This window comes from Gallinula chloropus, assembly GCF_964237585.1.
Source record: "Gallinula chloropus genome assembly, chromosome: 2".
NCBI classification, from domain to species: domain Eukaryota; kingdom Metazoa; phylum Chordata; class Aves; order Gruiformes; family Rallidae; genus Gallinula; species Gallinula chloropus.
Window position 1 is genome coordinate 109,225,614 of NC_140086.1, and position 134,645 is coordinate 109,360,258.

Here is a 134,645-nt window from a genome sequence, read left to right on the forward strand (position 1 = left end):
CTTTGGGTCCTGGCTCCTTCGTTTTGGGAGCAGTCGCTGGATGTTGGGCATGTTTGCCGGAGAGTGCTTCTCCGGCCGCGAACTGCAACCTGGCAGGTACCTCCCAGGTTCCCGGCCCAACGAAAGCCCCCAGACCCAAATGGAGAGGGGCTGCTTGGGGGCCCCCTGGGGCCCCTTCAGGCCAGCTAGGTCTTTGGGTCCTGGCTCCTTCGCTTTGGGAGCAGTCGCTGGATGTTGGGCATTTTGGCCAGAGAGTGCTTCTCCGGCCGCGAACTGCAACCTGGCAGGTACCTCCCAGGTTCCCGGCCAACGAAAGCCCCCAGGCCCAAATGGAGAGGGGCTGCTTGGGGGCCCCCTGGGGCCCCTTCAGGCCAGCTAGGTCTTTGGGTCCTGGCTCCTTCGCTTTGGGAGTAGTCTCTCCACGTTTGGCATGTTGGCCGGAGAGTGCTTCTCGGGCCGCGAACTGCAACCTGTCAGGTACCTCCCAGGTTCCCGGCCCAACGAAAGCCCCCAGACCCAAATGGAGAGGGGCTGCTTGGGGGCCCCCTGGGGCCCCTTCAGGCCAGCTAGGTCTTTGGGTCCTGGCTCCTTCGCTTTGGGAGCAGTCGCTCCACGTTTGGCATGTTGGCCGGAGAGTGCTTCTCGGGCCGCGAACTGCAACCTGGCAGGTACCTCCCAGGTTCCCGGCCCAACGAAAGCCCCCAGACCCAAATGGAGAGGGGCTGCTTGGGGGCCCCCTGGGGCCCCTTCAGGCCAGCTAGGTCTTTGGGTCCTGGCTCCATCGTTTTGGGAGCAGTCGCTGGATGTTGGGCATGTTGGCCGGAGAGTGCTTCTCGGGCCGCGAACTGCAACCTGGCAGGTACCTCCCAGGTTCCCGGCCCAACGAAAGCCCCCAGACCCAAATGGAGAGGGGCTGCTTGGGGGCCCCCTGGGGCCCCTTCAGGCCAGCTAGGTCTTTGGGTCCTGGCTCCTTCGTTTTGGGAGCAGTCGCTGGATGTTGGGAATTTTGGCCGGAGAGTGCTTCTCCGGCCGCGAACTGCAACCTGGCAGGTTCCTCCCAGGTTCCCGGCCAACGAAAGCCCCCAGGCCCAAATGGAGAGGGGCTGCTTGGGGGCCCCCTGGGGCCCCTTCAGGCCAGCTAGGTCTTTGGGTCCTGGCTCCTTCGCTTTGGGAGTAGTCGCGCCACGTTTGGCATGTTGGCCGGAGAGTGCTTCTCGGGCCGCGAACTGCAACCTGTCAGGTACCTCCCAGGTTCCCGGCCCAACGAAAGCCCCCAGACCCAAATGGAGAGGGGCTGCTTGGGGGCCCCCTGGGGCCCCTTCAGGCCAGCTAGGTCTTTGGGTCCTGGCTCCTTCGCTTTGGGAGCAGTCGCTCCACGTTTGGCATGTTGGCCGGAGAGTGCTTCTCCAGCCGCGAACTGCAACCTGGCAGGTACCTCCCAGGTTCCCGGCCCAACGAAAGCCCCCAGACCCAAATGGAGAGGGGCTGCTTGGGGGCCCCCTGGGGCCCCTTCAGGCCAGCTAGGTCTTTGGGTCCTGGCTCCTTCGCTTTGGGAGCCGTCGCTGGACGTTGGGCATGTTGGCCGGAGAGTGCTTCTCGGGCCGCGAACTGCAACCTGTCAGGTACCTGCCAGGTTCCCGGCCCAACGAAAGCCCCCAGACCCAAATGGAGAGGGGCTGCTTGGGGGCCCCCTGGGGCCCCTTCAGGCCAGCTAGGTCTTTGGGTCCTGGCTCCTTCGCTTTGGGAGCAGTCGTTGGACGTTGGGCATGTTGGCCGGAGAGTGCTTCTCGGGCCGCGAACTGCAACCTGTCAGGTACCTCCCAAGTTCCCGACCCAACGAAAGCCCCCAGGCCCAAATGGAGAGGGGCTGCTTGGGGGCCCCCTGGGGCCCCTTCAGGCCAGCTAGGTCTTTGGGTCCTGGCTCCTTCGTTTTGGGAGCAGTCGCTGGATGTTGGGCATTTTGGCCGGAGAGTGCTTCTCCGGCCGCGAACTGCAACCTGGCAGGTACCTCCCAGGTTCCCGGCCAACGAAAGCCCCCAGGCCCAAATGGAGAGGGGCTGCTTGGGGGCCCCCTGGGGCCCCTTCAGGCCAGCTAGGTCTTTGGGTCCTGGCTCCTTCGCTTTGGGAGCAGTCGCTCCACGTTTGGCATGTTGGCCGGAGAGTGCTTCTCGGGCCGCGAACTGCAACCTGGCAGGTACCTGCCAGGTTCCCGGCACAACGAAAGCCCCCAGACCCAAATGGAGAGGGGCTGCTTGGGGGCCCCCTGGGGCCCCTTCAGGCCAGCTAGGTCTTTGGGTCCTGGCTCCTTCGCTTTGGGAACAGTCGCTGGACGTTTGGCATGTTGTCCGGAGAGTGCTTCTCCGGCCGCGAACTGCAACCTGTCAGGTACCTGCCAGGTTCCCGGCCCAACGAAAGCCCCCAGGCCCAAATGGAGAGGGGCTGCTTGGGGGCCCCCTGGGGCCCCTTCAGGCCAGCTAGGTCTTTGGGTCCTGGCTCCTTCGCTTTGGGAGCAGTCGCTGGACGTTGGGCATGTTTGCCGGAGAGTGCTTCTCGAGCCGCGGACTGCAACCTGGCAGGTACCACCCAAGTTCCCGGCCCAACGAAAGCCCCCAGACCCAAATGGAGAGGGGCTGCTTGGGGGCCCCCTGGGGCCCCTTCAAGCCAGCTAGGTCTTTGGATCCTGGCTCCTTCGCTTTGGGAGCAGTTGCTCCACGTTTGGCATGTTGGCCGGAGAGTGCTTCTCCGGCCGCGAACTGCAACCTGGCAGGTACCTCCCAGGTTCCCGGCCCAACGAAAGCCCCCAGACCCAAATGGAGAGGGGCTGCTTGGGGGCCCCCTGGGGCCCCTTCAGGCCAGCTAGGTCTTTGGGTCCTGGCTCCTTCGTTTTGGGAGCAGTCGCTGAACGTTTAGCATGTTGGCCGGAGAGTGATTCTCGGGCCGCGAACTGCAACCTGGCAGGTACCTGCCAGGTTCCCGGCCCAACGAAAGCCCCCAGACCCAAATGGAGAGGGGCTGCTTGGGGGCCCCCTGGGGCCCCTTCAGGCCAGCTAGGTCTTTGGGTCCTGGCTCCTTCGCTTTGGGAGCCGTCGCTGGACGTTTGGCATGTTGGCCGGAGAGTGCTTCTCGGGCCGCGAACTGCAACCTGTCAGGTACCTCCCAGGTTCCCGGCCCAACGAAAGCCCCCAGACCCAAATGGAGAGGGGCTGCTTGGGGGCCCCCTGGGGCCCCTTCAGGCCAGCTAGGTCTTTGGGTCCTGGCTCCTTCGCTTTGGGAGCCGTCGCTGGACGTTTGGCATGTTGGCCGGAGAGTGCTGCTCGGGCCGCGAACTGCAACCTGGCATGTACCTGCCAGGTTCCCGGCCTAACGAAAGCCCCCAGGCCCAAATGGAGAGGGGCTGCTTGGGGGCCCCCTGGGGCCCCTTCAGGCCAGCTAGGTCTTTGGGTCCTGGCTCCTTCGCTTTCGGAGCAGTCGCTCCACGTTTGGCATGTTGGCCGGAGAGTGCTTCTCGGGCCGCGAACTGCAACCTGGCAGGTACCTGCCAGGTTCCCGGCACAACGAAAGCCCCCAGACCCAAATGGAGAGGGGCTGCTTGGGGGCCCCCTGGGGCCCCTTCAGGCCAGCTAGGTCTTTGGGTCCTGGCTCCTTCGCTTTGGGAGCAGTCGCTAGACGTGTGGCATGTTGTCCGGAGAGTGCTTCTCCAGCCGCGAACTGCAACCTGTCAGGTACCTGCCAGGTTCCCGGCCCAACGAAAGCCCCCAGACCCAAATGGAGAGGGGCTGCTTGGGGGCCCCCTGGGGCCCCTTCAGGCCAGCTAGGTCTTTGGGTCCTGGCTCCTTCGCTTTGGGAGCAGTCGCTGGACGTTGGGCATGTTTGCCGGAGAGTGCTTCTCGAGCCGCGGACTGCAACCTGGCAGGTACCACCCAAGTTCCCGGCCCAATGAAAGCCCCCAGACCCAAATGGAGAGGGGCTGCTTGGGGGCCCCCTGGGGCCCCTTCAAGCCAGCTAGGTCTTTGGATCCTGGCTCCTTCGCTTTGGGAGCAGTTGCTCCACGTTTCGCATGTTGGCCGGAGAGTGCTTCTCCGGCCGCGAACTGCAAGCCGACAGGTACCTCCCAGGTTCCCGGCCCAACGAAAGCCCCCAGACCTAAATGGAGAGGGGCTGCTTGGGGGCCCCCTGGGGCCCCTTCAGGCCAGCTAGGTCTTTGGGTCCTGGCTCCTTCGTTTTGGGAGCAGTCGCTGGATGTTGGGCATGTTGGCCGGAGAGTGCTTCTCGGGCCGCGAACTGCAACCTGGCAGGTACCTCCCAGGTTCCCGGCCCAACGAAAGCCCCCAGACCCAAATGGAGAGGGGCTGCTTGGGGGCCCCCTGGGGCCCCTTCAGGCCAGCTAGGTCTTTGGGTCCTGGCTCCTTCGTTTTGGGAGCAGTCGCTGGATGTTGGGAATTTTGGCCGGAGAGTGCTTCTCCGGCCGCGAACTGCAACCTGGCAGGTTCCTCCCAGGTTCCCGGCCAACGAAAGCCCCCAGGCCCAAATGGAGAGGGGCTGCTTGGGGGCCCCCTGGGGCCCCTTCAGGCCAGCTAGGTCTTTGGGTCCTGGCTCCTTCGCTTTGGGAGTAGTCGCGCCACGTTTGGCATGTTGGCCGGAGAGTGCTTCTCGGGCCGCGAACTGCAACCTGGCAGGTACCTGCCAGGTTCCCGGCCCAACGAAAGCCCCCAGACCCAAATGGAGAGGGGCTGCTTGGGGGCCCCCTGGGGCCCCTTCAGGCCAGCTAGGTCTTTGGGTCCTGGCTCCTTCGCTTTGGGAGCAGTCGCTCCACGTTTGGCATGTTGGCCGGAGAGTGCTTCTCCGGCCGCGAACTGCAACCTGGCAGGTACCTCCCAGGTTCCCGGCCCAACGAAAGCCCCCAGACCCAAATGGAGAGGGGCTGCTTGGGGGCCCCCTGGGGCCCCTTCAGGCCAGCTAGGTCTTTGGGTCCTGGCTCCTTCGCTTTGGGAGCCGTCGCTGGACGTTGGGCATGTTGGCCGGAGAGTGCTTCTCGGGCCGCGAACTGCAACCTGTCAGGTACCTCCCAGGTTCCCGGCCCAACGAAAGCCCCCAGACCCAAATGGAGAGGGGCTGCTTGGGGGCCCCCTGGGGCCCCTTCAGGCCAGCTAGGTCTTTGGGTCCTGGCTCCTTCGCTTTGGGAGCAGTCTCTCCACGTTTGGCATGTAGGCCGGAGAGTGCTTCTCCGGCCGCGAAATGCAACCTGGCAGGTACCTGCCAGGTTCCCGGCCCAATGAAAGCCCCCAGACCCAAATGGAGAGGGGCTGCTTGGGGGCCCCCTGGGGCCCCTTCAGGCCAGCTTGGTCTTTGGGTCCTGGCTCCTTCTCTTTGGGAGCAGTCGCTCCACGTTTGGCATGTTGGCCGGAGAGTGATTCTCCGGCCGCGAACTGCAACCTGGCAGGTACCTCCCAGGTTCCCGGCCCAACGAAAGCCCCCAGACCTAAATGGAGAGGGGCTGCTTGGGGGCCCCCTGGGGCCCCTTCAGGCCAGCTAGGTCTTTGGGTCCTGGCTCCTTCGTTTTGGGAGCAGTCGCTGGATGTTGGGCATGTTGGCCGGAGAGTGCTTCTCCGGCCGCGAACTGCAACCTGGCAGGTACCTCCCAGGTTCCCGGCCCAACGAAAGCCCCCAGACCCAAATGGAGAGGGGCTGCTTGGGGGCCCCCTGGGGGCCCTTCAGGCCAGCTAGGTCTTTGGGTCCTGGCTCCTTCGTTTTGGGAGCAGTCGCTGGATGTTGGGCATTTTGGCCGGAGAGTGCTTCTCCGGCCGCGAACTGCAACCTGGCAGGTACCTCCCAGGTTCCCGGCCAACGAAAGCCCCCAGGCCCAAATGGAGAGGGGCTGCTTGGGGGCCCCCTGGGGCCCCTTCAGGCCAGCTAGGTCTTTGGGTCCTGGCTCCTTCGCTTTGGGAGTAGTCTCTCCACGTTTGGCATGTTGGCCGGAGAGTGCTTCTCGGGCCGCGAACTGCAACCTGTCAGGTTCCTCCCAGGTTCCCGGCACAACGAAAGCCCCCAGACCCAAATGGAGAGGGGCTGCTTGGGGGCCCCCTGGGGCCCCTTCAGGCCAGCTAGGTCTTTGGGTCCTGGCTCCTTCGCTTTGGGAGCAGTCGCTCCACGTTTGGCATGTTGGCCGGAGAGTGCTTCTCCGGCCGTGAACTGCAACCTGGCAGGTACCTGCCAGGTTCCCGGCCCAACGAAAGCCCCCAGGCCCAAATGGAGAGGGGCTGCTTGGGGGCCCCCTGGGGCCCCTTCAGGCCAGCTAGGTCTTTGGGTCCTGGCTCCTTCGCTTTGGGAGTAGTCGCTCCACGTTTGGCAAGTTGGCCGGAGAGTGATTCTCAGGCCGCGAACTGCAACCTGTCAGGTACCTCCCAGGTTCCCGTCCCAACGAAAGCCCCCAGACCCAAATGGAGAGGGGCTGCTTGGGGGCCCCCTGGGGCCCCTTCAGGCCAGCTAGGTCTTTGGGTCCTGGCTCCTTCGCTTTGGGAGCAGTCTCTCCACGTTTTGCATGTTGGCCGGAGAGTGCTTCTCGGGCCGCGAAGTGCAACCTGGCAGGTACCTGCCAGGTTCCCGGCACAACGAAAGCCCCCAGACCCAAATGGAGAGGGGCTGCTTGGGGGCCCCCTGGGGCCCCTTCAGGCCAGCTAGGTCTTTGGGTCCTGGCTCCTTCGCTTTGGGAGCAGTCGCTGGACGTTGGGCATGTTGGCCGGAGAGTGCTTCTCGGGCCGCGAACTGCAACCTGTCAGGTACCTGCCAGGTTCCCGGCCCAACGAAAGCCCCCAGACCCAAATGGAGAGGGGCTGCTTGGGGGCCCCCTGGGGCCCCTTCAGGCCAGCTAGGTCTCTGGGTCCTGGCTCCTTCGCTTTGGGAGCAGTCGCTCCACGTTTGGCATGTTGGCCGGAGAGTGCTTCTCCGGCCGCGAACTGCAACCTGGCAGGTACCTGCCAGGTTCCCGGCCCAACGAAAGCCCCCAGACCCAAATGGAGAGGGGCTGCTTGGGGGCCCCCTGGGGCCCCTTCAGGCCAGCTAGGTCTTTGGGTCCTGGCTCCTTCGCTTTGGGAGCCGTCGCTGGACGTTTGGCATGTTGGCCGGAGAGTGCTTCTCGGGCCGCGAACTGCAACCTGTCAGGTACCTCCCAGGTTCCCGGCCCAACGAAAGCCGCCAGACCCAAATGGAGAGGGGCTGCTTGGGGGCCCCCTGGGGCCCCTTCAGGCCAGCTAGGTCTTTGGGTCCTGGCTCCTTCGCTTTGGGAGCAGTCGCTGGACGTTTGGCATGTTGGCCGGAGAGTGCTGCTCGGGCCGCGAACTGCAACCTGGAAGGTACCTGCCAGGTTCCCGGCCCAACGAAAGCCCCCAGGCCCAAATGGAGAGGGGCTGCTTGGGGGCCCCCTGGGGCCCCTTCAGGCCAGCTAGGTCTTTGGGTCCTGGCTCCTTCGCTTTGGGAGCAGTCGCTCCACGTTTGGCATGTTGGCCGGAGAGTGCTTCTCGGGCCGCGAACTGCAACCTGGCAGGTACCTGCCAGGTTCCCGACCCAACGAAAGCCCCCAGGCCCAAATGGAGAGGGGCTGCTTGGGGGCCCCCTGGGGCCCCTTCAGGCCAGCTAGGTCTTTGGGTCCTGGCTCCTTCGTTTTGGGAGCAGTCGCTGGATGTTGGGCATTTTGGCCGGAGAGTGCTTCTCCGGCCGCGAACTGCAACCTGGCAGGTACCTCCCAGGTTCCCGGCCAACGAAAGCCCCCAGGCCCAAATGGAGAGGGGCTGCTTGGGGGCCCCCTGGGGCCCCTTCAGGCCAGCTAGGTCTTTGGGTCCTGGCTCCTTCGCTTTGGGAGTAGTCTCTCCACGTTTGGCATGTTGGCCGGAGAGTGCTTCTCGGGCCGCGAACTGCAACCTGTCAGGTTCCTCCCAGGTTCCCGGCCCAACGAAAGCCCCCAGACCCAAATGGAGAGGGGCTGCTTGGGGGCCCCCTGGGGCCCCTTCAGGCCAGCTAGGTCTTTGGGTCCTGGCTCCTTCGCTTTGGGAGCAGTCGCTCCACGTTTGGCATGTTGGCCGGAGAGTGCTTCTCCGGCCGTGAACTGCAACCTGGCAGGTACCTGCCAGGTTCCCGGCCCAACGAAAGCCCCCAGGCCCAAATGGAGAGGGGCTGCTTGGGGGCCCCCTGGGGCCCCTTCAGGCCAGCTAGGTCTTTGGGTCCTGGCTCCTTCGCTTTGGGAGTAGTCGCTCCACGTTTGGCAAGTTGGCCGGAGAGTGATTCTCAGGCCGCGAACTGCAACCTGTCAGGTACCTCCCAGGTTCCCGTCCCAACGAAAGCCCCCAGGCCCAAATGGAGAGGGGCTGCTTGGGGGCCCCCTGGGGCCCCTTCAGGCCAGCTAGGTCTTTGGGTCCTGGCTCCTTCGCTTTGGGAGTAGTCTCTCCACGTTTGGCATGTTGGCCGGAGAGTGCTTCTCGGGCCGCGAACTGCAACCTGTCAGGTTCCTCCCAGGTTCCCGGCCCAACGAAAGCCCCCAGACCCAAATGGAGAGGGGCTGCTTGGGGGCCCCCTGGGGCCCCTTCAGGCCAGCTAGGTCTTTGGGTCCTGGCTCCTTCGCTTTGGGAGCAGTCGCTCCACGTTTGGCATGTTGGCCGGAGAGTGCTTCTCCGGCCGTGAACTGCAACCTGGCAGGTACCTGCCAGGTTCCCGGCCCAACGAAAGCCCCCAGGCCCAAATGGAGAGGGGCTGCTTGGGGGCCCCCTGGGGCCCCTTCAGGCCAGCTAGGTCTTTGGGTCCTGGCTCCTTCGCTTTGGGAGTAGTCGCTCCACGTTTGGCAAGTTGGCCGGAGAGTGATTCTCAGGCCGCGAACTGCAACCTGTCAGGTACCTCCCAGGTTCCCGTCCCAACGAAAGCCCCCAGACCCAAATGGAGAGGGGCTGCTTGGGGGCCCCCTGGGGCCCCTTCAGGCCAGCTAGGTCTTTGGGTCCTGGCTCCTTCGCTTTGGGAGCAGTCTCTCCACGTTTTGCATGTTGGCCGGAGAGTGCTTCTCGGGCCGCGAAGTGCAACCTGGCAGGTACCTGCCAGGTTCCCGGCACAACGAAAGCCCCCAGACCCAAATGGAGAGGGGCTGCTTGGGGGCCCCCTGGGGCCCCTTCAGGCCAGCTAGGTCTTTGGGTCCTGGCTCCTTCGCTTTGGGAGCAGTCGCTGGACGTTGGGCATGTTGGCCGGAGAGTGCTTCTCGGGCCGCGAACTGCAACCTGTCAGGTACCTGCCAGGTTCCCGGCCCAACGAAAGCCCCCAGACCCAAATGGAGAGGGGCTGCTTGGGGGCCCCCTGGGGCCCCTTCAGGCCAGCTAGGTCTCTGGGTCCTGGCTCCTTCGCTTTGGGAGCAGTCGCTCCACGTTTGGCATGTTGGCCGGAGAGTGCTTCTCCGGCCGCGAACTGCAACCTGGCAGGTACCTGCCAGGTTCCCGGCCCAACGAAAGCCCCCAGACCCAAATGGAGAGGGGCTGCTTGGGGGCCCCCTGGGGCCCCTTCAGGCCAGCTAGGTCTTTGGGTCCTGGCTCCTTCGCTTTGGGAGCCGTCGCTGGACGTTTGGCATGTTGGCCGGAGAGTGCTTCTCGGGCCGCGAACTGCAACCTGTCAGGTACCTCCCAGGTTCCCGGCCCAACGAAAGCCGCCAGACCCAAATGGAGAGGGGCTGCTTGGGGGCCCCCTGGGGCCCCTTCAGGCCAGCTAGGTCTTTGGGTCCTGGCTCCTTCGCTTTGGGAGCAGTCGCTGGACGTTTGGCATGTTGTCCGGAGAGTGCTGCTCGGGCCGCGAACTGCAACCTGGAAGGTACCTGCCAGGTTCCCGGCCCAACGAAAGCCCCCAGGCCCAAATGGAGAGGGGCTGCTTGGGGGCCCCCTGGGGCCCCTTCAGGCCAGCTAGGTCTTTGGGTCCTGGCTCCTTCGCTTTGGGAGCAGTCGCTCCACGTTTGGCATGTTGGCCGGAGAGTGCTTCTCGGGCCGCGAACTGCAACCTGGCAGGTACCTGCCAGGTTCCCGACCCAACGAAAGCCCCCAGGCCCAAATGGAGAGGGGCTGCTTGGGGGCCCCCTGGGGCCCCTTCAGGCCAGCTAGGTCTTTGGGTCCTGGCTCCTTCGTTTTGGGAGCAGTCGCTGGATGTTGGGCATTTTGGCCGGAGAGTGCTTCTCCGGCCGCGAACTGCAACCTGGCAGGTACCTCCCAGGTTCCCGGCCAACGAAAGCCCCCAGGCCCAAATGGAGAGGGGCTGCTTGGGGGCCCCCTGGGGCCCCTTCAGGCCAGCTAGGTCTTTGGGTCCTGGCTCCTTCGCTTTGGGAGTAGTCTCTCCACGTTTGGCATGTTGGCCGGAGAGTGCTTCTCGGGCCGCGAACTGCAACCTGTCAGGTTCCTCCCAGGTTCCCGGCCCAACGAAAGCCCCCAGACCCAAATGGAGAGGGGCTGCTTGGGGGCCCCCTGGGGCCCCTTCAGGCCAGCTAGGTCTTTGGGTCCTGGCTCCTTCGCTTTGGGAGCAGTCGCTCCACGTTTGGCATGTTGGCCGGAGAGTGCTTCTCCGGCCGTGAACTGCAACCTGGCAGGTACCTGCCAGGTTCCCGGCCCAACGAAAGCCCCCAGGCCCAAATGGAGAGGGGCTGCTTGGGGGCCCCCTGGGGCCCCTTCAGGCCAGCTAGGTCTTTGGGTCCTGGCTCCTTCGCTTTGGGAGTAGTCGCTCCACGTTTGGCAAGTTGGCCGGAGAGTGATTCTCCGGCCGCGAACTGCAACCTGTCAGGTACCTCCCAGGTTCCCGTCCCAACGAAAGCCCCCAGACCCAAATGGAGAGGGGCTGCTTGGGGGCCCCCTGGGGCCCCTTCAGGCCAGCTAGGTCTTTGGGTCCTGGCTCCTTCGCTTTGGGAGCCGTCGCTGGACGTTTGGCATGTTGGCCGGAGAGTGCTTCTCCGGCCGCGAACTGCAACCTGTCAGGTACCTCCCAGGTTCCCGGCCAACGAAAGCCCCCAGGCCCAAATGGAGAGGGGCTGCTTGGGGGCCCCCTGGGGCCCCTTCAGGCCAGCTAGGTCTTTGGGTCCTGGCTCCTTCGCTTTGGGAGCAGTCTCTCCACGTTTGGCATGTTGGGCGGAGAGTGCTTCTCGGGCCGCGAACTGCAACCTGGCAGGTACCTGCCAGGTTCCCGGCCCAACGAAAGCCCCCAGACCCAAATGGAGAGGGGCTGCTTGGGGGCCCCCTGGGGCCCCTTCAGGCCAGCTAGGTCTTTGGGTCCTGGCTCCTTCGCTTTGGGAGCAGTCGCTCCACGTTTGGCATGTTGGCCGGAGAGTGCTTCTCCGGCCGCGAACTGCAAGCCGGCAGGTACCTCCCAGGTTCCCGGCCCAACGAAAGCCCCCAGACCTAAATGGAGAGGGGCTGCTTGGGGGCCCCCTGGGGCCCCTTCAGGCCAGCTAGGTCTTTGGGTCCTGGCTCCTTCGTTTTGGGAGCAGTCGCTGGATGTTGGGCATGTTGGCCGGAGAGTGCTTCTCCGGCCACGAACTGCAACCTGGCAGGTACCTGCCAGGTTCCCGGCCCAACGAAAGCCCCCAGGCCCAAATGGAGAGGGGCTGCTTGGGGGCCCCCTGGGGCCCCTTCAGGCCAGCTAGGTCTTTGGGTCCTGGCTCCTTCGCTTTGGGAGTAGTCGCTCCACGTTTGGCAAGTTGGCCGGAGAGTGATTCTCAGGCCGCGAACTGCAACCTGTCAGGTACCTCCCAGGTTCCCGGCCCAACGAAAGCCCCCAGACCCAAATGGAGAGGGTCTGCTTGGGGGCCCCCTGGGGCCCCTTCAGGCCAGCTAGGTCTTTGGGTCCTGGCTCCTTCGCTTTGGGAGCAGTCGCTGGACGTTTGGCATGTTGGCCGGAGAGTGCTTCTCGGGCCGCGAACTGCAACCTGTCAGGTTCCTCCCAGGTTCCCGGCCAACGAAAGCCCCCAGGCCCAAATGGAGAGGGGCTGCTTGGGGGCCCCCTGGGGCCCCTTCAGGCCAGCTAGGTCTTTGGGTCCTGGCTCCTTCGCTTTGGGAGCAGTCTCTCCACGTTTGGCATGTTGGGAGGAGAGTGCTTCTCGGGCCGCGAACTGCAACCTGGCATGTACCTGCCAGGTTCCCGGCCCAACGAAAGCCCCCAGACCCAAATGGAGAGGGGCTGCTTGGGGGCCCCCTGGGGCCCCTTCAGGCCAGCTAGGTCTTTGGGTCCTGGCTCCTTCGCTTTGGGAGCAGTCGCTCCACGTTTGGCATGTTGGCCGGAGAGTGCTTCTCCAGCCGCGAACTGCAACCTGTCAGGTACCTCCCAGGTTCCCGGCCCAACGAAAGCCCCCAGACCCAAATGGAGAGGGGCTGCTTGGGGGCCCCCTGGGGCCCCTTCAGGCCAGCTAGGTCTTTGGGTCCTGGCTCCTTCGCTTTGGGAGCAGTCGTTGGACGTTGGGCATGTTGGCCGGAGAGTGCTTCTCGGGCCGCGAACTGCAACCTGGCAGGTACCACCCAAGTTCCCGACCCAACAAAAGCCCCCAGACCCAAATGGAGAGGGGCTGCTTGGGGGCCCCCTGGGGCCCCTTCAGGCCAGCTAGGTCTTTGGGTCCTGGCTCCTTCGCTTTGGGAGCAGTCGCTCCACGTTTGGCATGTTGGCCGGAGAGTGCTTCTCCGGCCGCGAACTGCAAGCCGGCAGGTACCTCCCAGGTTCCCGGCCCAACGAAAGCCCCCAGACCTAAATGGAGAGGGGCTGCTTGGGGGCCCCCTGGGGCCCCTTCAGGCCAGCTAGGTCTTTGGGTCCTGGCTCCTTCGTTTTGGGAGCAGTCGCTGGATGTTGGGCATGTTGGCCGGAGAGTGCTTCTCCGGCCACGAACTGCAACCTGGCAGGTACCTCCCAGGTTCCCGGCCCAACGAAAGCCCCCAGACCCAAATGGAGAGGGGCTGCTTGGGGGCCCCTTGGGGCCCCTTCAGGCCAGCTAGGTCTTTGGGTCCTGGCTCCTTCGTTTTGGGAGCAGTCGCTGGATGTTGGGCATTTTAGCCGGAGAGTGCTTCTCCGGCCGCGAACTGCAACCTGGCAGGTACCTCCCAGGTTCCCGGCCAACGAAAGCCCCCAGGCCCAAATGGAGAGGGGCTGCTTGGGGGCCCCCTGGGGCCCCTTCAGGCCAGCTAGGTCTTTGGGTCCTGGCTCCTTCGCTTTGGGAGTAGTCTCTCCACGTTTGGCATGTTGGCCGGAGAGTGCTTCTCGGGCCGCGAACTGCAACCTGGCAGGTACCTCCCAGGTTCCCGGCCCAACGAAAGCCCCCAGACCCAAATGGAGAGGGGCTGCTTGGGGGCCCCCTGGGGCCCCTTCAGGCCAGCTAGGTCTTTGGGTCCTGGCTCCTTCGCTTTGGGAGTAGTCGCTCCACGTTTGGCAAGTTGGCCGGAGAGTGATTCTCAGGCCGCGAACTGCAACCTGTCAGGTACCTCCCAGGTTCCCGGCCCAACGAAAGCCCCCAGACCCAAATGGAGAGGGTCTGCTTGGGGGCCCCCTGGGGCCCCTTCAGGCCAGCTAGGTCTTTGGGTCCTGGCTCCTTCGCTTTGGGAGCAGTCGCTGGACGTTTGGCATGTTGGCCGGAGAGTGCTTCTCGGGCCGCGAACTGCAACCTGTCAGGTTCCTCCCAGGTTCCCGGCCAACGAAAGCCCCCAGGCCCAAATGGAGAGGGGCTGCTTGGGGGCCCCCTGGGGCCCCTTCAGGCCAGCTAGGTCTTTGGGTCCTGGCTCCTTCGCTTTGGGAGCAGTCTCTCCACGTTTGGCATGTTGGGAGGAGAGTGCTTCTCGGGCCGCGAACTGCAACCTGGCATGTACCTGCCAGGTTCCCGGCCCAACGAAAGCCCCCAGACCCAAATGGAGAGGGGCTGCTTGGGGGCCCCCTGGGGCCCCTTCAGGCCAGCTAGGTCTTTGGGTCCTGGCTCCTTCGCTTTGGGAGCAGTCGCTCCACGTTTGGCATGTTGGCCGGAGAGTGCTTCTCCAGCCGCGAACTGCAACCTGTCAGGTACCTCCCAGGTTCCCGGCCCAACGAAAGCCCCCAGACCCAAATGGAGAGGGGCTGCTTGGGGGCCCCCTGGGGCCCCTTCAGGCCAGCTAGGTCTTTGGGTCCTGGCTCCTTCGCTTTGGGAGCAGTCGTTGGACGTTGGGCATGTTGGCCGGAGAGTGCTTCTCGGGCCGCGAACTGCAACCTGGCAGGTACCACCCAAGTTCCCGACCCAAAAAAAGCCCCCAGACCCAAATGGAGAGGGGCTGCTTGGGGGCCCCCTGGGGCCCCTTCAGGCCAGCTAGGTCTTTGGGTCCTGGCTCCTTCGCTTTGGGAGCAGTCGCTCCACGTTTGGCATGTTGGCCGGAGAGTGCTTCTCCGGCCGCGAACTGCAAGCCGGCAGGTACCTCCCAGGTTCCCGGCCCAACGAAAGCCCCCAGACCTAAATGGAGAGGGGCTGCTTGGGGGCCCCCTGGGGCCCCTTCAGGCCAGCTAGGTCTTTGGGTCCTGGCTCCTTCGTTTTGGGAGCAGTCGCTGGATGTTGGGCATGTTGGCCGGAGAGTGCTTCTCCGGCCACGAACTGCAACCTGGCAGGTACCTCCCAGGTTCCCGGCCCAACGAAAGCCCCCAGACCCAAATGGAGAGGGGCTGCTTGGGGGCCCCTTGGGGCCCCTTCAGGCCAGCTAGGTCTTTGGGTCCTGGCTCCTTCGTTTTGGGAGCAGTCGCTGGATGTTGGGCATGTTAGCCGGAGAGTGCTTCTCCGGCCGCGAACTGCAACCTGGCAGGTACCTCCCAGGTTCCCGGCCAACGAAAGCCCCCAGGCCCAAATGGAGAGGGGCTGCTTGGGGGCCCCCTGGGGCCCCTTCAGGCCAGCTAGGTCTTTGGGTCCTGGCTCCTTCGCTTTGGGAGTAGTCTCTCCACGTTTGGCATGTTGGCCGGAGAGTGCTTCTCGGGCCGCGAACTGCAACCTGGCAGGTACCTCCCAGGTTCCCGGCCCAACGAAAGCCCCCAGACCCAAATGGAGAGGGGCTGCTTGGGGGCCCCCTGGGGCCCCTTCAGGCCAGCTAGGTCTTTGGGTCCTGGCTCCTTCGCTTTGGGAGCAGTCGCTCCAAGTTTGGCATGTTGGCCGGAGAGTGCTTCTCCGGCCGCGAACTGCAACCTGGCAGGTACCTCCCAGGTTCCCGGCCCAATGAAAGCCCCCAGACCCAAATGGAGAGGGGCTGCTTGGGGGCCCCCTGGGGCCCCTTCAGGCCAGCTAGGTCTTTGGGTCCTGGCTCCTTCGCTTTGGGAGCAGTTGCTCCACGTTTGGCATGTTGGCCGGAGAGTGATTCTCCGGCCGCGAACTGCAAGCCGGCAGGTACCTCCAAGGTTCCCGGCCCAACGAAAGCCCCCAGACCTAAATGGAGAGGGGCTGCTTGGGGGCCCCCTGGGGCTCCTTCAGGCCAGCTAGGTCTTTGGGTCCTGGCTCCTTCGTTTTGGGAGCAGTCGCTGGATGTTGGGCATGTTGGCCGGAGAGTGCTTCTCCGGCCGCGAACTGCAACCTGGCAGGTACCTCCCAGGTTCCCGGCCCAACGAAAGCCCCCAGGCCCAAATGGAGAGGGGCTGCTTGGGGGCCCCCTGGGGCCCCTTCAGGCCAGCTAGGTCTTTGGGTCCTGGCTCCTTCGGTTTGGGAGCAGTCTCTCCACGTTTGGCATGTTGGCCGGAGAGTGCTTCTCGGGCCGCGAACTGCAACCTGGCAGGTACATCCCAGGTTCCCGGCCCAACGAAAGCCCCCAGACCCAAATGGAGAGGGGCTGCTTGGGGGCCCCCTGGGGCCCCTTCAGGCCAGCTAGGTCTTTGGGTCCTGGCTCCTTCGCTTTGGGAGCAGTCGCTCCACGTTTGGCATGTTGGCCGGAGAGTGCTTCTCCGGCCGCGAACTGCAAGCCGGCAGGTACCTGCCAGGTTCCCGGCCCAACGAAAGCCCCCAGGCCCAAATGGAGAGGGGCTGCTTGGGGGCCCCCTGGGGCCCCTTCAGGCCAGCTAGGTCTTTGGGTCCTGGCTCCTTCGCTTTTGGAGCAGTCTCTCCACGTTGGGCATGTTGGCCGGAGAGTGCTTCTCCGGCCGCGACCTGCAACCTGGCAGGTACCTCCCAGGTTCCCGGCCCAACGAAAGTCCCCAGACCCAAATGGAGAGGGGCTGCTTGGGGGCCCCCTGGGGCCCCTTCAGGCCAGCTAGGTCTTTGGGTCCTGGCTCCTTCGCTTTGGGAGCAGTCTCTCCACGTTTGGCATGTTGGCCGGAGAGTGCTTCTCGGGCCGCGAACTGCAACCTGGCAGGTACATCCCAGGTTCCCGGCCCAACGAAAGCCCCCAGACCCAAATGGAGAGGGGCTGCTTGGGGGCCCCCTGGGGCCCCTTCAGGCCAGCTAGGTCTTTGGGTCCTGGCTCCTTCGCTTTGGGAGCAGTCGCTCCACGTTTGGCATGTTGGCCGGAGAGTGCTTCTCCGGCCGCGAACTGCAAGCCGGCAGGTACCTGCCAGGTTCCCGGCCCAACGAAAGCCCCCAGGCCCAAATGGAGAGGGGCTGCTTGGGGGCCCCCTGGGGCCCCTTCAGGCCAGCTAGGTCTTTGGGTCCTGGCTCCTTCGCTTTTGGAGCAGTCTCTCCACGTTGGGCATGTTGGCCGGAGAGTGCTTCTCCGGCCGCGAACTGCAACCTGGCAGGTACCTCCCAGGTTCCCGGCCCAACGAAAGTCCCCAGACCCAAATGGAGAGGGGCTGCTTGGGGGCCCCCTGGGGCCCCTTCAGGCCAGCTAGGTCTTTGGGTCCTGGCTCCTTCGGTTTGGGAGCAGTCTCTCCACGTTTGGCATGTTGGCCGGAGAGTGCTTCTCCGGCCGCGAACTGCAACCTGGCAGGTACCTGCCAGGTTCCCGGCCCAACGAAAGTCCCCAGACCCAAATGGAGAGGGGCTGCTTGGGGGCCCCCTGGGGCCCCTTCAGGCCAGCTAGGTCTTTGGGTCCTGGCTCCTTCGCTTTGGGAGCAGTCTCTCCACGTTTGGCATGTTGGCCGGAGAGTGCTTCTCGGGCCGCGAACTGCAACCTGGCAGGTACCTGCCAGGTTCCCGGCCCAACGAAAGCCCCCAGGCCCAAATGGAGAGGGGCTGCTTGGGGGCCCCCTGGGGCCCCTTCAGGCCAGCTAGGTCTTTGGGTCCTGGCTCCTTCGCTTTGGGAGCAATCTCTCCACGTTTGGCATGTTGGCCGGAGAGTGATTCTCCGGCCGCGAACTGCAACCTGGCAGGTACCTGCCAGGTTCCCGGCCCAACGAAAGCCCCCAGACCCAAATGGAGAGGGGCTGCTTGGGGGCCCCCTGGGGCCCCTTCAGGCCAGCTAGGTCTTTGGGTCCTGGCTCCTTCGCTTTGGGAGCAGTCGCTGGACGTTGTGCATGTTGGCCGGAGAGTGCTTCTCGGGCCGCGAACTGCAACCTGGCATGAATCTCCCAGGTTCCCGGCCCAACGAAAGCCCCCAGACCCAAATGGAGAGGGGCTGCTTGGGGGCCCCCTGGGGCCCCTTCAGGCCAGCTAGGTCTTTGGGTCCTGGCTCCTTCGCTTTGGGAGCAGTCGCTGGACGTTTGGCATGTTGGCCGGAGAGTGCTTCTCCGGCCGCGAACTGCAACCTGGCAGGTACCTGCCAGGTTCCCGGCCCAATGAAAGCCCCCAGACCCAAATGGAGAGGGGCTGCTTGGGGGCCCCCTGGGGCCCCTTCAGGCCAGCTAGGTCTTTGGGTCCTGGCTCCTTCGTTTTGGGAGCAGTCGATGGATGTTGGGCATGTTGGCCGGAGAGTGCTTCTCGGGCCGCGAACTGCAACCTGGCAGGTACCTGCCAGGTTCCCGGCCCAACGAAAGCCCCCAGGCCCAAATGGAGAGGGGCTGCTTGGGGGCCCCCTGGGGCCCCTTCAGGCCAGCTAGGTCTTTGGGTCCTGGCTCCTTCGCTTTGGGAGCAGTCGCTGGACGTTGGGCATGTTGGCCGGAGAGTGCTTCTCGGGCCGCGAACTGCAACCTGGCAGGTACATCCAAGGTTCCCGGCCCAACGAAAGCCCCCAGACCCAAATGGAGAGGGGCTGCTTGGGGGCCCCCTGGGGCCCCTTCAGGCCAGCTAGGTCTTTGGGTCCTGGCTCCTTCGCTTTGGGAGCAGTCGCTCCACGTTTGGCATGTTGGCCGGAGAGTGCTTCTCCGGCCGCGAACTGCAAGCCGGCAGGTACCTGCCAGGTTCCCGGCCCAACGAAAGCCCCCAGGCCCAAATGGAGAGGGGCTGCTTGGGGGCCCCCTGGGGCCCCTTCAGGCCAGCTAGGTCTTTGGGTCCTGGCTCCTTCGCTTTGGGAGCCGTCTCTCCACGTTGGGCATGTTGGCCGGAGAGTGCTTCTCCGGCCGCGAACTGCAACCTGGCAGGTACCTGCCAGGTTCCCGGCCCAACGAAAGTCCCCAGACCCAAATGGAGAGGGGCTGCTTGGGGGCCCCCTGGGGCCCCTTCAGGCCAGCTAGGTCTTTGGGTCCTGGCTCCTTCGCTTTGGGAGCAGTCTCTCCACGTTTGGCATGTTGGCCGGAGAGTGCTTCTCGGGCCGCGAACTGCAACCTGGCAGGTACCTGCCAGGTTCCCGGCACAACGAAAGCCCCCAGACCCAAATGGAGAGGGGCTGCTTGGGGGCCCCCTGGGGCCCCTTCAGGCCAGCTAGGTCTTTGGGTCCTGGCTCCTTCGCTTTGGGAGCAGTCGCTCCAAGTTTGGCATGTTGGCCAGAGAGTGATTCTCCGGCCGCGAACTGCAACCTGGCAGGTATCTGCCAGGTTCCCGGCCCAACGAAAGCCCCCAGACCCAAATGGAGAGGGGCTGCTTGGGGGCCTCCTGGGGCCCCTTCAGGCCAGCTAGGTCTTTGGGTCCTGGCTCCTTCGCTTTGGGAGCCGTCGCTGGACGTTTGGCATGTTGGCCGGAGAGTGCTGCTGGGGCCGCGAACTGCAACCTGGCAGGTACCTCCCAGGTTCCCGGCCCAACGAAAGCCCCCAGACCCAAATGGAGAGGGGCTGCTTGGGGGCCCCCTGGGGCCCCTTCAGGCCAGCTAGGTCTTTGGGTCCTGGCTCCTTCGCTTTGGGAGCAGTCGCTGGACGTTGGGCATGTTGGCCGGAGAGTGCTTCTCGGAACGCAAACTGCAACCTGGCAGGTACCTGCCAGGTTCCCGGCCCAACGAAAGCCCCCAGACCCAAATGGAGAGGGGCTGCTTGGGGGCCCCCTGGGGCCCCTTCAGGCCAGCTAGGTCTTTGGGTCCTGGCTCCTTCGCTTTGGGAGCAGTCTCTCCACGTTTGGCATGTTGGCCGGAGAGTGCTTCTCGGGCCGCGAACTGCAACCTGGCAGGTACCTGCCAGGTTCCCGGCACAACGAAAGCCCCCAGACCCAAATGGAGAGGGGCTGCTTGGGGGCCCCCTGGGGCCCCTTCAGGCCAGCTAGGTCTTTGGGTCCTGGCTCCTTCGCTTTGGGAGCAGTCGCTGGACGTTGGGCATGTTGGCCGGAGAGTGCTTCTCGGGCCGCGAACTGCAACCTGGCAGGTACCTCCCAGGTTCCCGGCCCAACGAAAGCCCCCAGACCCAAATGGAGAGGGGCTGCTTGGGGGCCCCCTGGGGCCCCTTCAGGCCAGCTAGGTCTTTGGGTCCTGGCTCCTTCGCTTTGGGAGCAGTCGCTGGACGTTGGGCATGTTGGCCGGAGAGTGCTTCTCGGGCCGCGAACTGCAACCTGGCAGGTACCTGCCAGGTTCCCGGCACAACGAAAGCCCCCAGACCCAAATGGAGAGGGGCTGCTTGGGGGCCCCCTGGGGCCCCTTCAGGCCAGCTAGGTCTTTGGGTCCTGGCTCCTTCGCTTTGGGAACAGTCGCTGGACGTTTGGCATGTTGTCCGGAGAGTGCTTCTCCGGCCGCGAACTGCAACCTGTCAGGTACCTGCCAGGTTCCCGGCCCAACGAAAGCCCCCAGGCCCAAATGGAGAGGGGCTGCTTGGGGGCCCCCTGGGGCCCCTTCAGGCCAGCTAGGTCTTTGGGTCCTGGCTCCTTCGCTTTGGGAGCAGTCGCTGGACGTTGGGCATGTTTGCCGGAGAGTGCTTCTCGAGCCGCGGACTGCAACCTGGCAGGTACCACCCAAGTTCCCGGCCCAACGAAAGCCCCCAGACCCAAATGGAGAGGGGCTGCTTGGGGGCCCCCTGGGGCCCCTTCAAGCCAGCTAGGTCTTTGGATCCTGGCTCCTTCGCTTTGGGAGCAGTTGCTCCACGTTTGGCATGTTGGCCGGAGAGTGCTTCTCCGGCCGCGAACTGCAACCTGGCAGGTACCTCCCAGGTTCCCGGCCCAACGAAAGCCCCCAGACCCAAATGGAGAGGGGCTGCTTGGGGGCCCCCTGGGGCCCCTTCAGGCCAGCTAGGTCTTTGGATCCTGGCTCCTTCGTTTTGGGAGCAGTCGCTGAACGTTTAGCATGTTGGCCGGAGAGTGATTCTCGGGCCGCGAACTGCAACCTGGCAGGTACCTGCCAGGTTCCCGGCCCAACGAAAGCCCCCAGACCCAAATGGAGAGGGGCTGCTTGGGGGCCCCCTGGGGCCCCTTCAGGCCAGCTAGGTCTTTGGGTCCTGGCTCCTTCGCTTTGGGAGCCGTCGCTGGACGTTTGGCATGTTGGCCGGAGAGTGCTTCTCGGGCCGCGAACTGCAACCTGTCAGGTACCTCCCAGGTTCCCGGCCCAACGAAAGCCCCCAGACCCAAATGGAGAGGGGCTGCTTGGGGGCCCCCTGGGGCCCCTTCAGGCCAGCTAGGTCTTTGGGTCCTGGCTCCTTCGCTTTGGGAGCCGTCGCTGGACGTTTGGCATGTTGGCCGGAGAGTGCTGCTCGGGCCGCGAACTGCAACCTGGCATGTACCTGCCAGGTTCCCGGCCTAACGAAAGCCCCCAGGCCCAAATGGAGAGGGGCTGCTTGGGGGCCCCCTGGGGCCCCTTCAGGCCAGCTAGGTCTTTGGGTCCTGGCTCCTTCGCTTTCGGAGCAGTCGCTCCACGTTTGGCATGTTGGCCGGAGAGTGCTTCTCGGGCCGCGAACTGCAACCTGGCAGGTACCTGCCAGGTTCCCGGCACAACGAAAGCCCCCAGACCCAAATGGAGAGGGGCTGCTTGGGGGCCCCCTGGGGCCCCTTCAGGCCAGCTAGGTCTTTGGGTCCTGGCTCCTTCGCTTTGGGAGCAGTCGCTGGACGTTTGGCATGTTGTCCGGAGAGTGCTTCTCCAGCCGCGAACTGCAACCTGTCAGGTACCTCCCAGGTTCCCGGCCCAACGAAAGCCCCCAGACCCAAATGGAGAGGGGCTGCTTGGGGGCCCCCTGGGGCCCCTTCAGGCCAGCTAGGTCTTTGGGTCCTGGCTCCTTCGCTTTGGGAGCAGTCGCTGGACGTTGGGCATGTTTGCCGGAGAGTGCTTCTCGAGCCGCGGACTGCAACCTGGCAGGTACCACCCAAGTTCCCGGCCCAATGAAAGCCCCCAGACCCAAATGGAGAGGGGCTGCTTGGGGGCCCCCTGGGGCCCCTTCAAGCCAGCTAGGTCTTTGGATCCTGGCTCCTTCGCTTTGGGAGCAGTTGCTCCACGTTTCGCATGTTGGCCGGAGAGTGCTTCTCCGGCCGCGAACTGCAAGCCGACAGGTACCTCCCAGGTTCCCGGCCCAACGAAAGCCCCCAGACCCAAATGGAGAGGGGCTGCTTGGGGGCCCCCTGGGGCCCCTTCAGGCCAGCTAGGTCTTTGGGTCCTGGCTCCTTCGGTTTGGGAGCAGTCGCTGGATGTTGGGCATTTTGGCCGGAGAGTGCTTCTCCGGCCGCGAACTGCAACCTGGCAGGTACCTCCCAGGTTCCCGGCCAACGAAAGCCCCCAGGCCCAAATGGAGAGGGGCTGCTTGGGGGCCCCCTGGGGCCCCTTCAGGCCAGCTAGGTCTTTGGGTCCTGGCTCCTTCGCTTTGGGAGTAGTCTCTCCACGTTTGGCATGTTGGCCGGAGAGTGCTTCTCGGGCCGCGAACTGCAACCTGTCAGGTACCTCCCAGGTTCCCGGCCCAACGAAAGCCCCCAGACCCAAATGGAGAGGGGCTGCTTGGGGGCCCCCTGGGGCCCCTTCAGGCCAGCTAGGTCTTTGGGTCCTGGCTCCTTCGCTTTGGGAGCAGTCGCTCCACGTTTGGCATGTTGGCCGGAGAGTGCTTCTCGGGCCGCGAACTGCAACCTGGCAGGTACCTCCCAGGTTCCCGGCCCAACGAAAGCCCCCAGACCCAAATGGAGAGGGGCTGCTTGGGGGCCCCCTGGGGCCCCTTCAGGCCAGCTAGGTCTTTGGGTCCTGGCTCCTTCGTTTTGGGAGCAGTCGCTGGATGTTGGGCATGTTGGCCGGAGAGTGCTTCTCGGGCCGCGAACTGCAACCTGGCAGGTACCTCCCAGGTTCCCGGCCCAACGAAAGCCCCCAGACCCAAATGGAGAGGGGCTGCTTGGGGGCCCCCTGGGGCCCCTTCAGGCCAGCTAGGTCTTTGGGTCCTGGCTCCTTCGTTTTGGGAGCAGTCGCTGGATGTTGGGAATTTTGGCCGGAGAGTGCTTCTCCGGCCGCGAACTGCAACCTGGCAGGTTCCTCCCAGGTTCCCGGCCAACGAAAGCCCCCAGGCCCAAATGGAGAGGGGCTGCTTGGGGGCCCCCTGGGGCCCCTTCAGGCCAGCTAGGTCTTTGGGTCCTGGCTCCTTCGCTTTGGGAGTAGTCGCGCCACGTTTGGCATGTTGGCCGGAGAGTGCTTCTCGGGCCGCGAACTGCAACCTGGCAGGTACCTGCCAGGTTCCCGGCCCAACGAAAGCCCCCAGACCCAAATGGAGAGGGGCTGCTTGGGGGCCCCCTGGGGCCCCTTCAGGCCAGCTAGGTCTTTGGGTCCTGGCTCCTTCGCTTTGGGAGCAGTCTCTCCACGTTTGGCATGTTGGCCGGAGAGTGCTTCTCCGGCCGCGAACTGCAACCTGGCAGGTACCTCCCAGGTTCCCGGCCCAACGAAAGCCCCCAGACCCAAATGGAGAGGGGCTGCTTGGGGGCCCCCTGGGGCCCCTTCAGGCCAGCTAGGTCTTTGGGTCCTGGCTCCTTCGCTTTGGGAGCCGTCGCTGGACGTTGGGCATGTTGGCCGGAGAGTGCTTCTCGGGCCGCGAACTGCAACCTGTCAGGTACCTCCCAGGTTCCCGGCCCAACGAAAGCCCCCAGACCCAAATGGAGAGGGGCTGCTTGGGGGCCCCCGGGGCCCCTTCAGGCCAGCTAGGTCTTTGGGTCCTGGCTCCTTCGCTTTGGGAGCAGTCTCTCCACGTTTGGCATGTAGGCCGGAGAGTGCTTCTCCGGCCGCGAAATGCAACCTGGCAGGTACCTGCCAGGTTCCCGGCCCAATGAAAGCCCCCAGACCCAAATGGAGAGGGGCTGCTTGGGGGCCCCCTGGGGCCCCTTCAGGCCAGCTTGGTCTTTGGGTCCTGGCTCCTTCTCTTTGGGAGCAGTCGCTCCACGTTTGGCATGTTGGCCGGAGAGTGATTCTCCGGCCGCGAACTGCAACCTGGCAGGTACCTCCCAGGTTCCCGGCCCAACGAAAGCCCCCAGACCTAAATGGAGAGGGGCTGCTTGGGGGCCCCCTGGGGCCCCTTCAGGCCAGCTAGGTCTTTGGGTCCTGGCTCCTTCGTTTTGGGAGCAGTCGCTGGATGTTGGGCATGTTGGCCGGAGAGTGCTTCTCCGGCCGCGAACTGCAACCTGGCAGGTACCTCCCAGGTTCCCGGCCCAACGAAAGCCCCCAGACCCAAATGGAGAGGGGCTGCTTGGGGGCCCCCTGGGGGCCCTTCAGGCCAGCTAGGTCTTTGGGTCCTGGCTCCTTCGTTTTGGGAGCAGTCGCTGGATGTTGGGCATTTTGGCCGGAGAGTGCTTCTCCGGCCGCGAACTGCAACCTGGCAGGTACCTCCCAGGTTCCCGGCCAACGAAAGCCCCCAGGCCCAAATGGAGAGGGGCTGCTTGGGGGCCCCCTGGGGCCCCTTCAGGCCAGCTAGGTCTTTGGGTCCTGGCTCCTTCGCTTTGGGAGTAGTCTCTCCACGTTTGGCATGTTGGCCGGAGAGTGCTTCTCGGGCCGCGAACTGCAACCTGTCAGGTTCCTCCCAGGTTCCCGGCACAACGAAAGCCCCCAGACCCAAATGGAGAGGGGCTGCTTGGGGGCCCCCTGGGGCCCCTTCAGGCCAGCTAGGTCTTTGGGTCCTGGCTCCTTCGCTTTGGGAGCAGTCGCTCCACGTTTGGCATGTTGGCCGGAGAGTGCTTCTCCGGCCGTGAACTGCAACCTGGCAGGTACCTGCCAGGTTCCCGGCCCAACGAAAGCCCCCAGGCCCAAATGGAGAGGGGCTGCTTGGGGGCCCCCTGGGGCCCCTTCAGGCCAGCTAGGTCTTTGGGTCCTGGCTCCTTCGCTTTGGGAGTAGTCGCTCCACGTTTGGCAAGTTGGCCGGAGAGTGATTCTCAGGCCGCGAACTGCAACCTGTCAGGTACCTCCCAGGTTCCCGTCCCAACGAAAGCCCCCAGACCCAAATGGAGAGGGGCTGCTTGGGGGCCCCCTGGGGCCCCTTCAGGCCAGCTAGGTCTTTGGGTCCTGGCTCCTTCGCTTTGGGAGTAGTCTCTCCACGTTTTGCATGTTGGCCGGAGAGTGCTTCTCGGGCCGCGAAGTGCAACCTGGCAGGTACCTGCCAGGTTCCCGGCACAACGAAAGCCCCCAGACCCAAATGGAGAGGGGCTGCTTGGGGGCCCCCTGGGGCCCCTTCAGGCCAGCTAGGTCTTTGGGTCCTGGCTCCTTCGCTTTGGGAGCAGTCGCTGGACGTTGGGCATGTTGGCCGGAGAGTGCTTCTCGGGCCGCGAACTGCAACCTGTCAGGTACCTGCCAGGTTCCCGGCCCAACGAAAGCCCCCAGACCCAAATGGAGAGGGGCTGCTTGGGGGCCCCCTGGGGCCCCTTCAGGCCAGCTAGGTCTCTGGGTCCTGGCTCCTTCGCTTTGGGAGCAGTCGCTCCACGTTTGGCATGTTGGCCGGAGAGTGCTTCTCCGGCCGCGAACTGCAACCTGGCAGGTACCTGCCAGGTTCCCGGCCCAACGAAAGCCCCCAGACCCAAATGGAGAGGGGCTGCTTGGGGGCCCCCTGGGGCCCCTTCAGGCCAGCTAGGTCTTTGGGTCCTGGCTCCTTCGCTTTGGGAGCCGTCGCTGGACGTTTGGCATGTTGGCCGGAGAGTGCTTCTCGGGCCGCGAACTGCAACCTGTCAGGTACCTCCCAGGTTCCCGGCCCAACGAAAGCCGCCAGACCCAAATGGAGAGGGGCTGCTTGGGGGCCCCCTGGGGCCCCTTCAGGCCAGCTAGGTCTTTGGGTCCTGGCTCCTTCGCTTTGGGAGCAGTCGCTGGACGTTTGGCATGTTGGCCGGAGAGTGCTGCTCGGGCCGCGAACTGCAACCTGGAAGGTACCTGCCAGGTTCCCGGCCCAACGAAAGCCCCCAGGCCCAAATGGAGAGGGGCTGCTTGGGGGCCCCCTGGGGCCCCTTCAGGCCAGCTAGGTCTTTGGGTCCTGGCTCCTTCGCTTTGGGAGCAGTCGCTCCACGTTTGGCATGTTGGCCGGAGAGTGCTTCTCGGGCCGCGAACTGCAACCTGGCAGGTACCTGCCAGGTTCCCGACCCAACGAAAGCCCCCAGGCCCAAATGGAGAGGGGCTGCTTGGGGGCCCCCTGGGGCCCCTTCAGGCCAGCTAGGTCTTTGGGTCCTGGCTCCTTCGTTTTGGGAGCAGTCGCTGGATGTTGGGCATTTTGGCCGGAGAGTGCTTCTCCGGCCGCGAACTGCAACCTGGCAGGTACCTCCCAGGTTCCCGGCCAACGAAAGCCCCCAGGCCCAAATGGAGAGGGGCTGCTTGGGGGCCCCCTGGGGCCCCTTCAGGCCAGCTAGGTCTTTGGGTCCTGGCTCCTTCGCTTTGGGAGTAGTCTCTCCACGTTTGGCATGTTGGCCGGAGAGTGCTTCTCGGGCCGCGAACTGCAACCTGTCAGGTTCCTCCCAGGTTCCCGGCCCAACGAAAGCCCCCAGACCCAAATGGAGAGGGGCTGCTTGGGGGCCCCCTGGGGCCCCTTCAGGCCAGCTAGGTCTTTGGGTCCTGGCTCCTTCGCTTTGGGAGCAGTCGCTCCACGTTTGGCATGTTGGCCGGAGAGTGCTTCTCCGGCCGTGAACTGCAACCTGGCAGGTACCTGCCAGGTTCCCGGCCCAACGAAAGCCCCCAGGCCCAAATGGAGAGGGGCTGCTTGGGGGCCCCCTGGGGCCCCTTCAGGCCAGCTAGGTCTTTGGGTCCTGGCTCCTTCGCTTTGGGAGTAGTCGCTCCACGTTTGGCAAGTTGGCCGGAGAGTGATTCTCCGGCCGCGAACTGCAACCTGTCAGGTACCTCCCAGGTTCCCGTCCCAACGAAAGCCCCCAGGCCCAAATGGAGAGGGGCTGCTTGGGGGCCCCCTGGGGCCCCTTCAGGCCAGCTAGGTCTTTGGGTCCTGGCTCCTTCGCTTTGGGAGCAGTCTCTCCACGTTTGGCATGTTGGGCGGAGAGTGCTTCTCGGGCCGCGAACTGCAACCTGGCAGGTACCTGCCAGGTTCCCGGCCCAACGAAAGCCCCCAGACCCAAATGGAGAGGGGCTGCTTGGGGGCCCCCTGGGGCCCCTTCAGGCCAGCTAGGTCTTTGGGTCCTGGCTCCTTCGCTTTGGGAGCAGTCGCTCCACGTTTGGCATGTTGGCCGGAGAGTGCTTCTCCGGCCGCGAACTGCAAGCCGGCAGGTACCTCCCAGGTTCCCGGCCCAACGAAAGCCCCCAGACCTAAATGGAGAGGGGCTGCTTGGGGGCCCCCTGGGGCCCCTTCAGGCCAGCTAGGTCTTTGGGTCCTGGCTCCTTCGTTTTGGGAGCAGTCGCTGGATGTTGGGCATGTTGGCCGGAGAGTGCTTCTCCGGCCACGAACTGCAACCTGGCAGGTACCTGCCAGGTTCCCGGCCCAACGAAAGCCCCCAGGCCCAAATGGAGAGGGGCTGCTTGGGGGCCCCCTGGGGCCCCTTCAGGCCAGCTAGGTCTTTGGGTCCTGGCTCCTTCGCTTTGGGAGTAGTCGCTCCACGTTTGGCAAGTTGGCCGGAGAGTGATTCTCAGGCCGCGAACTGCAACCTGTCAGGTACCTCCCAGGTTCCCGGCCCAACGAAAGCCCCCAGACCCAAATGGAGAGGGTCTGCTTGGGGGCCCCCTGGGGCCCCTTCAGGCCAGCTAGGTCTTTGGGTCCTGGCTCCTTCGCTTTGGGAGCAGTCGCTGGACGTTTGGCATGTTGGCCGGAGAGTGCTTCTCGGGCCGCGAACTGCAACCTGTCAGGTTCCTCCCAGGTTCCCGGCCAACGAAAGCCCCCAGGCCCAAATGGAGAGGGGCTGCTTGGGGGCCCCCTGGGGCCCCTTCAGGCCAGCTAGGTCTTTGGGTCCTGGCTCCTTCGCTTTGGGAGCAGTCTCTCCACGTTTGGCATGTTGGGAGGAGAGTGCTTCTCGGGCCGCGAACTGCAACCTGGCATGTACCTGCCAGGTTCCCGGCCCAACGAAAGCCCCCAGACCCAAATGGAGAGGGGCTGCTTGGGGGCCCCCTGGGGCCCCTTCAGGCCAGCTAGGTCTTTGGGTCCTGGCTCCTTCGCTTTGGGAGCCGTCGCTGAACGTTTGGCATGTTGGCCGGAGAGTGCTTCTCGGGCCGCGAACTGCAACCTTGCAGGTACCTCCCAGGTTCCCGGCCCAACGAAAGCCCCCAGACCCAAATGGAGAGGGGCTGCTTGGGGGCCCCCTGGGGCCCCTTCAGGCCAGCTAGGTCTTTGGGTCCTGGCTCCTTCGCTTTGGGAGCAGTCGTTGGACGTTGGGCATGTTGGCCGGAGAGTGCTTCTCGGGCCGCGAACTGCAACCTGGCAGGTACCACCCAAGTTCCCGACCCAACAAAAGCCCCCAGACCCAAATGGAGAGGGGCTGCTTGGGGGCCCCCTGGGGCCCCTTCAGGCCAGCTAGGTCTTTGGGTCCTGGCTCCTTCGCTTTGGGAGCAGTCGCTCCACGTTTGGCATGTTGGCCGGAGAGTGCTTCTCCGGCCGCGAACTGCAAGCCGGCAGGTACCTCCCAGGTTCCCGGCCCAACGAAAGCCCCCAGACCTAAATGGAGAGGGGCTGCTTGGGGGCCCCCTGGGGCCCCTTCAGGCCAGCTAGGTCTTTGGGTCCTGGCTCCTTCGTTTTGGGAGCAGTCGCTGGATGTTGGGCATGTTGGCCGGAGAGTGCTTCTCCGGCCACGAACTGCAACCTGGCAGGTACCTCCCAGGTTCCCGGCCCAACGAAAGCCCCCAGACCCAAATGGAGAGGGGCTGCTTGGGGGCCCCTTGGGGCCCCTTCAGGCCAGCTAGGTCTTTGGGTCCTGGCTCCTTCGTTTTGGGAGCAGTCGCTGGATGTTGGGCATTTTAGCCGGAGAGTGCTTCTCCGGCCGCGAACTGCAACCTGGCAGGTACCTCCCAGGTTCCCGGCCAACGAAAGCCCCCAGGCCCAAATGGAGAGGGGCTGCTTGGGGGCCCCCTGGGGCCCCTTCAGGCCAGCTAGGTCTTTGGGTCCTGGCTCCTTCGCTTTGGGAGTAGTCTCTCCACGTTTGGCATGTTGGCCGGAGAGTGCTTCTCGGGCCGCGAACTGCAACCTGGCAGGTACCTCCCAGGTTCCCGGCCCAACGAAAGCCCCCAGACCCAAATGGAGAGGGGCTGCTTGGGGGCCCCCTGGGGCCCCTTCAGGCCAGCTAGGTCTTTGGGTCCTGGCTCCTTCGCTTTGGGAGTAGTCGCTCCACGTTTGGCAAGTTGGCCGGAGAGTGATTCTCAGGCCGCGAACTGCAACCTGTCAGGTACCTCCCAGGTTCCCGGCCCAACGAAAGCCCCCAGACCCAAATGGAGAGGGTCTGCTTGGGGGCCCCCTGGGGCCCCTTCAGGCCAGCTAGGTCTTTGGGTCCTGGCTCCTTCGCTTTGGGAGCAGTCGCTGGACGTTTGGCATGTTGGCCGGAGAGTGCTTCTCGGGCCGCGAACTGCAACCTGTCAGGTTCCTCCCAGGTTCCCGGCCAACGAAAGCCCCCAGGCCCAAATGGAGAGGGGCTGCTTGGGGGCCCCCTGGGGCCCCTTCAGGCCAGCTAGGTCTTTGGGTCCTGGCTCCTTCGCTTTGGGAGCAGTCTCTCCACGTTTGGCATGTTGGGAGGAGAGTGCTTCTCGGGCCGCGAACTGCAACCTGGCATGTACCTGCCAGGTTCCCGGCCCAACGAAAGCCCCCAGACCCAAATGGAGAGGGGCTGCTTGGGGGCCCCCTGGGGCCCCTTCAGGCCAGCTAGGTCTTTGGGTCCTGGCTCCTTCGCTTTGGGAGCAGTCGCTCCACGTTTGGCATGTTGGCCGGAGAGTGCTTCTCCAGCCGCGAACTGCAACCTGTCAGGTACCTCCCAGGTTCCCGGCCCAACGAAAGCCCCCAGACCCAAATGGAGAGGGGCTGCTTGGGGGCCCCCTGGGGCCCCTTCAGGCCAGCTAGGTCTTTGGGTCCTGGCTCCTTCGCTTTGGGAGCAGTCGTTGGACGTTGGGCATGTTGGCCGGAGAGTGCTTCTCGGGCCGCGAACTGCAACCTGGCAGGTACCACCCAAGTTCCCGACCCAAAAAAAGCCCCCAGACCCAAATGGAGAGGGGCTGCTTGGGGGCCCCCTGGGGCCCCTTCAGGCCAGCTAGGTCTTTGGGTCCTGGCTCCTTCGCTTTGGGAGCAGTCGCTCCACGTTTGGCATGTTGGCCGGAGAGTGCTTCTCCGGCCGCGAACTGCAAGCCGGCAGGTACCTCCCAGGTTCCCGGCCCAACGAAAGCCCCCAGACCTAAATGGAGAGGGGCTGCTTGGGGGCCCCCTGGGGCCCCTTCAGGCCAGCTAGGTCTTTGGGTCCTGGCTCCTTCGTTTTGGGAGCAGTCGCTGGATGTTGGGCATGTTGGCCGGAGAGTGCTTCTCAGGCCACGAACTGCAACCTGGCAGGTACCTCCCAGGTTCCCGGCCCAACGAAAGCCCCCAGACCCAAATGGAGAGGGGCTGCTTGGGGGCCCCTTGGGGCCCCTTCAGGCCAGCTAGGTCTTTGGGTCCTGGCTCCTTCGTTTTGGGAGCAGTCGCTGGATGTTGGGCATGTTAGCCGGAGAGTGCTTCTCCGGCCGCGAACTGCAACCTGGCAGGTACCTCCCAGGTTCCCGGCCAACGAAAGCCCCCAGGCCCAAATGGAGAGGGGCTGCTTGGGGGCCCCCTGGGGCCCCTTCAGGCCAGCTAGGTCTTTGGGTCCTGGCTCCTTCGCTTTGGGAGTAGTCTCTCCACGTTTGGCATGTTGGCCGGAGAGTGCTTCTCGGGCCGCGAACTGCAACCTGGCAGGTACCTCCCAGGTTCCCGGCCCAACGAAAGCCCCCAGACCCAAATGGAGAGGGGCTGCTTGGGGGCCCCCTGGGGCCCCTTCAGGCCAGCTAGGTCTTTGGGTCCTGGCTCCTTCGCTTTGGGAGCAGTCGCTCCAAGTTTGGCATGTTGGCCGGAGAGTGCTTCTCCGGCCGCGAACTGCAACCTGGCAGGTACCTCCCAGGTTCCCGGCCCAATGAAAGCCCCCAGACCCAAATGGAGAGGGGCTGCTTGGGGGCCCCCTGGGGCCCCTTCAGGCCAGCTAGGTCTTTGGGTCCTGGCTCCTTCGCTTTGGGAGCAGTTGCTCCACGTTTGGCATGTTGGCCGGAGAGTGATTCTCCGGCCGCGAACTGCAAGCCGGCAGGTACCTCCAAGGTTCCCGGCCCAACGAAAGCCCCCAGACCTAAATGGAGAGGGGCTGCTTGGGGGCCCCCTGGGGCTCCTTCAGGCCAGCTAGGTCTTTGGGTCCTGGCTCCTTCGTTTTGGGAGCAGTCGCTGGATGTTGGGCATGTTGGCCGGAGAGTGCTTCTCCGGCCGCGAACTGCAACCTGGCAGGTACCTCCCAGGTTCCCGGCCCAACGAAAGCCCCCAGGCCCAAATGGAGAGGGGCTGCTTGGGGGCCCCCTGGGGCCCCTTCAGGCCAGCTAGGTCTTTGGGTCCTGGCTCCTTCGGTTTGGGAGCAGTCTCTCCACGTTTGGCATGTTGGCCGGAGAGTGCTTCTCGGGCCGCGAACTGCAACCTGGCAGGTACATCCCAGGTTCCCGGCCCAACGAAAGCCCCCAGACCCAAATGGAGAGGGGCTGCTTGGGGGCCCCCTGGGGCCCCTTCAGGCCAGCTAGGTCTTTGGGTCCTGGCTCCTTCGCTTTGGGAGCAGTCGCTCCACGTTTGGCATGTTGGCCGGAGAGTGCTTCTCCGGCCGCGAACTGCAAGCCGGCAGGTACCTGCCAGGTTCCCGGCCCAACGAAAGCCCCCAGGCCCAAATGGAGAGGGGCTGCTTGGGGGCCCCCTGGGGCCCCTTCAGGCCAGCTAGGTCTTTGGGTCCTGGCTCCTTCGCTTTTGGAGCAGTCTCTCCACGTTGGGCATGTTGGCCGGAGAGTGCTTCTCCGGCCGCGAACTGCAACCTGGCAGGTACCTCCCAGGTTCCCGGCCCAACGAAAGTCCCCAGACCCAAATGGAGAGGGGCTGCTTGGGGGCCCCCTGGGGCCCCTTCAGGCCAGCTAGGTCTTTGGGTCCTGGCTCCTTCGGTTTGGGAGCAGTCTCTCCACGTTTGGCATGTTGGCCGGAGAGTGCTTCTCCGGCCGCGAACTGCAACCTGGCAGGTACCTGCCAGGTTCCCGGCCCAACGAAAGTCCCCAGACCCAAATGGAGAGGGGCTGCTTGGGGGCCCCCTGGGGCCCCTTCAGGCCAGCTAGGTCTTTGGGTCCTGGCTCCTTCGCTTTGGGAGCAGTCTCTCCACGTTTGGCATGTTGGCCGGAGAGTGCTTCTCGGGCCGCGAACTGCAACCTGGCAGGTACCTGCCAGGTTCCCGGCCCAACGAAAGCCCCCAGGCCCAAATGGAGAGGGGCTGCTTGGGGGCCCCCTGGGGCCCCTTCAGGCCAGCTAGGTCTTTGGGTCCTGGCTCCTTCGCTTTGGGAGCAGTCTCTCCACGTTTGGCATGTTGGCCGGAGAGTGCTTCTCGGGCCGCGAACTGCAACCTGGCAGGTACATCCCAGGTTCCCGGCCCAACGAAAGCCCCCAGACCCAAATGGAGAGGGGCTGCTTGGGGGCCCCCTGGGGCCCCTTCAGGCCAGCTAGGTCTTTGGGTCCTGGCTCCTTCGCTTTGGGAGCAGTCGCTCCACGTTTGGCATGTTGGCCGGAGAGTGCTTCTCCGGCCGCGAACTGCAAGCCGGCAGGTACCTGCCAGGTTCCCGGCCCAACGAAAGCCCCCAGGCCCAAATGGAGAGGGGCTGCTTGGGGGCCCCCTGGGGCCCCTTCAGGCCAGCTAGGTCTTTGGGTCCTGGCTCCTTCGCTTTTGGAGCAGTCTCTCCACGTTGGGCATGTTGGCCGGAGAGTGCTTCTCCGGCCGCGAACTGCAACCTGGCAGGTACCTCCCAGGTTCCCGGCCCAACGAAAGTCCCCAGACCCAAATGGAGAGGGGCTGCTTGGGGGCCCCCTGGGGCCCCTTCAGGCCAGCTAGGTCTTTGGGTCCTGGCTCCTTCGGTTTGGGAGCAGTCTCTCCACGTTTGGCATGTTGGCCGGAGAGTGCTTCTCCGGCCGCGAACTGCAACCTGGCAGGTACCTGCCAGGTTCCCGGCCCAACGAAAGTCCCCAGACCCAAATGGAGAGGGGCTGCTTGGGGGCCCCCTGGGGCCCCTTCAGGCCAGCTAGGTCTTTGGGTCCTGGCTCCTTCGCTTTGGGAGCAGTCTCTCCACGTTTGGCATGTTGGCCGGAGAGTGCTTCTCGGGCCGCGAACTGCAACCTGGCAGGTACCTGCCAGGTTCCCGGCCCAACGAAAGCCCCCAGGCCCAAATGGAGAGGGGCTGCTTGGGGGCCCCCTGGGGCCCCTTCAGGCCAGCTAGGTCTTTGGGTCCTGGCTCCTTCGCTTTGGGAGCAATCTCTCCACGTTTGGCATGTTGGCCGGAGAGTGATTCTCCGGCCGCGAACTGCAACCTGGCAGGTACCTGCCAGGTTCCCGGCCCAACGAAAGCCCCCAGACCCAAATGGAGAGGGGCTGCTTGGGGGCCCCCTGGGGCCCCTTCAGGCCAGCTAGGTCTTTGGGTCCTGGCTCCTTCGCTTTGGGAGCAGTCGCTGGACGTTGTGCATGTTGGCCGGAGAGTGCTTCTCGGGCCGCGAACTGCAACCTGGCATGAATCTCCCAGGTTCCCGGCCCAACGAAAGCCCCCAGACCCAAATGGAGAGGGGCTGCTTGGGGGCCCCCTGGGGCCCCTTCAGGCCAGCTAGGTCTTTGGGTCCTGGCTCCTTCGCTTTGGGAGCAGTCGCTGGACGTTTGGCATGTTGGCCGGAGAGTGCTTCTCCGGCCGCGAACTGCAACCTGGCAGGTACCTCCCAGGTTCCCGGCCCAATGAAAGCCCCCAGACCCAAATGGAGAGGGGCTGCTTGGGGGCCCCCTGGGGCCCCTTCAGGCCAGCTAGGTCTTTGGGTCCTGGCTCCTTCGTTTTGGGAGCAGTCGATGGATGTTGGGCATGTTGGCCGGAGAGTGCTTCTCGGGCCGCGAACTGCAACCTGGCAGGTACCTGCCAGGTTCCCGGCCCAACGAAAGCCCCCAGGCCCAAATGGAGAGGGGCTGCTTGGGGGCCCCCTGGGGCCCCTTCAGGCCAGCTAGGTCTTTGGGTCCTGGCTCCTTCGCTTTGGGAGCAGTCGCTGGACGTTGGGCATGTTGGCCGGAGAGTGCTTCTCGGGCCGCGAACTGCAACCTGGCAGGTACATCCAAGGTTCCCGGCCCAACGAAAGCCCCCAGACCCAAATGGAGAGGGGCTGCTTGGGGGCCCCCTGGGGCCCCTTCAGGCCAGCTAGGTCTTTGGGTCCTGGCTCCTTCGCTTTGGGAGCAGTCGCTCCACGTTTGGCATGTTGGCCGGAGAGTGCTTCTCCGGCCGCGAACTGCAAGCCGGCAGGTACCTGCCAGGTTCCCGGCCCAACGAAAGCCCCCAGGCCCAAATGGAGAGGGGCTGCTTGGGGGCCCCCTGGGGCCCCTTCAGGCCAGCTAGGTCTTTGGGTCCTGGCTCCTTCGCTTTGGGAGCCGTCTCTCCACGTTGGGCATGTTGGCCGGAGAGTGCTTCTCCGGCCGCGAACTGCAACCTGGCAGGTACCTGCCAGGTTCCCGGCCCAACGAAAGTCCCCAGACCCAAATGGAGAGGGGCTGCTTGGGGGCCCCCTGGGGCCCCTTCAGGCCAGCTAGGTCTTTGGGTCCTGGCTCCTTCGCTTTGGGAGCAGTCTCTCCACGTTTGGCATGTTGGCCGGAGAGTGCTTCTCGGGCCGCGAACTGCAACCTGGCAGGTACCTGCCAGGTTCCCGGCACAACGAAAGCCCCCAGACCCAAATGGAGAGGGGCTGCTTGGGGGCCCCCTGGGGCCCCTTCAGGCCAGCTAGGTCTTTGGGTCCTGGCTCCTTCGCTTTGGGAGCAGTCGCTCCAAGTTTGGCATGTTGGCCGGAGAGTGATTCTCCGGCCGCGAACTGCAACCTGGCAGGTATCTGCCAGGTTCCCGGCCCAACGAAAGCCCCCAGACCCAAATGGAGAGGGGCTGCTTGGGGGCCTCCTGGGGCCCCTTCAGGCCAGCTAGGTCTTTGGGTCCTGGCTCCTTCGCTTTGGGAGCCGTCGCTGGACGTTTGGCATGTTGGCCGGAGAGTGCTGCTGGGGCCGCGAACTGCAACCTGGCAGGTACCTCCCAGGTTCCCGGCCCAACGAAAGCCCCCAGACCCAAATGGAGAGGGGCTGCTTGGGGGCACCCTGGGGCCCCTTCAGGCCAGCTAGGTCTTTGGGTCCTGGCTCCTTCGCTTTGGGAGCAGTCGCTGGACGTTGGGCATGTTGGCCGGAGAGTGCTTCTCGGAACGCAAACTGCAACCTGGCAGGTACCTGCCAGGTTCCCGGCCCAACGAAAGCCCCCAGACCCAAATGGAGAGGGGCTGCTTGGGGGCCCCCTGGGGCCCCTTCAGGCCAGCTAGGTCTTTGGGTCCTGGCTCCTTCGCTTTGGGAGCAGTCTCTCCACGTTTGGCATGTTGGCCGGAGAGTGCTTCTCGGGCCGCGAACTGCAACCTGGCAGGTACCTGCCAGGTTCCCGGCACAACGAAAGCCCCCAGACCCAAATGGAGAGGGGCTGCTTGGGGGCCCCCTGGGGCCCCTTCAGGCCAGCTAGGTCTTTGGGTCCTGGCTCCTTCGCTTTGGGAGCAGTCGCTCCAAGTTTGGCATGTTGGCCGGAGAGTGATTCTCCGGCCGCGAACTGCAACCTGGCAGGTATCTGCCAGGTTCCCGGCCCAACGAAAGCCCCCAGACCCAAATGGAGAGGGGCTGCTTGGGGGCCCCCTGGGGCCCCTTCAGGCCAGCTAGGTCTTTGGGTCCTGGCTCCTTCGCTTTGGGAGCCGTCGCTGGACGTTTGGCATGTTGGCCGGAGAGTGCTGCTGGGGCCGCGAACTGCAACCTGGCAGGTACCTCCCAGGTTCCCGGCCCAACGAAAGCCCCCAGACCCAAATGGAGAGGGGCTGCTTGGGGGCCCCCTGGGGCCCCTTCAGGCCAGCTAGGTCTTTGGGTCCTGGCTCCTTCGCTTTGGGAGCAGTCGCTGGACGTTGGGCATGTTGGCCGGAGAGTGCTTCTCGGGCCGCGAACTGCAACCTGGCAGGTACCTCCCAGGTTCCCGGCCCAACGAAAGCCCCCAGACCCAAATGGAGAGGGGCTGCTTGGGGGCCCCCTGGGGCCCCTTCAGGCCAGCTAGGTCTTTGGGTCCTGGCTCCTTCGCTTTGGGAGCAGTCGCTGGACGTTGGGCATGTTGGCCGGAGAGTGCTTCTCGGAACGCAAACTGCAACCTGGCAGGTACCTGCCAGGTTCCCGGCCCAACGAAAGCCCCCAGACCCAAATGGAGAGGGGCTGCTTGGGGGCCCCCTGGGGCCACTTCTGGCCAGCTAGGTCTTTGGGTCCTGGCTCCTTCGCTTTGGGAGCAGTCTCTCCACGTTTGGCATGTTGGCCGGAGAGTGCTTCTCCGGCCGCGAACTGCAACCTGGCAGGTACCTGCCAGGTTCCCGGCCCAACGAAAGCCCCCAGACCCAAATGGAGAGGGGCTGCTTGGGGGCCCCCTGGGGCCCCTTCAGGCCAGCTAGGTCTTTGTGTCCTGGCTCCTTCGCTTTGGGAGCAGTCGCTCCACGTTTGGCATGTTGGCCAGAGAGTGCTTCTCCGGCCGCGAACTGCAAGCCGGCAGGTACCTGCCAGGTTCCCGGCCCAACGAAAGCCCCCAGGCCCAAATGGAGAGGGGCTGCTTGGGGGCCCCCTGGGGCCCCTTCAGGCCAGCTAGGTCTTTGGGTCCTGGCTCCTTCGCTTTGGGAGCAGTCTCTCCACGTTGGGCATGTTGGCCGGAGAGTGCTTCTCCGGCCGCGAACTGCAACCTGGCAGGTACCTGCCAGGTTCCCGGCCCAACGAAAGTCCCCAGACCCAAATGGAGAGGGGCTGCTTGGGGGCCCCCTGGGGCCCCTTCAGGCCAGCTAGGTCTTTGGGTCCTGGCTCCTTCGCTTTGGGAGCAGTCTCTCCACGTTTGGCATATTGGCCGGAGAGTGCTTCTCGGGCCGCGAACTGCAACCTGGCAGGTACCTGCCAGGTTCCCGGCACAACGAAAGCCCCCAGGCCCAAATGGAGAGGGGCTGCTTGGGGGCCCCCGGGGGCTCCTTCAGGCCAGCTAGGTCTTTGGGTCCTGGCTCCTTCGCTTTGGGAGCCGTCGCTGGACGTTTGGCATGTTGGCCGGAGAGTGCTGCTCGGGCCGCGAACTGCAACCTGGCAGGTACCTGCCAGGTTCCCGGCCCAACGAAAGCCCCCAGACCCAAATGGAGAGGGGCTGCTTGGGGGCCCCTGGGGCCCCTTCAGGCCAGCTAGGTCTTTGGGTCCTGGCTCCTTCGCTTTGGGAGCAGTCGCTGGACGTTGGGCATGTTGGCCGGAGAGTGCTTCTCGGGCCGCGAACTGCAACCTGGCAGGTACCTCCCAGGTTCCCGGCCCAACGAAAGCCCCCAGACCCAAATGGAGAGGGGCTGCTTGGGGGCCCCCTGGGGCCCCTTCAGGCCAGCTAGGTCTTTGGGTCCTGGCTCCTTCGCTTTGGGAGCAGTCGCTCCATGTTTGGCATGTTGGCCGGAGAGTGCTTCTCCGGCCGCGAATTACAACCTGCCAGGTACCACCCAGGTTCCCGGCCCAACGAAAGCCCCCAGACCCAAATGGAGAGGGGCTGCTTGGGGGCCCCCTGGGGCCCCTTCAGGCCAGCTAGGTCTTTGGGTCCTGGCTCCTTCGCTTTGGGAGCAGTCGCTGGACGTTGGGCATGTTGGCCGGAGAGTGCTTCTCCGGCCGCGAACTGCAAGCCGGCAGGTACCTGCCAGGTTCCCGGCCCAACGAAAGCCCCCAGACCTAAATGGAGAGGGGCTGCTTGGGGGCCCCCTGGGGCCCCTTCAGGCCAGCTAGGTCTTTGGGTCCTGGCTCCTTCGTTTTGGGAGCAGTCGCTGGATGTTGGGCATTTTGGCCGGAGAGTGCTTCTCCGGCTGCAAACTGCAACCTGGCAGGTACCTCCCAGGTTCCCGGCCCAACGAAAGTCCCCAGACCCAAATGGAGAGGGGCTGCTTGGGGGCCCCCTGGGGCCCCTTCAGGCCAGCTAGGTCTTTGGGTCCTGGCTCCTTCGCTTTGGGAGCCGTCGCTGGATGTTGGGCATGTTGGCCGGAGAGTGCTGCTCGGGCCGCGAACTGCAACCTGGCAGGTACATCCCAGGTTCCCGGCCCAACGAAAGCCCCCAGACCCAAATGGAGAGGGGCTGCTTGGGGGCCCCCTGGGGCCCCTTCAGGCCAGCTAGGTCTTTGGGTCCTGTCTCCTTCGCTTTGGGAGCAGTCGCTCCACGTTTGGCATGTTGGCCGGAGAGTGCTTCTCGGGCCGCGAACTGCAACCTGGCAGGTACCTGCCAGGTTCCCGGCACAACGAAAGCCCCCAGACCCAAATGGAGAGGGGCTGCTTGGGGGCCCCCTGGGGCCCCTTCAGGCCAGCTAGGTCTTTGGGTCCTGGCTCCTTCGCTTTGGGAGCAGTCTCTCCACGTTTGGCATGTTGGCCGGAGAGTGCTTCTCCGGCCGCGAACTGCAAGCCGGCAGGTACCTGCCAGGTTCCCGGCCCAACGAAAGCCCCCAGACCTAAATGGAGAGGGGCTGCTTGGGGGCCCCCTGGGGCCCCTTCAGGCCAGCTAGGTCTTTGGGTCCTGGCTCCTTCGCTTTGGGAGCAGTCGCTGGACATTGGGCATGTTGGCCGGAGAGTGCTTCTCCGGCCGCGAACTGCAACCTGGCAGGTACCTCCCAGGTTCCCGGCCCAACGAAAGCCCCCAGGCCCAAATGGAGAGGGGCTGCTTGGGGGCCCCCTGGGGCCCCTTCAGGCCAGCTAGGTCCTTGGGTCCTGGCTCCTTCGCTTTGGGAGCAGTCGCTGGACGTTGTGCATGTTGGCCGGAGAGTGCTTCTCGGGCCGCGAACTGCAACCTGGCATGAATCTCCCAGGTTCCCGGCCCAACGAAAGCCCCCAGACCCAAATGGAGAGGGGCTGCTTGGGGGCCCCCTGGGGCCCCTTCAGGCCAGCTAGGTCTTTGGGTCCTGGCTCCTTCGCTTTGGGAGCAGTCGCTCCACGTTTGGCATGTTGGCCGGAGAGTGCTTCTCCGGCCGCGAACTGCAACCTGGCAGGTACCTCCCAGGTTCCCGGCCCAATGAAAGCCCCCAGACCCAAATGGAGAGGGGCTGCTTGGGGGCCCCCTGGGGCCCCTTCAGGCCAGCTAGGTCTTTGGGTCCTGGCTCCTTCGTTTTGGGAGCAGTCGATGGATGTTGGGCATGTTGGCCGGAGAGTGCTTCTCGGGCCGCGAACTGCAACCTGGCAGGTACCTGCCAGGTTCCCGGCCCAACGAAAGCCCCCAGGCCCAAATGGAGAGGGGCTGCTTGGGGGCCCCCTGGGGCCCCTTCAGGCCAGCTAGGTCTTTGGGTCCTGGCTCCTTCGCTTTGGGAGCAGTCGCTGGACGTTGGGCATGTTGGCCGGAGAGTGCTTCTCGGGCCGCGAACTGCAACCTGGCAGGTACATCCCAGGTTCCCGGCCCAACGAAAGCCCCCAGACCCAAATGGAGAGGGGCTGCTTGGGGGCCCCCTGGGGCCCCTTCAGGCCAGCTAGGTCTTTGGGTCCTGGCTCCTTCGCTTTGGGAGCAGTCGCTCCACGTTTGGCATGTTGGCCGGAGAGTGCTTCTCCGGCCGCGAACTGCAAGCCGGCAGGTACCTGCCAGGTTCCCGGCCCAACGAAAGCCCCCAGGCCCAAATGGAGAGGGGCTGCTTGGGGGCCCCCTGGGGCCCCTTCAGGCCAGCTAGGTCTTTGGGTCCTGGCTCCTTCGCTTTGGGAGCAGTCTCTCCACGTTGGGCATGTTGGCCGGAGAGTGCTTCTCCGGCCGCGAACTGCAACCTGGCAGGTACCTGCCAGGTTCCCGGCCCAACGAAAGTCCCCAGACCCAAATGGAGAGGGGCTGCTTGGGGGCCCCCTGGGGCCCCTTCAGGCCAGCTAGGTCTTTGGGTCCTGGCTCCTTCGCTTTGGGAGCAGTCTCTCCACGTTTGGCATGTTGGCCGGAGAGTGCTTCTCGGGCCGCGAACTGCAACCTGGCAGGTACCTGCCAGGTTCCCGGCACAACGAAAGCCCCCAGACCCAAATGGAGAGGGGCTGCTTGGGGGCCCCCTGGGGCCCCTTCAGGCCAGCTAGGTCTTTGGGTCCTGGCTCCTTCGCTTTGGGAGCAGTCGCTCCAAGTTTGGCATGTTGGCCGGAGAGTGATTCTCCGGCCGCGAACTGCAACCTGGCAGGTATCTGCCAAGTTCCCGGCCCAACGAAAGCCCCCAGACCCAAATGGAGAGGGGCTGCTTGGGGGCCCCCTGGGGCCCCTTCAGGCCAGCTAGGTCTTTGGGTCCTGGCTCCTTCGCTTTGGGAGCCGTCGCTGGACGTTTGGCATGTTGGCCGGAGAGTGCTGCTGGGGCCGCGAACTGCAACCTGGCAGGTACCTCCCAGGTTCCCGGCCCAACGAAAGCCCCCAGACCCAAATGGAGAGGGGCTGCTTGGGGGCCCCCTGGGGCCCCTTCAGGCCAGCTAGGTCTTTGGGTCCTGGCTCCTTCGCTTTGGGAGCTGTCGCTGGACGTTGGGCATGTTGGCCGGAGAGTGCTTCTCGGGCCGCGAACTGCAACCTGGCAGGTACCTCCCAGGTTCCCGGCCCAACGAAAGCCCCCAGACCCAAATGGAGAGGGGCTGCTTGGGGGCCCCCTGGGGCCCCTTCAGGCCAGCTAGGTCTTTGGGTCCTGGCTCCTTCGCTTTGGGAGCAGTCGCTGGACGTTGGGCATGTTGGCCGGAGAGTGCTTCTCGGAACGCAAACTGCAACCTGGCAGGTACCTGCCAGGTTCCCGGCACAACGAAAGCCCCCAGACCCAAATGGAGAGGGGCTGCTTGGGGGCCCCCTGGGGCCACTTCTGGCCAGCTAGGTCTTTGGGTCCTGGCTCCTTCGCTTTATGAGCAGTCTCTCCACGTTTGGCATGTTGGCCGGAGAGTGCTTCTCCGGCCGCGAACTGCAACCTGGCAGGTACCTGCCAGGTTCCCGGCCCAACGAAAGCCCCCAGACCCAAATGGAGAGGGGCTGCTTGGGGGCCCCCTGGGGCCCCTTCAGGCCAGCTAGGTCTTTGGGTCCTGGCTCCTTCGCTTTGGGAGCAGTCGCTCCACGTTTGGCATGTTGGCCAGAGAGTGCTTCTCCGGCCGCGAACTGCAAGCCGGCAGGTACCTGCCAGGTTCCCGGCCCAACGAAAGCCCCCAGACCCAAATGGAGAGGGGCTGCTTGGGGGCCCCCTGGGGCCCCTTCAGGCCAGCTAGGTCTTTGGGTCCTGGCTCCTTCGCTTTGGGAGCCGTCGCTGGACGTTTGGCATGTTGGCCGGAGAGTGCTGCTGGGGCCGCGAACTGCAACCTGGCAGGTACCTCCCAGGTTCCCGGCCCAACGAAAGCCCCCAGACCCAAATGGAGAGGGGCTGCTTGGGGGCCCCCTGGGGCCCCTTCAGGCCAGCTAGGTCTTTGGGTCCTGGCTCCTTCGCTTTGGGAGCAGTCTCTCCACGTTTGGCATGTTGGCCGGAGAGTGCTTCTCGGGCCGCGAACTGCAACCTGGCAGGTACCTGCCAGGTTCCCGGCACAACGAAAGCCCCCAGACCCAAATGGAGAGGGGCTGCTTGGGGGCCCCCTGGGGCCCCTTCAGGCCAGCTAGGTCTTTGGGTCCTGGCTCCTTCGCTTTGGGAGCAGTCGCTCCAAGTTTGGCATGTTGGCCGGAGAGTGATTCTCCGGCCGCGAACTGCAACCTGGCAGGTATCTGCCAGGTTCCCGGCCCAACGAAAGCCCCCAGACCCAAATGGAGAGGGGCTGCTTGGGGGCCCCCTGGGGCCCCTTCAGGCCAGCTAGGTCTTTGGGTCCTGGCTCCTTCGCTTTGGGAGCCGTCGCTGGACGTTTGGCATGTTGGCCGGAGAGTGCTGCTGGGGCCGCGAACTGCAACCTGGCAGGTACCTCCCAGGTTCCCGGCCCAACGAAAGCCCCCAGACCCAAATGGAGAGGGGCTGCTTGGGGGCCCCCTGGGGCCCCTTCAGGCCAGCTAGGTCTTTGGGTCCTGGCTCCTTCGCTTTGGGAGCAGTCGCTGGACGTTGGGCATGTTGGCCGGAGAGTGCTTCTCGGGCCGCGAACTGCAACCTGGCAGGTACCTCCCAGGTTCCCGGCCCAACGAAAGCCCCCAGACCCAAATGGAGAGGGGCTGCTTGGGGGCCCCCTGGGGCCCCTTCAGGCCAGCTAGGTCTTTGGGTCCTGGCTCCTTCGCTTTGGGAGCAGTCGCTGGACGTTGGGCATGTTGGCCGGAGAGTGCTTCTCGGAACGCAAACTGCAACCTGGCAGGTACCTGCCAGGTTCCCGGCCCAACGAAAGCCCCCAGACCCAAATGGAGAGGGGCTGCTTGGGGGCCCCCTGGGGCCACTTCTGGCCAGCTAGGTCTTTGGGTCCTGGCTCCTTCGCTTTGGGAGCAGTCTCTCCACGTTTGGCATGTTGGCCGGAGAGTGCTTCTCCGGCCGCGAACTGCAACCTGGCAGGTACCTGCCAGGTTCCCGGCCCAACGAAAGCCCCCAGACCCAAATGGAGAGGGGCTGCTTGGGGGCCCCCTGGGGCCCCTTCAGGCCAGCTAGGTCTTTGTGTCCTGGCTCCTTCGCTTTGGGAGCAGTCGCTCCACGTTTGGCATGTTGGCCAGAGAGTGCTTCTCCGGCCGCGAACTGCAAGCCGGCAGGTACCTGCCAGGTTCCCGGCCCAACGAAAGCCCCCAGGCCCAAATGGAGAGGGGCTGCTTGGGGGCCCCCTGGGGCCCCTTCAGGCCAGCTAGGTCTTTGGGTCCTGGCTCCTTCGCTTTGGGAGCAGTCTCTCCACGTTGGGCATGTTGGCCGGAGAGTGCTTCTCCGGCCGCGAACTGCAACCTGGCAGGTACCTGCCAGGTTCCCGGCCCAACGAAAGTCCCCAGACCCAAATGGAGAGGGGCTGCTTGGGGGCCCCCTGGGGCCCCTTCAGGCCAGCTAGGTCTTTGGGTCCTGGCTCCTTCGCTTTGGGAGCAGTCTCTCCACGTTTGGCATATTGGCCGGAGAGTGCTTCTCGGGCCGCGAACTGCAACCTGGCAGGTACCTGCCAGGTTCCCGGCACAACGAAAGCCCCCAGGCCCAAATGGAGAGGGGCTGCTTGGGGGCCCCCGGGGGCTCCTTCAGGCCAGCTAGGTCTTTGGGTCCTGGCTCCTTCGCTTTGGGAGCCGTCGCTGGACGTTTGGCATGTTGGCCGGAGAGTGCTGCTCGGGCCGCGAACTGCAACCTGGCAGGTACCTGCCAGGTTCCCGGCCCAACGAAAGCCCCCAGACCCAAATGGAGAGGGGCTGCTTGGGGGCCCCTGGGGCCCCTTCAGGCCAGCTAGGTCTTTGGGTCCTGGCTCCTTCGCTTTGGGAGCAGTCGCTGGACGTTGGGCATGTTGGCCGGAGAGTGCTTCTCGGGCCGCGAACTGCAACCTGGCAGGTACCTCCCAGGTTCCCGGCCCAACGAAAGCCCCCAGACCCAAATGGAGAGGGGCTGCTTGGGGGCCCCCTGGGGCCCCTTCAGGCCAGCTAGGTCTTTGGGTCCTGGCTCCTTCGCTTTGGGAGCAGTCGCTCCATGTTTGGCATGTTGGCCGGAGAGTGCTTCTCCGGCCGCGAATTACAACCTGCCAGGTACCACCCAGGTTCCCGGCCCAACGAAAGCCCCCAGACCCAAATGGAGAGGGGCTGCTTGGGGGCCCCCTGGGGCCCCTTCAGGCCAGCTAGGTCTTTGGGTCCTGGCTCCTTCGCTTTGGGAGCAGTCGCTGGACGTTGGGCATGTTGGCCGGAGAGTGCTTCTCCGGCCGCGAACTGCAAGCCGGCAGGTACCTGCCAGGTTCCCGGCCCAACGAAAGCCCCCAGACCTAAATGGAGAGGGGCTGCTTGGGGGCCCCCTGGGGCCCCTTCAGGCCAGCTAGGTCTTTGGGTCCTGGCTCCTTCGTTTTGGGAGCAGTCGCTGGATGTTGGGCATTTTGGCCGGAGAGTGCTTCTCCGGCTGCAAACTGCAACCTGGCAGGTACCTCCCAGGTTCCCGGCCCAACGAAAGTCCCCAGACCCAAATGGAGAGGGGCTGCTTGGGGGCCCCCTGGGGCCCCTTCAGGCCAGCTAGGTCTTTGGGTCCTGGCTCCTTCGCTTTGGGAGCCGTCGCTGGATGTTGGGCATGTTGGCCGGAGAGTGCTGCTCGGGCCGCGAACTGCAACCTGGCAGGTACATCCCAGGTTCCCGGCCCAACGAAAGCCCCCAGACCCAAATGGAGAGGGGCTGCTTGGGGGCCCCCTGGGGCCCCTTCAGGCCAGCTAGGTCTTTGGGTCCTGTCTCCTTCGCTTTGGGAGCAGTCGCTCCACGTTTGGCATGTTGGCCGGAGAGTGCTTCTCGGGCCGCGAACTGCAACCTGGCAGGTACCTGCCAGGTTCCCGGCACAACGAAAGCCCCCAGACCCAAATGGAGAGGGGCTGCTTGGGGGCCCCCTGGGGCCCCTTCAGGCCAGCTAGGTCTTTGGGTCCTGGCTCCTTCGCTTTGGGAGCAGTCTCTCCACGTTTGGCATGTTGGCCGGAGAGTGCTTCTCCGGCCGCGAACTGCAAGCCGGCAGGTACCTGCCAGGTTCCCGGCCCAACGAAAGCCCCCAGACCTAAATGGAGAGGGGCTGCTTGGGGGCCCCCTGGGGCCCCTTCAGGCCAGCTAGGTCTTTGGGTCCTGGCTCCTTCGCTTTGGGAGCAGTCGCTGGACATTGGGCATGTTGGCCGGAGAGTGCTTCTCCGGCCGCGAACTGCAACCTGGCAGGTACCTCCCAGGTTCCCGGCCCAACGAAAGCCCCCAGGCCCAAATGGAGAGGGGCTGCTTGGGGGCCCCCTGGGGCCCCTTCAGGCCAGCTAGGTCCTTGGGTCCTGGCTCCTTCGCTTTGGGAGCAGTCGCTGGACGTTGTGCATGTTGGCCGGAGAGTGCTTCTCGGGCCGCGAACTGCAACCTGGCATGAATCTCCCAGGTTCCCGGCCCAACGAAAGCCCCCAGACCCAAATGGAGAGGGGCTGCTTGGGGGCCCCCTGGGGCCCCTTCAGGCCAGCTAGGTCTTTGGGTCCTGGCTCCTTCGCTTTGGGAGCAGTCGCTCCACGTTTGGCATGTTGGCCGGAGAGTGCTTCTCCGGCCGCGAACTGCAACCTGGCAGGTACCTCCCAGGTTCCCGGCCCAATGAAAGCCCCCAGACCCAAATGGAGAGGGGCTGCTTGGGGGCCCCCTGGGGCCCCTTCAGGCCAGCTAGGTCTTTGGGTCCTGGCTCCTTCGTTTTGGGAGCAGTCGATGGATGTTGGGCATGTTGGCCGGAGAGTGCTTCTCGGGCCGCGAACTGCAACCTGGCAGGTACCTGCCAGGTTCCCGGCCCAACGAAAGCCCCCAGGCCCAAATGGAGAGGGGCTGCTTGGGGGCCCCCTGGGGCCCCTTCAGGCCAGCTAGGTCTTTGGGTCCTGGCTCCTTCGCTTTGGGAGCAGTCGCTGGACGTTGGGCATGTTGGCCGGAGAGTGCTTCTCGGGCCGCGAACTGCAACCTGGCAGGTACATCCCAGGTTCCCGGCCCAACGAAAGCCCCCAGACCCAAATGGAGAGGGGCTGCTTGGGGGCCCCCTGGGGCCCCTTCAGGCCAGCTAGGTCTTTGGGTCCTGGCTCCTTCGCTTTGGGAGCAGTCGCTCCACGTTTGGCATGTTGGCCGGAGAGTGCTTCTCCGGCCGCGAACTGCAAGCCGGCAGGTACCTGCCAGGTTCCCGGCCCAACGAAAGCCCCCAGGCCCAAATGGAGAGGGGCTGCTTGGGGGCCCCCTGGGGCCCCTTCAGGCCAGCTAGGTCTTTGGGTCCTGGCTCCTTCGCTTTGGGAGCAGTCTCTCCACGTTGGGCATGTTGGCCGGAGAGTGCTTCTCCGGCCGCGAACTGCAACCTGGCAGGTACCTGCCAGGTTCCCGGCCCAACGAAAGTCCCCAGACCCAAATGGAGAGGGGCTGCTTGGGGGCCCCCTGGGGCCCCTTCAGGCCAGCTAGGTCTTTGGGTCCTGGCTCCTTCGCTTTGGGAGCAGTCTCTCCACGTTTGGCATGTTGGCCGGAGAGTGCTTCTCGGGCCGCGAACTGCAACCTGGCAGGTACCTGCCAGGTTCCCGGCACAACGAAAGCCCCCAGACCCAAATGGAGAGGGGCTGCTTGGGGGCCCCCTGGGGCCCCTTCAGGCCAGCTAGGTCTTTGGGTCCTGGCTCCTTCGCTTTGGGAGCAGTCGCTCCAAGTTTGGCATGTTGGCCGGAGAGTGATTCTCCGGCCGCGAACTGCAACCTGGCAGGTATCTGCCAAGTTCCCGGCCCAACGAAAGCCCCCAGACCCAAATGGAGAGGGGCTGCTTGGGGGCCCCCTGGGGCCCCTTCAGGCCAGCTAGGTCTTTGGGTCCTGGCTCCTTCGCTTTGGGAGCCGTCGCTGGACGTTTGGCATGTTGGCCGGAGAGTGCTGCTGGGGCCGCGAACTGCAACCTGGCAGGTACCTCCCAGGTTCCCGGCCCAACGAAAGCCCCCAGACCCAAATGGAGAGGGGCTGCTTGGGGGCCCCCTGGGGCCCCTTCAGGCCAGCTAGGTCTTTGGGTCCTGGCTCCTTCGCTTTGGGAGCTGTCGCTGGACGTTGGGCATGTTGGCCGGAGAGTGCTTCTCGGGCCGCGAACTGCAACCTGGCAGGTACCTCCCAGGTTCCCGGCCCAACGAAAGCCCCCAGACCCAAATGGAGAGGGGCTGCTTGGGGGCCCCCTGGGGCCCCTTCAGGCCAGCTAGGTCTTTGGGTCCTGGCTCCTTCGCTTTGGGAGCAGTCGCTGGACGTTGGGCATGTTGGCCGGAGAGTGCTTCTCGGAACGCAAACTGCAACCTGGCAGGTACCTGCCAGGTTCCCGGCACAACGAAAGCCCCCAGACCCAAATGGAGAGGGGCTGCTTGGGGGCCCCCTGGGGCCACTTCTGGCCAGCTAGGTCTTTGGGTCCTGGCTCCTTCGCTTTATGAGCAGTCTCTCCACGTTTGGCATGTTGGCCGGAGAGTGCTTCTCCGGCCGCGAACTGCAACCTGGCAGGTACCTGCCAGGTTCCCGGCCCAACGAAAGCCCCCAGACCCAAATGGAGAGGGGCTGCTTGGGGGCCCCCTGGGGCCCCTTCAGGCCAGCTAGGTCTTTGGGTCCTGGCTCCTTCGCTTTGGGAGCAGTCGCTCCACGTTTGGCATGTTGGCCAGAGAGTGCTTCTCCGGCCGCGAACTGCAAGCCGGCAGGTACCTGCCAGGTTCCCGGCCCAACGAAAGCCCCCAGACCCAAATGGAGAGGGGCTGCTTGGGGGCCCCCTGGGGCCCCTTCAGGCCAGCTAGGTCTTTGGGTCCTGGCTCCTTCGCTTTGGGAGCCGTCGCTGGACGTTTGGCATGTTGGCCGGAGAGTGCTGCTGGGGCCGCGAACTGCAACCTGGCAGGTACCTCCCAGGTTCCCGGCCCAACGAAAGCCCCCAGACCCAAATGGAGAGGGGCTGCTTGGGGGCCCCCTGGGGCCCCTTCAGGCCAGCTAGGTCTTTGGGTCCTGGCTCCTTCGCTTTGGGAGCTGTCGCTGGACGTTGGGCATGTTGGCCGGAGAGTGCTTCTCGGGCCGCGAACTGCAACCTGGCAGGTACCTCCCAGGTTCCCGGCCCAACGAAAGCCCCCAGACCCAAATGGAGAGGGGCTGCTTGGGGGCCCCCTGGGGCCCCTTCAGGCCAGCTAGGTCTTTGGGTCCTGGCTCCTTCGCTTTGGGAGCAGTCGCTGGACGTTGGGCATGTTGGCCGGAGAGTGCTTCTCGGAACGCAAACTGCAACCTGGCAGGTACCTGCCAGGTTCCCGGCACAACGAAAGCCCCCAGACCCAAATGGAGAGGGGCTGCTTGGGGGCCCCCTGGGGCCACTTCTGGCCAGCTAGGTCTTTGGGTCCTGGCTCCTTCGCTTTATGAGCAGTCTCTCCACGTTTGGCATGTTGGCCGGAGAGTGCTTCTCCGGCCGCGAACTGCAACCTGGCAGGTACCTGCCAGGTTCCCGGCACAACGAAAGCCCCCAGGCCCAAATGGAGAGGGGCTGCTTGGGGGCCCCCGGGGGCCCCTTCAGGCCAGCTAGGTCTTTGGGTCCTGGCTCCTTCGCTTTGGGAGCAGTCTCTCCACGTTTGGCATGTTGGCCGGAGAGTGCTTCTCGGGCCGCGAACTGCAACCTGGCAGGTACCTGCCAGGTTCCCGGCACAACGAAAGCCCCCAGGCCCAAATGGAGAGGGGCTGCTTGGGGGCCCCCGGGGGCCCCTTCAGGCCAGCTAGGTCTTTGGGTCCTGGCTCCTTCGCTTTGGGAGCCGTCGCTGGACGTTTGGCCTGTTGGCCGGAGAGTGCTGCTCGGGCCGCGAACTGCAACCTGGCAGGTACCTGCCAGGTTCCCGGCCCAACGAAAGCCCCCAGACCCAAATGGAGAGGGGCTGCTTGGGGGCCCCTGGGGCCCCTTCAGGCCAGCTAGGTCTTTGGGTCCTGGCTCCTTCGCTTTGGGAGCAGTCGCTGGACGTTGGGCATGTTGGCCGGAGAGTGCTTCTCGGGCCGCGAACTGCAACCTGGCAGGTACCTCCCAGGTTCCCGGCCCAACGAAAGCCCCCAGACCCAAATGGAGAGGGGCTGCTTGGGGGCCCCCTGGGGCCCCTTCAGGCCAGCTAGGTCTTTGGGTCCTGGCTCCTTCGCTTTGGGAGCAGTCGCTCCATGTTTGGCATGTTGGCCGGAGAGTGCTTCTCCGGCCGCGAATTACAACCTGCCAGGTACCACCCAGGTTCCCGGCCCAACGAAAGCCCCCAGACCCAAATGGAGAGGGGCTGCTTGGGGGCCCCCTGGGGCCCCTTCAGGCCAGCTAGGTCTTTGGGTCCTGGCTCCTTCGCTTTGGGAGCAGTCGCTGGACGTTGGGCATGTTGGCCGGAGAGTGCTTCTCCGGCCGCGAACTGCAAGCCGGCAGGTACCTGCCAGGTTCCCGGCCCAACGAAAGCCCCCAGACCTAAATGGAGAGGGGCTGCTTGGGGGCCCCCTGGGGCCCCTTCAGGCCAGCTAGGTCTTTGGGTCCTGGCTCCTTCGTTTTGGGAGCAGTCGCTGGATGTTGGGCATTTTGGCCGGAGAGTGCTTCTCCGGCTGCAAACTGCAACCTGGCAGGTACCTCCCAGGTTCCCGGCCCAACGAAAGTCCCCAGACCCAAATGGAGAGGGGTGCTTGGGGGCCCCCTGCGGCCCCTTCAGGCCAGCTAGGTCTTTGGGTCCTGGCTCCTTCGCTTTGGGAGCCGTCGCTGGATGTTGGGCATGTTGGCCGGAGAGTGCTGCTCGGGCCGCGAACTGCAACCTGGCAGGTACATCCCAGGTTCCCGGCCCAACGAAAGCCCCCAGACCCAAATGGAGAGGGGCTGCTTGGGGGCCCCCTGGGGCCCCTTCAGGCCAGCTAGGTCTTTGGGTCCTGGCTCCTTCGCTTTGGGAGCAGTCGCTCCACGTTTGGCATGTTGGCCGGAGAGTGCTTCTCGGGCCGCGAACTGCAACCTGGCAGGTACCTGCCAGGTTCCCGGCACAACGAAAGCCCCCAGACCCAAATGGAGAGGGGCTGCTTGGGGGCCCCCTGGGGCCCCTTCAGGCCAGCTAGGTCTTTGGGTCCTGGCTCCTTCGTTTTGGGAGCAGTCGCTGGATGTTGGGCATTTTGGCCGGAGAGTGCTTCTCCGGCCGCAAAATGCAACCTGGCAGGTACCTCCAAGGTTCCCGGCCCAACGAAAGCCCCCAGACCCAAATGGAGAGGGGCTGCTTGGGGGCCCCCTGGGGCCCCTTCAGGCCAGCTAGGTCTTTGGGTCCTGGCTCCTTCGCTTTGGGAGCAGTCGCTCCACGTTTGGCATGTTGGCCGGAGAGTGCTTCTCGGGCCGCGAACTGCAACCTGGCAGGTACCTGCCAGGTTCCCGGCACAACGAAAGCCCCCAGACCCAAATGGAGAGGGGCTGCTTGGGGGCCCCCTGGGGCCCCTTCAGGCCAGCTAGGTCTTTGGGTCCTGGCTCCTTCGCTTTGGGAGCAGTCTCTCCACGTTTGGCATGTTGGCCGGAGAGTGCTTCTCCGGCCGCGAACTGCAACCTGGAAGGTACCTCCCAGGTTCCCGGCCCAACGAAAGCCCCCAGACCCAAATGGAGAGGGGCTGCTTGGGGGCCCCCTGGGGCCCCTTCAGGCCAGCTAGGTCTTTGGGTCCTGGCTCCTTCGTTTTGGGAGCAGTCGCTGGATGTTGGGCATTTTTGCCGGAGAGTGCTTCTCCGGCCGCCAACTGCAACAAGGCAGGTACCTGCCAGGTTCCCGGCCCAACGAAAGCCCCCAGACCCAAATGGAGAGGGGCTGCTTGGGGGCCCCCTGGGGCCCCTTCAGGCCAGCTAGGTCTTTTGGTCCTGGCTCCTTCGCTTTGGGAGCAGTCGCTCCACGTTTGGCATGTTGGCCGGAGAGTGCTTCTCCGGCCGCGAACTGCAACCTGGCAGGTACCTGCCAGGTTCCCGGCTCAACGAAAGCCCCCAGACCCAAATGGAGAGGGGCTGCTTGGGGGCCCTCTGGGGCCCCTTCAGGCCAGCTAGGTCTTTGGGTCCTGGCTCCTTCGCTTTGGGAGCAGTCGCTGGACGTAGGGCATGTTGGCCGGAAAGTGCTTCTCCGGCCGCGAACTGCAACCTGGCAGGTACCTCCCAGGTTCCCGGCCCAACGAAAGCCCCCAGACCCAAATGGAGAGGGGCTGCTTGGGGGCCCCCTGGGGCCCCTTCAGACAAGCTAAATCTTTGGGTCCTGGCTCCTTCGCTTTGGGAGCCGTCGCCGGACGTTTGGCATGTTGGCCGGAGAGTGCTGCTCGGGCCGCAACCTGCAACCTGGCAGGTACATCCCAGGTTCCCGGCCCAACGAAAGCCCCCAGACCCAAATGGAGAGGGGCTGCTTGGGGGCCCCCTGGGGCCCCTTCAGGCCAGCTAGGTCTTTGGGTCCTGGCTCCTTCGCTTTGGGAGCAGTCCCTCCACGTTTGGCATGTTGGCCGGAGAGTGCTTCTCCGGCCGCGAACTGCAACCTGGCAGGTACCTGCCAGGTTCCCGGCCCAACGAAAGCCCCCAGACCCAAATGGAGAGGGGCTGCTTGGGGGCCCCCTGGGGCCCCTTCAGGCCAGCTAGGTCTTTGGGTCCTGGCTCCTTCGCTTTGGGAGCAGTCGCTCCACGTTTGCATGTTGGCCGGAGAGTGCTGCTCGGGCCGCGACCTGCAACCTGGCAGGTACCTCCCAGGTTCCCGGCCCAACGAAAGCCCCCAGACCCAAATGGAGAGGGGCTGCTTGGGGGCCCCCTGGGGCCCCTTCAGGCCAGCTAGGTCTTTGGGTCCTGGCTCCTTCGCTTTGGGAGCAGTCGCTGGACATTGGGCATGTTGGCCGGAGAGTGCTTCTCCGGCCGCGAACTGCAACCTGGCAGGTACCTCCCAGGTTCCCGGCCCAACGAAAGCCCCCAGGCCCAAATGGAGAGGGGCTGCTTGGGGGCCCCCTGGGGCCCCTTCAGGCCAGCTAGGTCCTTGGGTCCTGGCTCCTTCGCTTTGGGAGCAGTCGCTGGACGTTTGGCATGTTGGCCGGAGAGTGCTTCTCGGGCCGCGAACTGCAACCTGGCAGGTACCTGCCAGGTTCCCGGCCCAACGAAAGCCCCCAGACCCAAATGGAGAGGGGCTGCTTGGGGGCCCCCTGGGGCCCCTTCAGGCCAGCTAGGTCTTTGGGTCCTGGCTCCTTCGCTTTGGGAGCAGTCGCTCCACGTTTGGCATGTTGGCCGGAGAGTGATTCTCCGGCCGTGAATTGCAACCTGGCAGGTACCTGCCAGGTTCCCGGCTCAACGAAAGCCCCCAGACCCAAATGGAGAGGGGCTGCTTGGGGGCCCCCTGGGGCCCCTTCAGGCCAGCTAGGTCTTTGGGTCCTGGCTCCTTCGCTTTGGGAGCAGTCGCTGGACGTTGGGCATGTTGGCCAGAGAGTGCTTCTACAGCCACGAACTGCAAACTGGCAGGTACCTCCCAGGTTCCCGGCCCAACGAAAGCCCCCAGACCCAAATGGAGAGGGGCTGCTTGGGGGCCCCCTGGGGCCCCTTCAGGCCAGCTAGGTCTTTGGATCCTGGCTCCTTCGCTTTTGGAGCAGTCGCTCCACGTTTGGCATGTTGGCCGGAGAGTGCTTCTCCAGCCGCGAACTGCAACCTGTCAGGTACCTCCCAGGTTCCCAGCCCAACGAAAGCCCCCAGACCCAAATGGAGAGGGGCTGCTTGGGGGCCCCCTGGGGCCCCTTCAGGCCAGCTAGGTCTTTGGGTCCTGGCTCCTTCGTTTTGGGAGCAGTCACTGGATGTTGGGCATGTTGGCCGGAGAGTGCTTCTCCGGCCGCGAACTGCAACCTGGCAGGTACCTCCCAGGTTCCCGGCCAACGAAAGTCCCCAGGCCCAAATGGAGAGGGGCTGCTTGGGGGCCCCCTGGGGCCCCTTCAGGCCAGCTAGGTCTTTGGGTCCTGGCTCCTTCGCTTTGGGAGCAGTCGCTGGACGTTGGGCATGTTGGCCGGAGAGTGCTTCTCGGGCCGCGAACTGCAACCTGGCAGGTACCTCCCAGGTTCCCGGCCCAACGAAAGCCCCCAGACCCAAATGGAGAGGGGCTGCTTGGGGGCCCCCTGGGGCCCCTTCAGGCCAGCTAGGTCTTTGGGTCCTGGCTCCTTCGCTTTGGGAGCAGTCGCTGGACGTTGGGCATGTTGGCCGGAGAGTGCTTCTCAGGCCGCGAACTGCAACCTGGCAGGTACCTGCCAGGTTCCCGGCCCAACGAAAGCCCCCAGACCCAAATGGAGAGGGGCTGCTTGGGGGCCCCCTGGGGCCACTTCTGGCCAGCTAGGTCTTTGGGTCCTGGCTCCTTCGCTTTGGGAGCAGTCTCTCCACGTTTGGCATGTTGGCCGGAGAGTGCTTCTCCGGCCGCGAACTGCAACCTGGCAGGTACCTGCCAGGTTCCCGGCCCAACGAAAGCCCCCAGACCCAAATGGAGAGGGGCTGCTTGGGGGCCCCCTGGGGCCCCTTCAGGCCAGCTAGGTCTTTGGGTCCTGGCTCCTTCGCTTTGGGAGCAGTCGCTCCACGTTTGGCATGTTGGCCGGAGAGTGCTTCTCCGGCCGCGAACTGCAAGCCGGCAGGTACCTGCCAGGTTCCCGGCCCAACGAAAGCCCCCAGGCCCAAATGGAGAGGGGCTGCTTGGGGGCCCCCTGGGGCCCCTTCAGGCCAGCTAGGTCTTTGGGTCCTGGCTCCTTCGCTTTGGGAGCAGTCTCTCCACGTTGGGCATGTTGGCCGGAGAGTGCTTCTCCGGCCGCGAACTGCAACCTGGCAGGTACCTGCCAGGTTCCCGGCCCAACGAAAGTCCCCAGACCCAAATGGAGAGGGGCTGCTTGGGGGCCCCCTGGGGCCCCTTCAGGCCAGCTAGGTCTTTGGGTCCTGGCTCCTTCGCTTTGGGAGCAGTCTCTCCACGTTTGGCATGTTGGCCGGAGAGTGCTTCTCGGGCCGCAAACTGCAACCTGGCAGGTACCTGCCAGGTTCCCGGCACAACGAAAGCCCCCAGGCCCAAATGGAGAGGGGCTGCTTGGGGGCCCCCGGGGGCCCCTTCAGGCCAGCTAGGTCTTTGGGTCCTGGCTCCTTCGCTTTGGGAGCAGTCGCTCCAAGTTTGGCATGTTGGCCGGAGAGTGATTCTCCGGCCGCGAACTGCAACCTGGCAGGTATCTGCCAGGTTCCCGGCCCAACGAAAGCCCCCAGACCCAAATGGAGAGGGGCTGCTTGGGGGCCCCCTGGGGCCCCTTCAGGCCAGCTAGGTCTTTGGGTCCTGGCTCCTTCGCTTTGGGAGCAGTCGCTCCACGTTTGGCATGTTGGCCGGAGAGTGCTTCTCCAGCCGCGAACTGCAACCTGGCAGGTACCTGCCAGGTTCCCGGCCCAACGAAAGCCCCCAGACCCAAATGGAGAGGGGCTGCTTGGGGGCCCCCTGGGGCCCCTTCAGGCCAGCTAGGTCTTTGTGTCCTGGCTCCTTCGTTTTGGGAGCAGTCGCTGGACGTTGGGCATGTTGGCCGGAGAGTGCTTCTCGGGCCGCGAACTGCAACCTGGCAGGTACCTCCCAGGTTCCCGGCCCAACGAAAGCCCCCAGACCCAAATGGAGAGGGGCTGCTTGGGGGCCCCCTGGGGCCCCTTCAGGCCAGCTAGGTCTTTGGGTCCTGGCTCCTTCGCTTTGGGAGCAGTCGCTGGACGTTGGGCATGTTGGCCGGAGAGTGCTTCTCGGGCCGCGAACTGCAACCTGGCAGGTACCTGCCAGGTTCCCGGCCCAACGAAAGCCCCCAGACCCAAATGGAGAGGGGCTGCTTGGGGGCCTCCTGGGGCCACTTCTGGCCAGCTAGGTCTTTGGGTCCTGGCTCCTTCGCTTTGGGAGCAGTCTCTCCACGTTTGGCATGTTGGCCGGAGAGTGCTTCTCCGGCCGCGAACTGCAACCTGGCAGGTACCTCCCAGGTTCCCGGCCCAACGAAAGCCCCCAGACCCAAATGGAGAGGGGCTGCTTGGGGGCCCCCTGGGGCCCCTTCAGGCCAGCTAGGTCTTTGGGTCCTGGCTCCTTCGCTTTGGGAGCAGTCGCTCCACGTTTGGCATGTTGGCCGGAGAGTGCTTCTCCGGCCGCGAACTGCAACCTGTCAGGTACCTCCCAGGTTCCCGGCCCAACGAAAGCCCCCAGACCCAAATGGAGAGGGGCTGCTTGGGGGCCCCCTGGGGCCCCTTCAGGCCAGCTAGGTCTTTGGATCCTGGCTCCTTCGCTTTGGGAGCAGTTGCTCCACGTTTGGCATGTTGGCCGGAGAGTGCTTCTCCGGCCGCGAACTGCAAGCCGGCAGGTACCTCCCAGGTTCCCGGCCCAACGAAAGCCCCCAGACCCAAATGGAGAGGGGCTGCTTGGGGGCCCCCTGGGGCCCCTTCAGGCCAGCTAGGTCTTTGGGTCCTGGCTCCTTCGTTTTGGGAGCAGTCACTGGATGTTGGGCATGTTGGCCGGAGAGTGCTTCTCCGGCCGCGAACTGCAACCTGGCAGGTACCTCCCAGGTTCCCGGCCAACGAAAGTCCCCAGGCCCAAATGGAGAGGGGCTGCTTGGGGGCCCCCTGGGGCCCCTTCAGGCCAGCTAGGTCTTTGGGTCCTGGCTCCTTCGCTTTGGGAGCAGTCGCTGGACGTTGGGCATGTTGGCCGGAGAGTGCTTCTCGGGCCGCGAACTGCAACCTGGCAGGTACCTCCCAGGTTCCCGGCCCAACGAAAGCCCCCAGACCCAAATGGAGAGGGGCTGCTTGGGGGCCCCCTGGGGCCCCTTCAGGCCAGCTAGGTCTTTGGGTCCTGGCTCCTTCGCTTTGGGAGCAGTCGCTGGACGTTGGGCATGTTGGCCGGAGAGTGCTTCTCAGGCCGCGAACTGCAACCTGGCAGGTACCTGCCAGGTTCCCGGCCCAACGAAAGCCCCCAGACCCAAATGGAGAGGGGCTGCTTGGGGGCCCCCTGGGGCCACTTCTGGCCAGCTAGGTCTTTGGGACCTGGCTCCTTCGCTTTGGGAGCAGTCTCTCCACGTTTGGCATGTTGGCCGGAGAGTGCTTCTCCGGCCGCGAACTGCAACCTGGCAGGTACCTGCCAGGTTCCCGGCCCAACGAAAGCCCCCAGACCCAAATGGAGAGGGGCTGCTTGGGGGCCCCCTGGGGCCCCTTCAGGCCAGCTAGGTCTTTGGGTCCTGGCTCCTTCGCTTTGGGAGCAGTCGCTCCACGTTTGGCATGTTGGCCGGAGAGTGCTTCTCCGGCCGCGAACTGCAAGCCGGCAGGTACCTGCCAGGTTCCCGGCCCAACGAAAGCCCCCAGGCCCAAATGGAGAGGGGCTGCTTGGGGGCCCCCTGGGGCCCCTTCAGGCCAGCTAGGTCTTTGGGTCCTGGCTCCTTCGCTTTGGGAGCAGTCTCTCCACGTTGGGCATGTTGGCCGGAGAGTGCTTCTCCGGCCGCGAACTGCAACCTGGCAGGTACCTGCCAGGTTCCCGGCCCAACGAAAGTCCCCAGACCCAAATGGAGAGGGGCTGCTTGGGGGCCCCCTGGGGCCCCTTCAGGCCAGCTAGGTCTTTGGGTCCTGGCTCCTTCGCTTTGGGAGCAGTCTCTCCACGTTTGGCATGTTGGCCGGAGAGTGCTTCTCGGGCCGCAAACTGCAACCTGGCAGGTACCTGCCAGGTTCCCGGCACAACGAAAGCCCCCAGGCCCAAATGGAGAGGGGCTGCTTGGGGGCCCCCGGGGGCCCCTTCAGGCCAGCTAGGTCTTTGGGTCCTGGCTCCTTCGCTTTGGGAGCAGTCGCTCCAAGTTTGGCATGTTGGCCGGAGAGTGATTCTCCGGCCGCGAACTGCAACCTGGCAGGTATCTGCCAGGTTCCCGGCCCAACGAAAGCCCCCAGACCCAAATGGAGAGGGGCTGCTTGGGGGCCCCCTGGGGCCCCTTCAGGCCAGCTAGGTCTTTGGGTCCTGGCTCCTTCGCTTTGGGAGCCGTCGCTGGACGTTTGGCATGTTGGCCGGAGAGTGCTGCTCGGGCCGCGAACTGCAACCTGGCAGGTACCTGCCAGGTTCCCGGCCCAACGAAAGCCCCCAGACCCAAATGGAGAGGGGCTGCTTGGGGGCCCCCTGGGGCCCCTTCAGGCCAGCTAGGTCTTTGTGTCCTGGCTCCTTCGTTTTGGGAGCAGTCGCTGGACGTTGGGCATGTTGGCCGGAGAGTGCTTCTCGGGCCGCGAACTGCAACCTGGCAGGTACCTCCCAGGTTCCCGGCCCAACGAAAGCCCCCAGACCCAAATGGAGAGGGGCTGCTTGGGGGCCCCCTGGGGCCCCTTCAGGCCAGCTAGGTCTTTGGGTCCTGGCTCCTTCGCTTTGGGAGCAGTCGCTGGACGTTGGGCATGTTGGCCGGAGAGTGCTTCTCGGGCCGCGAACTGCAACCTGGCAGGTACCTGCCAGGTTCCCGGCCCAACGAAAGCCCCCAGACCCAAATGGAGAGGGGCTGCTTGGGGGCCCCCTGGGGCCACATCTGGCCAGCTAGGTCTTTGGGTCCTGGCTCCTTCGCTTTGGGAGCAGTCTCTCCACGTTTGGCATGTTGGCCGGAGAGTGCTTCTCCGGCCGCGAACTGCAACCTGGCAGGTACCTGCCAGGTTCCCGGCACAACGAAAGCCCCCAGACCCAAATGGAGAGGGGCTGCTTGGGGGCCCCCTGGGGCCCCTTCAGGCCAGCTAGGTCTTTGGGTCCTGGCTCCTTCGCTTTGGGAGCAGTCGCTCCACGTTTGGCATGTTGGCCGGAGAGTGCTTCTCCGGCCGCGAACTGCAACCTGGCAGGTACCTCCCAGGTTCCCGGCCCAACGAAAGCCCCCAGACCCAAATGGAGAGGGGCTGCTTGGGGGCCCCCTGGGGCCCCTTCAGGCCAGCTAGGTCTTTGGGTCCTGGCTCCTTCGTTTTGGGAGCCATCGCTGGATGTTGGGCATTTTTGCCGGAGAGTGCTTCTCCGGCCGCGAACTGCAACCTGGCAGGTACCTCCCAGGTTCCCGGCCCAACGAAAGCCCCCAGACCCAAATGGAGAGGGGCTGCTTGGGGGCCCCCTGGGGCCCCTTCAGGCCAGCTAGGTCTTTGGGTCCTGGCTCCTTCGCTTTGGGAGCAGTCGCTCCACGTTTGGCATGTTGGCCGGAGAGTGCTTCTCCGGCCGCGAACTGCAACCTGGCAGGTACCTGCCAGGTTCCCGGCTCAACGAAAGCCCCCAGACCCAAATGGAGAGGGGCTGCTTGGGGGCCCCCTGGGGCCCCTTCAGGCCAGCTAGGTCTTTGGGTCCTGGCTCCTTCGCTTTGGGAGCAGTCGCTGGACGTAGGGCATGTTGGCCGGAGAGTGCTTCTCCGGCCGCGAACTGCAACCTGGCAGGTACCTGCCAGGTTCCCGGCCCAACGAAAGCCCCCAGACCCAAATGGAGAGGGGCTGCTTGGGGGCCCCCTGGGGCCCCTTCAGGCCAGCTAGGTCTTTGGGTCCTGGCTCCTTCGCTTTGGGAGCAGTCCCTCCACGTTTGGCATGTTGGCCGGAGAGTGCTTCTCCGGCCGCGAACTGCAACCTGGCAGGTACCTCCCAGGTTCCCGGCCCAACGAAAGCCCCCAGACCCAAATGGAGAGGGGCTGCTTGGGGGCCCCCGGGGGCCCCTTCAGGCCAGCTAGGTCTTTGGGTCCTGGCTCCTTCGCTTTGGGAGCAGTCGCTCCACGTTTGCATGTTGGCCGTAGAGTGCTGCTCGGGCCGCGACCTGCAACCTGGCAGGTACCTCCCAGGTTCCCGGCCCATCGAAAGCCCCCAGACCCAAATGGAGAGGGGCTGCTTGGGGGCCCCCTGGGGCCCCTTCAGGCCAGCTAGGTCTTTGGGTCCTGGCTCCTTCGCTTTGGGAGCAGTCGCTGGACATTGGGCATGTTGGCCGGAGAGTGCTTCTCCGGCCGCGAACTGCAACCTGGCAGGTACCTCCCAGGTTCCCGGCACAAAGAAAGCCCCCAGGCCCAAATGGAGAGGGGCTGCTTGGGGGCCCCCTGGGGCCCCTTCAGGCCAGCTAGGTCTTTGGGTCCTGGCTCCTTCGCTTTGGGAGCAGTCGCTGGACGTTGGGCATGTTGGCCGGAGAGTGCTTCTCGGGCCGCGAACTGCAACCTGGCAGGTACCTCCCAGGTTCCCGGCCCAACGAAAGCCCCGAGACCCAAATGGAGAGGGGCTGCTTGGGGGCCCCCTGGGGCCCCTTCAGGCCAGCTAGGTCTTTGGGTCCTGGCTCCTTCGCTTTGGGAGCAGTCGCTCCACGTTTGGCATGTTGGCCGGAGAGTGCTTCTCCGGCCGCGAACTGCAACCTGGCAGGTACCTGCCAGGTTCCCGGCCCAACGAAAGCCCCCAGACCCAAATGGAGAGGGGCTGCTTGGGGGCCCCCTGGGGCCCCTTCAGGCCAGCTAGGTCTTTGGGTCCTGGCTCCTTCGCTTTGGGAGCAGTCGCTGGACGTTGGGCATGTTGGCCAGAGAGTGCTTCTACAGCCACGAACTGCAACCTGGCAGGTACCTGCCAGGTTCCCGGCCCAACGAAAGCCCCCAGACCCAAATGGAGAGGGGCTGCTTGGGGGCCCCCTGGGGCCCCTTCAGGCCAGCTAGGTCTTTGGGTCCTGGCTCCTTCGGTTTGGGAGCAGTCGCTGGATGTTGGGCATTTTGGCCGGAGAGTGCTTCTCGGGCCGCGAACTGCATCCTGGCAGGTACCTGCCAGGTTCCCGGCCCAACGAAAGCCCCCAGGCCCAAATGGAGAAGGGCTGCTTGGGGGCCCCCTGGGGCCCCTTCAGGCCAGCTAGGTCTTTGGGTCCTGGCTCCTTCGTTTTGGGAGTAGTCGCTCCACGTTTGGCATGTTGGCCGGAGAGTGATTCTCGGGCCGCGAACTGCAACCTGGCAGGTACATCCCAGGTTCCCGGCCCAACGAAAGCCCCCAGACCCAAATGGAGAGGGGCTGCTTGGGGGCCCCCTGGGGCCCCTTCAGGCCAGCTAGGTCTTTGGATCCTGGCTCCTTCGCTTTGGGAGCAGTTGCTCCACGTTTGGCATGTTGGCCGGAGAGTGCTTCTCCGGCCGCGAACTGCAAGCTGGCAGGTACCTCCCAGGTTCCCGGCCCAACGAAAGCCCCCAGACCCAAATGGAGAGGGGCTGCTTGGGGGCCCCCTGGGGCCCCTTCAGGCCAGCTAGGTCTTTGGGTCCTGGCTCCTTCGTTTTGGGAGCAGTCACTGGATGTTGGGCATGTTGGCCGGAGAGTGCTTCTCCGGCCGCGAACTGCAACCTGGCAGGTACCTCCCAGGTTCCCGGCCCAACGAAAGCCCCCAGACCCAAATGGAGAGGGGCTGCTTGGGGGCCCCCTGGGGCCCCTTCAGGCCAGCTAGGTCTTTGGGTCCTGGCTCCTTCGCTTTGGGAGCAGTTGCTCCACGTTTGGAATGTTGGCCGGAGAGTGCTTCTCCGGCCGCGAACTGCAAGCCGGCAGGTACCTCCCAGGTTCCCGGCGCAACGAAAGCCCCCAGACCCAAATGGAGAGGGGCTGCTTGGGGGCCCCCTGGGGCCCCTTCAGGCCAGCTAGGTCTTTGGGTCCTGGCTCCTTCGTTTTGGGAGCAGTCACTGGATTTTGGGCATGTTGGCCGGAGAGTGCTTCTCCGGCCGCGAACTGCAACCTGGCAGGTACCTCCCAGGTTCCCGGCCCAACGAAAGCCCCCAGACCCAAATGGAGAGGGGCTGCTTGGGGGCCCCCTGGGGCCCCTTCAGGCCAGCTAGGTCTTTGGGTCCTGGCTCCTTCGCTTTGGGAGCCGTCGCTGGACGTTTGGCATGTTGGCCGGAGAGTGCTGCTCGGGCCGCGACCTGCAACCTGGCAGGTACATCCCAGGTTCCCGGCCCAACGAAAGCCCCCAGACCCAAATGGAGAGGGGCTGCTTGGGGGCCCCCTGGGGCCCCTTCAGGCCAGCTAGGTCTTTGGGTCCTGGCTCCTTCGCTTTGGGAGCAGTCCCTCCACGTTTGGCATGTTGGCCGGAGAGTGCTTCTCTGGCCGCGAACTGCAACCTGGCAGGTACCTCCCAGGTTCCCGGCCCAACGAAAGCCCCCAGACCCAAATGGAGAGGGGCTGCTTGGGGGCCCCCTGGGGCCCCTTCAGGCCAGCTAGGTCTTTGGGTCCTGGCTCCTTCGCTTTGGGAGCAGTCGCTCCACGTTTGCATGTTGGCCGGAGAGTGCTGCTCGGGCCGCGACCTGCAACCTGGCAGGTACCTCCCAGGTTCCCGGCCCAACGAAAGCCCCCAGACCCAAATGGAGAGGGGCTGCTTGGGGGCCCCCTGGGGCCCCTTCAGGCCAGCTAGGTCTTTGGGTCCTGGCTCCTTCGCTTTGGGAGCAGTCGCTGGACATTGGGCATGTTGGCCGGAGAGTGCTTCTCCGGCCGCGAACTGCAACCTGGCAGGTACCTCCCAGTTTCCCGGCCCAACGAAAGCCCCCAGACCCAAATGGAGAGGGGCTGCTTGGGGGCCCCCTGGGGCCCCTTCAGGCCAGCTAGGTCCTTGGGTCCTGGCTCCTTCGCTTTGGGAGCAGTCGCTGGACGTTGGGCATGTTGGCCGGAGAGTGCTTCTCGGGCCGCGAACTGCAACCTGGCAGGTACCTGCCAGGTTCCCGGCCCAACGAAAGCCCCCAGACCCAAATGGAGAGGGGCTGCTTGGGGGCCCCCTGGGGCCCCTTCAGGCCAGCTAGGTCTTTGGGTCCTGGCTCCTTCGCTTTGGGAGCATTCGCTGGATGTTGGGCATGTTGGCCAGAGAGTGCTTCTACAGCCACGAACTGCAACCTGGCAGGTACCTCCCAGGTTCCCGGCCCAACGAAAGCCCCCAGACCCAAATGGAGAGGGGCTGCTTGGGGGCCCCCTGGGGCCCCTTCAGGCCAGCTAGGTCTTTGGGTCCTGGCTCCTTCGTTTTGGGAGCAGTCGCTGGATGTTGGGCATGTTGGCCGGAGAGTGCTTCTCGGGCCGCAAACTGCATCCTGGCAGGTACCTGCCAGGTTCCCGGCCCAACGAAAGCCCCCAGGCCCAAATGGAGAAGGGCTGCTTGGGGGCCCCCTGGGGCCCCTTCAGGCCAGCTAGGTCTTTGGGTCCTGGCTCCTTCGTTTTGGGAGTAGTCGCTCCACGTTTGGCATGTTGGCCGGAGAGTGATTCTCGGGCCGCGAACTGCAACCTGGCAGGTACATCCCAGGTTCCCGGCCCAACGAAAGCCCCCAGACCCAAATGGAGAGGGGCTGCTTGGGGGCCCCCTGGGGCCCCTTCAGGCCAGCTAGGTCTTTGGGTCCTGGCTCCTTCGCTTTGGGAGCCGTCGCTGGACGTTTGGCATGTTGGACGGAGAGTGCTGCTCGGGCCGCGAACTGCAACCTGGCAGGTACATCCCAGGTTCCCGGCCCAACGAAAGCCCCCAGACCCAAATGGAGAGGGGCTGCTTGGGGGCCCCCTGGGGCCCCTTCAGGCCAGCTAGGTCTTTGGGTCCTGGCTCCTTCGCTTTTGGAGCAGTCGCTCCACGTTTGGCATGTTGGCCGGAGAGTGCTTCTCCAGCTGCGAACTGCAAACTTGCAGGTACCTCCCAGGTTCCCGGCCCAACGAAAGCCCCCAGACCCAAATGGAGAGGGGCTGCTTGGGGGCCCCCTGGGGCCCCTTCAGGCCAGCTAGGTCTTTGGATCCTGGCTCCTTCGCTTTGGGAGCAGTTGCTCCACGTTTGGCATGTTGGCCGGAGAGTGCTTCTCCGGCCGCGAACTGCAAGCCGGCAGGTACCTCCCAGGTTCCCGGCCCAACGAAAGCCCCCAGACCCAAATGGAGAGGGGCTGCTTGGGGGCCCCCTGGGGCCCCTTCAGGCCAGCTAGGTCTTTGGGTCCTGGCTCCTTCGTTTTGGGAGCAGTCACTGGATGTTGGGCATGTTGGCCGGAGAGTGCTTCTCCGGCCGCGAACTGCAACCTGGCAGGTACCTCCCAGGTTCCCGGCCAACGAAAGTCCCCAGGCCCAAATGGAGAGGGGCTGCTTGGGGGCCCCCTGGGGCCCCTTCAGGCCAGCTAGGTCTTTGGGTCCTGGCTCCTTCGCTTTGGGAGCAGTCGCTGGACGTTGGGCATGTTGGCCGGAGAGTGCTTCTCGGGCCGCGAACTGCAACCTGGCAGGTACCTCCCAGGTTCCCGGCCCAACGAAAGCCCCCAGACCCAAATGGAGAGGGGCTGCTTGGGGGCCCCCTGGGGCCCCTTCAGGCCAGCTAGGTCTTTGGGTCCTGGCTCCTTCGCTTTGGGAGCAGTCGCTGGACCTTGGGCATGTTGGCCGGAGAGTGCTTCTCAGGCCGCGAACTGCAACCTGGCAGGTACCTGCCAGGTTCCCGGCCCAACGAAAGCCCCCAGACCCAAATGGAGAGGGGCTGCTTGGGGGCCCCCTGGGGCCACTTCTGGCCAGCTAGGTCTTTGGGTCCTGGCTCCTTCGCTTTGGGAGCAGTCTCTCCACGTTTGGCATGTTGGCCGGAGAGTGCTTCTCCGGCCGCGAACTGCAACCTGGCAGGTACCTGCCAGGTTCCCGGCCCAACGAAAGCCCCCAGACCCAAATGGAGAGGGGCTGCTTGGGGGCCCCCTGGGGCCCCTTCAGGCCAGCTAGGTCTTTGGGTCCTGGCTCCTTCGCTTTGGGAGCAGTCGCTCCACGTTTGGCATGTTGGCCGGAGAGTGCTTCTCCGGCCGCGAACTGCAAGCCGGCAGGTACCTGCCAGGTTCCCGGCCCAACGAAAGCCCCCAGGCCCAAATGGAGAGGGGCTGCTTGGGGGCCCCCTGGGGCCCCTTCAGGCCAGCTAGGTCTTTGGGTCCTGGCTCCTTCGCTTTGGGAGCAGTCTCTCCACGTTGGGCATGTTGGCCGGTGAGTGCTTCTCCGGCCGCGAACTGCAACCTGGCAGGTACATCCCAGGTTCCCGGCCCAACGAAAGTCCCCAGACCCAAATGGAGAGGGGCTGCTTGGGGGCCCCCTGGGGCCCCTTCAGGCCAGCTAGGTCTTTGGGTCCTGGCTCCTTCGCTTTGGGAGCAGTCTCTCCACGTTTGGCATGTTGGCCGGAGAGTGCTTCTCGGGCCGCAAACTGCAACCTGGCAGGTACCTGCAAGGTTCCCGGCACAACGAAAGCCCCCAGGCCCAAATGGAGAGGGGCTGCTTGGGGGCCCCCGGGGGCCCCTTCAGGCCAGCTAGGTCTTTGGGTCCTGGCTCCTTCGCTTTGGGAGCAGTCGCTCCAAGTTTGGCATGTTGGCCGGAGAGTGATTCTCCGGCCGCGAACTGCAACCTGGCAGGTATCTGCCAGGTTCCCGGCCCAACGAAAGCCCCCAGACCCAAATGGAGAGGGGCTGCTTGGGGGCCCCCTGGGGCCCCTTCAGGCCAGCTAGGTCTTTGGGTCCTGGCTCCTTCGCTTTGGGAGCAGTCGCTGGACGTTGGGCATGTTGGCCGGAGAGTGCTTCTCGGGCCGCGAACTGCAACCTGGCAGGTACCTGCCAGGTTCCCGGCCCAACGAAAGCCCCCAGACCCAAATGGAGAGGGGCTGCTTGGGGGCCCCCTGGGGCCACTTCTGGCCAGCTAGGTCTTTGGGTCCTGGCTCCTTCGCTTTGGGAGCAGTCTCTCCACGTTTGGCATGTTGGCCGGAGAGTGCTTCTCCGGCCGCGAACTGCAACCTGGCAGGTACATCCCAGGTTCCCGGCCCAACGAAAGCCCCCAGACCCAAATGGAGAGGGGCTGCTTGGGGGCCCCCTGGGGCCCCTTCAGGCCAGCTAGGTCTTTGGGTCCTGGCTCCTTCGCTTTGGGAGCAGTCGCTCCACGTTTGGCATGTTGGCCGGAGAGTGCTTCTCCGGCCGCGAACTTCAACCTGGCAGGTACATCCCAGGTTCCCGGCCCAACGAAAGCCCCCAGACCCAAATGGAGAGGGGCTGCTTGGGGGCCCCTGGGGCCCCTTCAGGCCAGCTAGGTCTTTGGGTCCTGGCTCCTTCGCTTTGGGAGCCGTCGCTGGATGTTGGGCATGTTGGCCGGAGAGTGCTGCTCGGGCCGCGAACTGCAACCTGGCAGGTACATCCCAGGTTCCCGGCCCAACGAAAGCCCCCAGACCCAAATGGAGAGGGGCTGCTTGGGGGCCCCCTGGGGCCCCTTCAGGCCAGCTAGGTCTTTGGGTCCTGGCTCCTTCGCTTTGGGAGCAGTCGCTCCACGTTTGGCATGTTGGCCGGAGAGTGATTCTCGGGCCGCGAACTGCAACCTGGCAGGTACCTGCCAGGTTCCCGGCACAACGAAAGCCCCCAGACCCAAATGGAGAGGGGCTGCTTGGGGGCCCCCTGGGGCCCCTTCAGGCCAGCTAGGTCTTTGGGTCCTGGCTCCTTCGCTTTGGGAGCAGTCTCTCCACGTTTGGCATGTTGGCCGGAGAGTGCTTCTCCGGCCGCGAACTGCAACCTGGCAGGTACCTCCCAGGTTCCCGGCCAAACGAAAGCCCCCAGACCCAAAAGGAGAGGGGCTGCTTGGGGGCCCCCTGGGGCCCCTTCAGGCCAGCTAGGTCTTTGGGTCCTGGCTCCTTCGTTTTGGGAGCAGTCGCTGGATGTTGGGCATTTTTGCCGGAGAGTGCTTCTCCGGCCGCGAACTGCAACCTGGCAGGTACCTGCCAGGTTCCCGGCCCAACGAAAGTCCCCAGACCCAAATGGAGAGGGGTTGCTTGGGGGCCCCCTGGGGCCCCTTCAGGCCAGCTAGGTCTTTGGGTCCTGGCTCCTTCGCTTTGGGAGCAGTCTCTCCACGTTTGGCATGTTGGCCGGAAAGTGCTCCTCGGGCCGCGAACTGCAACCTGGCAGGTACCTGCCAGGTTCCCGGCACAACGAAAGCCCCCAGGCCCAAATGGAGAGGGGCTGCTTGGGGGCCCCCGGGGGCCCCTTCAGGCCAGCTAGGTCTTTGGGTCCTGGCTCCTTCGCTTTGGGAGCAGTCGCTCCAAGTTTGGCATGTTGGCCGGAGAGTGATTCTCCGGCCGCGAACTGCAACCTGGCAGGTATCTGCCAGGTTCCCGGCCCAACGAAAGCCCCCAGACCCAAATGGAGAGGGGCTGCTTGGGGGCCCCCTGGGGCCCCTTCAGGCCAGCTAGGTCTTTGGGTCCTGGCTCCTTCGCTTTGGGAGCCGTCGCTGGACGTTTGGCATGTTGGCCGGAGAGTGCTGCTCGGGCCGCGAACTGCAATCTGGCAGGTACCTGCCAGGTTCCCGGCCCAACGAAAGCCCCCAGACCCAAATGGAGAGGGGCTGCTTGGGGGCCCCCTGGGGCCCCTTCAGGCCAGCTAGGTCTTTGTGTCCTGGCTCCTTCGTTTTGGGAGCAGTCGCTGGACGTTGGGATGTTGGCCGGAGAGTGCTTCTCGGGCCGCGAACTGCAACCTGGCAGGTACCTCCCAGGTTCCCGGCCCAACGAAAGCCCCCAGACCCAAATGGAGAGGGGCTGCTTGGGGGCCCCCTGGGGCCACATCTGGCCAGCTAGGTCTTTGGGTCCTGGCTCCTTCGCTTTGGGAGCAGTCTCTCCACGTTTTGCATGTTGGCCGGAGAGTGCTTCTCCGGCCGCGAACTGCAACCTGGCAGGTACCTCCCAGGTTCCCGGCCCAACGAAAGCCCCCAGACCCAAATGAAGAGGGGCTGCTTGGGGGCCCCCTGGGGCCCCTTCAGGCCAGCTAGGTCTTTGGGTCCTGGCTCCTTCGCTTTGGGAGCAGTCGCTCCACGTTTGGCATGTTGGCCGGAGAGTGATTCTCCGGCCGCGAACTGCAACCTGGCAGGTACCTGCCAGGTTCCCGGCCCAACGAAAGCCCCCAGACCCAAATGGAGAGGGGCTGCTTGGGGGCCCCTGGGGCCCCTTCAGGCCAGCTAGGTCTTTGGGTCCTGGCTCCTTCGCTTTGGGAGCAGTCGCTGGACGTTGGGCATTTTGGCCGGAGAGTGCTTCTCCGGCCGCAAACTGCAACCTGGCAGGTACCTCCCAGGTTCCCGGCCCAACGAAAGTCCCCAGGCCCAAATGGAGAGGGGCTGCTTGGGGGCCCCCTGGGGCCCCTTCAGGCCAGCTAGGTCTTTGGGTCCTGGCTCCTTCGCTTTGGGAGCCGTCGCTGGATGTTGGGCATGTTGGCCGGAGAGTGCTGCTCGGGCCGCGAACTGCAACCTGGCAGGTACATCCCAGGTTCCCGGCCCAACGAAAGCCCCCAGACCCAAATGGAGAGGGGCTGCTTGGGGGCCAGCTGGGGCCCCTTCAGGCCAGCTAGGTCTTTGGGTCCTGGCTCCTTCGCTTTGGGAGCAGTCGCTCCACGTTTGGCATGTTGGCCGGAGAGTGCTTCTCGGGCCGCGAACTGCAACCTGGCAGGTACCTGCCAGGTTCCCGGCCCAACGAAAGCCCCCAGACCCAAATGGAGAGGGGCTGCTTGGGGGCCCCCTGGGGCCCCTTCAGGCCAGCTAGGTCTTTGGGTCCTGGCTCCTTCGCTTTGGGAGCAGTCTCTCCACGTTTGGCATGTTGGCCGGAGAGTGCTTCTCCGGCCGCGAACTGCAACCTGGCAGGTACCTCCCAGGTTCCCGGCCCAACGAAAGCCCCCAGACCCAAATGGAGAGGGGCTGCTTGGGGGCCCCCTGGGGCCCCTTCAGGCCAGCTAGGTCTTTGGGTCCTGGCTCCTTCGTTTTGGGAGCAGTCGCTGGATGTTGGGCATTTTGGCCGGAGAGTGCTTCTCCGGCCGCGAACTGCAACCTGGCAGGTACCTCCCAGGTTCCCGGCCCAACGAAAGCCCCCAGACCCAAATGGAGAGGGGCTGCTTGGGGGCCCCCTGGGGCCCCTTCAGGCCAGCTAGGTCTTTGGGTCCTGGCTCCTTCGCTTTGGGAGCAGTCGCTCCACGTTTGGCATGTTGGCCGGAGAGTGCTTCTCCGGCCGCGAACTGCAACCTGGCAGGTACCTGCCAGGTTCCCGGCCCAACGAAAGCCCCCAGACCCAAATGGAGAGGGGCTGCTTGGGGGCCCCCTGGGGCCCCTTCAGACCAGCTAGGTCTTTGGGTCCTGGCTCCTTCGCTTTGGGAGCCATCGCTGGACGTTTGGCATGTTGGCCGGAGAGTGCTGCTCGGGCCGCGACCTGCAACCTGGCAGGTACATCCCAGGTTCCCGGCCCAACGAAAGCCCCCAGACCCAAATGGAGAGGGGCTGCTTGGGGGCCCCCTGGGGCCCCTTCAGGCCAGCTAGGTCTTTGGGTCCTGGCTCCTTCGCTTTGGGAGCAGTCCCTCCACGTTTGGCATGTTGGCCGGAGAGTGCTTCTCCGGCCGCGAACTGCAACCTGGCAGGTACCTCCCAGGTTCCCGGCCCAACGAAAGCCCCCAGACCCAAATGGAGAGGGGCTGCTTGGGGGCCCCCTGGGGCCCCTTCAGGCCAGCTAGGTCTTTGGGTCCTGGCTCCTTCGCTTTGGGAGCAGTCGCTCCACGTTTGCATGTTGGCCGTAGAGTGCTGCTCGGGCCGCGACCTGCAACCTGGCAGGTACCTCCCAGGTTCCCGGTCCAAAGAAAGCCCCCAGACCCAAATGGAGAGGGGCTGCTTGGGGGCCCCCTGGGGCCCCTTCAGGCCAGCTAGGTCTTTGGGTCCTGGCTCCTTCGCTTTGGGAGCAGTCGCTGGACGTTGGGCATGTTGGCCGGAGAGTGCTTCTCGGGCCGCGAACTGCAACCTGGCAGGTACCTCCCAGGTTCCCGGCCCAACGAAAGCCCCGAGACCCAAATGGAGAGGGGCTGCTTGGGGGCCCCCTGGGGCCCCTTCAGGCCAGCTAGGTCTTTGGGTCCTGGCTCCTTCGCTTTGGGAGCAGTCGCTCCACGTTTGGCATGTTGGCCCGAGAGTGATTCTCCGGCCGTGAACTGCAACCTGGCAGGTACCTGCCAGGTTCCCGGCCCAACGAAAGCCCCCAGACCCAAATGGAGAGGGGCTGCTTGGGGGCCCCCTGGGGCCCCTTCAGGCCAGCTAGGTCTTTGGGTCCTGGCTCCTTCGCTTTGGGAGCAGTCGCTGGACGTTGGGCATGTTGGCCAGAGAGTGCTTCTACAGCCACGAACTGCAACCTGGCAGGTACCTCCCAGGTTCCCGGCCCAACGAAAGCCCCCAGACCCAAATGGAGAGGGGCTGCTTGGGGGCCCCCTGGGGCCCCTTCAGGCCAGCTAGGTCTTTGGGTCCTGGCTCCTTCGGTTTGGGAGCAGTCGCTGGATGTTGGGCATTTTGGCCGGAGAGTGCTTCTCGGGCCGCGAACTGCATCCTGGCAGGTACCTCCCAGGTTCCCGGCCCAACGAAAGCCCCCAGGCCCAAATGGAGAAGGGCTGCTTGGGGGCCCCCTGGGGCCCCTTCAGGCCAGCTAGGTCTTTGGGTCCTGGCTCCTTCGTTTTGGGAGTAGTCGCTCCACGTTTGGCATGTTGGCCGGAGAGTGATTCTCGGGCCGCGAACTGCAACCTGGCAGGTACATCCCAGGTTCCCGGCCCAACGAAAGCCCCCAGACCCAAATGGAGAGGGGCTGCTTGGGGGCCCCCTGGGGCCCCTTCAGGCCAGCTAGGTCTTTGGATCCTGGCTCCTTCGCTTTGGGAGCAGTTGCTCCACGTTTGGCATGTTGGCCGGAGAGTGCTTCTCCGGCCGCGAACTGCAAGCCGGCAGGTACCTCCCAGGTTCCCGGCCCAACGAAAGCCCCCAGACCCAAATGGAGAGGGGCTGCTTGGGGGCCCCCTGGGGCCCCTTCAGGCCAGCTAGGTCTTTGGGTCCTGGCTCCTTCGTTTTGGGAGCAGTCACTGGATGTTGGGCATGTTAGCCGGAGAGTGCTTCTCCGGCCGCGAACTGCAACCTGGCAGGTACCTCCCAGGTTCCCGGCCCAACGAAAGCCCCCAGACCCAAATGGAGAGGGGCTGCTTGGGGGCCCCCTGGGGCCCCTTCAGGCCAGCTAGGTCTTTGGGTCCTGGCTCCTTCGCTTTGGGAGCAGTCGCTGGATGTTGGGCATTTTGGCCGGAGAGTGCTTCTCCGGCCGCGAACTGCAACCTGGCAGGTACCTCCCAGGTTCCCGGCCAACGAAAGTCCCCAGGCCCAAATGGAGAGGGGCTGCTTGGGGGCCCCCTGGGGCCCCTTCAGGCCAGCTAGGTCTTTGGGTCCTGGCTCCTTCGCTTTGGGAGTAGTCTCTCCACGTTTGGCATGTTGGCCGGAGAGTGCTTCTCCGGCCGCGAACTGCAACCTGGCAGGTACCTCCCAGGTTCCCGGCCCAACGAAAGCCCCCAGACCCAAATGGAGAGGGGCTGTTTGGGGGCCCCCTGGGGCCCCTTCAGGCCAGCTAGGTCTTTGTGTCCTGGCTCCTTCGCTTTGAGAGCAGTCGCTCCACGTTTGGCATGTTGGCCGGAGAGTGCTTCTCCGGCCGCGAACTGCAACCTGGCAGGTACCTCCCAGGTTCCCGGCCCAACGAAAGCCCCCAGACCCAAATGGAGAGGGGCTGCTTGGGGGCCCCCTGGGGCCCCTTCAGGCCAGCTAGGTCTTTGGGTCCTGGCTCCTTCGTTTTGGGAGCAGTCGCTGGATGTTGGGCATTTTGGCCGGAGAGTGCTTCTCCGGCCGCGAACTGCAACCTGGCAGGTACCTCCCAGGTTCCCGGCCCAACGAAAGCCCCCAGACCCAAATGGAGAGGGGCTGCTTGGGGGCCCCCTGGGGCCCCTTCAGGCCAGCTAGGTCTTTGGGTCCTGGCTCCTTCGCTTTGGGAGCAGTCTCTCCACGTTTGGCATGTTGGCCGGAGAGTGCTTCTCCGGCCGCGAACTGCAACCTGGCAGGTACCTGCCAGGTTCCCGGCCCAACGAAAGCCCCCAGACCCAAATGGAGAGGGGCTGCTTGGGGGCCCCCTGGGGCCCCTTCAGGCCAGCTAGGTCTTTGGGTCCTGGCTCCTTCGCTTTGGGAGCAGTCGCTCCACGTTTGGCATGTTGGCCGGAGAGTGATTCTCCGGCCGCGAACTGCAAGCCGGCAGGTACCTCCCAGGTTCCCGGCCCAACGAAAGCCCCCAGACCTAAATGGAGAGGGGCTGCTTGGGGGCCCCCTGGGGCCACTTCAGGCCAGCTAGGTCTTTGGGTCCTGGCTCCTTCGCTTTGGGAGCAGTCGCTCCACGTTTGGCATGTTGGCCGGAGAGTGATTCTCCGGCCGCGAACTGCAAGCCGGCAGGTACATCCCAAGTTCCCGGCCCAACGAAAGCCCCCAGACCTAAATGGAGAGGGGCTGCTTGGGGGCCCCCTGGGGCCACTTCAGGCCAGCTAGGTCTTTGGGTCCTGGCTCCTTCGCTTTGGGAGCAGTCGCTGGACGTTGGGCATGTTGGCCGGAGAGTGCTTCTCCGGCCGCGAACTGCAACCTGGCAGGTACCTGCCAGGTTCCCGGCCCAACGAAAGCCCCCAGGCCCAAATGGAGAGGGGCTGCTTGGGGGCCCCCTGGGGCCCCTTCAGGCCAGCTAGGTCTTTGGGTCCTGGCTACTTCGCTTTGGGAGTAGTCGCTCCACGTTTCGCATGTTGGCCGGAGAGTGATTCTCGGGCCGCGAACTGAAACCTGGCAGGTACCTGCCAGGTTCCCGGCCCAACGAAAGCCCCCAGACCCAAATGGAGAGGGGCTGCTTGGGGGCCCCCTGGGGCCCCTTCAGGCCAGCTAGGTCTTTGGGTCCTGGCTCCTTCGCTTTGGGAGCAGTCGCTGGACGTTGGGCATGTTGGCCGGAGAGTGCTTCTCGGGCCGCGAACTGCAACCTGGCAGGTACCTCCCAGGTTCCCGGCCCAACGAAAGCCCCCAGACCCAAATGGAGAGGGGCTGCTTGGGGGCCCCCTGGGGCCCCTTCAGGCCAGCTAGGTCTTTGAGTCCTGGCTCCTTCGCTTTGGGAGCCGTCGCTGGAGGTTTGGCATGTTGGCCGGAGAGTGCTGCTCGGGCCGCGAACTGCAACCTGGCAGGTACATCCCAGGTTCCCGGCCCAACGAAAGCCCCCAGACCCAAATGGAGAAAGGCTGCTTGGGGGCCCCCTGGGGCCCCTTCAGGCCAGCTAGGTCTTTGGGTCCTGGCTCCTTCGCTTTGGGAGCAGTCGCTCCACGTTTGGCATGTTGGCCGGAGAGTGCTTCTCGGGCCGCGAAGTGCAACCTGGCAGGTACCTGCCAGGTTCCCGGCACAACGAAAGCCCCCAGACCCAAATGGAGAGGGGCTGCTTGGGGGCCCCCTGGGGCCGCTTCAGGCCAGCTAGGTCTTTGGGTCCTGGCTCCTTCGCTTTGGGAGCAGTCGCTGGACATTTGGCATGTTGGCCGGAGAGTGCTTCTCCAGTCGCGAACTGCAACCTGGCAGGTACCTGCCAGGTTCCCGCCCCAACGAAAGCCCCCAGACCCAAATGGAGAGGGGCTGCTTGGGGGCCCCCTGGGGCCCCTTCAGGCCAGCTAGGTCTTTGGGTCCTGGCTCCTTCGCTTTGGGAGCAGTCTCTCCACGTTTGGCATGTAGGCCGGAGAGTGCTTCTCCGGCCGCGAACTGCAACCCGGCAGGTACCTCCCAGGTTCCCGGCCCAACGAAAGCCCCCAGACCCAAATGGAGAGGGGCTGCTTGGGGGCCCCCTGGGGCCCCTTCAGGCCAGCTAGGTCTTTGGGTCCTGGCTCCTTCGTTTTGGGAGCAGTCGCTGGATGTTGGGCATTTTGGCCGGAGAGTGCTTCTCGGGCCGCGAACTGCAACCTGGCAGGTACCTGCCAGGTTCCCGGCCCAACGAAAGCCCCCAGGCCCAAATGGAGAGGGGCTACTTGGGGGCCCCCTGGGGCCCCTTCAGGCCAGCTAGGTCTTTGGGTCCTGGCTCCTTCGCTTTGGGAGCAGTCGCTCCACGTTTGGCATGTTGGCCGGAGAGTGCTTCTCGGGCCGCGAACTGCAACCTGGCAGGTACCTGCCAGGTTACCGGCACAACGAAAGCCCCCAGACCCAAATGGAGAGGGGCTGCTTGGGGGCCCCCTGGGGCCCCTTCAGGCCAGCTAGGTCTTTGGGTCCTGGCTCCTTCGCTTTGGGAGCAGTCTCTCCACGTTGGGCATGTTGGCCGGAGAGTGATTCTCCGGCCGCGAAATGCAACCTGGCAGGTACCTCCCAGGTTCCCGGCCCAACGAAAGCCCCCAGACCCAAATGGAGAGGGGCTGCTTGGGGGCCCCCTGGGGCCCCTTCAGGCCAGCTAGGTCTTTGGGTCCTGGCTCCTTCGCTTTGAGAGCAGTCGCTCCACGTTTGGCATGTTGGCCGGAGAGTGCTTCTCCGGCCGCGAACTGCAACCTGGCAGGTACCTCCCAGGTTCCCGGCCCAACGAAAGCCCCCAGACCCAAATGGAGAGGGGCTGCTTGGGGGCCCCCTGGGGCCCCTTCAGGCCAGCTAGGTCTTTGGGTCCTGGCTCCTTCGTTTTGGGAGCAGTCGCTGGATGTTGGGCATTTTGGCCGGAGAGTGCTTCTCCGGCCGCGAACTGCAACCTGGCAGGTACCTCCCAGGTTCCCGGCCCAACGAAAGCCCCCAGACCCAAATGGAGAGGGGCTGCTTGGGGGCCCCCTGGGGCCCCTTCAGGCCAGCTAGGTCTTTGGGTCCTGGCTCCTTCGCTTTGGGAGCAGTCTCTCCACGTTTGGCATGTTGGCCGGAGAGTGCTTCTCCGGCCGCGAACTGCAACCTGGCAGGTACCTGCCAGGTTCCCGGCCCAACGAAAGCCCCCAGACCCAAATGGAGAGGGGCTGCTTGGGGGCCCCCTGGGGCCCCTTCAGGCCAGCTAGGTCTTTGGGTCCTGGCTCCTTCGCTTTGGGAGCAGTCGCTCCACGTTTGGCATGTTGGCCGGAGAGTGCTTCTCCGGCCGCGAACTGCAACCTGGCAGGTACCTCCCAGGTTCCCGGCCCAACGAAAGCCCCCAGACCCAAATGGAGAGGGGCTGCTTGGGGGCCCCCTGGGGCCCCTTCAGGCCAGCTAGGTCTTTGGGTCCTGGCTCCTTCGCTTTGGGAGCAGTCGCTCCACGTTTGGCATGTTGGCCGGAGAGTGCTTCTCGGGCCGCGAACTGCAACCTGGCAGGTACATCCCAGGTTCCCGGCCCAACGAAAGCCCCCAGACCCAAATGGAGAGGGGCTGCTTGGGGGCCCCCTGGGGCCCCTTCAGGCCAGCTAGGTCTTTGGGTCCTGGCTCCTTCGCTTTGGGAGCAGTCGCTCCACGTTTGGCATGTTGGCCGGAGAGTGCTTCTCGGGCCTCGAACTGCAACCTGGCAGGTACCTGCCAGGTTCCCGGCACAACGAAAGCCCCCAGACCCAAATGGAGAGGGGCTGCTTGGGGGCCTCCTGGGGCCCCTTCAGGCCAGCTAGGTCTTTGGGTCCTGGCTCCTTCGCTTTGGGAGCAGTCGCTCCACGTTTGGCATGTTGGCCGGAGAGTGCTTCTCCGGCCGCGAACTGCAAGCCGGCAGGTACCTCCCAGGTTCCCGGCCCAACGAAAGCCCCCAGACCTAAATGGAGAGGGGCTGCTTGGGGGCCCCCTGGGGCCCCTTCAGGCCAGCTAGGTCTTTGGGTCCTGGCTCCTTCGTTTTGGGAGCAGTCGCTGGATGTTGGGCATGTTGGCCGGAGAGTGCTGCTCGGGCCGCGAATTGCAACCTGGCAGGTACATCCCAGGCTCCCGGCCCAACGAAAGCCCCCAGACCCAAATGGAGAGGGGCTGCTTGGGGGCCCCCTGGGGCCCCTTCAGGCCAGCTATGTCTTTGAGTCCTGGCTCCTTCGCTTTGGGAGCCGTCGCTGAACGTTTGGCATGTTGGCCGGAGAGTGCTGCTCAGGCCGCGAACTGCAACCTGGCAGGTACATCCCAGGTTCCCGGCCCAACGAAAGCCCCCAGACCCAAATGGAGAGGGGCTGCTTGGGGGCCCCCTGGGGCCCCTTCAGGCCAGCTAGGTCTTTGGGTCCTGGCTCCTTCGCTTTGGGAGCAGTCGCTCCACGTTGGGCATGTTGGCCGGAGAGTGCTTCTCCGGCCGCGAACTGCAACCTGGCAGGTACCTCCCAGGTTCCCGGCCCAACGAAAGCCCCCAGACCCAAATGGAGAGGGGCTGCTTGGGGGCCCCCTGGGGCCCCTTCAGGCCAGCTAGGTCTTTGGGTCCTGGCTCCTTCGCTTTGGGAGCAGTCGCTCCACGTTTGGCATGTTGGCCGGAGAGTGCTTCTCCGGCCGCGAACTGCAACCTGGCAGGTACCTGCCAGGTTCCCGGCCCAACGAAAGCCCCCAGACCCAAATGGAGAGGGGCTGCTTGGGGGCCCCCTGGGGCCCCTTCAGGCCAGCTAGGTCTTTGGGTCCTGGCTCCTTCGCTTTGGGAGCAGTCGCTCCACGTTTGGCATGTTGGCCGGAGAGTGCTTCTCGGGCCGCGAACTGCAACCTGGCAGGTACCTCCCAGGTTCCCGGCCCAACGAAAGCCCCCAGACCCAAATGGAGAGGGGCTGCTTGGGGGCCCCCTGGGGCCCCTTCAGGCCAGCTAGGTCTTTGGGTCCTGGCTCCTTCGCTTTGGGAGCAGTCGCTCCACGTTTGGCATGTTGGCCGGAGAGTGCTTCTCGGGCCGCGAACTGCAACCTGGCAGGTACATCCCAGGTTCCCGGCCCAACGAAAGCCCCCAGACCCAAATGGAGAGGGGCTGCTTGGGGGCCCCCTGGGGCCCCTTCAGGCCAGCTAGGTCTTTGGGTCCTGGCTCCTTCGCTTTGGGAGCCGTCGCTGGATGTTGGGCATGTTGGCCGGAGAGTGCTGCTCGGGCCGCGAACTGCAACCTGGCAGGTACATCCCAGGCTCCCGGCCCAACGAAAGCCCCCAGACCCAAATGGAGAGGGGCTGCTTGGGGGCCCTCTGGGGCCCCTTCAGGCCAGCTAGGTCTTTGAGTCCTGGCTCCTTCGCTTTGGGAGCCGGCGCTGAACGTTTGGCATGTTGGCCGGAGAGTGCTGCTCAGGCCGCGAACTGCAACCTGGCAGGTACCTCCCAGGTTCCCGGCCCAACGAAAGCCCCCAGACCCAAATGGAGAGGGGCTGCTTGGGGGCCCCCTGGGGCCGCTTCAGGCCAGCTAGGTCTTTGGGTCCTGGCTCCTTCGCTTTGGGAGCAGTCGCTCCACGTTGGGCATGTTGGCCGGAGAGTGCTTCTCGGGCCACGAACTGCAACCTGGCAGGTACCTCCCAGGTTCCCGGCACAAAGAAAGCCCCCAGACCCAAATGGAGAGGGGCTGCTTGGGGGCCCCCTGGGGCCCCTTCAGGCCAGCTAGGTCTTTGGGTCCTGGCTCCTTCGCTTTGGGAGCAGTCGCTGGACGTTGGGCATGTTGGCCGGAGAGTGCTTCTCCGGCCGCGAACTGCAACCTGGCAGGTACCTGCCAGGTTCCCGGCCCAACGAAAGCCCCCAGACCCAAATGGAGAGGGGCTGCTTGGGGGCCCCCTGGGGCCCCTTCAGGCCAGCTAGGTCTTTGGGTCCTGGCTCCTTCGCTTTGGGAGCCGTCGCTGGACGTTTGGCATGTTGGCCGGAGAGTGCTGCTCGGGCCGCGAACTGCAACCTGGCAGGTACCTCCCAGGTTCCCGGCCCAACGAAAGCCCCCAGACCTAAATGGAGAGGGGCTGCTTGGGGGCCCCCTGGGGCCCCTTCAGGCCAGCTAGGTCTTTGGGTCCTGGCTCCTTCGCTTTGGGAGCAGTCTCTCCACGTTTGGCATGTTGGCCGGAGAGTGCTTCTCCGGCCGCGAACTGCAACCTGGCAGGTACCTGCCAGGTTCCCGGCCCAACGAAAGCCCCCAGACCCAAATGGAGAGGGGCTGCTTGGGGGCCCCCTGGGGCCCCTTCAGGCCAGCTAGGTCTTTCGGTCCTGGCTCCTTCGCTTTGGGAGCCGTTGCTCCACGTTTGGCATGTTGGCCGGAGAGTGATTCTCCGGCCGCGAACTGCAAGCCGGCAGGTACCTCCCAGGTTCCCGGCCCAACGAAAGCCCCCAGACCCAAATGGAGAGGGGCTGCTTGGGGGCCCCCTGGGGCCCCTTCAGGCCAGCTAGGTCTTTGGGTCCTGGCTCCTTCGTTTTGGGAGCAGTCGCTGGATGTTGGGCATGTTGGCCGGAGAGTGCTTCTCGGGCCGCGAACTGCAACCTGGCAGGTACCTGCCAGGTTCCCGGCCCAACGAAAGCCCCCAGACCCAAATGGAGAGGGGCTGCTTGGGGGCCCCCTGGGGCCCCTTCAGGCCAGCTAGGTCTTTGGGTCCTGGCTCCTTCGCTTTGGGAGCAGTCGCTGGACATTGGGTATGTTGTCCGGAGAGTGCTTCTCCAGCCGCGAACTGCAACCTGGCAGGTACCTCCCAGGTTCCCGGCCCAACGAAAGCCCCCAGACCTAAATGGAGAGGGGCTGCTTGGGGGCCCCCTGGGGCCCCTTCAGGCCAGCTAGGTCTTTGGGTCCTGGCTCCTTCGCTTTGGGAGCAGTCGCTCCACGTTTGGCATGTTGGCCGGAGAGTGCTTCTCGGGCCGCGAACTGCAACCTGGCAGGTACATCCCAGGTTCCCGGCCCAACGAAAGCCCCCAGACCCAAATGGAGAGGGGCTGCTTGGGGGCCCCCTGGGGCCCCTTCAGGCCAGCTAGGTCTTTGGGTCCTGGCTCCTTCGCTTTGGGAGCCGTCGCTCCACGTTTGGCATGTTGGCCGGAGAGTGCTTCTCCGGCCGCGATCTACAACCTGGCAGGTACCACCCAGGTTCCCGGCCCAACGAAAGCCCCCAGACCCAAATGGAGAGGGGCTGCTTGGGGGCCCCCTGGGGCCCCTTCAGGCCAGCTAGGTCTTTGGGTCCTGGCTCCTTCGCTTTGGGAGCAGTCGCTGGACGTTGGGCATGTTGGCCGGAGAGTGCTTCTCCGGCCGCGAACTGCAACCTGGCAGGTACCTCCCAGGTTCCCGGCCCAACGAAAGCCCCCAGACCCAAATGGAGAGGGGCTGCTTGGGGGCCCCCTGGGGCCCCTTCAGGCCAGCTAGGTCTTTGGGTCCTGGCTCCTTCGCTTTGGGAGCAGTCGCTCCACGTTTGGCATGTTGGCCGGAGAGTGCTTCTCGGGCCGCGAACTGCAACCTGGCAGGTACCTGCCAGGTTCCCGGCACAACGAAAGCCCCCAGACCCAAATGGAGAGGGGCTGCTTGGGGGCCTCCTGGGGCCCCTTCAGGCCAGCTAGGTCTTTGGGTCCTGGCTCCTTCGCTTTGGGAGCAGTCGCTCCACGTTTGGCATGTTGGCCGGAGAGTGCTTCTCCGGCCGCGAACTGCAAGCCGGCAGGTACCTCCCAGGTTCCCGGCCCAACGAAAGCCCCCAGACCCAAATGGAGAGGGGCTGCTTGGGGGCCTCCTGGGGCCCCTTCAGGCCAGCTAGGTCTTTGGGTCCTGGCTCCTTCGCTTTGGGAGCAGTCGCTCCACGTTTGGCATGTTGGCCGGAGAGTGCTTCTCCGGCCGCGAACTGCAACCTGGCAGGTACCTCCCAGGTTCCCGGCCCAACGAAAGCCCCCAGACCCAAATGGAGAGGGGCTGCTTGGGGGCCCCCTGGGGCCCCTTCAGGCCAGCTAGGTCTTTGGGTCCTGGCTCCTTCGCTTTGGGAGCAGTCGCTGGACATTGGGTATGTTGGCCGGAGAATGCTTCTCCAGCCGCGAACTGCAACCTGGCAGGTACCTCCCAGGTTCCCGGCCCAACGAAAGCCCCCAGACCTAAATGGAGAGGGGCTGCTTGGGGGCCCCCTGGGGCCCCTTCAGGCCAGCTAGGTCTTTGGGTCCTGGCTCCTTCGCTTTGGGAGCAGTCGCTCCACGTTTGGCATGTTGGCCGGAGAGTGCTTCTCGGGCCGCGAACTGCAACCTGGCAGGTACCTCCCAGGTTCCCGGCCCAACGAAAGCCCCCAGACCCAAATGGAGAGGGGCTGCTTGGGGGCCCCCTGGGGCCCCTTCAGGCCAGCTAGGTCTTTGGGTCCTGGCTCCTTCGCTTTTGGAGCCGTCGCTCCACGTTTGGCATGTTGGCCGGAGAGTGCTTCTCCGGCCGCGATCTACAACCTGGCAGGTACCACCCAGGTTCCCGGCCCAACGAAAGCCCCCAGACCCAAATGGAGAGGGGCTGCTTGGGGGCCCCCTGGGGCCCCTTCAGGCCAGCTAGGTCTTTGGGTCCTGGCTCCTTCGCTTTGGGAGCAGTCGCTGGACGTTGGGCATGTTGGCCGGAGAGTGCTTCTCCGGCCGCGAACTGCAACCTGGCAGGTACCTCCCAGGTTCCCGGCCCAACGAAAGCCCCCAGACCCAAATGGAGAGGGGCTGCTTGGGGGCCCCCTGGGGCCCCTTCAGGCCAGCTAGGTCTTTGGGTCCTGGCTCCTTCGCTTTGGGAGCAGTCGCTCCACGTTTGGCATGTTGGCCGGAGAGTGCTTCTCGGGCCGCGAACTGCAAGCCGGCAGGTACCTCCCAGGTTCCCGGCCCAACGAAAGCCCCCAGACCCAAATGGAGAGGGGCTGCTTGGGGGCCTCCTGGGGCCCCTTCAGGCCAGCTAGGTCTTTGGGTCCTGGCTCCTTCGCTTTGGGAGCAGTCGCTCCACGTTTGGCATGTTGGCCGGAGAGTGCTTCTCCGGCCGCGAACTGCAAGCCGGCAGGTACCTCCCAGGTTCCCGGCCCAACGAAAGCCCCCAGACCTAAATGGAGAGGGGCTGCTTGGGGGCCCCCTGGGGCCCCTTCAGGCCAGCTAGGTCTTTGGGTCCTGGCTCCTTCGCTTTGGGAGCAGTCGCTCCACGTTGGGCATGTTGGCCGGAGAGTGCTTCTCGGGCCACGAACTGCAACCTGGCAGGTACCTGCCAGGTTCCCGGCACAAAGAAAGCCCCCAGACCCAAAGGGAGAGGGGCTGCTTGGGGGCCCCCTGGGGCCCCTTCAGGCCAGCTAGGTCTTTGGGTCCTGGCTCCTTCGCTTTGGGAGCAGTCGCTCCACGTTTGGCATGTTGGCCGGAGAGTGCTTCTCCGGCCGCGAACTGCAACCTGGCAGGTACCTCCCAGGTTCCCGGCCCAACGAAAGCCCCCAGACCCAAATGGAGAGGGGCTGCTTGGGGGCCCCCTGGGGCCCCTTCAGGCCAGCTAGGTCTTTGGGTCCTGGCTCCTTCGCTTTGGGAGCAGTCGCTGGACGTTTGGCATGTTGGCCGGAGAGTGATTCTCCGGCCGCGAACTGCAACCTGGCAGGTACCTCCCAGGTTCCCGGCACAAAGAAAGCCCCCAGACCCAAATGGAGAGGGGCTGCTTGGGGGCCCCCTGGGGCCCCTTCAGGCCAGCTAGGTCTTTGGGTCCTGGCTCCTTCGCTTTGGGAGCAGTCGCTGGACGTTGGGCATGTTGGCCGGAGAGTGCTTCTCGGGCCGCGAACTGCAACCTGGCAGGTACCTCCCAGGTTCCCGGCCCAACGAAAGCCCCCAGACCCAAATGGAGAGGGGCTGCTTGGGGGCCCCCTGGGGCCCCTTCAGGCCAGCTAGGTCTTTGGGTCCTGGCTCCTTCGCTTTGGGAGCCGTCGCTCCACGTTTGGCATGTTGGCCGGAGAGTGCTTCTCCGGCCGCGATCTACAACCTGGCAGGTACCACCCAGGTTCCCGGCCCGACGAAAGCCCCCAGACCCAAATGGAGAGGGGCTGCTTGGGGGCCCCTTGGGGCCCCTTCAGGCCAGCTAGGTCTTTGGGTCCTGGCTCCTTCGCTTTGGGAGCAGTCGCTGGACGTTGGGCATGTTGGCCGGAGAGTGCTTCTCCGGCCGCGAACTGCAACCTGGCAGGTACCTCCCAGGTTCCCGGCCCAACGAAAGCCCCCAGACCCAAATGGAGAGGGGCTGCTTGGGGGCCCCCTGGGGCCCCTTCAGGCCAGCTAGGTCTTTGGGTCCTGGCTCCTTCGCTTTGGGAGCAGTCGCTCCACGTTTGGCATGTTGGCCGGAGAGTGCCAGGTTCCCGGCCCAACGAAAGCCCCCAGACCCAAATGGAGAGGGGCTGCTTGGGGGCCCCCTGGGGCCCCTTCAGGCCAGCTAGGTCTTTGGGTCCTGGCTCCTTCGCTTTGGGAGCAGTCGCTCCACGTTTGGCATGTTGGCCGGAGAGTGATTCTCCGGCCGCGAACTGCAACCTGGCAGGTACCTCCCAGGTTCCCGGCCCAACGAAAGCCCCCAGACCCAAATGGAGAGGGGCTGCTTGGGGGCCCCCTGGGGCCCCTTCAGGCCAGCTAGGTCTTTGGGTCCTGGCTCCTTCGCTTTGGGAGCAGTCGCTCCACGTTTGGCATGTTGGCCGGAGAGTGCTTCTCGGGCCGCGAACTGCAACCTGGCAGGTACCTCCCAGGTTCCCGGCCCAACGAAAGCCCCCAGACCCAAATGGAGAGGGGCTGCTTGGGGGCCCCCTGGGGCCCCTTCAGGCCAGCTAGGTCTTTGGGTCCTGGCTCCTTCGCTTTGGGAGCCGTCGCTCCACGTTTGGCATGTTGGCCGGAGAGTGCTTCTCCGGCCGCGATCTACAACCTGGCAGGTACCACCCAGGTTCCCGGCCCAACGAAAGCCCCCAGACCCAAATGGAGAGGGGCTGCTTGGGGGCCCCCTGGGGCCCCTTCAGGCCAGCTAGGTCTTTGGGTCCTGGCTCCTTCGCTTTGGGAGCAGTCGCTGGACGTTGGGCATGTTGGCCGGAGAGTGCTTCTCCGGCCGCGAACTGCAACCTGGCAGGTACCTCCCAGGTTCCCGGCCCAACGAAAGCCCCCAGACCCAAATGGAGAGGGGCTGCTTGGGGGCCCCCTGGGGCCCCTTCAGGTCAGCTAGGTCTTTGGGTCCTGGCTCCTTCGCTTTGGGAGCAGTCGCTCCACGTTTGGCATGTTGGCCGGTGAGTGCCAGGTTCCCGGCCCAACGAAAGCCCCCAGACCCAAATGGAGAGGGGCTGCTTGGGGGCCCCCTGGGGCCCCTTCAGGCCAGCTAGGTCTTTGGGTCCTGGCTCCTTCGATTTGGGAGCAGTCGCTCCACGTTTGGCATGTTGGCCGGAGAGTGCTTCTCGGGCCGCAAAGTGCAACCTGGCAGGTACCTGCCAGGTTCCCGGCCCAACGAAAGCCCCCAGACCCAAATGGAGAGGGGCTGCTTGGGGGCCCCCTGGGGCCCCTTCAGGCCAGCTAGGTCTTTGGGTCCTGGCTCCTTCGCTTTGGGAGCAGTCTCTCCACGTTTGCCTGTTGGCCGGAGAGTGCTGCTCGGGCCGCGACCTGCAACCTGGCAGGTACCTGCCAGGTTCCCGGCCCAACGAAAGCCCCCAGACCCAAATGGAGAGGGGCTGCTTGGGGGCCCCCTGGGGCCCCTTCAGGCCAGCTAGGTCTTTGGGTCCTGGCTCCTTCGCTTTGGGAGCAGTCGCTCCACGTTTGGCATGTTGGCCGGAGAGTGCTTCTCCGGCCGCGAACTGCAACCTGGCAGGTACCTCCCAGGTTCCCGGCCCAACGAAAGCCACCAGACCCAAATGGAGAGGGGCTGCTTGGGGGCCCCCTGGGGCCCCTTCAGGCCAGCTAGGTCTTTGGGTCCTGGCTCCTTCGCTTTGGGAGCAGTCGCTCCACGTTTGTCATGTTGGCCGGAGAGTGCTTCTCAGGCCGCGAACTGCAAGCCGGCAGGTACCTCCCAGGTTCCCGGCCCAACGAAAGCCCCCAGACCCAAATGGAGAGGGGCTGCTTGGGGGCCCCCTGGGGCCCCTTCAGGCCAGCTAGGTCTTTGGGTCCTGGCTCCTTCGCTTTGGGAGCAGTCGCTGGATGTTGGGCATTTTGGCCGGAGAGTGCTTCTCGGGCCGCGAACTGCAACCTGTCAGGTACCTCCCAGGTTCCCGGCTCAACGAAAGCCCCCAGACCCAAATGGAGAGGGGCTGCTTGGGGGCCCCCTGGGGCCCCTTCAGGCCAGCTAGGTCTTTGGGTCCTGGCTCCTTCGCTTTGGGAGCAGTCGCTGAACGTTTAGCATGTTGGCCGGAGAGTGCTTCTCCGGCCGCGAACTGCAACCTGGCAGGTACCTCCCAGGTTCCCGGCCCAACGAAAGCCCCCAGACCCAAATGGAGAGGGGCTGCTTGGGGGCCCCCTGGGGCCCCTTCAGGCCAGCTAGGTCTTTGGGTCCTGGCTCCTTCGCTTTGGGAGCAGTCGCTCCACGTTTGGCATGTTGGCCGGAGAGTGCTTCTCGGGCCGCGAACTGCAACCTGGCAGGTACGTGCCAGGTTTCCGGCACAACGAAAGCCCCCAGACCCAAATGGAGAGGGGCTGCTTGGGGGCCCCCTGGGGCCCCTTCAGGCCAGCTAGGTCTTTGGGTCCTGGCTCCTTCGCTTTGGGAGCAGTCGCTGGACGTTTGGCATGTTGGCCGGAGAGTGCTTCTCCAGCCGCGAACTGCAACCTGTCAGGTACCTGCCAGGTTCCCTGCCCAACGAAAGCCCCCAGACCCAAATGGAGAGGGGCTGCTTGGGGGCCCCCTGGGGCCCCTTCAGGCCAGCTAGGTCTTTGGGTCCTGGCTCCTTCGCTTTGCGAGCAGTCGCTGCACGTTGGGCATGTTGGCCGGAGAGTGCTTCTCCGGCCGCGAACTGCAAGCCGGCAGGTACCTCCCAGGTTCCCGGCCCAACGAAAGCCCCCAGACCTAAATGGAGAGGGGCTGCTTGGGGGCCCCCTGGGGCCCCTTCAGGCCAGCTAGGTCTTTGGGTCCTGGCTCCTTCGTTTTGGTAGCAGTCGCTGGATGTTTGGCATGTTGGCCGGAGAGTGCTTCTCCGGCCGCGAACTGCAACCTGGCAGGTACCACCCAGGTTCCCGGCCCAACGAAAGCCCCCAGACCCAAATGGAGAGGGGCTGCTTGGGGGCCCCCTGGGGCCCCTTCAGACCAGCTAGGTCTTTGGGTCCTGGCTCCTTCGCTTTGGGAGCAGTCGCTCCACGTTTGGCATGTTGGCCGGAGAGTGCTTCTCGGGCCGCGAACTGCAACCTGGCAGGTACCTGCCAGGTTCCCGGCTGAACGAAAGCCCCCAGACCCAAATGGAGAGGGGCTGCTTGGGGGCCCCCTGGGGCCCCTTCAGGCCAGCTAGGTCTTTGGGTCCTGGCTCCTTCGCTTTGGGAGCAGTCGCTGAACGTTTAGCATGTTGGCCGGAGAGTGCTTCTCGGGCCGCGAACTGCAACCTGGCAGGTACCTGCCAGGTTCCCGGCCCAACGAAAGCCCCCAGACCCAAATGGAGAGGGGCTGCTTGGGGGCCCCCTGGGGCCCCTTCAGGCCAGCTAGGTCTTTGGGTCCTGGCTCCTTCGCTTTGGGAGCAGTCGCTGAACGTTTAGCATGTTGGCCGGAGAGTGCTTCTCCGGCCGCGAACTGCAACCTGGCAGGTACCTGCCAGGTTCCCTGCCCAACGAAAGCCCCCAGACCCAAATGGAGAGGGGCTGCTTGGGGGCCCCCTGGGGCCCCTTCAGGCCAGCTAGGTCTTTGGGTCCTGGCTCCTTCGCTTTGGGAGCAGTCGCTCCACGTTAGGCATGTTGGCCGGAGAGTGCTTCTCGGGCCGCGAACTGCAACCTGGCAGGTACCTCCCAGGTTCCCGGCCCAACGAAAACCCCCAGACCCAAATGGAGAGGGGCTGCTTGGGGGCCCCCTGGGGCCCCTTCAGGCCAGCTAGGTCTTTGGGTCCTGGCTCCTTCGCTTTGGGAGCAGTCGCTCCACGTTTGGCATGTTGGCCGGAGAGTGCTTCTCCGGCCGCGAACTGCAAGCCGGCAGGTACCTCCCAGGTTCCCGGCCCAACGAAAGCCCCCAGACCCAAATGGAGAGGGGCTGCTGGGGGCCCCCTGGGGCCCCTTCAGGCCAGCTAGGTCTTTGGGTCCTGGCTCCTTCGTTTTGGGAGCAGTCGCTGGATGTTGGGCATTTTGGCCGGAGAGTGCTTCTCCGGCCGCAAACTGCAACCTGGCAGGTACCTGCCAGGTTCCCGGCCCAACGAAAGCCCCCAGGCCCAAATGGAGAGGGGCTGCTTGGGGGCCCCCTGGGGCCCCTTCAGGCCAGCTAGGTCTTTGGGTCCTGGCTCCTTCGTTTTGGGAGCAGTCGCTTGACGTTGGGCATGTTGGCAGGAGAGTGCTTCTCAGGCCGCGAACTGCAAGCCGGCAGGTTCCTCCCAGGTTCCCGGCCCAACGAAAGCCCCCAGACCTAAATGGAGAGGGGCTGCTTGGGGGCCCCCTGGGGCCCCTTCAGGCCAGCTAGGTCTTTGGGTCCTGGCTCCTTCGCTTTGGGAGCAGTAGCTCCACCTTTGGCATGTTGGCCGGAGAGTGCTTCTCCGGCCGCGAACTGCAACCTGGCAGGTACCTCCCAGGTTCCCGGCCCAACGAAAGCCCACAGACCCAAATGGAGAGGGGCTGCTTGGGGGCCCCCTGGGGCCCCTTCAGGCCAGCTAGGTCTTTGGGTCCTGGCTCCTTCGCTTTGGGAGCAGTCGCTGGACGTTGGGCATGTTGGCCGGAGAGTGCTTCTCCGGCCGCGAACTGCAACCTGGCAGGTACCTCCCAGGTTCCCGGCCCAACGAAAGCCCACAGACCCAAATGGAGAGGGGCTACTTGGGGGCCCCCTGGGGCCCCTTCAGGCCAGCTAGGTCTTTGGGTCCTGGCTCCTTCGCTTTGGGAGCAGTCGCTGGACGTTGGGCATGTTGGCCGGAGAGTGATTCTCCGGCCGCGAACTGCAAGCCGGCAGGTACCACCCAGGTTCCCGGCCCAACGAAAGCCCCCAGACCTAAATGGAGAGGGGCTGCTTGGGGGCCCCCTGGGGCCCCTTCAGGCCAGCTAGGTCTTTGGGTCCTGGCTCCTTCCTTTTGGGAGCAGTCGCTGGATGTTGGGCATGTTGGCCGGAGAGTGCTTCTCCGGCCGCGAACTGCAACCTGGCATGTACCTGCCAGGTTCCCGGCACAACGAAAGCCCCCAGACCCAAATGGAGAGGGGCTGCTTGGGGGCCCCCTGGGGCCCCTTCAGGCCAGCTAGGTCTTTGGGTCCTGGCTCCTTCGCTTTGGGAGCAGTCGCTGGACGTTTGGCATGTTGGCCGGAGAGTGCTTCTCCAGCCGCGAACTGCAACCTGTCATGTACCTCCCAGGTTCCCGGCCCAACGAAAGCCCCCAGACCCAAATGGAGAGGGGCTGCTTGGGGGCCCCCTGGGGCCCCTTCAGGCCAGCTAGGTCTTTGGGTCCTGGCTCCTTCACTTTGGGAGCAGTCGCTGGATGTTGGGCATTTTGGCCGGAGAGTGCTTCTCCGGCCGCGAACTGCAACCTTGCAGGTACCTCCCAGGTTCCCGGCCAACGAAAGCCCCCAGACCCAAATGGAGAGGGGCTGCTTGGGGGCCCCCTGGGGCCCCTTCAGGCCAGCTAGGTCTTTGGGTCCTGGCTCCTTCGCTTTGGGAGTAGTCTCTCCACGTTTGGCATGTTGGCCGGAGAGTGCTTCTCGGGCCGCGAACTGCAACCTGGCAGGTACCTCCCAGGTTCCCGGCCCAACGAAAGCCCCCAGACCCAAATGGAGAGGGGCTGCTTGGGGGCCCCCTGGGGCCCCTTCAGGCCAGCTAGGTCTTTGGGTCCTGGCTCCTTCGTTTTGGGAGCAGTCGCTGGATGTTGGGCATGTTGGCCGGAGAGTGCTTCTCGGGCCGTGAAGTGCAACCTGGCAGGTACCTGCCAGGTTCCCGGCCCAACGAAAGCCCCCAGGCCCAAATGGAGAGGGGCTGCTTGGGGGCCCCCTGGGGGCCCTTCAGGCCAGCTAGGTCTTTGGGTCCTGGCTCCTTCGCTTTGGGAGCAGTCGCTCCACGTTGGGCATGTTGGCCGGAGAGTGCTTCTCGGGCCGCGAACTGCAACCTGGCAGGTACCTGCCAGGTTCCCGGCCCAACGAAAGCCCCCAGACCCAAATGGAGAGGGGCTGCTTGGGGGCCCCCTGGGGCCCCTTCAGGCCAGCTAGGTCTTTGGGTCCTGGCTCCTTCGCTTTGGGAGCAGTCGCTCCACGTTTGGCATGTTGGCCGGAGAGTGCTTCTCCGGCCGCGAACTGCAACCTGGCAGGTACCTCCCAGGTTCCCGGCCCAACGAAAGCCCCCAGACCCAAATGGAGAGGGGCTGCTTGGGGGCCCCCTGGGGCCCCTTCAGGCCAGCTAGGTCTTTGGGTCCTGGCTCCTTCGCTTTGGGAGCAGTCGCTGGACGTAGGGCATGTTGGCCGGAAAGTGCTTCTCCGGCCACGAACTGCAACCTGGCAGGTACCTCCCAGGTTCCCGGGCAACGAAAGCCCCCAGACCCAAATGGAGAGGGGCTGCTTGGGGGCCCCCTGGGGCCCCTTCAGGCCAGCTAGGTCTTTGGGTCCTGGCTCCTTCGCTTTGGGAGCCGTCGCTGGACGTTTGGCATGTTGGCCGGAGAGTGCTTCTCGGGCCGCGAACTGCAACCTTGAAGGAATCTCCCAGGTTCCCGGCCCAACGAAAACCCCCAGACCCAAATGGAGAGGGGCTGCTTGGGGGCCCCCTGGGGGCCCTTCAGGCCAGCTAGGTCTTTGGGTCCTGGCTCCTTCGCTTTGGGAGCAGTCTCTCCACGTTTGGCATGTTGGCCGGAGAGTGCTTCTCCGGCCGCGAACTGCAACCTGGCAGGTACCTCCCAGGTTCCCGGCCCAATGAAAGCCCCCAGACCCAAATGGAGAGGGGCTGCTTGGGGGCCCCCTGGGGCCCCTTCAGGCCAGCTAGGTCTTTCGGTCCTGGCTCCTTCGCTTTGGGAGCCGTTGCTCCACGTTTGGCATGTTGGCCGGAGAGTGATTCTCCGGCCGCGAACTGCAAGCCGGCAGGTACCTCCCAGGTTCCCGGCCCAACGAAAGCCCCCAGACCTAAATGGAGAGGGGCTGCTTGGGGGCCCCCTGGGGCCCCTTCAGGCCAGCTAGGTCTTTGGGTCCTGGCTCCTTCGTTTTGGGAGCAGTCGCTGGATGTTGGGCATGTTGGCCGGAGAGTGCTTCTCCGGCCGCGAACTGCAACCTGGCAGGTACCTCCCAGGTTCCCGGCCCAACGAAAGCCCCCAGGCCCAAATGGAGAGGGGCTGCTTGGGGGCCCCCTGGGGCCCCTTCAGGCCAGCTAGGTCTTTGGGTCCTGGCTCCTTCGCTTTGGGAGCAGTCTCTCCACGTTTGGCATGTTGGCCGGAGAGTGCTTCTCGGGCCGCGAACTGCAACCTGGCAGGTACCTGCCAGGTTCCCGGCCCAACGAAAGCCCCCAGACCCAAATGGAGAGGGGCTGCTTGGGGGCCCCCTGGGGCCCCTTCAGGCCAGCTAGGTCTTTGGGTCCTGGCTCCTTCGCTTTGGGAGCAGTCGCTGGACATTGGGCATGTTGGCCGGAGAGTGCTTCTCCGGCCGCGAACTGCAACCTGGCAGGTACCTCCCAGGTTCCCGGCCCAACGAAAGCCCCCAGACCTAAATGGAGAGGGGCTGCTTGGGGGCCCCCTGGGGCCCCTTCAGGCCAGCTAGGTCTTTGGGTCCTGGCTCCTTCGCTTTGGGAGCAGTCGCTCCACGTTTGGCATGTTGGCCGGAGAGTGCTTCTCCGGCCGTGAACTGCAACCTTGCAGGTACCTCCCAGGTTCCCGGCCCAACGAAAGCCCCCAGACCCAAATGGAGAGGGGCTGCTTGGGGGCCCCCTGGGGCCCCTTCAGGCCAGCTAGGTCTTTGGGTCCTGGCTCCTTCGCTTTGGGAGCAGTCGCTCCACGTTTGGCATGTTGGCCGGAGAGTGCTTCTCGGGCCACGAACTGCAACCTGGCAGGTACATCCCAGGTTCCCGGCCCAACGAAAGCCCCCAGACCCAAATGGAGAGGGGCTGCTTGGGGGCCCCCTGGGGCCCCTTCAGGCCAGCTAGGTCTTTGGGTCCTGGCTCCTTCGCTTTGGGAGCAGTCGCTGGACGTTGGGCATGTTGGCCGGAGAGTGCTTCTCCGGCCGCGAACTGCAACCTGGCAGGTACCTGCCAGGTTCCCGGCCCAACGAAAGCCCCCAGACCCAAATGGAGAGGGGCTGCTTGGGGGCCCCCTGGGGCCCCTTCAGGCCAGCTAGGTCTTTGGGTCCTGGCTCCTTGGCTTTGGGAGCAGTCGCTCCACGTTTGGCATGTTGGCCGGAGAGTGCTTCTCGGGCCGCGAACTGCAACCTGGCAGGTACCTGCCAGGTTCCCGGCCCAACGAAAGCCCCCAGACCCAAATGGAGAGGGGCTACTTGGGGTCCTCCTGGGGCCCCTTCAGGCCAGCTAGGTCTTTGGGTCCTGGCTCCTTCGCTTTGGGAGCAGTTGCTCCACGTTTGGCATGTTGGCCGGAGAGTGCTTCTCTGGCCGCGAAATGCAAGCCGGCAGGTACCTCCCAGGTTCCCGGCCCAACGAAAGCCCCCAGACCCAAATGGAGAGGGGCTGCTTGGGGGCCCCCTGGGGCCCCTTCAGGCCAGCTAGGTCTTTGGGTCCTGGCTCCTTCGTTTTGGGAGCAGTCGCTGGATGTTGGGCATGTTGGCCGGAGAGTGCTGCTCGGGCCGCGAACTGCAACCTGGCAGGTACCTCCCAGGTTCCCGGCCCAACGAAAGCCCCCAGACCCAAATGGAGAGGGGCTGCTTGGGGGCCCCCTGGGGCCCCTTCAGGCCAGCTAGGTCTTTGGGTCCTGGCTCCTTCGCTTTGGGAGCAGTCGCTCCACGTTGGGCATGTTGGCCGGAGAGTGCTTCTCTGGCCGCGAACTGCAATCTGGCAGGTTCCTGCCAGGTTCCCGGCCCAACGAAAGCCCCCAGACCCAAATGGAGAGGGGCTGCTTGGGGGCCCCCTGGGGCCCCTTCAGGCCAGCTAGGTCTTTGGGTCCTGGCTCCTTCGCTTTGGGAGCAGTCGCTCCACGTTTGGCATGTTGGCCGGAGAGTGCTTCTCCGGCCGCGAACTGCAACCTGGCAGGTACCTCCCAGGTTCCCGGCCCAACGAAAGCCCCCAGACCCAAATGGAGAGGGGCTGCTTGGGGGCCCCCTGGGGCCCCTTCAGGCCAGCTAGGTCTTTGGGTCCTGGCTCCTTCACTTTGGGAGCAGTCGCTGGATGTTGGGCATGTTGGCCGGAGAGTGCTTCTCCGGCCGCGAACTGCAACCTGGCAGGTACCTGCCAGGTTCCCGGCCCAACGAAAGCCCCCAGACCTAAATGGAGAGGGGCTGCTTGGGGGCCCCCTGGGGCCCCTTCAGGCCAGCTAGGTCTTTGGGTCCTGGCTCCTTCGCTTTGGGAGCAGTCGCTCCACGTTTGGCATGTTGGCCGGAGAGTGCTTCTCGGGCCGCGAACTGCAACCTGGCAGGTACCTGCCAGGTTCCCGGCCCAACGAAAGCCCCCAGACCCAAATGGAGAGGGGCTGCTTGGGGGCCCCCTGGGGCCCCTTCAGGCCAGCTAGGTCTTTGGGTCCTGGCTCCTTCGCTTTGGGAGCAGTCGCTCCACGTTTGGCATGTTGGCCGGAGAGTGCTTCTCCGGCCGCGAACTGCAACCTGGCAGGTACCTCCCAGGTTCCCGGCCCAACGAAAGCCCCCAGACCCAAATGGAGAGGGGCTGCTTGGGGGCCCCCTGGGGCCCCTTCAGGCCAGCTAGGTCTTTGGGTCCTGGCTCCTTCGCTTTGGGAGCAGTCGCTGGACGTAGGGCATGTTGGCCGGAAAGTGCTTCTCCGGCCAAAAACTGCAACCTGGCAGGTACCTCCCAGGTTCCCGGGCAACGAAAGCCCCCAGACCCAAATGGAGAGGGGCTGCTTGGGGGCCCCCTGGGGCCCCTTCAGGCCAGCTAGGTCTTTGGGTCCTGGCTCCTTCGCTTTTGGAGCCGTCGCTGGACGTTTGGCATGTTGGCCGGAGAGTGCTTCTCGGGCCGCGAACTGCAACCTGGCAGGTACATCCCAGGTTCCCGGCCCAACGAAAGCCCCCAGACCTAAATGGAGAGGGGCTGCTTGGGGGCCCCCTGGGGCCCCTTCAGGCCAGCTAGGTCTTTGGGTCCTGGCTCCTTCGCTTTGGGAGCAGTCTCTCCACGTTTGGCATGTTGGCCGGAGAGTGCTTCTCCGGCCGCGAACTGCAACCTGGCAGGTACCTCCCAGGTTCCCGGCCCAATGAAAGCCCCCAGACCCAAATGGAGAGGGGCTGCTTGGGGGCCCCCTGGGGCCCCTTCAGGCCAGCTAGGTCTTTGGGTCCTGGCTCCTTCGCTTTGGGAGCCGTTGCTCCACCTTTGGCATGTTGGCCGGAGAGTGCTTCTCCGGCCGCGAACTGCAAGCCGGCAGGTACCTCCCAGGTTCCCGGCCCAACGAAAGCCCCCAGACCTAAATGGAGAGGGGCTGCTTGGGGGCCCCCTGGGGCCCCTTCAGGCCAGCTAGGTCTTTGGGTCCTGGCTCCTTCGCTTTGGGAGCCGTCGCTCCACGTTTGGCATGTTGGCCGGAGAGTGCTTCTCCGGCCGCGATCTACAACCTGGCAGGTACGTGCAAGGTTCCCATCCCAACGAAAGCCCCCAGACCCAAATGGAGAGGGGCTGCTTGGGGGCCCCCTGGGGCCCCTTCAGGCCAGCTAGGTCTTTGGGTCCTGGCTCCTTCGCTTTGGGAGCAGTCGCTGGACTTTGGGCATGTTGGCCGGAGAGTGCTTCTCCGGCCGCGAACTGCAACCTGGCAGGTACCTGCCAGGTTCCCGGCCCAACGAAAGCCCCCAGACCCAAATGGAGAGGGGCTGCTTGGGGGCCCCCTGGGGCCCCTTCAGGCCAGCTAGGTCTTTGGGTCCTGGCTCCTTGGCTTTGGGAGCAGTCGCTCCACGTTTGGCATGTGGGCCGGAGAGTGCTTCTCGGGCCGCGAACTGCAACCTGGCAGGTACCTGCCAGGTTCCCGGCACAACGAAAGCCCCCAGACCCAAATGGAGAGGGGCTGCTTGGGGGCCTCCTGGGGCCCCTTCAGGCCAGCTAGGTCTTTGGGTCCTGGCTCCTTGGCTTTGGGAGCAGTCGCTCCACGTTTGGCATGTTGGCCGGAGAGTGCTTCTCGGGCCGCGAACTGCAACCTGGCAGGTACCTGCCAGGTTCCCGGCCCAACGAAAGCCCCCAGACCCAAATGGAGAGGGGCTACTTGGGGTCCTCCTGGGGCCCCTTCAGGCCAGCTAGGTCTTTGGGTCCTGGCTCCTTCGCTTTGGGAGCAGTTGCTCCACGTTTGGCATGTTGGCCGGAGAGTGCTTCTCTGGCCGCGAAATGCAAGCCGGCAGGTACCTCCCAGGTTCCCGGCCCAACGAAAGCCCCCAGACCCAAATGGAGAGGGGCTGCTTGGGGGCCCCCTGGGGCCCCTTCAGGCCAGCTAGGTCTTTGGGTCCTGGCTCCTTCGTTTTGGGAGCAGTCGCTGGATGTTGGGCATGTTGGCCGGAGAGTGCTGCTCGGGCCGCGAACTGCAACCTGGCAGGTACCTCCCAGGTTCCCGGCCCAACGAAAGCCCCCAGACCCAAATGGAGAGGGGCTGCTTGGGGGCCCCCTGGGGCCCCTTCAGGCCAGCTAGGTCTTTGGGTCCTGGCTCCTTCGCTTTGGGAGCAGTCGCTCCACGTTGGGCATGTTGGCCGGAGAGTGCTTCTCTGGCCGCGAACTGCAATCTGGCAGGTTCCTGCCAGGTTCCCGGCCCAACGAAAGCCCCCAGACCCAAATGGAGAGGGGCTGCTTGGGGGCCCCCTGGGGCCCCTTCAGGCCAGCTAGGTCTTTGGGTCCTGGCTCCTTCGCTTTGGGAGCAGTCGCTCCACGTTTGGCATGTTGGCCGGAGAGTGCTTCTCCGGCCGCGAACTGCAACCTGGCAGGTACCTCCCAGGTTCCCGGCCCAACGAAAGCCCCCAGACCCAAATGGAGAGGGGCTGCTTGGGGGCCCCCTGGGGCCCCTTCAGGCCAGCTAGGTCTTTGGGTCCTGGCTCCTTCACTTTGGGAGCAGTCGCTGGATGTTGGGCATGTTGGCCGGAGAGTGCTTCTCCGGCCGCGAACTGCAACCTGGCAGGTACCTGCCAGGTTCCCGGCCCAACGAAAGCCCCCAGACCTAAATGGAGAGGGGCTGCTTGGGGGCCCCCTGGGGCCCCTTCAGGCCAGCTAGGTCTTTGGGTCCTGGCTCCTTCGCTTTGGGAGCAGTCGCTCCACGTTTGGCATGTTGGCCGGAGAGTGCTTCTCGGGCCGCGAACTGCAACCTGGCAGGTACCTGCCAGGTTCCCGGCCCAACGAAAGCCCCCAGACCCAAATGGAGAGGGGCTGCTTGGGGGCCCCCTGGGGCCCCTTCAGGCCAGCTAGGTCTTTGGGTCCTGGCTCCTTCGCTTTGGGAGCAGTCGCTCCACGTTTGGCATGTTGGCCGGAGAGTGCTTCTCCGGCCGCGAACTGCAACCTGGCAGGTACCTCCCAGGTTCCCGGCCCAACGAAAGCCCCCAGACCCAAATGGAGAGGGGCTGCTTGGGGGCCCCCTGGGGCCCCTTCAGGCCAGCTAGGTCTTTGGGTCCTGGCTCCTTCGCTTTGGGAGCAGTCGCTGGACGTAGGGCATGTTGGCCGGAAAGTGCTTCTCCGGCCAAAAACTGCAACCTGGCAGGTACCTCCCAGGTTCCCGGGCAACGAAAGCCCCCAGACCCAAATGGAGAGGGGCTGCTTGGGGGCCCCCTGGGGCCCCTTCAGGCCAGCTAGGTCTTTGGGTCCTGGCTCCTTCGCTTTTGGAGCCGTCGCTGGACGTTTGGCATGTTGGCCGGAGAGTGCTTCTCGGGCCGCGAACTGCAACCTGGCAGGTACATCCCAGGTTCCCGGCCCAACGAAAGCCCCCAGACCTAAATGGAGAGGGGCTGCTTGGGGGCCCCCTGGGGCCCCTTCAGGCCAGCTAGGTCTTTGGGTCCTGGCTCCTTCGCTTTGGGAGCAGTCTCTCCACGTTTGGCATGTTGGCCGGAGAGTGCTTCTCCGGCCGCGAACTGCAACCTGGCAGGTACCTCCCAGGTTCCCGGCCCAATGAAAGCCCCCAGACCCAAATGGAGAGGGGCTGCTTGGGGGCCCCCTGGGGCCCCTTCAGGCCAGCTAGGTCTTTGGGTCCTGGCTCCTTCGCTTTGGGAGCCGTTGCTCCACCTTTGGCATGTTGGCCGGAGAGTGCTTCTCCGGCCGCGAACTGCAAGCCGGCAGGTACCTCCCAGGTTCCCGGCCCAACGAAAGCCCCCAGACCTAAATGGAGAGGGGCTGCTTGGGGGCCCCCTGGGGCCCCTTCAGGCCAGCTAGGTCTTTGGGTCCTGGCTCCTTCGCTTTGGGAGCCGTCGCTCCACGTTTGGCATGTTGGCCGGAGAGTGCTTCTCCGGCCGCGATCTACAACCTGGCAGGTACGTGCAAGGTTCCCATCCCAACGAAAGCCCCCAGACCCAAATGGAGAGGGGCTGCTTGGGGGCCCCCTGGGGCCCCTTCAGGCCAGCTAGGTCTTTGGGTCCTGGCTCCTTCGCTTTGGGAGCAGTCGCTGGACTTTGGGCATGTTGGCCGGAGAGTGCTTCTCCGGCCGCGAACTGCAACCTGGCAGGTACCTGCCAGGTTCCCGGCCCAACGAAAGCCCCCAGACCCAAATGGAGAGGGGCTGCTTGGGGGCCCCCTGGGGCCCCTTCAGGCCAGCTAGGTCTTTGGGTCCTGGCTCCTTGGCTTTGGGAGCAGTCGCTCCACGTTTGGCATGTGGGCCGGAGAGTGCTTCTCGGGCCGCGAACTGCAACCTGGCAGGTACCTGCCAGGTTCCCGGCACAACGAAAGCCCCCAGACCCAAATGGAGAGGGGCTGCTTGGGGGCCTCCTGGGGCCCCTTCAGGCCAGCTAGGTCTTTGGGTCCTGGCTCCTTCGCTTTGGGAGCAGTCGCTCCACGTTTGGCATGTTGGCCGGAGAGTGCTTCTCGGGCCGCGAACTGCAACCTGGCAGGTACCTGCCAGGTTCCCGGCACAACGAAAGCCCCCAGACCCAAATGGAGAGGGGCTGCTTGGGGGCCCCCTGGGGCCCCTTCAGGCCAGCTAGGTCTTTGGGTCCTGGCTCCTTCGTTTTGGGAGCAGTCGCTGGATGTTGGGCATGTTGGCCGGAGAGTGCTGCTCGGGCCGCGAACTGCAACCTGGCAGGTACATCCCAGGCTCCCGGCCCAACGAAAGCCCCCAGACCCAAATGGAGAGGGGCTGCTTGGGGGCCCCCTGGGGCCCCTTCAGGCCAGCTAGGTCTTTGAGTCCTGGCTCCTTCGCTTTGGGAGCCGTCGCTGAACGTTTGGCATGTTGACCGGAGAGTGCTGCTCAGGCCGCGAACTGCAACCTGGCAGGTACATCCCAGGTTCCCGGCCCAACGAAAGCCCCCAGACCCAAATGGAGAGGGGCTGCTTGGGGGCCCCCTGGGGCCCCTTCAGGCCAGCTAGGTCTTTGGGTCCTGGCTCCTTCGCTTTGGGAGCAGTCGCTCCACGTTGGGCATGTTGGCCGGAGAGTGCTTCTCGGGCCGCGAACTGCAACCTGGCAGGTACCTGCCAGGTTCCCGGCACAAAGAAAGCCCCCAGACCCAAATGGAGAGGGGCTGCTTGGGGGCCCCCTGGGGCCCCTTCAGGCCAGCTAGGTCTTTGGGTCCTGGCTCCTTCGCTTTGGGAGCAGTCGCTGGACCTTGGGCATGTTGGCCGGAGAGTGCTTCTCCGGCCGCGAACTGCAACCTGGCAGGTACCTCCCAGGTTCCCGGCCCAACGAAAGCCCCCAGACCCAAATGGAGAGGGGCTGCTTGGGGGCCCCCTGGGGCCCCTTCAGGCCAGCTAGGTCTTTGGGTCCTGGCTCCTTCGCTTTGGGAGCCGTCGCTCCACGTTTGGCATGTTGGCCGGAGAGTGATTCTCCGGCCGCGAACTGCAACCTGGCAGGTACCTCCCAGGTTCCCGGCCCAACGAAAGCCCCCAGACCCAAATGGAGAGGGGCTGCTTGGGGGCCCCCTGGGGCCCCTTCAGGCCAGCTAGGTCTTTGGGTCCTGGCTCCTTCGCTTTGGGAGCAGTCGCTCCACGTTTGGCATGTTGGCCGGAGAGTGCTTCTCGGGCCGCGAACTGCAACCTGGCAGGTACCTCCCAGGTTCCCGGCCCAACGAAAGCCCCCAGACCCAAATGGAGAGGGGCTGCTTGGGGGCCCCCTGGGGCCCCTTCAGGCCAGCTAGGTCTTTGGGTCCTGGCTCCTTCGCTTTGGGAGCCGTCGCTCCACGTTTGGCATGTTGGCCGGAGAGTGATTCTCCGGCCGCGAACTGCAACCTGGCAGGTACCTCCCAGGTTCCCGGCCCAACGAAAGCCCCCAGACCCAAATGGAGAGGGGCTGCTTGGGGGCCCCCTGGGGCCCCTTCAGGCCAGCTAGGTCTTTGGGTCCTGGCTCCTTCGCTTTGGGAGCAGTCGCTCCACGTTTGGCATGTTGGCCGGAGAGTGCTTCTCGGGCCGCGAACTGCAACCTGGCAGGTACCTCCCAGGTTCCCGGCCCAACGAAAGCCCCCAGACCTAAATGGAGAGGGGCTGCTTGGGGGCCCCCTGGGGCCCCTTCAGGCCAGCTAGGTCTTTGGGTCCTGGCTCCTTCGTTTTGGGAGCAGTCGCTGGATGTTGGGCATGTTGGCCGGAGAGTGCTGCTCGGGCCGCGAACTGCAACCTTGCAGGTACCTCCCAGGTTCCCGGCCCAACGAAAGTCCCCAGACCCAAATGGAGAGGGGCTGCTTGGGGGCCCCCTGGGGCCCCTTCAGGCCAGCTAGGTCTTTGGGTCCTGGCTCCTTCGCTTTGGGAGCAGTCGCTCCACGTTGGGCATGTTGGCCGGAGAGTGCTTCTCTGGCCGCGAACTGCAATCTGGCAGGTTCCTGCCAGGTTCCCGGCACAAAGAAAGCCCCCAGACCCAAAGGGAGAGGGGCTGCTTGGGGGCCCCCTGGGGCCCCTTCAGGCCAGCTAGGTCTTTGGGTCCTGGCTCCTTCGCTTTGGGAGCAGTCGCTCCACGTTTGGCATGTTGGCCGGAGAGTGCTTCTCCGGCCGCGAACTGCAACCTGGCAGGTACCTGCCAGGTTCCCGGCCCAACGAAAGCCCCCAGACCCAAATGGAGAGGGGCTGCTTGGGGGCCCCCTGGGGCCCCTTCAGGCCAGCTAGGTCTTTGGGTCCTGGCTCCTTCGCTTTGGGAGCAGTCGCTCCACGTTTGGCATGTTGGCCGGAGAGTGCTTCTCCGGCCGCGAACTGCAACCTGGCAGGTACCTGCCAGGTTCCCGGCCCAACGAAAGCCCCCAGGCCCAAATGGAGAGGGGCTGCTTGGGGGCCCCCTGGGGCCCCTTCAGGCCAGCTAGGTCTTTGGGTCCTGGCTCCTTCGCTTTGGGAGCAGTCGCTGAACGTTTGGCATGTTGGCCGGAGAGTGCTTCTCCGGCCGTGAACTGCAACCTGGCAGGTACCTCCCACGTTCCCGGCCCAACGAAAGCCCCCAGACCCAAATGGAGAGGGGCTGCTTAGGGGCCCCCTGGGGCCCCTTCAGGCCAGCTAGGTCTTTGGGTCCTGGCTCCTTCGCTTTGGGAGCAGTCGCTCCACGTTTGGCATGTTGGCCGGAGAGTGCTTCTCGGGCCGCGAACTGCAACATGGCAGGTACCTGCCAGGATTCCGGCCCAACGAAAGCCCCCAGACCCAAATGGAGAGGGGCTGCTTGGGGGCCCCCTGGGGCCCCTTCAGGCCAGCTAGGTCTTTGGGTCCTGGCTCCTTCGCTTTTGGAGCAGTCGCTCCACGTTTGGCATGTTGGCCGGAGAGTGCTTCTCGGGCCGCGAACTGCAACCTGGCAGGTACATCCCAGGTTCCCGGCCCAACGAAAGCCCCCAGACCCAAATGGAGAGGGGCTGCTTGGGGGCCCCCTGGGGCCCCTTCAGGCCAGCTAGGTCTTTGGGTCCTGGCTCCTTCGCTTTGGGAGCAGTCGCTGGACGTTGGGCATGTTGGCCGGAGAGTGCTTCTCGGGCCGCGAACTGCAACCTGGCAGGTACCTGCCAGGTTCCCGGCCCAACGAAAGCCCCCAGACCCAAATGGAGAGGGGCTGCTTGGGGGCCCCCTGGGGCCCCTTCAGGCCAGCTAGGTCTTTGGGTCCTGGCTCCTTCGCTTTGGGAGCAGTCGCTCCACGTTTGGCATGTTGGCCGGAGAGTGCTTCTCGGGCCGCGAACTGCAACCTGGCAGGTACATCCCAGGTTCCCGGCCCAACGAAAGCCCCCAGACCCAAATGGAGAGGGGCTGCTTGGGGGCCCCCTGGGGCCCCTTCAGGCCAGCTAGGTCTTTGGGTCCTGGCTCCTTCGCTTTGGGAGCAGTCGCTGGACGTTTGGCATGTTGGCCGGAGAGTGCTTCTCCGGCCGCGAACTGCAACCTGGCAGGTACCTGCCAGGTTCCCGGCCCAACGAAAGCCCCCAGGCCCAAATGGAGAGGGGCTGCTTGGGGGCCCCCTGGGGCCCCTTCAGGCCAGCTAGGTCTTTGGGTCCTGGCTCCTTCGCTTTGGGAGCCGTCGCTCCACGTTTGGCATGTTGGCCGGAGAGTGCTTCTCCGGCCGCGATCTACAACCTGGCAGGTACCTGCCAGGTTCCCGGCCCAACGAAAGCCCCCAGACCCAAATGGAGAGGGGCTGCTTGGGGGCCCCCTGGGGCCCCTTCAGGCCAGCTAGGTCTTTGGGTCCTGGCTCCTTCGCTTTGGGAGCAGTCGCTGGACGTTGGGCATGTTGGCCGGAGAGAGTCTCCGGCCGCGAACTGCAACCTGGCAGGTACCTGCCAGGTTCCCGGCCCAACGAAAGCCCCCAGACCCAAATGGAGAGGGGCTGCTTGGGGGCCCCCTGGGGCCCCTTCAGGCCAGCTAGGTCTTTGGGTCCTGGCTCCTTCGCTTTGGGAGCCGTCGCTCCACGTTTGGCATGTTGGCCGGAGAGTGATTCTCCGGCCGCGAACTGCAACCTGGCAGGTACCTCCCAGGTTCCCGGCCCAACGAAAGCCCCCAGACCCAAATGGAGAGGGGCTGCTTGGGGGCCCCCTGGGGCCCCTTCAGGCCAGCTAGGTCTTTGGGTCCTGGCTCCTTCGCTTTGGGAGCAGTCGCTCCACGTTTGGCATGTTGGCCGGAGAGTGCTTCTCGGGCCGCGAACTGCAACCTGGCAGGTACCTCCCAGGTTCCCGGCCCAACGAAAGCCCCCAGACCTAAATGGAGAGGGGCTGCTTGGGGGCCCCCTGGGGCCCCTTCAGGCCAGCTAGGTCTTTGGGTCCTGGCTCCTTCGTTTTGGGAGCAGTCGCTGGATGTTGGGCATGTTGGCCGGAGAGTGCTGCTCGGGCCGCGAACTGCAACCTGGCAGGTACCTCCCAGGTTCCCGGCCCAACGAAAGTCCCCAGACCCAAATGGAGAGGGGCTGCTTGGGGGCCCCCTGGGGCCCCTTCAGGCCAGCTAGGTCTTTGGGTCCTGGCTCCTTCGCTTTGGGAGCAGTCGCTCCACGTTGGGCATGTTGGCCGGAGAGTGCTTCTCTGGCCGCGAACTGCAATCTGGCAGGTTCCTGCCAGGTTCCCGGCACAAAGAAAGCCCCCAGACCCAAAGGGAGAGGGGCTGCTTGGGGGCCCCCTGGGGCCCCTTCAGGCCAGCTAGGTCTTTGGGTCCTGGCTCCTTCGCTTTGGGAGCAGTCGCTCCACGTTTGGCATGTTGGCCGGAGAGTGCTTCTCCGGCCGCGAACTGCAACCTGGCAGGTACCTGCCAGGTTCCCGGCCCAACGAAAGCCCCCAGACCCAAATGGAGAGGGGCTGCTTGGGGGCCCCCTGGGGCCCCTTCAGGCCAGCTAGGTCTTTGGGTCCTGGCTCCTTCGCTTTGGGAGCAGTCGCTCCACGTTTGGCATGTTGGCCGGAGAGTGCTTCTCCGGCCGCGAACTGCAACCTGGCAGGTACCTGCCAGGTTCCCGGCCCAACGAAAGCCCCCAGGCCCAAATGGAGAGGGGCTGCTTGGGGGCCCCCTGGGGCCCCTTCAGGCCAGCTAGGTCTTTGGGTCCTGGCTCCTTCGCTTTGGGAGCAGTCGCTGAACGTTTGGCATGTTGGCCGGAGAGTGCTTCTCCGGCCGTGAACTGCAACCTGGCAGGTACCTCCCACGTTCCCGGCCCAACGAAAGCCCCCAGACCCAAATGGAGAGGGGCTGCTTAGGGGCCCCCTGGGGACCCTTCAGGCCAGCTAGGTCTTTGGGTCCTGGCTCCTTCGCTTTGGGAGCAGTCGCTCCACGTTTGGCATGTTGGCCGGAGAGAGCTTCTCGGACCGCGAACTGCAACCTGGCAGGTACCTGCCAGGTTCCCGGCCCAACGAAAGCCCCCAGACCCAAATGGAGAGGGGCTGCTTGGGGGCCCCCTGGGGCCCCTTCAGGCCAGCTAGGTCTTTGGGTCCTGGCTCCTTCGCTTTTGGAGCAGTCGCTCCACGTTTGGCATGTTGGCCGGAGAGTGCTTCTCGGGCCGCGAACTGCAACCTGGCAGGTACATCCCAGGTTCCCGGCCCAACGAAAGCCCCCAGACCCAAATGGAGAGGGGCTGCTTGGGGGCCCCCTGGGGCCCTTTCAGGCCAGCTAGGTCTTTGGGTCCTGGCTCCTTCGCTTTGGGAGCAGTCGCTGGACGTTGGGCATGTTGGCCGGAGAGTGCTTCTCGGGCCGCGAACTGCAACCTGGCAGGTACCTGCCAGGTTCCCGGCCCAACGAAAGCCCCCAGGCCCAAATGGAGAGGGGCTGCTTGGGGGCCCCCTGGGGCCCCTTCAGGCCAGCTAGGTCTTTGGGTCCTGGCTCCTTCGCTTTGGGAGCCGTCGCTCCACGTTTGGCATGTTGGCCGGAGAGTGCTTCTCCGGCCGCGATCTACATCCTGGCAGGTACCTGCCAGGTTCCCGGCCCAACGAAAGCCCCCAGACCCAAATGGAGAGGGGCTGCTTGGGGGCCCCCTGGGGCCCCTTCAGGCCAGCTAGGTCTTTGGGTCCTGGCTCCTTCGCTTTGGGAGCAGTCGCTGGACGTTGGGCATGTTGGCCGGAGAGAGTCTCCGGCCGCGAACTGCAACCTGGCAGGTACCTGCCAGGTTCCCGGCCCAACGAAAGCCCCCAGACCCAAATGGAGAGGGGCTGCTTGGGGGCCCCCTGGGGCCCCTTCAGGCCAGCTAGGTCTTTGGGTCCTGGCTCCTTGGCTTTGGGAGCCGTCGCTGGACGTTTGGCATGTTGGCCGGAGAGTGCTTCTCGGGCCGCGAACTGCAACCTGGCAGGTACCTGCTAGGTTCCCGGCACAACGAAAGCTCCCAGACCCAAATGGAGAGGGGCTGCTTGGGGGCCCCCTGGGGCCCCTTCAGGCCAGCTAGGTCTTTGGGTCCTGGCTCCTTCGCTTTGGGAGCAGTCGCTCCACGTTTGGCATGTTGGCCGGAGAGTGCTTCTCCGGCCGCGAACTGCAAGCCGGCAGGTACCTCCCAGGTTCCCGGCCCAACGAAAGCCCCCAGACCTAAATGGAGAGGGGCTGCTTGGGGGCCCCCTGGGGCCCCTTCAGGCCAGCTAGGTCTTTGGGTCCTGGCTCCTTCGTTTTGGGAGCAGTCGCTGGATGTTGGGCATGTTGGCCGGAGAGTGCTTCTCGGGCCGCGAACTGCAACCTGGCAGGTACATCCCAGGTTCCCAGTCCAACGAAAGCCCCCAGACCCAAATGGAGAGGGGCTGCTTGGGGGCCGCCTGGGGCCCCTTCAGGCCAGCTAGGTCTTTGGGTCCTGGCTCCTTCGCTTTGGGAGCCGTCGCTCCACGTTTGGCATGTTGGCCGGAGAGTGCTTCTCCGGCCGCGAACTGCAACCTGGCAGGTACCTCCCAGGTTCCCGGCCCAACGAAAGCCCCCAGACCCAAATGGAGAGGGGCTGCTTGGGGGCCCCCTGGGGCCCCTTCAGGCCAGCTAGGTCTTTGGGTCCTGGCTCCTTCGCTTTGGGAGCAGTCGCTGGACTTTGGGCATGTTGGCCGGAGAGTGCTTCTCCGGCCGCGAACTGCAACCTGGCAGGTACCTGCCAGGTTCCCGGCCCAACGAAAGCCCCCAGACCCAAATGGAGAGGGGCTGCTTGGGGGCCCCCTGGGGCCCCTTCAGGCCAGCTAGGTCTTTGGGTATTGGCTCCTTGGCTTTGGGAGCAGTCGCTCCACGTTTGGCATGTTGGCCGGAGAGTGCTTCTCGGGCCGCGAACTGCAACCTGGCAGGTACCTGCCAGGTTCCCGGCACAACGAAAGCCCCCAGACCCAAATGGAGAGGGGCTGCTTGGGGGCCTCCTGGGGCCCCTTCAGGCCAGCTAGGTCTTTGGGTCCTGGCTCCTTCGCTTTGGGAGCAGTCGCTCCACGTTTGGCATGTTGGCCGGAGAGTGCTTCTCCGGCCGCGAACTGCAAGCCGGCAGGTACCACCCAGGTTCCCGGCCCAACGAAAGCCCCCAGACCTAAATGGAGAGGGGCTGCTTGGGGGCCCCCTGGGGCCCCTTCAGGCCAGCTAGGTCTTTGGGTCCTGGCTCCTTCGTTTTGGGAGCAGTCGCTGGATGTTGGGCATGTTGGCCGGAGAGTGCTGCTCGGGCCGCGAACTGCAACCTGGCAGGTACATCCCAGGTTCCCGGCCCAACGAAAGCCCCCAGACCCAAATGGAGAGGGGCTGCTTGGGGGCCCCCTGGGGCCCCTTCAGGCCAGCTAGGTCTTTGAGTCCTGGCTCCTTCGCTTTGGGAGCCGTCGCTGAACGTTTGGCATGTTGGCCGGAGAGTGCTGCTCAGGCCGCGAACTGCAACCTGGCAGGTACATCCCAGGTTCCCGGCCCAACGAAAGCCCCCAGACCCAAATGGAGAGGGGCTGCTTGGGGGCCCCCTGGGGCCCCTTCAGGCCAGCTAGGTCTTTGGGTCCTGGCTCCTTCGCTTTGGGAGCAGTCGCTCCACGTTGGGCATGTTGGCCGGAGAGTGCTTCTCGGGCCGCGAACTGCAACCTGGCAGGTACCTGCCAGGTTCCCGGCACAAAGAAAGCCCCCAGACCCAAATGGAGAGGGGCTGCTTGGGGGCCCCCTGGGGCCCCTTCAGGCCAGCTAGGTCTTTGGGTCCTGGCTCCTTCGCTTTGGGAGCAGTCGCTGGACCTTGGGCATGTTGGCCGGAGAGTGCTTCTCCGGCCGCGAACTGCAACCTGGCAGGTACCTCCCAGGTTCCCGGCCCAACGAAAGCCCCCAGACCCAAATGGAGAGGGGCTGCTTGGGGGCCCCCTGGTGCCCCTTCAGGCCAGCTAGGTCTTTGGGTCCTGGCTCCTTCGCTTTGGGAGCCGTCGCTCCACGTTTGGCATGTTGGCCGGAGAGTGATTCTCCGGCCGCGAACTGCAACCTGGCAGGTACCTCCCAGGTTCCCGGCCCAACGAAAGCCCCCAGACCCAAATGGAGAGGGGCTGCTTGGGGGCCCCCTGGGGCCCCTTCAGGCCAGCTAGGTCTTTGGGTCCTGGCTCCTTCGCTTTGGGAGCAGTCGCTCCACGTTTGGCATGTTGGCCGGAGAGTGCTTCTCGGGCCGCGAACTGCAACCTGGCAGGTACCTCCCAGGTTCCCGGCCCAACGAAAGCCCCCAGACCCAAATGGAGAGGGGCTGCTTGGGGGCCCCCTGGGGCCCCTTCAGGCCAGCTAGGTCTTTGGGTCCTGGCTCCTTCGCTTTGGGAGCCGTCGCTCCACGTTTGGCATGTTGGCCGGAGAGTGATTCTCCGGCCGCGAACTGCAACCTGGCAGGTACCTCCCAGGTTCCCGGCCCAACGAAAGCCCCCAGACCCAAATGGAGAGGGGCTGCTTGGGGGCCCCCTGGGGCCCCTTCAGGCCAGCTAGGTCTTTGGGTCCTGGCTCCTTCGCTTTGGGAGCAGTCGCTCCACGTTTGGCATGTTGGCCGGAGAGTGCTTCTCGGGCCGCGAACTGCAACCTGGCAGGTACATCCCAGGTTCCCGGCCCAACGAAAGCCCCCAGACCTAAATGGAGAGGGGCTGCTTGGGGGCCCCCTGGGGCCCCTTCAGGCCAGCTAGGTCTTTGGGTCCTGGCTCCTTCGTTTTGGGAGCAGTCGCTGGATGTTGGGCATGTTGGCCGGAGAGTGCTGCTCGGGCCGCGAACTGCAACCTGGCAGGTACCTGCCAGGTTCCCGGCCCAACGAAAGTCCCCAGACCCAAATGGAGAGGGGCTGCTTGGGGGCCCCCTGGGGCCCCTTCAGGCCAGCTAGGTCTTTGGGTCCTGGCTCCTTCGCTTTGGGAGCAGTCGCTCCACGTTGGGCATGTTGGCCGGAGAGTGCTTCTCCGGCCGCGAACTGCAACCTGGCAGGTTCCTGCCAGGTTCCCGGCCCAACGAAAGCCCCCAGGCCCAAATGGAGAGGGGCTGCTTGGGGGCCCCCTGGGGCCCCTTCAGGCCAGCTAGGTCTTTGGGTCCTGGCTCCTTCGCTTTGGGAGCAGTCGCTGAACGTTTGGCATGTTGGCCGGAGAGTGCTTCTCCGGCCGTGAACTGCAACCTGGCAGGTACCTCCCACGTTCCCGGCCCAACGAAAGCCCCCAGACCCAAATGGAGAGGGGCTGCTTAGGGGCCCCCTGGGGCCCCTTCAGGCCAGCTAGGTCTTTGGGTCCTGGCTCCTTCGCTTTGGGAGCAGTCGCTCCACGTTTGGCATGTTGGCCGGAGAGTGCTTCTCGGGCCGCGAACTGCAACCTGGCAGGTACCTGCCAGGTTCCCGGCCCAACGAAAGCCCCCAGACCCAAATGGAGAGGGGCTGCTTGGGGGCCCCCTGGGGCCCCTTCAGGCCAGCTAGGTCTTTGGGTCCTGGCTCCTTCGCTTTGGGAGCAGTCGCTCCACGTTTGGCATGTTGGCCGGAGAGTGCTTCTCGGGCCGCGAACTGCAACCTGGCAGGTACCTGCCAGGTTCCCGGCCCAACGAAAGCCCCCAGACCCAAATGGAGAGGGGCTGCTTGGGGGCCCCCTGGGGCCCCTTCAGGCCAGCTAGGTCTTTGGGTCCTGGCTCCTTCGCTTTGGGAGCAGTCGCTCCACGTTTGGCATGTTGGCCGGAGAGTGCTTCTCGGGCCGCCAACTGCAACCTGGCAGGTACATCCCAGGTTCCCGGCCCAACGAAAGCCCCCAGACCCAAATGGAGAGGGGCTGCTTGGGGGCCCCCTGGGGCCCCTTCAGGCCAGCTAGGTCTTTGGGTCCTGGCTCCTTCGCTTTGGGAGCAGTCGCTGGACGTTTGGCATGTTGGCCGGAGAGTGCTTCTCCGGCCGCGAACTGCAACCTGGCAGGTACCTGCCAGGTTCCCGGCCCAACGAAAGCCCCCAGGCCCAAATGGAGAGGGGCTGCTTGGGGGCCCCCTGGGGCCCCTTCAGGCCAGCTAGGTCTTTGGGTCCTGGCTCCTTCGCTTTGGGAGCCGTCGCTCCACGTTTGGCATGTTGGCCGGAGAGTGCTTCTCCGGCCGCGATCTACAACCTGGCAGGTACCTGCCAGGTTCCCGGCCCAACGAAAGCCCCCAGACCCAAATGGAGAGGGGCTGCTTGGGGGCCCCCTGGGGCCCCTTCAGGCCAGCTAGGTCTTTGGGTCCTGGCTCCTTCGCTTTGGGAGCAGTCGCTGGACGTTGGGCATGTTGGCCGGAGAGAGTCTCCGGCCGCGAACTGCAACCTGGCAGGTACCTGCCAGGTTCCCGGCCCAACGAAAGCCCCCAGACCCAAATGGAGAGGGGCTGCTTGGGGGCCCCCTGGGGCCCCTTCAGGCCAGCTAGGTCTTTGGGTCCTGGCTCCTTGGCTTTGGGAGCCGTCGCTGGACGTTTGGCATGTTGGCCGGAGAGTGCTTCTCGGGCCGCGAACTGCAACCTGGCAGGTACCTCCCAGGTTCCCGGCCCAAAGAAAGCCCCCAGACCCAAATGGAGAGGGGCTGCTTGGGGGCCCCCTGGGGCCCCTTCAGGCCAGCTAGGTCTTTGGGTCCTGGCTCCTTCGCTTTGGGAGCAGTCGCTCCACGTTGGGCATGTTGGCCGGAGAGTGCTTCTTGGGCCGCGAACTGCAACCTGGCAGGTACCTCCCAGGTTCCGGCACAAAGAAAGCCCCCAGACCCAAAGGGAGAGGGGCTGCTTGGGGGCCCCCTGGGGCCCCTTCAGGCCAGCTAGGTCTTTGGGTCCTGGCTCCTTCGCTTTGGGAGCAGTCGCTCCACGTTTGGCATGTTGGCCGGAGAGTGCTTCTCCGGTCGCGAACTGCAACCTGGCAGGTACCTGCCAGGTTCCCGGCCCAACGAAAGCCCCCAGACCCAAATGGAGAGGGGCTGCTTGGGGGCCCCCTGGGGCCCCTTCAGGCCAGCTAGGTCTTTGGGTCCTGGCTCCTTCGCTTTGGGAGCAGTCGCTCCACGTTTGGCATGTTGGCCGGAGAGTGCTTCTCCGGCCGCGAACTGCAACCTGGCAGGTACATCCCAGGCTCCCGGCCCAACGAAAGCCCCCAGACCCAAATGGAGAGGGGCTGCTTGGGGGCCCCCTGGGGCCCCTTCAGGCCAGCTAGGTCTTTGAGTCCTGGCTCCTTCGCTTTGGGAGCAGTCGCTGGACGTTGGGCATGTTGGCCGGAGAGTGCTTCTCGGGCCGCGAACTCAACCTGGCAGGTACCTGCCAGGTTCCCGGCCCAACGAAAGCCCCCAGACCCAAATGGAGAGGGGCTGCTTGGGGGCCCCCTGGGGCCCCTTCAGGCCAGCTAGGTCTTTGGGTCCTGGCTCCTTCGCTTTGGGAGCAGTCGCTCCACGTTTGGCATGTTGGCCGGAGAGTGCTTCTCCGGCCGCGAACTGCAACCATGCATGTACCTCCCAGGTTCCCGGCCCAACGAAAGCCCCCAGACCCAAAGGGAGAGGGGCTGCTTGGGGGCCCCCTGGGGCCCCTTCAGGCCAGCTAGGTCTTTGGGTCCTGGCTCCTTCGCTTTGGGAGCAGTCGCTCCACGTTTGGCATGTTGGCCGGAGAGTGCTTCTCCGGCCGCGAACTGCAACCTGGCAGGTACCTGCCAGGTTCCCGGCCCAACGAAAGCCCCCAGACCCAAATGGAGAGGGGCTGCTTGGGGGCCCCCTGGGGCCCCTTCAGGCCAGCTAGGTCTTTGGGTCCTGGCTCCTTCGCTTTGGGAGCAGTCGCTCCACGTTTGGCATGTTGGCCGGAGAGTGATTCTCCGGCCGCGAACTGCAACCTGGCAGGTACCTGCCAGGTTCCCGGCCCAACGAAAGCCCCCAGACCCAAATGGAGAGGGGCTGCTTGGGGGCCCCCTGGGGCCCCTTCAGGCCAGCTAGGTCTTTGGGTCCTGGCTCCTTCGCTTTGGGAGCAGTCGCTCCACGTTTGGCATGTTGGCCGGAGAGTGCTTCTCCGGCCGCGAACTGCAACCTGGCAGGTACCTCCCAGGTTCCCGGCCCAACGAAAGCCCCCAGACCCAAATGGAGAGGGGCTGCTTGGGGGCCCCCTGGGGCCCCTTCAGGCCAGCTAGGTCTTTGGGTCCTGGCTCCTTCGCTTTGGGAGCCGTCGCTGGACGTTGGGCATGTTGGCCGGAGAGTGCTGCTCGGGCCGCGAACTGCAACCTGGCAGGTACATCCCAGGTTCCCGGCCCAACGAAAGCCCCCAGACCCAAATGGAGAGGGGCTGCTTGGGGACCCCCTGGGGCCCCTTCAGGCCAGCTAGGTCTTTGGGTCCTGGCTCCTTCGCTTTGGGAGCAGTCGCTGGACGTTGGGCATGTTGGCCGGAGAGTGCTTCTCCAGCCACGAACTGCAACCTGGCAGGTACCTCCCAGGTTCCCGGCCCAACGAAAGCCCCCAGACCCAAATGGAGAGGGGCTCCTTGGGGGCCCCCTGGGGCCCCTTCAGGCCAGCTAGGTCTTTGGGTCCTGGCTCCTTCGCTTTGGGAGCAGTCGCTGAACGTTTGGCATGTTGGCCGGAGAGTGCTTCTCGGGCCACGACCTGCAACCTGGCAGGTACCTCCCAGGTTCCCGGCCCAACGAAAGCCCCCAGACCCAAATGGAGAGGGGCTGCTTGGGGGCCCCCTGGGGCCCCTTCAGGCCAGCTAGGTCTTTGGGTCCTGGCTCCTTCGCTTTGGGAGCAGTCGCTGGACCTTGGGCATGTTGGCCGGAGAGTGCTTCTCGGGCCGCGAACTCAACCTGGCAGGTACCTGCCAGGTTCCCGGCCCAACGAAAGCCCCCAGACCCAAATGGAGAGGGGCTGCTTGGGGGCCCCCTGGGGCCCCTTCAGGCCAGCTAGGTCTTTGGGTCCTGGCTCCTTCGCTTTGGGAGCAGTCGCTCCACGTTTGGCATGTTGGCCGGAGAGTGCTGCTCGGGCCGCGAACTGCAACCTGGCAGGTACCTGCCAGGTTCCCGGCCCAACGAAAGCCCCCAGACCCAAATGGAGAGGGGCTGCTTGGGGGCCCCCTGGGGCCCCTTCAGGCCAGCTAGGTCTTTGGGTCCTGGCTCCTTCGCTTTGGGAGCCGTCGCTCCACGTTTGGCATGTTGGCCGGAGAGTGCTTCTTGGGCCGCGAACTGCAACGTGGCAGGTACCTGCCAGGTTCCCGGCACAAAGAAAGCCCCCAGACCCAAAGGGAGAGGGGCTGCTTGGGGGCCCCCTGGGGCCCCTTCAGGCCAGCTAGGTCTTTGGGTCCTGGCTCCTTCGCTTTGGGAGCAGTCGCTCCACGTTTGGCATGTTGGCCGGAGAGTGCTTCTCCGGCCGCGATCTACAACCTGGCAGGTACCTCCCAGGTTCCCGGCCCAACGAAAGCCCCCAGACCCAAATGGAGAGGGGCTGCTTGGGGGCCCCCTGGGGCCCCTTCAGGCCAGCTAGGTCTTTGGGTCCTGGCTCCTTCGTTTTGGGAGCAGTCGCTGGATGTTGGGCATGTTGGCCGGAGAGTGCTTCTCGGGCCGCGAACTGCAACCTGGCAGGTACATCCCAGGTTCCCAGCCCAACGAAAGCCCCCAGACCCAAATGGAGAGGGGCTGCTTGGGGGCCCCCTGGGGCCCCTTCAGGCCAGCTAGGTCTTTGAGTCCTGGCTCCTTCGCTTTGGGAGCCGTCGCTGGACGTTTGGCATGTTGGCCGGAGAGTGCTTCTCGGGCCGCGAACTGCAACCTGGCAGGTACCTCCCAGGTTCCCGGCCCAACGAAAGCCCCCAGACCCAAATGGAGAGGGGCTGCTTGGGGGCCCCCTGGGGCCCCTTCAGGCCAGCTAGGTCTTTGGGTCCTGGCTCCTTCGCTTTGGGAGCAGTCGCTCCACGTTGGGCATGTTGGCCGGAGAGTGCTTCTTGGGCCGCGAACTGCAACCTGGCAGGTACCTCCCAGGTTCCGGCACAAAGAAAGCCCCCAGACCCAAAGGGAGAGGGGCTGCTTGGGGGCCCCCTGGGGCCCCTTCAGGCCAGCTAGGTCTTTGGGTCCTGGCTCCTTCGCTTTGGGAGCAGTCGCTCCACGTTTGGCATGTTGGCCGGAGAGTGCTTCTCCGGTCGCGAACTGCAACCTGGCAGGTACCTCCCAGGTTCCCGGCCCAACGAAAGCCCCCAGACCCAAATGGAGAGGGGCTGCTTGGGGGCCCCCTGGGGCCCCTTCAGGCCAGCTAGGTCTTTGGGTCCTGGCTCCTTCGCTTTGGGAGCAGTCGCTCCACGTTTGGCATGTTGGCCGGAGAGTGATTCTCCGGCCGCGAACTGCAACCTGGCAGGTACCTCCCAGGTTCCCGGCCCAACGAAAGCCCCCAGACCCAAATGGAGAGGGGCTGCTTGGGGGCCCCCTGGGGCCCCTTCAGGCCAGCTAGGTCTTTGGGTCCTGGCTCCTTCGCTTTGGGAGCCGTCGCTGGACGTTGGGCATGTTGGCCGGAGAGTGCTGCTCGGGCCGCGAACTGCAACCTGGCAGGTACATCCCAGGTTCCCGGCCCAACGAAAGCCCCCAGACCCAAATGGAGAGGGGCTGCTTGGGGGCCCCCTGGGGCCCCTTCAGGCCAGCTAGGTCTTTGGGTCCTGGCTCCTTCGCTTTGGGAGCAGTCGCTGGACGTTGGGCATGTTGGCCGGAGAGTGCTTCTCGGGCCGCGAACTGCAACCTGGCAGTTACCTGCTAGGTTCCCGGCACAACGAAAGCCCCCAGACCCAAATGGAGAGGGGCTGCTTGGGGGCCTCCTGGGGCCCCTTCAGGCCAGCTAGGTCTTTGGGTCCTGGCTCCTTCGCTTTGGGAGCAGTTGCTCCACGTTTGGCATGTTGGCCGGAGAGTGCTTCTCCGGCCGCGAACTGCAAGCCGGCAGGTACCTCCCAGGTTCCCGGCCCAACGAAAGCCCCCAGACCCAAATGGAGAGGGGCTGCTTGGGGGCCCCCTGGGGCCCCTTCAGGCCAGCTAGGTCTTTGGGTCCTGGCTCCTTCGCTTTGGGAGCAGTCGCTGGATGTTGGGCATGTTGGCCGGAGAGTGCTTCTCGGGCCGCGAACTGCAACCTGGCAGGTACATCCCAGGTTCCCAGCCCAACGAAAGCCCCCAGACCCAAATGGAGAGGGGCTGCTTGGGGGCCCCCTGGGGCCCCTTCAGGCCAGCTAGGTCTTTGAGTCCTGGCTCCTTCGCTTTGGGAGCCGTCGCTGGACGTTTGGCATGTTGGCCGGAGAGTGCTGCTCGGGCCGCGAACTGCAACCTGGCAGGTACCTCCCAGGTTCCCGGCACAACGAAAGCCCCCAGACCCAAAGGGAGAGGGGCTGCTTGGGGGCCCCCTGGGGCCCCTTCAGGCCAGCTAGGTCTTTGAGTCCTGGCTCCTTCGCTTTGGGAGCCGTCGCTGGACGTTTGGCATGTTGGCCGGAGAGTGCTGCTCGGGCCGCGAACTGCAACCTGGCAGGTACCTCCCAGGTTCCCGGCACAACGAAAGCCCCCAGACCCAAATGGAGAGGGGCTGCTTGGGGGCCCCCTGGGGCCCCTTCAGGCCAGCTAGGTCTTTGGGTCCTGGCTCCTTCGCTTTGGGAGCAGTCGCTCCACGTTGGGCATGTTGGCCGGAGAGTGCTTCTTGGGCCGCGAACTGCAACCTGGCAGGTACCTGCCAGGTTCCCGGCACAAAGAAAGCCCCCAGACCCAAAGGGAGAGGGGCTGCTTGGGGGCCCCCTGGGGCCCCTTCAGGCCAGCTAGGTCTTTGGGTCCTGGCTCCTTCGCTTTGGGAGCAGTCGCTCCACGTTGGGCATGTTGGCCGGAGAGTGCTGCTCGGGCCGCGAACTGCAACCTGGCAGGTACATCCCAGGCTCCCGGCCCAACGAAAGCCCCCAGACCCAAATGGAGAGGGGCTGCTTGGGGGCCCCCTGGGGCCCCTTCAGGCCAGCTAGGTCTTTGGGTCCTGGCTCCTTCGCTTTGGGAGCAGTCGCTGGACGTTTGGCATGTTGGCCGGAGAGTGCTTCTCGGGCCGCGAACTCAACCTGGCAGGTACCTGCCAGGTTCCCGGCCCAACGAAAGCCCCCAGACCCAAATGGAGAGGGGCTGCTTGGGGGCCCCCTGGGGCCCCTTCAGGCCAGCTAGGTCTTTGGGTCCTGGCTCCTTCGCTTTGGGAGCAGTCGCTCCACGTTTGGCATGTTGGCCGGAGAGTGCTTCTCCGGCCGCGAACTGCAACCATGCAGGTACCTCCCAGGTTCCCGGCCCAACGAAAGCCCCCAGACCCAAAGGGAGAGGGGCTGCTTGGGGGCCCCCTGGGGCCCCTTCAGGCCAGCTAGGTCTTTGGGTCCTGGCTCCTTCGCTTTGGGAGCAGTCGCTCCACGTTTGGCATGTTGGCCGGAGAGTGCTTCTCCGGCCGCGAACTGCAACCTGGCAGGTACCTGCCAGGTTCCCGGCACAACGAAAGCCCCCAGACCCAAATGGAGAGGGGCTGCTTGGGGGCCCCCTGGGGCCCCTTCAGGCCAGCTAGGTCTTTGGGTCCTGGCTCCTTCGCTTTGGGAGCAGTCGCTCCACGTTTGGCATGTTGGCCGGAGAGTGCTTCTCCGGCCGCGAACTGCAAGCCGGCAGGTACCTCCCAGGTTCCCGGCCCAACGAAAGCCCCCAGACCTAAATGGAGAGGGGCTGCTTGGGGGCCCCCTGGGGCCCCTTCAGGCCAGCTAGGTCTTTGGGTCCTGGCTCCTTCGTTTTGGGAGCAGTTGCTGGATGTTGGGCATGTTGGCCGGAGAGTGCTGCTCGGGCTGCGAACTGCAACCTGGCAGGTACATCCCAGGCTCCCGGCCCAACGAAAGCCCCCAGACCCAAATGGAGAGGGGCTGCTTGGGGGCCCCCTGGGGCCCCTTCAGGCCAGCTAGGTCTTTGAGTCCTGGCTCCTTCGCTTTGGGAGCCGTCGCTGAACGTTTGGCATGTTGGCCGGAGAGTGCTGCTCAGGCCGCGAACTGCAACCTGGCAGGTACATCCCAGGTTCCCGGCCCAACGAAAGCCCCCAGACCCAAATGGAGAGGGGCTGCTTGGGGGCCCCCTGGGGCCCCTTCAGGCCAGCTAGGTCTTTGGGTCCTGGCTCCTTCGCTTTGGGAGCAGTCGCTCCACGTTGGGCATGTTGGCCGGAGAGTGCTTCTCGGGCCGCGAACTGCAACCTGGCAGGTACCTCCCAGGTTCCGGCACAAAGAAAGCCCCCAGACCCAAAGGGAGAGGGGCTGCTTGGGGGCCCCCTGGGGCCCCTTCAGGCCAGCTAGGTCTTTGGGTCCTGGCTCCTTCGCTTTGGGAGCAGTCGCTCCACGTTTGGCATGTTGGCCGGAGAGTGCTTCTCCGGTCGCGAACTGCAACCTGGCAGGTACCTGCCAGGTTCCCGGCCCAACGAAAGCCCCCAGACCCAAATGGAGAGGGGCTGCTTGGGGGCCCCCTGGGGCCCCTTCAGGCCAGCTAGGTCTTTGGGTCCTGGCTCCTTCGCTTTGGGAGCAGTCGCTCCACGTTTGGCATGTTGGCCGGAGAGTGCTTCTCCGGCCGCGAACTGCAACCTGGCAGGTACATCCCAGGCTCCCGGCCCAACGAAAGCCCCCAGACCCAAATGGAGAGGGGCTGCTTGGGGGCCCCCTGGGGCCCCTTCAGGCCAGCTAGGTCTTTGAGTCCTGGCTCCTTCGCTTTGGGAGCAGTCGCTGGACGTTGGGCATGTTGGCCGGAGAGTGCTTCTCGGGCCGCGAACTCAACCTGGCAGGTACCTGCCAGGTTCCCGGCCCAACGAAAGCCCCCAGACCCAAATGGAGAGGGGCTGCTTGGGGGCCCCCTGGGGCCCCTTCAGGCCAGCTAGGTCTTTGGGTCCTGGCTCCTTCGCTTTGGGAGCAGTCGCTCCACGTTTGGCATGTTGGCCGGAGAGTGCTTCTCCGGCCGCGAACTGCAACCATGCATGTACCTCCCAGGTTCCCGGCCCAACGAAAGCCCCCAGACCCAAAGGGAGAGGGGCTGCTTGGGGGCCCCCTGGGGCCCCTTCAGGCCAGCTAGGTCTTTGGGTCCTGGCTCCTTCGCTTTGGGAGCAGTCGCTCCACGTTTGGCATGTTGGCCGGAGAGTGCTTCTCCGGCCGCGAACTGCAACCTGGCAGGTACCTGCCAGGTTCCCGGCCCAACGAAAGCCCCCAGACCCAAATGGAGAGGGGCTGCTTGGGGGCCCCCTGGGGCCCCTTCAGGCCAGCTAGGTCTTTGGGTCCTGGCTCCTTCGCTTTGGGAGCAGTCGCTCCACGTTTGGCATGTTGGCCGGAGAGTGATTCTCCGGCCGCGAACTGCAACCTGGCAGGTACCTGCCAGGTTCCCGGCCCAACGAAAGCCCCCAGACCCAAATGGAGAGGGGCTGCTTGGGGGCCCCCTGGGGCCCCTTCAGGCCAGCTAGGTCTTTGGGTCCTGGCTCCTTCGCTTTGGGAGCAGTCGCTCCACGTTTGGCATGTTGGCCGGAGAGTGCTTCTCCGGCCGCGAACTGCAACCTGGCAGGTACCTCCCAGGTTCCCGGCCCAACGAAAGCCCCCAGACCCAAATGGAGAGGGGCTGCTTGGGGGCCCCCTGGGGCCCCTTCAGGCCAGCTAGGTCTTTGGGTCCTGGCTCCTTCGCTTTGGGAGCCGTCGCTGGACGTTGGGCATGTTGGCCGGAGAGTGCTGCTCGGGCCGCGAACTGCAACCTGGCAGGTACCTCCCAGGTTCCCGGCCCAACGAAAGCCCCCAGACCCAAATGGAGAGGGGCTCCTTGGGGGCCCCCTGGGGCCCCTTCAGGCCAGCTAGGTCTTTGGGTCCTGGCTCCTTCGCTTTGGGAGCAGTCGCTGAACGTTTGGCATGTTGGCCGGAGAGTGCTTCTCGGGCCGCGACCTGCAACCTGGCAGGTACCTCCCAGGTTCCCGGCCCAACGAAAGCCCCCAGACCCAAATGGAGAGGGGCTGCTTGGGGGCCCCCTGGGGCCCCTTCAGGCCAGCTAGGTCTTTGGGTCCTGGCTCCTTCGCTTTGGGAGCAGTCGCTGGACCTTGGGCATGTTGGCCGGAGAGTGCTTCTCGGGCCGCGAACTCAACCTGGCAGGTACCTGCCAGGTTCCCGGCCCAACGAAAGCCCCCAGACCCAAATGGAGAGGGGCTGCTTGGGGGCCCCCTGGGGCCCCTTCAGGCCAGCTAGGTCTTTGGGTCCTGGCTCCTTCGCTTTGGGAGCAGTCGCTCCACGTTTGGCATGTTGGCCGGAGAGTGCTGCTCGGGCCGCGAACTGCAACCTGGCAGGTACCTGCCAGGTTCCCGGCCCAACGAAAGCCCCCAGACCCAAATGGAGAGGGGCTGCTTGGGGGCCCCCTGGGGCCCCTTCAGGCCAGCTAGGTCTTTGGGTCCTGGCTCCTTCGCTTTGGGAGCCGTCGCTCCACGTTTGGCATGTTGGCCGGAGAGTGCTTCTTGGGCCGCGAACTGCAACGTGGCAGGTACCTGCCAGGTTCCCGGCACAAAGAAAGCCCCCAGACCCAAAGGGAGAGGGGCTGCTTGGGGGCCCCCTGGGGCCCCTTCAGGCCAGCTAGGTCTTTGGGTCCTGGCTCCTTCGCTTTGGGAGCAGTCGCTCCACGTTTGGCATGTTGGCCGGAGAGTGCTTCTCCGGCCGCGATCTACAACCTGGCAGGTACCTCCCAGGTTCCCGGCCCAACGAAAGCCCCCAGACCCAAATGGAGAGGGGCTGCTTGGGGGCCCCCTGGGGCCCCTTCAGGCCAGCTAGGTCTTTGGGTCCTGGCTCCTTCGTTTTGGGAGCAGTCGCTGGATGTTGGGCATGTTGGCCGGAGAGTGCTTCTCGGGCCGCGAACTGCAACCTGGCAGGTACATCCCAGGTTCCCAGCCCAACGAAAGCCCCCAGACCCAAATGGAGAGGGGCTGCTTGGGGGCCCCCTGGGGCCCCTTCAGGCCAGCTAGGTCTTTGAGTCCTGGCTCCTTCGCTTTGGGAGCCGTCGCTGGACGTTTGGCATGTTGGCCGGAGAGTGCTTCTCGGGCCGCGAACTGCAACCTGGCAGGTACCTCCCAGGTTCCCGGCCCAACGAAAGCCCCCAGACCCAAATGGAGAGGGGCTGCTTGGGGGCCCCCTGGGGCCCCTTCAGGCCAGCTAGGTCTTTGGGTCCTGGCTCCTTCGCTTTGGGAGCAGTCGCTCCACGTTGGGCATGTTGGCCGGAGAGTGCTTCTTGGGCCGCGAACTGCAACCTGGCAGGTACCTCCCAGGTTCCGGCACAAAGAAAGCCCCCAGACCCAAAGGGAGAGGGGCTGCTTGGGGGCCCCCTGGGGCCCCTTCAGGCCAGCTAGGTCTTTGGGTCCTGGCTCCTTCGCTTTGGGAGCAGTCGCTCCACGTTTGGCATGTTGGCCGGAGAGTGCTTCTCCGGTCGCGAACTGCAACCTGGCAGGTACCTCCCAGGTTCCCGGCCCAACGAAAGCCCCCAGACCCAAATGGAGAGGGGCTGCTTGGGGGCCCCCTGGGGCCCCTTCAGGCCAGCTAGGTCTTTGGGTCCTGGCTCCTTCGCTTTGGGAGCAGTCGCTCCACGTTTGGCATGTTGGCCGGAGAGTGATTCTCCGGCCGCGAACTGCAACCTGGCAGGTACCTCCCAGGTTCCCGGCCCAACGAAAGCCCCCAGACCCAAATGGAGAGGGGCTGCTTGGGGGCCCCCTGGGGCCCCTTCAGGCCAGCTAGGTCTTTGGGTCCTGGCTCCTTCGCTTTGGGAGCCGTCGCTGGACGTTGGGCATGTTGGCCGGAGAGTGCTGCTCGGGCCGCGAACTGCAACCTGGCAGGTACATCCCAGGTTCCCGGCCCAACGAAAGCCCCCAGACCCAAATGGAGAGGGGCTGCTTGGGGGCCCCCTGGGGCCCCTTCAGGCCAGCTAGGTCTTTGGGTCCTGGCTCCTTCGCTTTGGGAGCAGTCGCTGGACGTTGGGCATGTTGGCCGGAGAGTGCTTCTCGGGCCGCGAACTGCAACCTGGCAGTTACCTGCTAGGTTCCCGGCACAACGAAAGCCCCCAGACCCAAATGGAGAGGGGCTGCTTGGGGGCCTCCTGGGGCCCCTTCAGGCCAGCTAGGTCTTTGGGTCCTGGCTCCTTCGCTTTGGGAGCAGTTGCTCCACGTTTGGCATGTTGGCCGGAGAGTGCTTCTCCGGCCGCGAACTGCAAGCCGGCAGGTACCTCCCAGGTTCCCGGCCCAACGAAAGCCCCCAGACCCAAATGGAGAGGGGCTGCTTGGGGGCCCCCTGGGGCCCCTTCAGGCCAGCTAGGTCTTTGGGTCCTGGCTCCTTCGCTTTGGGAGCAGTCGCTGGATGTTGGGCATGTTGGCCGGAGAGTGCTTCTCGGGCCGCGAACTGCAACCTGGCAGGTACATCCCAGGTTCCCAGCCCAACGAAAGCCCCCAGACCCAAATGGAGAGGGGCTGCTTGGGGGCCCCCTGGGGCCCCTTCAGGCCAGCTAGGTCTTTGAGTCCTGGCTCCTTCGCTTTGGGAGCCGTCGCTGGACGTTTGGCATGTTGGCCGGAGAGTGCTGCTCGGGCCGCGAACTGCAACCTGGCAGGTACCTCCCAGGTTCCCGGCACAACGAAAGCCCCCAGACCCAAAGGGAGAGGGGCTGCTTGGGGGCCCCCTGGGGCCCCTTCAGGCCAGCTAGGTCTTTGAGTCCTGGCTCCTTCGCTTTGGGAGCCGTCGCTGGACGTTTGGCATGTTGGCCGGAGAGTGCTGCTCGGGCCGCGAACTGCAACCTGGCAGGTACCTCCCAGGTTCCCGGCACAACGAAAGCCCCCAGACCCAAATGGAGAGGGGCTGCTTGGGGGCCCCCTGGGGCCCCTTCAGGCCAGCTAGGTCTTTGGGTCCTGGCTCCTTCGCTTTGGGAGCAGTCGCTCCACGTTGGGCATGTTGGCCGGAGAGTGCTTCTTGGGCCGCGAACTGCAACCTGGCAGGTACCTCCCAGGTTCCCGGCACAAAGAAAGCCCCCAGACCCAAAGGGAGAGGGGCTGCTTGGGGGCCCCCTGGGGCCCCTTCAGGCCAGCTAGGTCTTTGGGTCCTGGCTCCTTCGCTTTGGGAGCAGTCGCTCCACGTTGGGCATGTTGGCCGGAGAGTGCTGCTCGGGCCGCGAACTGCAACCTGGCAGGTACATCCCAGGCTCCCGGCCCAACGAAAGCCCCCAGACCCAAATGGAGAGGGGCTGCTTGGGGGCCCCCTGGGGCCCCTTCAGGCCAGCTAGGTCTTTGGGTCCTGGCTCCTTCGCTTTGGGAGCAGTCGCTGGACGTTTGGCATGTTGGCCGGAGAGTGCTTCTCGGGCCGCGAACTCAACCTGGCAGGTACCTGCCAGGTTCCCGGCCCAACGAAAGCCCCCAGACCCAAATGGAGAGGGGCTGCTTGGGGGCCCCCTGGGGCCCCTTCAGGCCAGCTAGGTCTTTGGGTCCTGGCTCCTTCGCTTTGGGAGCAGTCGCTCCACGTTTGGCATGTTGGCCGGAGAGTGCTTCTCCGGCCGCGAACTGCAACCATGCAGGTACCTCCCAGGTTCCCGGCCCAACGAAAGCCCCCAGACCCAAAGGGAGAGGGGCTGCTTGGGGGCCCCCTGGGGCCCCTTCAGGCCAGCTAGGTCTTTGAGTCCTGGCTCCTTCGCTTTGGGAGCCGTCGCTGAACGTTTGGCATGTTGGCCGGAGAGTGCTGCTCAGGCCGCGAACTGCAACCTGGCAGGTACATCCCAGGTTCCCGGCCCAACGAAAGCCCCCAGACCCAAATGGAGAGGGGCTGCTTGGGGGCCCCCTGGGGCCCCTTCAGGCCAGCTAGGTCTTTGGGTCCTGGCTCCTTCGCTTTGGGAGCAGTCGCTCCACGTTGGGCATGTTGGCCGGAGAGTGCTTCTCGGGCCGCGAACTGCAACCTGGCAGGTACCTCCCAGGTTCCGGCACAAAGAAAGCCCCCAGACCCAAAGGGAGAGGGGCTGCTTGGGGGCCCCCTGGGGCCCCTTCAGGCCAGCTAGGTCTTTGGGTCCTGGCTCCTTCGCTTTGGGAGCAGTCGCTCCACGTTTGGCATGTTGGCCGGAGAGTGCTTCTCCGGTCGCGAACTGCAACCTGGCAGGTACCTGCCAGGTTCCCGGCCCAACGAAAGCCCCCAGACCCAAATGGAGAGGGGCTGCTTGGGGGCCCCCTGGGGCCCCTTCAGGCCAGCTAGGTCTTTGGGTCCTGGCTCCTTCGCTTTGGGAGCAGTCGCTCCACGTTTGGCATGTTGGCCGGAGAGTGCTTCTCCGGCCGCGAACTGCAACCTGGCAGGTACATCCCAGGCTCCCGGCCCAACGAAAGCCCCCAGACCCAAATGGAGAGGGGCTGCTTGGGGGCCCCCTGGGGCCCCTTCAGGCCAGCTAGGTCTTTGAGTCCTGGCTCCTTCGCTTTGGGAGCAGTCGCTGGACGTTGGGCATGTTGGCCGGAGAGTGCTTCTCGGGCCGCGAACTCAACCTGGCAGGTACCTGCCAGGTTCCCGGCCCAACGAAAGCCCCCAGACCCAAATGGAGAGGGGCTGCTTGGGGGCCCCCTGGGGCCCCTTCAGGCCAGCTAGGTCTTTGGGTCCTGGCTCCTTCGCTTTGGGAGCAGTCGCTCCACGTTTGGCATGTTGGCCGGAGAGTGCTTCTCCGGCCGCGAACTGCAACCATGCATGTACCTCCCAGGTTCCCGGCCCAACGAAAGCCCCCAGACCCAAAGGGAGAGGGGCTGCTTGGGGGCCCCCTGGGGCCCCTTCAGGCCAGCTAGGTCTTTGGGTCCTGGCTCCTTCGCTTTGGGAGCAGTCGCTCCACGTTTGGCATGTTGGCCGGAGAGTGCTTCTCCGGCCGCGAACTGCAACCTGGCAGGTACCTGCCAGGTTCCCGGCCCAACGAAAGCCCCCAGACCCAAATGGAGAGGGGCTGCTTGGGGGCCCCCTGGGGCCCCTTCAGGCCAGCTAGGTCTTTGGGTCCTGGCTCCTTCGCTTTGGGAGCAGTCGCTCCACGTTTGGCATGTTGGCCGGAGAGTGATTCTCCGGCCGCGAACTGCAACCTGGCAGGTACCTGCCAGGTTCCCGGCCCAACGAAAGCCCCCAGACCCAAATGGAGAGGGGCTGCTTGGGGGCCCCCTGGGGCCCCTTCAGGCCAGCTAGGTCTTTGGGTCCTGGCTCCTTCGCTTTGGGAGCAGTCGCTCCACGTTTGGCATGTTGGCCGGAGAGTGCTTCTCCGGCCGCGAACTGCAACCTGGCAGGTACCTGCCAGGTTCCCGGCCCAACGAAAGCCCCCAGACCCAAATGGAGAGGGGCTGCTTGGGGGCCCCCTGGGGCCCCTTCAGGCCAGCTAGGTCTTTGGGTCCTGGCTCCTTCGCTTTGGGAGCCGTCGCTGGACGTTGGGCATGTTGGCCGGAGAGTGCTGCTCGGGCCGCGAACTGCAACCTGGCAGGTACCTCCCAGGTTCCCGGCCCAACGAAAGCCCCCAGACCCAAATGGAGAGGGGCTCCTTGGGGGCCCCCTGGGGCCCCTTCAGGCCAGCTAGGTCTTTGGGTCCTGGCTCCTTCGCTTTGGGAGCAGTCGCTGAACGTTTGGCATGTTGGCCGGAGAGTGCTTCTCGGGCCGCGACCTGCAACCTGGCAGGTACCTCCCAGGTTCCCGGCCCAACGAAAGCCCCCAGACCCAAATGGAGAGGGGCTGCTTGGGGGCCCCCTGGGGCCCCTTCAGGCCAGCTAGGTCTTTGGGTCCTGGCTCCTTCGCTTTGGGAGCAGTCGCTGGACCTTGGGCATGTTGGCCGGAGAGTGCTTCTCGGGCCGCGAACTCAACCTGGCAGGTACCTGCCAGGTTCCCGGCCCAACGAAAGCCCCCAGACCCAAATGGAGAGGGGCTGCTTGGGGGCCCCCTGGGGCCCCTTCAGGCCAGCTAGGTCTTTGGGTCCTGGCTCCTTCGCTTTGGGAGCAGTCGCTCCACGTTTGGCATGTTGGCCGGAGAGTGCTGCTCGGGCCGCGAACTGCAACCTGGCAGGTACCTGCCAGGTTCCCGGCCCAACGAAAGCCCCCAGACCCAAATGGAGAGGGGCTGCTTGGGGGCCCCCTGGGGCCCCTTCAGGCCAGCTAGGTCTTTGGGTCCTGGCTCCTTCGCTTTGGGAGCCGTCGCTCCACGTTTGGCATGTTGGCCGGAGAGTGCTTCTTGGGCCGCGAACTGCAACGTGGCAGGTACCTGCCAGGTTCCCGGCACAAAGAAAGCCCCCAGACCCAAAGGGAGAGGGGCTCCTTGGGGGCCCCCTGGGGCCCCTTCAGGCCAGCTAGGTCTTTGGGTCCTGGCTCCTTCGCTTTGGGAGCAGTCGCTCCACGTTTGGCATGTTGGCCGGAGAGTGCTTCTCCGGCCGCGATCTACAACCTGGCAGGTACCTCCCAGGTTCCCGGCCCAACGAAAGCCCCCAGACCCAAATGGAGAGGGGCTGCTTGGGGGCCCCCTGGGGCCCCTTCAGGCCAGCTAGGTCTTTGGGTCCTGGCTCCTTCGTTTTGGGAGCAGTCGCTGGATGTTGGGCATGTTGGCCGGAGAGTGCTTCTCCGGCCGCGAACTGCAACCTGGCAGGTACATCCCAGGTTCCCAGCCCAACGAAAGCCCCCAGACCCAAATGGAGAGGGGCTGCTTGGGGGCCCCCTGGGGCCCCTTCAGGCCAGCTAGGTCTTTGAGTCCTGGCTCCTTCGCTTTGGGAGCCGTCGCTGGACGTTTGGCATGTTGGCCGGAGAGTGCTTCTCGGGCCGCGAACTGCAACCTGGCAGGTACCTCCCAGGTTCCCGGCCCAACGAAAGCCCCCAGACCCAAATGGAGAGGGGCTGCTTGGGGGCCCCCTGGGGCCCCTTCAGGCCAGCTAGGTCTTTGGGTCCTGGCTCCTTCGCTTTGGGAGCAGTCGCTCCACGTTTGGCATGTTGGCCGGAGAGTGCTTCTTGGGCCGCGAACTGCAACCTGGCAGGTACCTCCCAGGTTCCGGCACAAAGAAAGCCCCCAGACCCAAAGGGAGAGGGGCTGCTTGGGGGCCCCCTGGGGCCCCTTCAGGCCAGCTAGGTCTTTGGGTCCTGGCTCCTTCGCTTTGGGAGCAGTCGCTCCACGTTTGGCATGTTGGCCGGAGAGTGCTTCTCCGGTCGCGAACTGCAACCTGGCAGGTACCTCCCAGGTTCCCGGCCCAACGAAAGCCCCCAGACCCAAATGGAGAGGGGCTGCTTGGGGGCCCCCTGGGGCCCCTTCAGGCCAGCTAGGTCTTTGGGTCCTGGCTCCTTCGCTTTGGGAGCAGTCGCTCCACGTTTGGCATGTTGGCCGGAGAGTGATTCTCCGGCCGCGAACTGCAACCTGGCAGGTACCTCCCAGGTTCCCGGCCCAACGAAAGCCCCCAGACCCAAATGGAGAGGGGCTGCTTGGGGGCCCCCTGGGGCCCCTTCAGGCCAGCTAGGTCTTTGGGTCCTGGCTCCTTCGCTTTGGGAGCCGTCGCTGGACGTTGGGCATGTTGGCCGGAGAGTGCTGCTCGGGCCGCGAACTGCAACCTGGCAGGTACATCCCAGGTTCCCGGCCCAACGAAAGCCCCCAGACCCAAATGGAGAGGGGCTGCTTGGGGGCCCCCTGGGGCCCCTTCAGGCCAGCTAGGTCTTTGGGTCCTGGCTCCTTCGCTTTGGGAGCAGTCGCTGGACGTTGGGCATGTTGGCCGGAGAGTGCTTCTCGGGCCGCGAACTGCAACCTGGCAGTTACCTGCTAGGTTCCCGGCACAACGAAAGCCCCCAGACCCAAATGGAGAGGGGCTGCTTGGGGGCCTCCTGGGGCCCCTTCAGGCCAGCTAGGTCTTTGGGTCCTGGCTCCTTCGCTTTGGGAGCAGTTGCTCCACGTTTGGCATGTTGGCCGGAGAGTGCTTCTCCGGCCGCGAACTGCAAGCCGGCAGGTACCTCCCAGGTTCCCGGCCCAACGAAAGCCCCCAGACCCAAATGGAGAGGGGCTGCTTGGGGGCCCCCTGGGGCCCCTTCAGGCCAGCTAGGTCTTTGGGTCCTGGCTCCTTCGCTTTGGGAGCAGTCGCTGGATGTTGGGCATGTTGGCCGGAGAGTGCTTCTCGGGCCGCGAACTGCAACCTGGCAGGTACATCCCAGGTTCCCAGCCCAACGAAAGCCCCCAGACCCAAATGGAGAGGGGCTGCTTGGGGGCCCCCTGGGGCCCCTTCAGGCCAGCTAGGTCTTTGAGTCCTGGCTCCTTCGCTTTGGGAGCCGTCGCTGGACGTTTGGCATGTTGGCCGGAGAGTGCTGCTCGGGCCGCGAACTGCAACCTGGCAGGTACCTCCCAGGTTCCCGGCACAACGAAAGCCCCCAGACCCAAAGGGAGAGGGGCTGCTTGGGGGCCCCCTGGGGCCCCTTCAGGCCAGCTAGGTCTTTGAGTCCTGGCTCCTTCGCTTTGGGAGCCGTCGCTGGACGTTTGGCATGTTGGCCGGAGAGTGCTGCTCGGGCCGCGAACTGCAACCTGGCAGGTACCTCCCAGGTTCCCGGCACAACGAAAGCCCCCAGACCCAAATGGAGAGGGGCTGCTTGGGGGCCCCCTGGGGCCCCTTCAGGCCAGCTAGGTCTTTGGGTCCTGGCTCCTTCGCTTTGGGAGCAGTCGCTCCACGTTGGGCATGTTGGCCGGAGAGTGCTTCTTGGGCCGCGAACTGCAACCTGGCAGGTACCTCCCAGGTTCCCGGCACAAAGAAAGCCCCCAGACCCAAAGGGAGAGGGGCTGCTTGGGGGCCCCCTGGGGCCCCTTCAGGCCAGCTAGGTCTTTGGGTCCTGGCTCCTTCGCTTTGGGAGCAGTCGCTCCACGTTGGGCATGTTGGCCGGAGAGTGCTGCTCGGGCCGCGAACTGCAACCTGGCAGGTACATCCCAGGCTCCCGGCCCAACGAAAGCCCCCAGACCCAAATGGAGAGGGGCTGCTTGGGGGCCCCCTGGGGCCCCTTCAGGCCAGCTAGGTCTTTGGGTCCTGGCTCCTTCGCTTTGGGAGCAGTCGCTGGACGTTTGGCATGTTGGCCGGAGAGTGCTTCTCGGGCCGCGAACTCAACCTGGCAGGTACCTGCCAGGTTCCCGGCCCAACGAAAGCCCCCAGACCCAAATGGAGAGGGGCTGCTTGGGGGCCCCCTGGGGCCCCTTCAGGCCAGCTAGGTCTTTGGGTCCTGGCTCCTTCGCTTTGGGAGCAGTCGCTCCACGTTTGGCATGTTGGCCGGAGAGTGCTTCTCCGGCCGCGAACTGCAACCATGCAGGTACCTCCCAGGTTCCCGGCCCAACGAAAGCCCCCAGACCCAAAGGGAGAGGGGCTGCTTGGGGGCCCCCTGGGGCCCCTTCAGGCCAGCTAGGTCTTTGGGTCCTGGCTCCTTCGCTTTGGGAGCAGTCGCTCCACGTTTGGCATGTTGGCCGGAGAGTGCTTCTCCGGCCGCGAACTGCAACCTGGCAGGTACCTGCCAGGTTCCCGGCCCAACGAAAGCCCCCAGACCCAAATGGAGAGGGGCTGCTTGGGGGCCCCCTGGGGCCCCTTCAGGCCAGCTAGGTCTTTGGGTCCTGGCTCCTTCGCTTTGGGAGCAGTCGCTCCACGTTTGGCATGTTGGCCGGAGAGTGCTTCTCCGGCCGCGAACTGCAAGCCGGCAGGTACCTCCCAGGCTCCCGGCCCAACGAAAGCCCCCAGACCCAAATGGAGAGGGGCTGCTTGGGGGCCCCCTGGGGCCCCTTCAGGCCAGCTAGGTCTTTGAGTCCTGGCTCCTTCGCTTTGGGAGCCGTCGCTGAACGTTTGGCATGTTGGCCGGAGAGTGCTGCTCAGGCCGCGAACTGCAACCTGGCAGGTACATCCCAGGTTCCCGGCCCAACGAAAGCCCCCAGACCCAAATGGAGAGGGGCTGCTTGGGGGCCCCCTGGGGCCCCTTCAGGCCAGCTAGGTCTTTGGGTCCTGGCTCCTTCGCTTTGGGAGCAGTCGCTCCACGTTGGGCATGTTGGCCGGAGAGTGCTTCTCGGGCCGCGAACTGCAACCTGGCAGGTACCTGCCAGGTTCCCGGCACAAAGAAAGCCCCCAGACCCAAATGGAGAGGGGCTGCTTGGGGGCCCCCTGGGGCCCCTTCAGGCCAGCTAGGTCTTTGGGTCCTGGCTCCTTCGCTTTGGGAGCAGTCGCTCCACGTTTGGCATGTTGGCCGGAGAGTGCTTCTCCGGCCGCGAACTGCAACCTGGCAGGTACCTGCCAGGTTCCCGGCCCAACGAAAGCCCCCAGACCCAAATGGAGAGGGGCTGCTTGGGGGCCCCCTGGGGCCCCTTCAGGCCAGCTAGGTCTTTGGGTCCTGGCTCCTTCGCTTTGGGAGCAGTCGCTGGACGTTTGGCATGTTGGCCGGAGAGTGCTTCTCCGGCCGCGAACTGCAACCTGGCAGGTACCTGCCAGGTTCCCGGCCCAACGAAAGTCCCCAGACCCAAATGGAGAGGGGCTGCTTGGGGGCCCCCTGGGGCCCCTTCAGGCCAGCTAGGTCTTTGGGTCCTGGCTCCTTCGCTTTGGGAGCAGTCGCTCCACGTTTGGCATGTTGGCCGGAGAGTGCTTCTCGGGCCGCGAACTGCAACCTGGCAGGTACCTCCCAGGTTCCCGGCCCAACGAAAGCCCCCAGACCCAAATGGAGAGGGGCTGCTTGGGGGCCCCCTGGGGCCCCTTCAGGCCAGCTAGGTCTTTGGGTCCTGGCTCCTTCGCTTTGGGAGCCGTCGCTCCACGTTTGGCATGTTGGCCGGAGAGTGCTTCTCCGGCCGCGATCTACAACCTGGCAGGTACCACCCAGGTTCCCGGCCCAACGAAAGCCCCCAGACCCAAATGGAGAGGGGCTGCTTGGGGGCCCCCTGGGGCCCCTTCAGGCCAGCTAGGTCTTTGGGTCCTGGCTCCTTCGCTTTGGGAGCAGTCGCTCCACGTTTGGCATGTTGGCCGGAGAGTGCTTCTCCGGCCGCGAACTGCAACCTGGCAGGTACCTGCCAGGTTCCCGGCCCAACGAAAGCCCCCAGACCCAAATGGAGAGGGGCTGCTTGGGGGACCCCTGGGGCCCCTTCAGGCCAGCTAGGTCTTTGAGTCCTGGCTCCTTCGCTTTGGGAGCCGTCGCTGGACGTTTGGCATGTTGGCCGGAGAGTGATTCTCCGGCCGCGAACTGCAACCTGGCAGGTACCTCCCAGGTTCCCGGCCCAACGAAAGCCCCCAGACCCAAATGGAGAGGGGCTGCTTGGGGGCCCCCTGGGGCCCCTTCAGGCCAGCTAGGTCTTTGGGTCCTGGCTCCTTCGCTTTGGGAGCAGTCGCTCCACGTTTGGCATGTTGGCCGGAGAGTGCTTCTCGGGCCGCGAACTGCAACCTGGCAGGTACCTGCCAGGTTCCCGGCCCAACGAAAGCCCCCAGACCTAAAGGGAGAGGGGCTGCTTGGGGGCCCCCTGGGGCCCCTTCAGGCCAGCTAGGTCTTTGGGTCCTGGCTCCTTCGTTTTGGGAGCAGTCGCTGGATGTTGGGCATGTTGGCCGGAGAGTGCTGCTCGGACCGCGAACTGCAACCTGGCAGGTACCTCCCAGGTTCCCGGCCCAACGAAAGTCCCCAGACCCAAATGGAGAGGGGCTGCTTGGGGGCCCCCTGGGGCCCCTTCAGGCCAGCTAGGTCTTTGGGTCCTGGCTCCTTCGCTTTGGGAGCAGTCGCTCCACGTTGGGCATGTTGGCCGGAGAGTGATTCTCCGGCCGCGAACTGCAACCTGGCAGGTACCTCCCAGGTTCCCGGCCCAACGAAAGCCCCCAGACCCAAAGGGAGAGGGGCTGCTTGGGGGCCCCCTGGGGCCCCTTCAGGCCAGCTAGGTCTTTGGGTCCTGGCTCCTTCGCTTTGGGAGCAGTCGCTCCACGTTTGGCATGTTGGCCGGAGAGTGCTTCTCCGGCCGCGAACTGCAACCTGGCAGGTACCTGCCAGGTTCCCGGCCCAACGAAAGCGCCCAGACCCAAATGGAGAGGGGCTGCTTGGGGGCCCCCTGGGGCCCCTTCAGGCCAGCTAGGTCTTTGGGTCCTGGCTCCTTCGCTTTGGGAGCAGTCGCTCCACGTTTGGCATGTTGGCCGGAGAGTGCTTCTCCGGCCGCGAACTGCAACCTGGCAGGTACCTGCCAGGTTCCCGGCCCAACGAAAGCCCCCAGGCCCAAATGGAGAGGGGCTGCTTGGGGGCCCCCTGGGGCCCCTTCAGGCCAGCTAGGTCTTTGGGTCCTGGCTCCTTCGCTTTGGGAGCAGTCGCTGGACGTTGGGCATGTTGGCCGGAGAGTGCTTCTCCGGCCGTGAACTGCAACCTGGCAGGTACCTCCCAGGTTCCCGGCCCAACGAAAGCCCCCAGACCCAAATGGAGAGGGGCTGCTTAGGGGCCCCCTGGGGCCCCTTCAGGCCAGCTAGGTCTTTGGGTCCTGGCTCCTTCGCTTTGGGAGCAGTCGCTCCACGTTTGGCATGTTGGCCGGAGAGTGCTTCTCGGGCCGCGAACTGCAACCTGGCAGGTACCTGCCAGGTTCCCGGCCCAACGAAAGCCCCCAGACCCAAATGGAGAGGGGCTGCTTGGGGGCCCCCTGGGGCCCCTTCAGGCCAGCTAGGTCTTTGAGTCCTGGCTCCTTCGCTTTGGGAGCCGTCGCTCCACGTTTGGCATGTTGGCCGGAGAGTGCTTCTCGGGCCGCGAACTGCAACCTGGCAGGTACATCCCAGGTTCCCGGCCCAACGAAAGCCCCCAGACCCAAATGGAGAGGGGCTGCTTGGGGGCCCCCTGGGGCCCCTTCAGGCCAGCTAGGTCTTTGGGTCCTGGCTCCTTCGCTTTGGGAGCAGTCGCTCCACGATGGGCATGTTGGCCGGAGAGTGCTTCTTGGGCCGCGAACTGCAACCTGGCAGGTACCTCCCAGGTTCCCGGCCCAACGAAAGCCCCCAGACCCAAATGGAGAGGGGCTGCTTGGGGGCCCCCTGGGGCCCCTTCAGGCCAGCTAGGTCTTTGGGTCCTGGCTCCTTCGCTTTGGGAGCAGTCGCTGGACGTTTGGCATGTTGGCCGGAGAGTGCTTCTCCGGCCGCGAACTGCAACCTGGCAGGTACCTGCCAGGTTCCCGGCCCAACGAAAGCCCCCAGACCCAAATGGAGAGGGGCTGCTTGGGGGCCCCCTGGGGCCCCTTCAGGCCAGCTAGGTCTTTGGGTCCTGGCTCCTTCGCTTTGGGAGCAGTCGCTCCACGTTTGGCATGTTGGCCGGAGAGTGCTTCTCGGGCCGCGAACTGCAACCTGGCAGGTACCTCCCAGGTTCCCGGCCCAACGAAAGCCCCCAGACCCAAATGGAGAGGGGCTGCTTGGGGGCCCCCTGGGGCCCCTTCAGGCCAGCTAGGTCTTTGGGTCCTGGCTCCTTCGCTTTGGGAGCCGTCGCTCCACGTTTGGCATGTTGGCCGGAGAGTGCTTCTCCGGCCGCGATCTACAACCTGGCAGGTACCACCCAGGTTCCCGGCCCAACGAAAGCCCCCAGACCCAAATGGAGAGGGGCTGCTTGGGGGCCCCCTGGGGCCCCTTCAGGCCAGCTAGGTCTTTGGGTCCTGGCTCCTTCGCTTTGGGAGCAGTCGCTCCACGTTTGGCATGTTGGCCGGAGAGTGCTTCTCCGGCCGCGAACTGCAACCTGGCAGGTACCTGCCAGGTTCCCGGCCCAACGAAAGCCCCCAGACCCAAATGGAGAGGGGCTGCTTGGGGGACCCCTGGGGCCCCTTCAGGCCAGCTAGGTCTTTGAGTCCTGGCTCCTTCGCTTTGGGAGCCGTCGCTGGACGTTTGGCATGTTGGCCGGAGAGTGATTCTCCGGCCGCGAACTGCAACCTGGCAGGTACCTCCCAGGTTCCCGGCCCAACGAAAGCCCCCAGACCCAAATGGAGAGGGGCTGCTTGGGGGCCCCCTGGGGCCCCTTCAGGCCAGCTAGGTCTTTGGGTCCTGGCTCCTTCGCTTTGGGAGCAGTCGCTCCACGTTTGGCATGTTGGCCGGAGAGTGCTTCTCGGGCCGCGAACTGCAACCTGGCAGGTACCTGCCAGGTTCCCGGCCCAACGAAAGCCCCCAGACCTAAAGGGAGAGGGGCTGCTTGGGGGCCCCCTGGGGCCCCTTCAGGCCAGCTAGGTCTTTGGGTCCTGGCTCCTTCGTTTTGGGAGCAGTCGCTGGATGTTGGGCATGTTGGCCGGAGAGTGCTGCTCGGACCGCGAACTGCAACCTGGCAGGTACCTCCCAGGTTCCCGGCCCAACGAAAGTCCCCAGACCCAAATGGAGAGGGGCTGCTTGGGGGCCCCCTGGGGCCCCTTCAGGCCAGCTAGGTCTTTGGGTCCTGGCTCCTTCGCTTTGGGAGCAGTCGCTCCACGTTGGGCATGTTGGCCGGAGAGTGATTCTCCGGCCGCGAACTGCAACCTGGCAGGTACCTCCCAGGTTCCCGGCCCAACGAAAGCCCCCAGACCCAAAGGGAGAGGGGCTGCTTGGGGGCCCCCTGGGGCCCCTTCAGGCCAGCTAGGTCTTTGGGTCCTGGCTCCTTCGCTTTGGGAGCAGTCGCTCCACGTTTGGCATGTTGGCCGGAGAGTGCTTCTCCGGCCGCGAACTGCAACCTGGCAGGTACCTGCCAGGTTCCCGGCCCAACGAAAGCGCCCAGACCCAAATGGAGAGGGGCTGCTTGGGGGCCCCCTGGGGCCCCTTCAGGCCAGCTAGGTCTTTGGGTCCTGGCTCCTTCGCTTTGGGAGCAGTCGCTCCACGTTTGGCATGTTGGCCGGAGAGTGCTTCTCCGGCCGCGAACTGCAACCTGGCAGGTACCTGCCAGGTTCCCGGCCCAACGAAAGCCCCCAGGCCCAAATGGAGAGGGGCTGCTTGGGGGCCCCCTGGGGCCCCTTCAGGCCAGCTAGGTCTTTGGGTCCTGGCTCCTTCGCTTTGGGAGCAGTCGCTGGACGTTGGGCATGTTGGCCGGAGAGTGCTTCTCCGGCCGTGAACTGCAACCTGGCAGGTACCTCCCAGGTTCCCGGCCCAACGAAAGCCCCCAGACCCAAATGGAGAGGGGCTGCTTAGGGGCCCCCTGGGGCCCCTTCAGGCCAGCTAGGTCTTTGGGTCCTGGCTCCTTCGCTTTGGGAGCAGTCGCTCCACGTTTGGCATGTTGGCCGGAGAGTGCTTCTCGGGCCGCGAACTGCAACCTGGCAGGTACCTGCCAGGTTCCCGGCCCAACGAAAGCCCCCAGACCCAAATGGAGAGGGGCTGCTTGGGGGCCCCCTGGGGCCCCTTCAGGCCAGCTAGGTCTTTGAGTCCTGGCTCCTTCGCTTTGGGAGCCGTCGCTCCACGTTTGGCATGTTGGCCGGAGAGTGCTTCTCGGGCCGCGAACTGCAACCTGGCAGGTACATCCCAGGTTCCCGGCCCAACGAAAGCCCCCAGACCCAAATGGAGAGGGGCTGCTTGGGGGCCCCCTGGGGCCCCTTCAGGCCAGCTAGGTCTTTGGGTCCTGGCTCCTTCGCTTTGGGAGCAGTCGCTCCACGATGGGCATGTTGGCCGGAGAGTGCTTCTTGGGCCGCGAACTGCAACCTGGCAGGTACCTCCCAGGTTCCCGGCCCAACGAAAGCCCCCAGACCCAAATGGAGAGGGGCTGCTTGGGGGCCCCCTGGGGCCCCTTCAGGCCAGCTAGGTCTTTGGGTCCTGGCTCCTTCGCTTTGGGAGCAGTCGCTCCACGTTTGGCATGTTGGCCGGAGAGTGCTTCTCCGGCCGCGAACTGCAACCTGGCAGGTACCTCCCAGGTTCCCGGCCCAACGAAAGCCCCCAGACCCAAATGGAGAGGGGCTGCTTGGGGGCCCCCTGGGGCCCCTTCAGGCCAGCTAGGTCTTTGGGTCCTGGCTCCTTCGCTTTGGGAGCAGTCGCTCCACGTTGGGCATGTTGGCCGGAGAGTGCTGCTCGGGCCGCGAACTGCAACCTGGCAGGTACATCCCAGGCTCCCGGCCCAACGAAAGCCCCCAGATCCAAATGGAGAGGGGCTGCTTGGGGGCCCCCTGGGGCCCCTTCAGGCCAGCTAGGTCTTTGGGTCCTGGCTCCTTCGCTTTGGGAGCAGTCGCTGGACGTTGGGCATGTTGGCCGGAGAGTGCTTCTCGGGCCGCGAACTCAACCTGGCAGGTACCTGCCAGGTTCCCGGCACAACGAAAGCCCCCAGACCCAAATGGAGAGGGGCTGCTTGGGGGGCCCCTGGGGCCCCTTCAGGCCAGCTAGGTCTTTGGGTCCTGGCTCCTTCGCTTTGGGAGCAGTCGCTCCACGTTTGGCATGTTGGCCGGAGAGTGCTTCTCCGGCCGCGAACTGCAACCTGTCAGGTACCTCCCAGGTTCCCGGCCCAACGAAAGCCCCCAGACCCAAAGGGAGAGGGGCTGCTTGGGGGCCCCCTGGGGCCCCTTCAGGCCAGCTAGGTCTTTGGGTCCTGGCTCCTTCGCTTTGGGAGCAGTCGCTCCACGTTTGGCATGTTGGCCGGAGAGTGCTTCTCCGGCCGCGAACTGCAACCTGGCAGGTACCTGCCAGGTTCCCGGCACAACGAAAGCCCCCAGACCCAAATGGAGAGGGGCTGCTTGGGGGCCCCCTGGGGCCCCTTCAGGCCAGCTAGGTCTTTGGGTCCTGGCTCCTTCGCTTTGGGAGCCGTCGCTCCACGTTTGGCATGTTGGCCGGAGAGTGCTTCTCCGGCCGCGATCTACAACCTGGCAGGTACCTGCCAGGTTCCCGGCCCAACGAAAGCCCCCAGACCCAAATGGAGAGGGGCTGCTTGGGGGCCCCCTGGGGCCCCTTCAGGCCAGCTAGGTCTTTGGGTCCTGGCTCCTTCGCTTTGGGAGCAGTCGCTGGACGTTGGGCATGTTGGCCGGAGAGTGCTTCTCCGGCCGCGAACTGCAACCTGGCAGGTACCTCCCAGGTTCCCGACCCAACGAAAGCCCCCAGACCCAAATGGAGAGGGGCTGCTTGGGGGCCCCCTGGGGCCCCTTCAGGCCAGCTAGGTCTTTGGGTCCTGGCTCCTTCGTTTTGGGAGCAGTCGCTGGATATTGGGCATGTTGGCCGGAGAGTGCTTCTCGGGCCGCGAACTGCAACCTGGCAGGTACATCCCAGGTTCCCAGCCCAACGAAAGCCCCCAGACCCAAATGGAGAGGGGCTGCTTGGGGGCCCCCTGGGGCCCCTTCAGGCCAGCTAGGTCTTTGGGTCCTGGCTCCTTCGCTTTGGGAGCAGTCGCTCCACGTTTGGCATGTTGGCCGGAGAGTTCTGCTCGGGCCGCGAACTGCAACCTGGCAGGTACCTCCCAGGTTCCCGGCCCAACGAAAGCCCCCAGACCCAAATGGAGAGGGGCTGCTTGGGGGCCCCCTGGGGCCCCTTCAGGCCAGCTAGGTCTTTGGGTCCTGGCTCCTTCGCTTTGGGAGCCGTCGCTCCACGTTTGGCATGTTGGCCGGAGAGTGCTTCTCCGGCCGCGATCTACAACCTGGCAGGTACCACCCAGGTTCCCGGCCCAACGAAAGCCCCCAGACCCAAATGGAGAGGGGCTGCTTGGGGGCCCCCTGGGGCCCCTTCAGGCCAGCTAGGTCTTTGGGTCCTGGCTCCTTCGCTTTGGGAGCAGTCGCTGGACGTTGGGCATGTTGGCCGGAGAGTGCTTCTCCGGCCGCGAACTGCAACCTGGCAGGTACCTGCCAGGTTCCCGGCCCAACGAAAGCCCCCAGACCCAAATGGAGAGGGGCTGCTTGGGGGCCCCCTGGGGCCCCTTCAGGCCAGCTAGGTCTTTGGGTCCTGGCTCCTTGGCTTTGGGAGCAGTCGCTCCACGTTTGGCATGTTGGCCGGAGAGTGCTTCTCCGGCCGCGAACTGCAACCTGGCAGGTACCTCCCAGGTTCCCGGCCCAACGAAAGCCCCCAGACCCAAATGGAGAGGGGCTGCTTGGGGGCCTCCTGGGGCCCCTTCAGGCCAGCTAGGTCTTTGGGTCCTGGCTCCTTCGCTTTGGGAGCAGTTGCTCCACGTTTGGCATGTTGGCCGGAGAGTGCTTCTCCGGCCGCGAACTGCAAGCCGGCAGGTACCTCCCAGGTTCCCGGCCCAACGAAAGCCCCCAGACCTAAATGGAGAGGGGCTGCTTGGGGGCCCCCTGGGGCCCCTTCAGGCCAGCTAGGTCTTTGGGTCCTGGCTCCTTCGTTTTGGGAGCAGTCGCTGGATGTTGGGCATGTTGGCCGGAGAGTGCTGCTCGGGCCACGAACTGCAACCTGGCAGGTACCTCCCAGGTTCCCGGCCCAACGAAAGTCCCCAGACCCAAATGGAGAGGGGCTGCTTGGGGGCCCCCTGGGGCCCCTTCAGGCCAGCTAGGTCTTTGGGTCCTGGCTCCTTCGCTTTGGGAGCAGTCGCTCCACGTTGGGCATGTTGGCCGGAGAGTGCTTCTCTGGCCGCGAACTGCAATCTGGCAGGTTCCTGCCAGGTTCCCGGCACAAAGAAAGCCCCCAGACCCAAAGGGAGAGGGGCTGCTTGGGGGCCCCCTGGGGCCCCTTCAGGCCAGCTAGGTCTTTGGGTCCTGGCTCCTTCGCTTTGGGAGCTGTTGCTGGACGTTGGGCATGTTGGCCGGAGAGTGCTTCTCGGGCCGCGAACTGCAACCTGGCAGGTACATCCCAGGTTCCCGGCCCAACGAAAGCCCCCAGACCCAAATGGAGAGGGGCTGCTTGGGGGCCCCCTGGGGCCCCTTCAGGCCAGCTAGGTCTTTGGGTCCTGGCTCCTTCGCTTTGGGAGCAGTCGCTCCACGTTTGGCATGTTGGCCGGAGAGTGCTTCTCGGGCCGCGAACTGCAACCTGGCAGGTACCTCCCAGGTTTCCGGCCCAACGAAAGCCCCCAGACCCAAATGGAGAGGGGCTGCTTGGGGGCCCCCTGGGGCCCCTTCAGGCCAGCTAGGTCTTTGGGTCCTGGCTCCTTCGCTTGGGGAGCCGTCGCTGGACGTTTGACATGTTGGCCGGAGAGTGCTTCTCGGGCCGCGAACTGCAACCTGGCAGGTACCTGCCAGGTTCCCGGCCCAACGAAAGCCCCCAGACCCAAATGGAGAGGGGCTGCTTGGGGGCCCCCTGGGGCCCCTTCAGGCCAGCTAGGTCTTTGGGTCCTGGCTCCTTTTATTTGGGAGCAGTCGCTCCATGTTTGGCATGTTGGCCGGAGAGTGCTTCTCCGGCCGCGAACTGCAACCTGGCAGGTACATCCCAGGTTCCCGGCCCAACGAAAGCCCCCAGACCCAAATGGAGAGGGGCTGCTTGGGGGCCCCCTGGGGCCCCTTCAGGCCAGCTAGGTCTTTGGGTCCTGGCTCCTTCGCTTTGGGAGCAGTCGCTGGACGTTTGGCATGTTGGCCGGAGAGTGCTTCTCCGGCCGCGAACTGCAACCTGGCAGGTACCTGCCAGGTTCCCGGCCCAACGAAAGCCCCCAGACCCAAATGGAGAGGGGCTGCTTGGGGGCCCCCTGGGGCCCCTTCAGGCCAGCTAGGTCTTTGGGTCCTGGCTCCTTCGCTTTGGGAGCCGTCGCTGGACGTTTGGCATGTTGGCTGGAGAGTTCTGCTCGGGCCGCGAACTGCAACCTGGCAGGTACCTGCTAGGTTCCCGGCACAACGAAAGCCCCCAGACCTAAATGGAGAGGGGCTGCTTGGGGGCCTCCTGGGGCCCCTTCAGGCCAGCTAGGTCTTTGGGTCCTGGCTCCTTCGCTTTGGGAGCAGTTGCTCCACGTTTGGCATGTTGGCCGGAGAGTGCTTCTCCGGCCGCGAACTGCAAGCCGGCAGGTACCTCCCAGGTTCCCGGCCCAATGAAAGCCCCCAGACCTAAATGGAGAGGGGCTGCTTGGGGGCCCCCTGGGGCCCCTTCAGGCCAGCTAGGTCTTTGGGTCCTGGCTCCTTCGTTTTGGGAGCAGTCGCTGGATGTTGGGCATGTTGGCCGGAGAGTGCTTCTCGGGCCGCGAACTGCAACCTGGCAGGTACATCCCAGGTTCCCAGCCCAACGAAAGCCCCCAGACCCAAATGGAGAGGGGCTGCTTGGGGGCCCCCTGGGGCCCCTTCAGGCCAGCTAGGTCTTTGAGTCCTGGCTCCTTCGCTTTGGGAGCCGTCGCTGGACGTTTGGCATGTTGGCCGGAGAGTGCTGCTCGGGCCGCGAACTGCAACCTGGCAGGTACCTGCCAGGTTCCCGGCCCAACGAAAGCCCCCAGACCCAAATGGAGAGGGGCTGCTTGGGGGCCCCCTGGGGCCCCTTCAGGCCAGCTAGGTCTTTGGGTCCTGGCTCCTTCGCTTTGGGAGCCGTCGCTCCACGTTTGGCATGTTGGCCGGAGAGTGCTTCTCCGGCCGCGATCTACAACCTGGCAGGTACCACCCAGGTTCCCGGCCCAACGAAAGCCCCCAGACCCAAATGGAGAGGGGCTGCTTGGGGGCCCCCTGGGGCCCCTTCAGGCCAGCTAGGTCTTTGGGTCCTGGCTCCTTCGCTTTGGGAGCAGTCGCTGGACGTTGGGCATGTTGGCCGGAGAGAGTCTCCGGCCGCGAACTGCAACCTGGCAGGTACCTGCCAGGTTCCCGGCCCAACGAAAGCCCCCAGACCCAAATGGAGAGGGGCTGCTTGGGGGCCCCCTGGGGCCCCTTCAGGCCAGCTAGGTCTTTGGGTCCTGGCTCCTTGGCTTTGGGAGCCGTCGCTGGACGTTTGGCATGTTGGCCGGAGAGTGCTTCTCGGGCCGCGAACTGCAACCTGGCAGGTACCTGCTAGGTTCCCGGCACAACGAAAGCTCCCAGACCCAAATGGAGAGGGGCTGCTTGGGGGCCTCCTGGGGCCCCTTCAGGCCAGCTAGGTCTTTGGGTCCTGGCTCCTTCGCTTTGGGAGCAGTCGCTCCACGTTGGGCATGTTGGCCGGAGAGTGCTTCTTGGGCCGCGAACTGCAACCTGGCAGGTACCTCCCAGGTTCCCGGCACAAAGAAAGCCCCCAGACCCAAAGGGAGAGGGGCTGCTTGGGGGCCCCCTGGGGCCCCTTCAGGCCAGCTAGGTCTTTGGGTCCTGGCTCCTTCGCTTTGGGAGCAGTCGCTCCACGTTTGGCATGTTGGCCGGAGAGTGCTTCTCCGGCCGCGAACTGCAACCTGGCAGGTACCTGCCAGGTTCCCGGCCCAACGAAAGCCCC